Here is a 144,179-nt window from a genome sequence, read left to right on the forward strand (position 1 = left end):
TAGTTTTCAATTCCGCTTTTGAGAGCCAGCAGAAGGATTAAATGGTTCAATTTTGTCCCCATTCATTGTCAATAGGGACACAACTGATCAGGATGCAGAAGTAGGCATCCGTTCCTCTTTGTTGTGTTTTGACGCCGGACACAAAACTGCTACAAGGTGCGGTTTTGTGTCTGGTTTGGGAAATGGAACAAACCGGATCTGGCATGAAAAGCAATGTAAGTCAATGGTGTCAGAGCCTTTTTTTTTTTTGTTAGCGAAAAAAACTGACCCGTCGCCCATTGACTTACAATGATTTTCATACCGGATCCGTTATGTTCAGATTTGATCTAATACAAGTGGATCCTGCCGAAACAGATGTATTAACTGGCACAGATCAGTTTAAAGGGATTCTGTCACAAAGTTTTGGCCTATAGAGCTGCGGACATGCACGGCTAGATCGCCGCTAGCATGTCCGCAATATACCTGTCCTATAGGGCTGTGTGCTTTTAATGTCTTTAAAAAAGGATTTGATAGATATGTAAATTAGTGTTGTATGTGTCCATGGGGCTGTACTAACCTTCGTGGAGCCCAGCCACGCCCCCGCCTGTGAAGGAGCCCAGCACCGCCTATGTCCTCCGAATAGATTGCCGTAATCTCGCGCATGCGCAGTTCTTTCCCTGAGGCTGATGCCTGCACAGGGAAGGAACACTATACCGGCACTGTGCATCGCAAGATTACGGCAATCTATTCGGAGGACATAGCCGGTGCTGGGCTCCTTCACAGGCGGGCTTCGTGACAGAATCCCTTTAATTCTAGTTTTGAGATCCTCTTCCATATCAACAATGCAGATGTAAAAGTAGCCTAATACAGCCTTTAGGAAAAGGGACATGTGCATATTTATATATTCCTTTAATATCCCTTTAAGATAGATTTAAAAAATTGTGCCATGCTCCACTAGCTTCACTCAGCTCTTTTTGGGTATGCTGTCACGCTCTAGTGTGGGAGGGAAACCCCACACCGAACATAGGAGGGAAAGGGGAAAGGAAATAAGGCCTGAAAACTAGGGAAGGAAGATGGACACCTCCTAGTGAAAACCCTAATCAAAGCCCTGACTGACAACCAGTATGAACAGACCCCAGAGGTAGGTGAGTTCATACACAGGAGTACCTAAAGTCCTATCTAACCCTGAGGCTGGGTTCACACTTGAGCGTTGCGCAAACGCGCGTTTTACGCGCGTTTTTGACGCGCATTTTTATGCGCGTTTTTGTAATAGTAAACGCGCGCTTGACGCGCGTTTGTGTGATTCACTACAGTGTCCTATGGCCACAAACGCCCCAAAAGTCGCTCATGTACTTTTTGGAGCGTCGGGCGTTTTACAGCGCGATCGTACGCGCTGTAAAACGCCCAAGTGTGAACCATTCCCATAGGGAATCATTGGTTTCTCCTTGTTGAGCGTTTTACAGCGCGTAGGAACGCGCTGTAAAACGCTCAGGTGTGAACCCAGCCTAAAGGACCCTGGTACCAATGACAGGAATGAGACATCCTGTTCCTTCAAAAGGAAGGATGAACGGGAGTCTCCCTAAGGCCTCTTTCACACGACCGTATGGCTTTTTCAGTGTTCCGTTTTTTGTTTCCGTTGTGTTTCCGTTTTTCCGTTCCGTTTTTCCATATAGCATATACAGTATACAGTAATTTCATAGAAAAAATTGGGCTGGGCATAACATTTTCAATAGATGGCTCCGCAAAAATCGGAACGGATACGGAAGACATACGGATGCATTTCCGTATGTGTTCCGTTTTTTTTGCGGACCCATTGACTTGAATGGAGCCACAGAACGTGATTTGCGGGCAATAATGGGACATGTTCTATCTTTAAACGGAACGGAAAAACGTAAACGGAATGCATACGGAGTGCATTCCGTTTTTTTTGCGGAACCATTGAAATGAATGGTTCCGTAGGGTTTACTAAATAATTTTAAAGATATATATAGAAAGATATAGTATGATAAGTAACAGTCACCGCAAGTCATGAAACAAATGGGCTGGCTCCAATCAACCAGCGACCAACATGGCACTAAGGGTGGCCAGAGGTCCGGTTTTAGGCCAGACAGTTTGGCTTTCAAACTCCATGTCCTCCGTCCGGCGCAGGGCCTGGACAGACGCAAGGATGTACTTTTGAACAGCTCACTCTTAGGCCCCTTTCACACGGGCGAGTTTTCCGTGCGGGTGCGATCCGTGCGGCGAACGTATGGCACCCGCACTAAATCCTGACCCATTCATTTCTATGGGGCTGTGCACATGAGCGATGTTTTTAACGCATCACTTGTGCGTTCAGTTGAAATCGCAGCATGCTCTATATTTTCCGATTTTGACGTGACGCAGGCCCCATAGAAGTGAATGGGGTGTGTGAAAATCGGATGGCATCCGCAAGCAAGTACGGATGCCGTGCGATTTGCACGCATGGTTGCTAGGAGACCATCGGGATGGAGACCCGATCATTATTATTTTCCCTTATAACATGGTTATAAGGGAAAATAATAGCATTCTGAATACAGAATGCATAGTAAACCAGCGCTAGAGGGGTTAAAAAATAAATAAATAATAATTTAACTCACCTTAGTCCACTTGCTCGCGAAGCCCGGCATCTCCTTGTGTCTCCGCTGCTGATGAACAGGACCTGGGGTGAGCTACTCCATTAAATAGAGCTTAAGGACCTTCGATGACGTCACTCCGGTCATCACATGATCTTTTACCATGGTGAATCACCATGGTAAAAGATCATGTGACGTACCATGTGATGACCGGAGTGACGTCATCGAAGGTCCTTAACCTGTATTTAATGGAGCAGCTCACCCCAGGTCCTGTTCATCAGCAGCGGAGACACAAGGAGATGCCGGGCTTCGCGAGCAAGTGGACTAAGGTGAGTTAAATTATTATTATTTTTTTTAACCCCTCTAGCGCTGGTTTACTATGCATTCTGTATTCAGAATGCTATTATTTTCCCTTATAACCATGTTATAAGGGAAAATAATACAGTCTTCAGAACATCAATCCCAAGCCCGAACTTCTATGAAGAAGTTCGGGTTTGGGTACCAAACATGCGCGATTTTTCTCACGCGAGTGCAACGCATGACAATGTTTTGCACCTGCGCAGAAAAAATCGCGCATTTTCCCGCAACGCACCCGGCTCTTATCCGGGCAAAAAAACTCACGCCCGTGTGAAAGAGGCCTTAGACAGCAGCACTGTGCTGTCCGAACGAACATAGATTTAGACAAGTGAAAATTCCACCCTAGTTATGTAGAGGCCGGCGCCTCTACATAACTTAGGTGTCACAGGTAACGGGGAGGGGAAAACACCAAAAGGACAACAATCTAGGCCTCGAAAAACTAAGGAAGAGGGATGGTGACCTCCTAGTAATCCCTAGGCCTTTCCCTAACTCCTGCCAGCATGAGCAGATCCTGAAGGTGAAAATACCCATACGCCGGATACCTAAAGCCCTGTTCAAACTGACAAGCCCTAGAATAGGGAGCAGGAGATAAGACAACTGGTTCCTCCCCAGATGGAGGAACCCGTGTCTCTCTAAAGGCCTAGGAAAAACACACTCCAGAGAAAGAAACTGTGAAGGCAACAAGTACTTAGCTAATGTGGCCGTTGTTTTTGGCCACATCCGAGTCGCAGTTTTGGCAGCTCGGAAGCGGACCCATTCACTTCAATGGGGCCGCAAAAGATGTGCTGTCCGCATCCGTTGCTTCGTTCTGTGGTCCTCCAAAAAAATATAACCTGTCCTATTCTTGTCTGCACTTTGCGGACAAGAATAGGCAGTTATATTAAAGGCTGTCCTTGCCGTTCTGGAAATTGCGGAATGCACACGGACGCGATTCGTGATTTGCGAACCGCAAAACTCACAACGGACGTGTGCATGTAGCCTAAGAGAAGTATGAAGAAGCAGGAGATCCAATGCAACCAAGCTCTAGCAACTCCTAGCAGAAAGTATCAACCACATGGTCAGCAGTGTGAGGTGGACCTAAATAGAGCCTCATCACTGATAACGAGCGGCACCTGAGGAGAGGTGAGATCCTGCCAAACAACATACGAGAGGAAAACAGAGAGAGATGTCAGATAGTCTCAGGTCTATCCGATCTTCTCACCTCTCTCACAGGAGGGACCGTGACATTAGGTGGATTAACCGCCAGCGCAGGAGGGATGAATATAGGAGTCTAAATCAACGGTCTTCATAAATGTCCCCCTAAGTATTTTGTACTCTGCTGGCTCCTCCTAAAGGTTAGTACGCATGTACAGTTATCATACTGCAGAAATGTAGCCAGATATAGACATCACTAAACAACTATTACATAAAGTCAAAGAGGATGAACCAATTAACAACCTCGCTTTACAGAAGCCAGTTGGGTACAGTGCTTTCCTGGCACCACTCGGAGTCACAGTAACAATATGTAATTAATGTCTTGAAGGGATATTGCAGTCAGGAGCGGTTATCACCTATCATCTAGGTCAGTGGTGGGCAAACTTTTTTGTCAACTGAGCCAAATATCGCCAAAACCACGATTGAAATTTATTTTGAGAGCCACATTTTTAAAACCTAAAATATATAGGAAGGAAGCGCATGCTGAAGTGAATGGGTCCATGATGCGAGCTGCCCACGGCCGTGGGCAGCCCGCATCATGGACCCATTCACTTTAATGGGTCCAGGATCCGGGATATGAGTGCTACAGAGTGCTTCCGTGGAGCTTCTGGCTTTGCCTCCGCATCGCAAAAAGTAGCGCATGCTTAAGTGAATGGGTCCAGGATCCGGGATATGAGTGCTACAGAGTGCTTCCGTGGTGCTTCTGGCTGTGCCTCCGCAACGCAAAAAAGTAGTGGATGCGCTGTTCAGCTTCTGTGGATGATGCACTGTTATGTATCTGTGGATGACGCACTGCTCAGCTTCTGTGGATGACGCACTGTTATGTATCTGTGGATGACGCACTGTTCAGCTTCTGTGGATGACGCACTGTTCAGCTTCTGTGGATGACGCACTGTTCAGCTTCTGTGGATGACGCACTGTTCAGCTTCTGTGGATGGCGCACTGTTCAGCTTCTGTGGATGGCGCACTGTTCAGCTTCTGTGGATGGCGCACTGTTCAGCTTCTGTGGATGGCGCACTGTTCAGCTTCTGTGGATGGCGCACTGTTCAGCTTCTGTGGATGGCGCACTGTTCAGCTTCTGTGGATGGCGCACTGTTCAGCTTCTGTGGATGGCGCACTGTTCAGCTTCTGTGGATGGCGCACTGTTCAGCTTCTGTGGATGGCGCACTGTTCAGCTTCTGTGGATGGCGCACTGTTCAGCTTCTGTGGATGGCGCACTGTTCAGCTTCTGTGGATGACGCACTGTTCAGCTTCTGTGGATGACGCACTGTTCAGCTTCTGTGGATGACGCACTGTTCAGCTTCTGTGGATGACGCACTGTTCAGCTTCTGTGGATGACGCACTGTTCAGCTTCTGTGGATGACGCACTGTTCAGCTTCTGTGGATGACGCACTGTTCAGCTTCTGTGGATGACGCACTGTTCAGCTTCTGTGGATGACGCACTGTTCAGCTTCTGTGGATGACGCACTGTTCAGCTTCTGTGGATGACGCACTGTTCAGCTTCTGTGGATGACGCACTGTTCAGCTTCTGTGGATGACGCACTGTTCAGCTTCTGTGGATGACGCACTGTTCAGCTTCTGTGGATGACGCACTGTTCAGCTTCTGTGGATGACGCACTGTTCAGCTTCTGTGGATGACGCACTGTTCAGCTTCTGTGGATGACGCACTGTTATGTATCTGTGGATGACGCACTGTTCAGCATCTGTGGATGACGCACTGTTCAGCATCTGTGGATGAGGATGACGCACTGTTCAGCTTCTGTGGATGACGCACTGTTCGGCATCTGTGGATGACGCACTGTTCGGCATCTGTGGATGACGCACTGTTCGGCATCTGTGGATGACGCACTGTTCGGCATCTGTGGATGACGCACTGTTTAGCATCACGCTGTTATGTGGGGGATCTGTGGAGGACGCTGTTATGTGGGGGATCTGTGGAGGACGCTGTTATGTGGGGGATCTGTGGAGGACGCTGTTATGTGGGGGACCTGTGGAGGACGCTGTTATGTGGGGGATCTGTGGAGGACACTTATGGGGGATCTGTGAAGGACACTTATGGGGGATCTGTGGAGGACACTTATGGGGGATCTGTGGAGGACACTTATGGGGGATCTGTGGAGGACACTTATGGGGGATCTGTGGAGGACACTTATGGGGGATCTGTGGAGGACACTTATGGGGGATCTGTGGAGGACACTTATGGGGGATCTGTGGAGGACACTTATGGGGGATCTGTGGAGGACACTTATGGGGGATCTGTGGAGGACACTTATGGGGGATCTGTGGAGGACACTTATGGGGGATCTGTGGAGGACACTTATGGGGGATCTGTGGAGGACACTTATGGGGGACCTGTTGATGACGCTGTTATAGGCAGGGCCAGGGATGTGTGTTATGACACATAGGGCCATGAGGGGGGCCAGCATAAGACACACATATAGCATCTTATGCTGGTCCCCCTCATGGCCCTTTGTGTCCCCTCATGTGTCCTAAACTGCGCACATACAGTAACTGGCTTTGTGTATAAAGTTTTTTTACTACTGTCTGAACTCTGAGACAAGCTCTCTCCTTTTGACAAAATGGCCAAAATGGCCAGCCTCTATACTCACTGTCACTATGAATGCACTGCAGCGAGCGGGCCGGTGTTCTGCCACTTTTCTATACCCGGACAAAAGTCTATACCCGGAAGTGATGTAGCTGCACCGGAAGCCGCCCGCTGCAGTGCATTCATAGTGACAGTGAGTACAGAGGCTGGCCATATTATCAATAGGAGAGAGCTTGTTTCTTCTTGAGTTCAGACAGTAGTAAACATACTTCACACATAAAGCCAGCTATGTGCCCCTTCATATAAAATTATTGCGCACCAAAGAGCCGCATAGAAGTGTCTAAAGAGCCGCTTGTGGCTCGCGAGCCGCACTTTGCCGACCACTGATCTAGGTGATACATGCTATATCAATGGAGGCTCAACTACTCAGACCTTCACCGACGGTTAGCACCCGGTCCTGGGTTACCCCCCAGCTGCAAGACTGCGGCTACGAGGAGTTTGAATGGAGTTTTGGTCAAACGTGGACCTTGCTGGAAATTCAAAGCCTAGGCCAATACTGGATTACAGCGTTCAGCAGTACCCACCAGTGCCACAGACTATGTAGGAGATTTATCAAAACTGGTGCAAAGTAGGGACGAGCGAACTTCTGTTTTCAAGTTTGGCTTACAAGGTTCGGGTTATCTAAGAATTCCATTATGGATTCTGCTACCACAGACCATAGCAACCAATCAGATTACAACTTTCATTTTTCAGAGCTCCCTTGGAAGATGAAAGCCAGAACCTGATTGGCTACTATTAAGCAGTTTTCCTTTAGCGCCATTATTACTAAATAAATCTTGAAAAATACATGCTTGACCACTGCTCCATTCAAACTCCCCTAGGCCAATTGGAGGGGTTCTAACCGTCTGGAATACCCCTTTATGTGAGAAACCTCTGTAAGTAATCACTTTTGCTTTCCATACCAATAAGCTAAACATAGAAAGTAGTAAAGTATATAGTCATTTTATTCTGCCATGTAGAGAGGGATTGGCCTCCAGCCTATGACCTCTCACCCACTGTATTTTCACAAAGGAAAGGACATTCACGTCCTAAAGTAACTCAGACTAGGCACTGCCAGCACAACGCGCATGCGCAGCTTACCTAGACCTGTCAGTGTCAACAAAACTGCGTTGCACGCCTCGCTCTGGAAAATGGAAGCACCGCCTTTTTCCGGGATGAACGTCAATGAAAGCAAGAAATTCTATTGGACGGCTGGCGACGTTCACCAGCTTGTAGCCAATGGCCTTGGAGTTCAGTTCGTGTCACGTGACCGGAGCGGCAATCCAGCCATCTTGCGGCGGCTGTAGATGATCCGCCCTGCGGGTTGCGGAAGCGGTGACCCAGCTGGGCCTGCTGCTGCTTTAGTGAGAGGAAACGCGCCGCTAATGCAAAACTGGAGCTGTAACAAGCACTGGGCACGGTAAGAGACGGAATCCCAGCGGAAACGGAATTTCTCCCTGGTCCTTACTTAAGCGCCGACTTACCTGGAAGTGCGTTATGGTGTTGTATGGCTCGTAAAGGGTTAAAGTGGCTCGTACTGGCCCTGTGAGGGAATTCCCTGCAGTAGGACTGGGTGCTGAGGACCCTGCTATGGCAGCGGCCACCTATGGGCACTCCTTTGGGTGACTAGACTTTGGTGCTGAGCCCCTGTTTTGTCCATAGTGACAAAATGTGTGCTAAAGTTAAAGGGTTTTCCCGGCTGGACGGCCCCTCCTGGTAGGACCCTGTTCCCTGCCAATCAGGAGATTGTCACAGGTCAGAGCGCGAAAACCTCCGTCTATAGGGGCAATATAGCCTGACATGCCGCCCATAACGGAGAACCGAGGGGATCCTGAGTGGAGGGGACCCCTCTGTCACCTTTACGACGATGGTGTAATATATCAAGATTAGTAGCGCCTGCCCTGCTGTCCCCCGTCGCAGTGGTGCTGGCGCTCCTCTGGTCAATCACTGCTGCAGCCTATGATTGGCTACAGAGGTCACATGCTGTGCTGACATATAATCGCTGGGGATCGGGGAAGTGTTGGCGCTCTTCAAGCACATGTAAAAATCTTCCACTGTAGATCCCGCTGCTCCGGGGTTATGTTCTCGGGATGATATTTGTAAAGGCGTCACATGACGGCAGCAGCCAATCCCAGCGTGGCGTGATGTTATTACGGACTATTTCTTGTAGTCAAAATTGTAACACTTCAAGGGGTATTCCTATCTCGTATATCCAGAGGGTATACCTTTAAAGGGAACCTGTCACTGGGATTTTGGGTATAGAGCTGAGGACATGGGTTGCTAGATAGCCGCTAGCACATCCGCAATACCCAGTCCCCATAGCTCTGTGTGCTTTTATTGTTTAAAAAATAAACGATTTGATACATATGCAAATTACTCTGATATGTGTCCTGTACGTGAGATGTTGTCACGGCACACACCAAAGGCCGTGACAGATGTGTCCTGTACATGAGAGGAGTCAGGGACAGGACACATCTCAGGTTAATTTGCATATGTATCAAATCGCTTATATTTACACAATAAAAGCACACTGAGCTATGGGGACTGAGTATTGCGGACGTGCTAGCGGCCATCTAGCAACCCATGTCCTCAGCTCTATACCCAAAATCCTGGTGACAGGTTCCCTTTAAATGTCTGTTAGACCCCACACCTCTCTCCAGAATGGGTGCCCCCTGAACCCTCGTTTCCCTGGAAGCGGCCACCGTAGGTGGACAGATCAGTGGAAAGATTCTGCCTCTGCTCCCAGGAGAGGGTGGGTGGCAGAGGTTTCCCATTCTGAGATGGGAATACCCCTTTAAGCGGACGGTATCCACAAGTGACGGCTGGATCGGCCGCCCTAGAGTCTGACCGTCTTACTTCTAATAGGCAACTGATGGTAAAACGAGAACCTCTTTGTAATTATGGTGAAAGTCATTGGTTGCTTACAGCTGATCCATCGCTTTTTCAAGAATTGTCATCTCTAAGCCAAAAAATGATATCGTGAAACCATCACTGCAACTTCTGAAGAGTGTCCGGGGCGGATACATTGTAGCAGTAATAATTTATATTTATTTCTTTAAAGGGGTTCTCCGGTAATCAAGAAAAAGAAAAAACATAAATATTACTTTATTATAAAAATATTCCTAAATACCTTACATTAGTAACAATGGCTCGTTTTGTCTGGGGAGCAATCATTAGGAGAAATAAAATGGCCGGTGTCCTATTAGTACACACAAAACCTGTCCTAATCACACAGGAGGACAGGTTACTTCACAACACTGACCTAAAGAGCTGCCTCATCCTCCACTCTGCTCTACCGGTCAGGGATTATGATCCTGAATATAGTTTAATATTATATTTAGCTGAATCTTTATGGGAATGGAGTCCATGAGGAGACTGCATACAAGTACTGCTGCTGATCAGCCACATCTGCTCATGACCTCAATTTCAACAGAGATTCAGCTAAAATTCTTATCATCTGTGTTCAGGATTATAATCCCTGACAGAGCAGAGAGGAGGATGAGGCAGCTCTTTAGCTCAGTGTTGTAAAGTAACTTGTCCTGCTGTGTGATTAGGACAGGTTTTGTGTGTACTAGTGGGACGGCGACCATTTTATTTCCCCAGATGATTGTCCCCCACACAAACCAGTCATTATGACTAATGAAAGTTTATTAGGAATATATTTATAATAAAGTAATATTTAAGTATTTTCATTTTCTTAACCCCTTAGTGCTATTTGACGTGTATACTCGTCATGAAGCACTGCTACTTGGTGCTCCATGATGAGTATATACATCTTGGCATTAAACTGTCACCATGTCTGCAGACATAGTGACAGCGCTGAGACCCCAGGTGTTACACACAGCCAGGGATCTCAGCTAACCGGCCCGGAACCAATGAGGGCGGCCCCGGGCAAAGATCTGAAACATTTTCTACGTACACAAAAGACCCATTCAAAATGCCATCAATAAAATGCACCTGTGTTCATTGTCCATAACATACGCCTGCCCATACCATAACCCCACCGCCACCATGGGCCACTCGATCTACAACGTTGACGTCAGTAAACCGCTCACCCACACGAGGCCACACACACTGTCTGCCATCTGCCCTGAACAGTGAAAACCGGGACTCATCCGTGACTGGTTTTCTGCCCAAACTATGATGGAATTGAAATTTTGCCCACCTTCCCAAAAAAAGTTATTAAAAGTGATCAAAAAAGTCATATGTACCCCAAAATGGTACCAATCAGTCACCTCATCCCGCAAAAAATTAGCCCCTACATATGGCTTTCAGAAAATGGAGACATAAAAATGTTTTTAGTTTTTTTTTGTAAAATACTTTTATTGTGTTAAAGTGTAATAAAAGTATGCATGTTAGGTATTGCCGCGTCTGTAACAACCAGCTCTATAAAATATCACATGACCTAACCCATCAGGTGATCAAAAAAATTAAAGCTCTGCCAAAAAAGCCACGAGTGTAATACCAAGCGATCAAAAAGTCATATGTATCCTAAAATAGGACCAATCAAACAATCACCTCATCCCGCAAAAAATAACATCCTACCTAAGACAATCGCCCAAAGAACAAAAAAAATAATATGGAGACACAAACTTTTTTTTTTATGCTTTTATTGTGTAAAACCAAAATAAAAATAGACATATTGGGTATCGCTGCATCCGTAACGACCTCCTCTATAAAAAAAAAAATCACATCATCTACCCTCTATGGTGAATGCTGTGAAAAACTAAAAAAAAAAAAAAAAAAATGTGCCACAACAGCCATTTTTTGGGTCTACTTGCCCAATAAAGTGTAATATTGAATGATCAAAAAATATTATGTACGCAAAATTGAGACCAATAAAAAATGTAAACTCTTCCTGTAAAAAAACAAGCCCCTTCACATGACAATCGGCAAAAAAATAATAAAATGTCTTTCAGAAAATGGAGACACAAAAACATGATTTTTATAATTTTTTTTTACAAAAAAAGCTTTTATGTCATATTTGGTATTGTCGCGTTCGTAAAAACCTGCTCTATAAAAATAGCGCATAGTCTAACCTGTCAGATTAACATTGTAAAAAATAAAAACTGTGCCAGAACGGCCATTTTTGGTAACCTGCCTAACAAAAAACATAACATAGAGCGATTTTAAAAATTCTACTGTAGGGTGCATCAGGGGCGCTTCAAATGGGACATGGCATCTGAAAACTAGTCCAGCAAAATCTGCCTTCCAAAAACCATACGGCGCTCCTTTTCTTCTACGCCCTGCCATGTGCCCTTACAGCAGTTTACGACCACATATGGGGTGTTTCTGTAAATCGCAGAATCGGGGTAATACATTTTGAGTTTTGTTTAACTGTTAACCCCTTGATGTGTTACAGGAAAAAAATGCATTACAATGGAAAATCTGCCAAAAAAGTTAAATTTAGAAATGTCTTCTCCATTTTCCTTTAATTCTTTAAAATAGATGAAGGGTTAACAAAAAATTAAATTATATCTACAAAATTATGCCATCATAGAGTAGACATGGGAAATGTAAGTATTTAGTGAGGTATCGCTATCTGCCTTAAAAGCAGAGAAATAAAAATTTTGAAAATTACAAATTTTTAAATTTTTTTAAAAATTTTAGGATTTTTTGAAATAATAAATAAAGGTAATTTATATTGACTCAAATTTACTACTTTCATGAAGTACAATGTGTCACAAGAAAACAATCTCAGAATGGCTTGGATAAGTAAGTGTTCCAAGGTTATTACCACATAAAGTAACACGTCAGATTTCCAAAATTTGGCTTGGCCCTTAAAGAGGAGCTTTCATCGGTCCAAACATTGTGAACTAAGTATCGTGAAATATACAGAAAATGGCTATGTCCTGAAGGGGTTAATTGCCAGAGAACCCTTTTAAAGGGCAGATTTGTACCTAGGACACTGACTAAGGCTGGGTTCAGACCTGAGCGTTTTACAGCGCGTTCCTACGCGCTGTAAAACGCCAGACGCCCCAAGAAGTATATGAGCTTCTTTGGGGCGTCTTGTCACGCGTTCCCGTATCTCTCTCTATCTCTCGTTGGTGGTCAGGCTCTAATTTTTCTCCTTACATAAGGAAACTGTCTTCAGCTACATTCCGAATTGGGGAGCTGATTTTGGAGCTTTCCTATAGGGGTACGACCACACGGCATATTCGTGTGGCGCTTGTGACATGGCTGTGTTGTCTAAGAGGATTGATTATGCTGACAGGTGGTCTTTAAATGAAAAAAAAATCCAACTGGACAATCCCTTTAAAGGGAGTCTGTCACCAGATTGTGACCACTTTTTTGCAGTGCGGACCCCATTCAAGTGATGGGTTCGCAAACAGCGACCACACGGTGCCCGTGCATTGCAGACCTCAATTTGCTGTCCGCAGCACGTTCAAGACAGTCAGACGGCTGTGTAGTTTTGACACTGGAGCTACTGCAGAAGAGTTGATGGGTGGAGGTGCAGCGTGGGCCGTCAATATAAAAGTACCAGAAACCCCCTTTAAGGACTGTCTGTTAGGAATGGTTGCTGTGAGTTGTCTCATGCTGGGGAATTAGTAATATTCAGTCAGATCCAGAATCGGTGAGGTTAGTATAGACCAGACCTCTCCTGAGATTTACTGCTATGGGGCGGGAGAGAAATTCTTTAGGGTTTGGCTGCTGACGTCCTGGAGCTGTTGGGTTGACAGTTGTGGCCATTCCCTCTGCTTTGGCTTTGCATTGTATATTCCTCCATGAAGCTGAGGGGCTCCAGTCCTCCAGGTTTTGGAGGGATTTTCGTTCAGTTGAATGGCTGGCTTGTAATATTGATTGGGCAGACACCCCTCAGCCGTAGTGTTCTCAGTCATGTATGAGCTATAGGGCTGCAGCTAACGATTATTTGAATAATCTATTAGTTGCCGATTAATTTCTACGATTAATCGATTAATCGGGAAAAACTACAAAATTACAAAACAGAGAGGTTTATATGATCTTACTTGAAAAATTATGTTCAAAGGCCATATTAAAACAAATTGTGGACGACACTATTATGGGGGATCTGTGGACGACACTGTTATGGGGGATCTGTGGACGACACTGTTATGGGGGATCTGTGGACGACACTATTATGGGGGATCTGTGGACGACACTGTTATGGGGGATCTGTGGGCGGCGCAGTTATGGGGGATCTGTGGGCGGCGCAGTTATGGGGGATCTGTGGGCGGCGCAGTTATGGGGGATCTGTGGGCGGCGCAGTTATGGGGGATCTGTGGGCGGCGCAGTTATGGGGGATCTGTGGGCGGCGCAGTTATGGGGGATCTGTGGGCGGCGCAGTTATGGAGAGGGGGATCTGTGCACTGTTATGGGCATAACAGTGCACAGATCCCTTTCCTCATAACAGTGCACAGATCCCCCTTCCCATAGCGGTGCCATAGACAGAGCCTCCCCCCTCCCCATAGCGGTGCCATAGACAGACCCCCCTCCCCATAGCGGTGCCATAGACAGATCCTCCCCCCTCCCCATAGCGGTGCTATAGACAGACCCCCCTCCCCATAGCGGTGCCATAGACAGATCCTCCCCCCTCCCCATAGCGGTGCTATACACAGACCCCCCTCCCCATAACAGCCCCGGCCCCGATGCTTATAAGTCGGACTAATCACTGCATCTTTATTTTACCTTTTTACAATGACGCTCCTGTAACAGCCAGGCAGAGCGGACGGCGGCGTAACGTCACTCACTCACGTGACGCACCTGCTCCGCCCACTTCATGAATGAAGGAGGCGGAGCAGGCGTGTCACGTGAGTGAGTGACGTTACACCGCCGTCCGCTCTGCCTGGCTGTTACAGGAGCGTCATTGTAAAAAGGTAAAATAAAGATGCAGCGCCCGCCCGCATAGCAACGAATCGGCGATTATTCAATAACTGGATTCGTCGACAACGAATCCAGTTATCGAATATAATCGATTACATCGATTAATCGTTGCAGCCCTAATGAGCTATTAGCACTAATCATTTATACAGCCTTGGAAAATGGCAGGATTCTGCAGTCTCTTACAGTAGGACGACTATTCACCGAGTAGCAGCGTTGATGTTAAAGGGACCCTAAACTGCATAATAGCATGCAAGGGGACATCCTCTGCGTCTGGAGGAAAGAAGGTTTGTACACAAACATAGAAGAGGATTCTTTACGGTAAGAGCAGTGAGACTATGAAACTCTCTGCCTGAGGAGGTGGTGATGGTGAACGCACTAAAAGAGTTCAAGAGGGGCCTGGATGTATTTCTGGAGTGTAATAATATTACAGGATATAGCTACTAGAGAGGGGTCGTTGATCCAGGGAGTTATTATGATTGGAGTCAGGAAGGAATTTCCCCCTAAAATGAGGAAAAATTGGCTTCTACCTCAAAGGTGTGTGTTTTTTTTTTTTTTTTTTCTTTTCTTTCCCTTCTCTGGATCAATTGCAGTTTAACAGGATATACGTCTTTTTTCAGCTCTATAAACTATGGGGCACGTTTATTAAGTCCAGCGTTTTAGACATCGGTCTTAATAAAGCCCCTGTGCTTGTGTAGAGGAGCCGGCCAGCGACAGTTCTGAATGTAATATAGCTTCCTTGCTGTCATAAAACAGGCGTAGAAAATGATGAATGAGGCGGGCCTGCCGGTCCATCCCCTTCCACGCCCACTATTGTAGACCTGGCTTGAGCAGGGAGAAGTCGCAGATAGCGGCGCAACGGTTAGTCTGCGTATTTAGGCATATTTCAGTATAATAAATGGCCCCCCTATGTTACTATGCTGACAGCATAGTGGCCCCAAACCAGTGGACAGGTTCCCTATTAGACTTTGTTTTATGCAATGGATGGGCAGCTTCTGGACTAGTCTTCATCATTATTATTATTATTATTAGTGGTTTCCCGTGTGTGAACTGGTCTTGATGACACTGACCCAGTGAATGTGACCTGATGCCTCTGTGTTTTATCTCATCCCAGCACCAGTCTGTCCTTCACCTCTATGGCTGTGTGAAGCAACCACTTCTGGGTTAAATATACAATGCTCCATCCCATATGAAGATCCGCCTATTCAATACTTCTACTCCCCATGGATTTAATATTTTCTTAGAACTTTGACTTGTTGTTCTTCTTGTTGTTCTTCCTGGAAATGTATATAAATTGACAGCTGGGTGTTACCATTCCATCCGCATTATGACGCGGTCAGAAGTCACTGCAAAGTGTAAGACGGGGTAGGGACTCGCCCACAGATGGAAACGCCCTGTTGTCAGTTTATTCATACTTTTCCAGGGGGAATAGCAGAGCAACAGCGTAAGGGCTTATGCACATGACCCATAGCCTGTTTTGCAGTCCGCAAATTGCAGATTTCCAAAACTAATACCGGTATACCACAGTTAACGGAACATCCTGACCTCTATAGAACAGTCCTATCCTTGTCTGTAAAACGGACTAGACTTGGACATGTTTTCTTTTTTTGCGTGGCAGCGCAACGGACATATGGATGCGGACATCCTTTGCTGTCTCATTGAAGTGAATGGGTCCACATCCAACCCACACAAAATGAGGATCAGATGCGAATTTTTTTTCGTTTGTGCGTTATACCTAACACAGAGTTATAAGAAAAATGTGCTCAGTAATTGTTATTTTTAGCAGGAGTTCAGGTAGGGTGCTGGAGAGGTCCTCTCCATAGCTGGACATTTGTGTGGTAATGCCATGCAGAGTTCTCCTATCTTGTAAGGCTGTGCGCTAGTGTTGAGCGAACTTGTGTTTTCAAGTCTGGCGTACAAGGTTCGGGCTCAGGTTATCTAATAATTCCGTTATGGATTCCACTACCCCGGACCCAAGGGCGCCCCAAAAGTGAAGGAGAGGATGCCGTGCATGCACCCTGTGGGTGTTCTGAAAACAGCTGAGTGAGCGTGCTTGGCTGTTTCCGGAAGCCCCATAGTGGTGTATGGAGCATGCACTGCCACCTCGCCAGAAATAGCTGAGCCAAGCGCTGGCTCAGCTATCTTCAGAAACCCCATGATGGTGAATGGAAGGTTGCCTTGCTCACACGATGCACTCTTCTTCACTTCGGGGGGGCCTATTCTGGAGATAGGAGTGGCAGAGGTGGGCCCCACGCCCATCTGGTATGCCTTTAATAGTCTATTGGAAGCCACAGTACAGATGTCCACAGGGCCTTACTTTTTGACATCTTCTGCAGGATATACTTGGCAGTTTTTATGTATGCGGTAATTGGATTTACTCTGTCTTGATAAAATGTTATTTTTCGCCTCTTGCAGGCAGTGGGACTAGAGACGCCATCACCATGTACTCGGAGTGGCGGACGCTGCACCTTGTTATAAAGAATGACCAAGGTCACACCAGTGTACTGCACAGCTATCCGGAAAATGTGGGCCGAGACGTTGCAAACGCTGTGGTCCGTCCACTCGGACAGGCACTCAACGCCCCCTCCACTGCTGGATGTGAGAGCATACTGAAAACCGACAAGCAGGTAATAATCCCCCCTCATATGTATTGGAAGTGCTGGGTGTAGTGATGGAGGAGGGGTGCGAATAATAACTTTTCATTTCTGCCGGGTATTATACATAGCAGTGCTTCTGTCAGAAAGTCTTCCGAATGATCTGGAAATCATCCACCCAAATGTTGTGTTTCTACATTCCAGGTGAAATGGACCATGGAGGTGATCTGTTATGGCCTGACGCTACCACTAGAGGGGGACACAGTGAAATACTGCGTGGACGTGTACACCGACTGGGTCATGGCCCTGGTTTCTCCTAAAGATACCATTCCCCAGCCTGTAGTGAGGGAACCGAACAAGTACATCCAGATCATTCTCAAGCACCTGCAGAATGTCTTTGTACCCAGGTGAGGACACGTCATCCAACCAACGTCCCCAGAGACCGCTGATGAGAATTTCAGCATCCTATTAGTGTAGTTGTAAACCTTCCAACGTGAAGGCTATACGTGTAGCATATGTAAAGCTGCACAAGGGAAGCCTGGAGGTGCTGTACAGTATGTATTATTATTACGCAGATATGTATGTTAGACATAGATTAGACAACGTGGACTGAACGGAGTGTAATCCTAACTTCTGTCAGAGGACCTGTCACCTCTCCTCTTTAAGGCTACTTTCACACTTGCGTTTTGTGCGGATCCGTCACGGACTGATCCGTTCAGATAATACAACCGTCTGCATCCGTTCAGAACGGATCTGTTTGTATGATCTTTAACATAGCCAGGACGGATCCGTTTTCTATTGTGCCAGATTGCGTCAGTGAAAAAACGGACTGGCTCAGTTTCATCAGACGGACACCAAAACACTGCATTTTGGTGTCCGTCTCCAAAGCAGAATGGAGACTGAACTGATGCATTCTGAGCAGATCCTTTTCCATCCAGAATGCAAACTGATCCGTTTTGGATCCGCTTGTGAGAGCCCTGAACGGATCTCGCAAACGGAAAGCCAAAACACGAGTGTGAAAGCAGCCTAACAGCAAATGTAGATGAGAGGTTTTCAGCACAGCGTCCCTTGTACTAGAGAGGCTTGTGTAAAACGATGAAGGAGACCGCACATTGATAGACTGTCTGCTCCTGCAGGCAGGAATTCCTGTCTGTTCTTGGGCAAGTACATTTCCACTTCATGAGATCAAAAGACTCCGTGCTATGAAGAGAGGAAATATTTTTAGATTTTTGTTCTTAAAAAAAAAAAAAAAAAAAAAAAGCCCACCCACAAGATTGAAAGAAAACCCCGTGGTGGATCTTGCAGACTGGCACTTGCATCTCTGTAGGTCAGCCTTATGACCGCTCTTAGATCTGATGTAGTACACTTATCACGCTTCGTTCTGCCCCATGTTAGGACGCATACCACCTCGCCTATTTTTTATTTAATTTTTTTTAGATACATTTAGTTCCAAAAGCTACATCTGAAAACGTAAATGTGGAAACCCAGCCGTAATGATGAACCATGGGTGACCTGCAGGTTCTGTGTTGTGGCAGCCCAATTAGGAGGGAGGAAGTGACCGTAAGCCCCATGACGCACATGGCACAAATTAGATTAATCAGAATAGATGATTAATTGGGTCTTTGTATGAGATGCACACCATATTGTAATACAGATCATTTGATTATACATTTACTACTTGCAGAGATTGGTCAGGTGCTCACCAAAAAATGGCTCCTGATGAAGTGGACTTTACCAGGTATATGTCCCACTTTGACACTGTTGCCATCAGACCCAGCATAGGCCCTGTCATTCAAGAACAGGGAGCGGAAGCAGGGGAGAAAGGGTGAACAGAGTGGCTTGGGTCTGCCCTCGGTGCACTTAGCTGCTCATGTGCATATGAATTATGAGTACTTTTACTCCAGAGAGAACGAACGGATTGCTAAGTGACATTCAGTTGGGCTGTGCCCTGTTTATCTGTGAATTTCCTGGTGACAGATGCCCTATAATTTTGATATACCCTGATAAAAATCACTTGTGTACATTATAGGATCCTTGTTTTAGAGTTGGGCTAGGGCGACACTAGTCGCGGCTAGGATTGCAGAGTAGTGGTGATCCCATAGAAATGAATGGAATCACTGCAGCAGTCACTAGAAATCCAGCCGTGTTGGTTCACTTGTGACTGCCGCGGCAATCCCACCAGTGTCGCCGTGTAGCTCTAGCCTTATACCAGCGCTGTGGCTTCTTTATTCTCAGAATTGGTAGGGGTCACAGAGGCCAGACGCCCACGATAATAAAATAAATGGATATCTTGGTGATAAGATGAGAATACCCCTTTAACCTCTGTGCATCACTTCACCTTGACTGCAGATTTTGTGCTCTTCGTCTACTTTCACACTGGCGTTTTGGCTTTCTGTTTGTGAGATCCGTTCAGGGCTCTCAAGTGGTCCAAAACTGATCAGTTTTGCCCTAATGCATTCTTTTCTTTTTATTTTTTTATTTTTTTTATTTCATATTTTATTAGTTTTTTTGAAAAAGACATACATACATACATTGTTAGACATAAAAAGAAGACAAACAGCTGCACAATCAGCCCTTATACACGGTCACATTAACAACAGTAACTTAGCCGATATACATGCCACAGTAAAATACAAAACAAACAAAATTAGACTAAACAGACAAAAAGAAACATAGAAGGGACACAGAAACATACAGTGCAATTACTAGGCAATTTTTACACAGATATAATTTTATATAGATATACCTTTATATATCGCAGGAGATCGACCACATATTAAATATGCCTAAATATGTCAGTCAGGGTATGATAAAGCCAGCGGAGAAACTCTCCAGACCCCCCATTCCCTCTCAAACCTCACGGCTGCTTCTCCAGCTCCCGCCAGCGCACGCTCATATATATATAAGTAGAGTTTAGCCTACGGACGATCTCTGTTAGGCAAGGAACATCCCGTGATTTCCAATTTTTAACTATGGCCAGTTTGGTTGAGAGGAAAAGGTGTCCCAGTACGACCCTCCCCTCACATGGTATCCGAGCCAAATCAATCCATAAAAGAGCCAATGCGGGAGATGGCAGGAGCTGGAAGCCCAGCAGATCCGAGGCAAGACAAAATATAGCCCTCCAGATATCCCGCAACCTCGGGCAGGACCACAAGATGTGGCACAATGTACCCCTATCGCCGCATCTCCGCCAACATAGATATGAAAGGTCGGGAAATATATGGCTCAGGCGATCCGGAGTATAGTACCACCTCAGTGTGGTCTTCATCAAGGATTCAAAATGTAGAGCACATCTAATATTTTTATTTATACAAATAAAGGCCGTAGACCACTGCTCATCAGTGAACTCCAACCCCAAATCTCTTTCCCAGGAAACCAATGGTGTCGTTTTAACGAATGATCCCTTATCTCCCATCATTATATACAGAGGCCTCAGTCGTGTACCTTGTGGAGAAGCCATTGACCACAGACTAAACACTTCCCGATTGCACACCAGATTAAACGGACAGTTAGCTTTCAAAAAATGTCTAATACACAGGTATTTATAGAAATCTGTGTGTGGAATCAGGAACCGCTCACGAAGATATTCAAAAGGGCGAAGGGTGTCCGCAATAAATAATTTGGAGAGAAGGTCCAATCCGCCCAGTGCCCAAGACGACACCGAAATATTCGGAATAAGGAAATTGAGTACAGTTACTGGGGCACTGGGCGGAAAGGGTCCAGACCCCAAAGTACATAATCTATGAAATCGAAGCCAATTTTCCAAAGCTATGCGTACTAACGTCGGGAGGGGTGGCCAATCAAATGTCGGGTAAAGAACCGCAAGTAGGAGGGTTTTTAAGTTCCTACCAGGAGATAATGTTGATTCTATTTGTACCCATTGTTTCGCCTCATTGCCCACCCACCATTCTCTTAGTTGTAATATCTGTGAAGCTAAAAAATACTCATAAATATTCGGGAGACCTAGTCCACCTCGGAGTTTAGGTCTCTGCATTATCGCAGTTGCTATTCTAGGTTTATGTCGTTTCCAAATTAACGCATTAATCAAGTTGGAACACTTCTGAAAAAAACTACCTGGGGGGGTAATAGGTAGTGTCCTAAATATATACAGGAGTTTTGGGAGGGTAAACATCTGAAAGGATGCAATACGACCTACCCAAGACACCTCATACTTGGCCAATTTATCAAGATCCCTCTCTAAGACTTTTAACAATGGGACATAGTTTGCCATGAACAACTTCTTGAATGATGCTGTAAGTTTTATCCCCAGGTAATCGATCTGGCTGTTTTGCCAGTCAAGGTCGAAACTATCCTTCAGCCTCTTCATCTGATCAGGGGGGACATTTATTGGGAGAGCCTGGGATTTGAGAGCATTCAGTTTGTAAAATGAGAGATCTCCAAATCGAGTTATAACCTCGATTGCAGCTATTAAAGATGTTTGAGGATTTGACAACGTCAAAATAATATCGTCTCCATATAAACTAACTTTATGCTCTATACCCCCTATATCAACGCCCTTCATATCAGAACATTGGCGAAGAGCCTGAGCTAAGGGCTCTATAGTCAGAGCAAGTATCAAGGGGGACAGGGGGCAGCCCTGGCGGGTACCATTACTAATGTCAAACGGGTCCGAGAGTGCCCCATTGACCCATACTCTGGCACTTGGTTGGGTATATAGTGCCCTGATAGCCGCCAGGATTGCCCCCGTAAATCCCATCTTCCCCAACACCGAGAACGCGAACCGCCAGCTAATGCGGTCAAACGCCTTCTCGGCGTCTAGGGTAACAAAAAGCGTTGGAAGTTTCTCCTTCTGGACGTAGTCCAGAATATTTAATGTCCGCCTGGTATTATCTTGTAACTGCCTACCTCTTACAAATCCCACCTGGTCCATATGGACGAGGGTTGTAATGCAGGGGACCAGACGACTTGCCAAAACTTTTGCGTAGATCTTTACGTCTGTATTCAATAACTAAATCGGGCGATAACCTCTTACATCATCCGAGGGGGGGGGTCAGTTTTTGGAATGGTGACTATTCTGAATGGAAAAGGATCCGCTCAGAATGCATTAGTTTGCCTCCGATCAGTCACCATTCCGCTCTGGAGACAGACACCAAAACGCTGCTTTTAGCGTTTTGCTGTCCGCTTGACAAAACGGAGCCAAACGGATCCGTCCCTATTGATTTACGTTGTGTGCCAGGACGGATCCGTTTGGCTCAGTTTCGTCAAATCTGGCACAATAGAAAACTGATCCGTCTCCCATTGACTTTCAATGGAGTTCATGACGGGTCCGTCTTGGCTATGTTACAGATAATACAAATGGATCCGTTCATAGCGGATGCATTGTCCTATATCTTCTATCTAAAAATAATCTTTATATAAAAAGGATTAAAAAAAATATGTATATAAAAAAAATTATATGATCCTTTGGGCAGACATAAACGCCTCTAAGTTCTTTTATCGAGTCTTAATTTGATATATGCAAGCAGTGAAACAAAGGGACAATTGTATATGAAAAAAAATATGATTGATAGATATATATATATATATATATATATATATATATATATATATATATATATATATTCGTTTATTATAAAACAAAGAATATAAAATCAATAAAATTGCAAAACAAATGATGAAGTTACAAAATAATACCAAAAATGTACCACACGGTGGTGCTAACACACCCCTATCTGATCAGCACAGTGTGACTTAGTGATTTATGACAACCAGTGTCATACTTTTAACAAACAGACTCATATACCAAGAGAAACTTAGGATCTTCTGTTTATCAAACAGGCTATAGCAATAAAACACGGATTATACAGGAAAATAACTGTTATCCCTTGACTCTGTTTTCCTATGACCAATCAAAAATATATGATATTAACCACCTCCAGACCGCCTAACGCAGATGTGCGGTCCGGAGGTGGCAGCCCTGCGCACAGTCACGCATATATGCGCCATCTCGCGAGACGCGAGATTTCCTGTGAGCGCGCGCACACAGGCGCGCGCGCTCACAGGAACGGAAGGTAAGCGAGTGGATCTCCAGCCTGCCAGCGGCGATCGCTCGCTGGCAGGCTGGAGATCCGAATTTTTTAACCCCTAACAGGTATATTAGACGCTGTTTTCATAACAGCGTCTAATATACCTCCTACCTGGTCCTCTGGTGGTCCCTTTTGTTAGGATCGACCACCAGAGGACTCAGGTAGCTCAGTACAGTCGCACCAAACACCACACTACACTACACCCCCCCCCCCCCCGTCACTTATTAACCCCTTACAAACCCATGATCACCCCATATAAACTCCCTGATCACCCCCCTGTCATTGATCACCGCCCTGTCATTGATCACCCCCCTGTCAGGCTCCGTTCAGACGTCCGTATGATTTTTACGGATACATGGATCGGATCCGCAAAACGCATACGGACGTCTAACTGGAGCCTTACAGGGGGGTGATCAATGACAGGCGGGTGATCACCCATATACACTCCCTGATCACCCCCCTGTCATTGATCACCCCCCTGTAAGGCTCCATTCAGACGTCCGCATGTGTTTTGTGGATCCGATCCATGGATCCGTAAAAAAATCATGCGGATGTCTGAATGGAGCCTTACAGGGGGGGTGATCAGTGACAGGGGGGTGATCACCCTGATCACCCCCTGTCATTGATAACCCCCCTGTAAGGCTCCATTCAGACGTCCGCATGTGTTTTGCGGATCCGATCCATGGATCCGTAAAAATTATACGGACGTCTGAATGGAGCCTTACCAGGGGGGTGATCAATGACAGGGGGGTGATCCGGGAGTCTATATGGGTGATCACCCCCCCTGTCATTGATCACCCCCCCCCCCCCTGTAAGGCTCCATTCAGACATTTTTTTTTGGCACAAGTTAGCGGAAATTTTTTGTTTGTTTTTGTTTTAGTTTTTTCTTACAAAGTCTCATATTCTACTAACTTGTGTCAAAAAATAAAATCTCCCATGAACTCACCATACCCCTCACGGAATCCAAATGCGTAAACATTTTTAGACATTTATATTCCAGACTTCTTCTCACGCTTTAGGGCCCCTAAAAAGCCAGGGCAGTATAAATACCCCACATGTGACCCCATTTCGGAAAGAAGACACCCCAAGGTATTCGCTGAGGGGCATATTGAGTCCATGAAAGATTGAAATTTTTGTCCTAAGTTAGCGGAAAGTGAGACTTTGTGAGAAAAAAACCAAAAAAATCAATTTCCGCTAACTTATGCAAAAAATAAAAAATTTCTAGGAACTCGCCAGGCCCCTCATTGAATACCTTGGGGTGTCTTCTTTCCAAAGTGGGGTCACGTGGGGTATTTATACTGCCCTGGCTTTTTAGGGGCCCGAAAGTGTGAGAAGAAGTCTGGGATCCAAATGTCTAAAAATGCCCTCCTAAAAGGAATTTGGGCCCCTTTGCGCATCTAGGCTGCAAAAAAGTGTCACACATGTGGTATCGCCGTACTCAGGAGAAGTTGGGGAATGTGTTTTGGGGTGTCATTTTACATATACCCATGCTGGGTGAGAAAAATATCTTGGTCAAATGCCAACTTTGTATAAAAATAATAGGAAAAGTTGTCTTTTGCCAAGATATTTCTCTCACCCAGCATGGGTATATGTAAAATGACACCCCAAAACACATTCCCCAACTTCTCCTGAGTACGACGATACCAGATGTGTGACACTTTTTTGCTGCCAAGGTGGGCAAAGGGGCACATATTCCAAAGTGCACCTTTTGGATTTCACCGGTCATTTTTTACACATTTTGATTGCAAAGTTCTTCTCACACATTTGGGCCCCTAAATTGCCAGGGCAGTATAACTACGCCACAAGTGACCCCATTTTGGAAAGAAGACACCCCAAGGTATTCCGTGAGGGGCATGGCGAGTTCCTAGAATCTTTTATTTTTTGTCGCAAGTTAGTGGAATATGAGACTTTGTAAGGAAAAAAGAAAAATCATCATTTTCCGCTAACTTGTGACAAAAAATAAAAAGTTCTATGAACTCACTATGCCCATCAGCGAATACCTTAGGGTGTCTACTTTCCGAAATGGGGTCATTTGTGGGGGTTTTCTACTGTTTGGGCATTGTAGAACCTCAGGAAACATGACAGGTGCTCAGAAAGTCAGAGCTGTTTCAAAAAGCGGAAATTCACATTTTTGTACCATAGTTTGTAAATGCTATAACTTTTACCCAAACCATTTTTTTTTGCCCAAACATTTTTTTTTTTTATCAAAGACATGTAGAACAATAAATTTGGCGAAAAATTTATATATGGATGTCGTTTTTTTGCAAAATTTTACAGCTGAAAGTGAAAAATGTCATTTTTTTGCAAAAAAATCGTTACATTTTGATTAATAACAAAAAAAGGAAAAATGTCAGCAGCAATAAAATACCACCAAATGAAAGCTCCATTAGTGAGAAGAAAAGGAGGTAAAATTCATTTGGGTGGTAAGTTGCATGACCGAGCGATAAACGGTGAAAGGAGTGTAGTGCCGAAGTGTAAAAAGTGCTCTGGTCATGAAGGGGGTTTCACCTAGCGGGGCTGAAGTGGTTAATATGATAAAATATTCAGCTCGGCAATCAGACTATGGAAAAATGACTTTCAAAGGGTTTAGTCCTCTTTTCAAATAATGTCAGATCTTCCATTAACAATATGCATCTTTGCTAAGAGAATAATCAGCATTATGGAGGTGCCTAACACTATATATTCCCACAGTATGGAGACTCTTGGCTGTATACCGAGAGAAATATCTTATTAACATCACGAGCAGTAAACGCAAATATATGTTACCGGGTCAAAGGTAGACAGAGTTCAGATGGGACCAGTTCTCAAGAACTTTCCTAGTAATCCAAAAAATAATCCAAGTTTCTTCTGGTAAAGGTTTCTTTTGGTCTTGATTGGATGGATGAATCAATGGATCTCTGGATCTATCTTGCTGCTCTGCACACGAGTAATTATTCCTCCCCTTATCTAAGAATCATCCCCTTTAGATTAGGGATTTCCAATCAGGTAAGGTGGGTGTATTCGCATGCTAATAATACAGTGATGTCATATTAACTCCTAACATGTTATCAAACAAATTATAAAATAATATAATATTATCCTTCTGCCTCCAGATGGCACTGTGGTACTGCAGATGAACATCACAACTTTAAACATTAAAACTAAATATCTAAAAATTTGTTCACATGACCTTTTTAACATACATCATTGAGGAAGGTTTTTTTTTCCTGACCCTTTTAATTACCTATATCCTGGACTTGTTGGAGCCACTGTCTTCTCCTATCTTTTTGAAATATATGTTAACTTGATAAAACCTGAATAACTATTGTTTTGAAATAACTTTTAACTCTTCTCAGAAATCCAATTAACAGAAACTTACTACATTGTCTCTGTATCTTCTACAATACATTCTCAATGATAAATACATGGTATAATATATATATATCGATACATTGTTACACATAGACAACACGTTATATGAATTATTGGTTAAAATATGTTGTAAACGATAGATAGATAGATAGATAGAGAAAAAGAAAGTCCAGCGGGAGCACCAGCCTGAAGAGTGGGTGCAAAATCCAAGGGGGATAACGGCAGTCCCCAATAGTATAATCGAAAAAATAGGACTGCACTCCGGATTTTGATGAAAAAATCAAGTGGTTTTATTCACCCATATTATGGCATATCTTGCGACGTTTCAGCTCTTGCGAGCCTTTCTCAAGGCTTGAGAAAGGCTCGCAAGAGCTGAAACGTCGCAAGATATGCCATAATATGGGTGAATAAAACCACTTGATTTTTTTCATCAAAATCCGGAGTGCAGTCCTATTTTTTCGAAAAAAAAAAAATATATATATATATATAATCTCTCTCTCTCTCTCTCTCTCTCTCTCTCTCTCTCTCTCTCTCTCTCTCTCTCTCTCTCTCTCTCTCTCTCTCTCTCTCTCTCTCTCTCTCTCTCTCTCTCTCTCTCTCTCTCTCTCTCTCTCATACAGCAGGTGCGCCTCAAGGATATGAATTCTTATCACGTCATGGCTTATTCATGAAACAACCTTGTTCCCTTCAGACAGACATGTCTGAGGAAGCTGGTGTACTCCCCATAGATAAACCCATATCCTTAGCAATAACTTTTAAATACAATGTCTGTTCATGTTCACAATTATTTTTATATAAACTGAACTTGCCATGAACTCATCTTGGCTTCCTCAGCCATATAATAGAACTTTGGTTCAGGCTGATTTTATTCTTAAAGGCAATGAGCATTCATTTTGGCTATAATATCATTAGATAATATTGTATACTTATGAAAATGCACAACAGCATGCGGTTGTATTACTGTAACGGATCAGTTTTTGCAGATCCATGACGGATCCCACCAAAATGCGAGTCTGAAAGTAACCTTATGTATATGTTAATGTCTCTTGAGTACTTTATCACAGACTCTGACTTGCTGGATCGGTGTGTGTAAGAAAATTGATACAGAAATGTGAAGGAATGTAGGATTACTGGTAAGGGGCTTGTTGGATTTCATCAGTCACATGCTATGTGGAAGATGGAAAACCTGAGTCTTTACTAGCCGCCTGGTAAAGTAAAATAGTTTGGAATAGGATTACTGCGCGCAGATCCTGGCGCCCTGTGCATTATCCTGTATAATGTAAACTGTTAGAGCCCTGAGGGATTATTGGGACATGTACATTAAGGCACACGTGGAGCATCTGAGTTGCCGAACCTATTTTCTATACATTTCTCCGCTCTATAGTTGAGAAAGGTGCTTAGGCAGGGTGCTGGATCTCCATAAAGAGACCAGCCCTCATTGGAGACTTCCTGGAAATGCAGACTTATTGGCAATGCTCCATGGGGAAAAAACAATGCTGTGCACCATCTAGCCACATGTTATGTTTGATTTGTTAAGGGTCTTAGTCTACATTTTTATCAAACTTAGTTTACAATTTTTGATTGGTTCCCCCATTGGCGACTGCTGCCACCATAGCACAGAACCTTGCACAATCATTGCCAGGCTTGGGCCCCCATGGTTCTATAAGTGTAGGGTTCCTGCATGGATAAATCCGAACCCACGCTGCCCCAACCCCTCCCCCAGCACACACACTTCAAATAAAATAAATGGCAGAAACCAGCCATTAAACAAAATGCAAGTAATTTGTGTACTGGTGTCCAATGGCAAACATTTATGTAAAAGCGGCGGTCTCATCTCCACTTTTCCCAATTTGAACACAAGTGTACCATGGAGGGGGTCCCACCAGACAGAGCGGATACCAGCTAAGTCGCTCTGTAAGACCCAGTCTGCTTATGTATTTCACAGACAGCCATGACATTTGGCGCTTGTTCTGTAATACTAAGTGAGCAGCCAGAGGCAGCTATTCCACCCCCCAGCTGTCAGAGGTGTCCTCTCTCATATCAGAGGGGGCGTCTGTGATGCCCTAGTAATCTGTACTATATAACCGGTGCCGTGTATTGGGTGTCCACACACACACACACAGTGGCTAAGTGAAGTCAGTACATTATTGTAATAAAGCTGTTGCTTTGCTTGCAGGCAGGAACAGATGGGCAACCAGATCAGACTGTGCCTGCAGGTGTTGCGTTCTGTCCAGAAGCTGGCACGAGACTCTACCAGCATGGCCCGGGAAACCTGGGAGGTTCTCCTGCTTTTTCTTCTACAGATCAATGACACGCTCCTCGCTGCTCCAACTGTCTCAGGTAAGTCACAGCGCCACCGACTGACCAGAGGCGAAATTACTGGCAGCATCTAATGCAAATGTATTTTTTTTTTTTTTTTTAACGTTTCTGGGAAAACTGTGTAACAACCAGTAGCACTGTTGCTCCTACTATTGTTGTCACTCAACTTCTAACTTCTTAAGCCTGCCATTGTAAACGGGGGTTGTCACTCTTTAAGTAAGCCATTTAAAGGGGTTCTGCCATGACTGTTGTAAAAACTGAAAAGCAGATAGTACCTCTGTACCTCACATGGTTTCTCCCCACTTGCTCTGCTAGGTTTCTTCAGGCTGGCTGCTCAGGATGTATCCTTTCTGCTGCAGCTCTCTCCCCATCACGGCTCAGGGGTTGTGTCCTTTCTGCTGCAGCTCTCCCTGTCACATCTAACAAGATACATTAAATAATGGAAATGCCCATGTATGACCCACTCATTCAGCTCTGTAGGTGGACGTAGACATTTCTATACAGACTTTTAAGCACCAGGGGTGCTATTATAATGGAGTAAAGAGGGCAGCACAGTGGCTCAGTTGTTAGCACTGGTGCCTTGCAGCACAGGGGTCCTAGGTTCAAATCCGACCATGGGCAACATCTGCATGGAGTTTGTATGTTTTCCCCGTGTTTGCGTGGGTTTCCTCCCACACTCCAAAGACATACTGATGTGGAACTTAGATTGTGAGCCCCATTGGGGACAGCTTGATGGAAAGCGCTGCGGAATGTAGCAGCGCTATATAAGTGCATTAAAAATTAAATAATAAATAAATATCTTTTTGTAACAAAGTAAGTTACAAACGTAACTAGTTTTTGATGATGTATAATGTTTAAATGTAATGTTGGCACAACCCCTCTGAAGCTGTAGGGACGGTGGGTTCACATTTTTGCCATCTGTTTAACTTGTACAAAAAACTATAGGCCCCTTTCACACGGGCGAGTATTCCGCGCGAGTTGAACGCATTGAACCCGCACTGAATCCGGACCCATTCATTTCTATGGGGCTGTTCACATGAGCGATGATTTTCACGCATCACTTATGCATTGCGTGAAAATCGCAGCATGTTCTATATTCTGTGTTTTTTCACGTAACGCAGGCCCCATAGAAATAAATGGGGTTGCGTGAAAATCGCAAGCAGATGCGGTGCGATTTTCACGCATGGTTTCTAGGTGAGTCTATTCACTGTATTATTTTCCATTATAACATGGTTATAAGTGAAAATAATAGCATTCTGAATACAGAATGCATAGTATAATAGTGCTGGAGGGGTTAAAAATAAATAAAAAATTAACTCACCTTCTCCTCTTGATCGCGTAGTTCCCAGTCTCTTTATTTCTTTAATGATGAGCTGTGGGCTAAAGGACCTGTGGTGACGTCAGATCACATGCTCCATCACCATGGTGATGGACCATGTGATTGGAGCATGTGATCTGACGTCACCACAGGTCATTTAGCCCACAGCTCATCATTAAAGAGACCAGGAACTACGCGATCAAGAGGAGAAGGTGAGTTAATTTTTTATTTATTTTTAACCCCTCCAGCACTATTATACTATGCATTCTGTATTCAGAATGCTATTATTTTCCCTTATAACCATGTTATAAGGGAAAATAATACAATCTTCAGAACATCAATCCCAAGCCCGAACTTCTGTGAAGAAGTTCGGGTTTGGGTACCAAACATGCGCGATTTTTCTCACGCGAGTGCAAAACGCATTACAATGTTTTGCACCCGCCTGTTATCCGGGCCAAAAATATGACGCCCGTGTGAAACAGCCCTACTTAAAGAGGACCTTTCGTCAGTTTTGACATAGGCTAATTATGGTATTACCTTGTAGGGCAGCCCCCACTGATGCCATGGGTGTATTTATTTATATTTCTTCAAATCCACCCAAACCCTGTGCTAAGATTTTGTATCATTTTTATTTTTCCCCCTACGTATACATTAAACGGATTGCAAAAACATGATGTGAACCCATCCTTAGACAACCCCTTTAGAGCTGCTGTATTACTTGTTTCCCAGCTTTCTTAAAAGAAGCTGCTTAATGGAAAGTTGAACAATGTAACAGAAAATGTCACATGGAAGCAATAGATTTACATGTGTCTGTTGCTTTTTTGACCCCCCTCCCCCTTTTCTTTCCCAGGTGGTATTGCAGAAAGTTTGGCGGACAAGCTAATTGGGGTTCTGTTTGAAGTCTGGTTATTGGCCTGTACTCGCTGCTTCCCAACACCACCCTACTGGAAGACAGCCAAAGAAATGGTGGCCAACTGGAGACACCACCCAGCTGTGGTAGAGCAGTGGAGTAAGGCGATCTGTGCCCTGACATCTAGGTGAGGCTGTGTGATAGATGTGCATGGGATGTGTTAGAACTGTATTCCTGCTCAGGAAGATTTTTCAGTTAGTAAAATGGACCTAGTAAGGTCATGCAACATACCAGGACAGTAAGTTCCTTCTTCCTGGTCCCCCAAATCCTTGTTTCCAATGTTCTCTTGACACTATTGGCTCTTAGCACCACCGCCAGGATCAGCTAATGCTGCGTGTTCCTGGGCTGTGCAGGAGAAGTTGTCAGATCACCTCCCCTTCTCTCTGACATCACTTCCTGCTCTGCAGCTATTGGCTGAAGCACACCATTGCAGATTTCCTCCCCTGCCCACCCCCTGTTTTTACTCTGCCCATGATATTGTTAATACGTAGAGTTCTTTCCTCCTTTTAGGCAATTCTGTTTTTTTTTTTTTTTTTTTTTGGTCCATATGCAGAAGGAAGCAGCTAAACTGGGTCAGAGAGCTCCTAGTATTGTCAGTGATCTGTGCTGGGGGTGGTCGGAGAAGAAAGTCTATTGTGTCTTGGAGCCAAGCCAATACGAAGTGTTCACATACTTATGTGGTTATTAATTCAACCTTTTTAACTTGCTCCAGGTTGTTACGGTTCACATATGGGCCTTCATTTCCCCCGTTCAAAGTTCCAGAGGAAGATGCCAGCTTGATCCCCGCTGAAATGGATAATGAATGTGTGACCCAAACCTGGTTCAGATTTCTCCACATGCTAAGGTATGCAGTGGGTTAATTCATTGGAGTAAAAGCAGAGTTCATAACTGGACAAACATCTTGATACGTTGGTCTCATTACATGAAAGTCAGACTGGTCGGAGTCTTACAGCTGTGATGTCCATTGACCCATGAGCAAGTCCTGCCCTCATCACAGAACTCGAGTCCCCCTTCGCTGGGAACCTTGTATAAGACCCGGGGCTTGTGTCATGGTTGGTTCAGCTCGGGCCCCAGCTGCCAGTCATCATTCTGAATTTTTTGACTCAATAATAATTTTAATATCTCTCATTTTCTCTGCAGTAACCCTGTGGACCTCAGCAACCCAAGTATTATCGGCACAACTCCAAAGTTTCAGGAACAGTTTCTAAATGTGAGCGGGGTGCCCACCCAGGAGCTCAACCAGTACTCCTGTCTCAAACAGCTGCCTCAGATCTTCTTCCGTGCCATGCGTGGGGTTAGCTGTTTAGTGGATGCTTTTCTAGGTAATGCTTCTGTCCTCGCTATATTCTATACAGTGTTCAGACCTTTTTATGTGTTGTGTACATGAATGAAAAAGTGCCCTCACAGCAAAAGTGCCCGTTGCGTTCAACTGGTTATTTCCATTGGTAGAGCCCTTTACCTATTGGATAAGTGTTTTTTTCCCCATTGCTTTTGACAGTGTGGTCCCCCGTAATTGGAATCCCGCTCTTTCTTTAGTAAATGACACTCCCAAGTTAAGAGGTTCTACTACATACTCTATGCAAAAATATGTATTGTGGTCACCAGGGATGGCTTTTATATGTAGGAAATACGTCATGTTCCATAAATGACAGTGATAAACTCGTATGTTTCTTCTTCAGGAGTTGCAGTCTTTAAGAACATTGGGTTGGAAAGATTACCAAAATATGGTATCCAAACCTTAATTATATGTGTTAGTTTGGTCCAAAAATCTGGTATTGGTTGGTAATAACTACTGATTTGGATTAAAAATACTAATCACTATGTTTCAGAATTCTGCCCAGGCTCTACAAAGTCACATTGTTTGTGTCAAGACGAGTAAGGATAGCATTAAAGTGCATGTCGCAGGTACTTCTTTTGTCATGCACTGCCTTCTTGGACCCTTCACTTAGTATTACACAGTATCTATTTTGCCTAATGTGTACCTTAAAGGGGTTGGCCCATTTCACACATTGGGTGCATATTGCTAGGATATGCCCCCAGTCTATGATGGGTGCGGGTCCCACTTCTGGAGCCCACAAATTAAAGGAGAGCGGACTGCGCATGCGCTGCCACCCACCATTCATTTTTATCGGACTGACGAAAATAGCCGATCGCTCAGCTATTTCTGTCAGCCCCATAAAAGTTAATGGAGCAGTGGCTGCACTTGTGCAGTTCCTATTCATTTTTTTTGGATGGGAATTCCAAAAATAGCGTGCTTCTTGGCTATTTTCGGCACTCCCATAGGAATGAATGGGGAGCAGCCTCTCATGTGCATTCCGCTCTCCTTGATTTTTCAGGCTGTGTTCTAGAGATCGGTGCAGGTTCCAGAGGTGCAACCAACACCTTTTAAATCTCAAGAGCCAAACCTGCAGTTAAAGATGCTGTCCCGTATGGGCAATTTATACGCCTCCGCAGGATTAACAGTACAGAGAAGGATTACTACAGGCAGGCCCACCAACTCAGAGACAGGTTGCTCGAGAGAGGATATTCTAAGAGAGACGTCACTGATGCTATGTATAGAGCGGCTCTCCGCCCTAGACATAGCTTACTTAGTGACCAGGTCCACAAGGACAATGAAGATAGGTTCACTTTCATCTTCAAGTACAGTCCGGTGGCAGATATTGTTAAACGAGCGGTACTTAATAACTGGGATCTACTGAAGGGTGACCCCAGTATGGGAGATATAGTCTCCCAACGACCACTAGTTGCCTTTAGAAAATGTCACACCTTGAGAGACAGGTTAGTTCACAGCACATTGGGACGGTCCCAACAGCCAAATTGGCTTCAAAGTAGGAGACCCCAAGGCAATTTCAAGTGTGGGATGTGTTCCTTCTGCCGCTACAACTCAAAGGCGAAATCGCTGTCTTTAGGAGGCGTCACACACCGAGTGAATGACTTCATTACATGTCGCACTACCCATGTCGTTTACGTCATTTCATGCACCTGTGGCAGGTTTTACATCGGTAAGACCATTAGGTCCCTATTTGAGCGCATACGGGAACATCTTGGCTCCATTAGGACAGGACATGGCTCTCCGCGCCTTGTTGACCACGTACGCTCTGCCCACAAAGGTGATCCATCGAGCCTCTCCTTCGCTGGGATAGAGGCGGTGGGCCCCATCCCTAGGGGTGGGGACCGCCACCGCCTTCTGTTGCAGCGGGAGGCTCGATGGATCATCAAAACGGGAGCCATGGGCCCACATGGTCTAAATGACAAAAACGACATGGCGGTCTTCCTTTGAAAACAATTTTGCATTCCTTTTTCCACACAGTTTAGGTAGCAGCATGTTTCAGCGTTCATATATAAAACCTGCATATGCATCACAACTTGATTACTAGCTTTTCCAGGCTTTTGTCTCCAACCTCTCTCATCTTTGCCCCCCTTGTGGAACGGGTTTTCAAACCACAACCTAAGTGTGTGCTTCCACAATTGTGGCACTCTTTGCTCTCCCTTTCAATGCCATTGGAATTTGTCCCCTCCCTTTGATATTTAAGGTATGCCATCTAGTATCTTGCTGCAATAACTTGCAGCTACTTTGTATAACTTTGCATTGATCCCATTCTGTTTTGTTTCATTGTGCGCACCTGGGGAGCGTCCATGGTTGTCATGGCGATGACCCGGATCAACCTTTAAATAGTACGTCAGTACGCCGGCACATGAGCAGCGGTCCGAGGAAGCGCGACTTGCGCGAAACGGCCGTCACCGCTTGACACACCTGGACCTGTCCGCTCCCCAGCCAGTGCACACAGATCTACTTTGCTATATCGCAAAATAAAAGCATCGAATCGACCCTGGTGAGTGCCGCGCATCTATTACCTACACTTCCGGTCCCATACACTTGCATTACGCTGAGCACCACGCCGTCCGGGTCCCCATAGCCGCAGGTCGCAGGAGTTCCCGATTACTAGAGGTACGAGGGTGTTCCTTACAGGAGTAGTGCCGCTGGCTTCCCCTGCCTTTCTCCTCCCCACCAGCCAAATCAATGTATGTTCCAAACTCGGGAGGTTTTTGTCAATTACCCCATATTCTCATTAGAAACAACCGTGTCTGGTATTCTCAATATTTCACACTCTTCCATTTCAAGATTTCTTTAAAGGTGTAATCTATAGACCCCCTAACATCACAGAGGAGATAGAAACACAACTGTATAACCAAATAGAGCGGGCTGCACAGGGTGGCACAGTGGTCATAATGGCAGATTTTAACTTCTTAGATACTGACTGGGGTCATGGTTTTGCCTCAACCGCAAAGGAGAGAAGCTTCCTCAACTTGCTGCAGGACCACTTTATGGGCCAGTTTGTAGAAGCCCCCACTAGCGGCAATGCTCTGTTGGATCTGGTCATTTCTGATGATGCAGAGCTTGTTGGAAATGTTACTGTTCAAGAAACACTAGGTAATAGTGACCACAATATAATTATATTCCCCCTAAACTATAAGAAGCAAACTCTGTCAGGCAGAGCAAAGACACTGAATTTTAAAAAGGTTAATTTACCTGGGTTGAGGGCAGCATTTCAGGGCGTAGACTGGGAACAGCTACTGTCGCAAAATAATACTGAAGATAAATGGGAGAGCTTTAAATACACATTGAGTAATTGCACTAAAATATTTATTACTTTAGGTAACCAGTATTAACGGCTAAAATTAAACCCCCATGGCTTACAGCTGCTGTAAAAAGGGCAATAAAAGACAGAAATACAAATCTGAGGGGTCAGCTGTAGCGTTTGAAGTTTACAAAGGGCTTAATAAATCTGTAAAAAGCAGATAAAATTAGCAAAAATACAAAACGAACAGCAGGTGGCAAAAGAGCAAAACAAATCCCAATTAAAAAAAAAAAAAAAAACAAGGTCTGAGCAGGTAGGTCCCCTAAATAATGCTAAAGGGGGGTTATTCATTGAAGATAAGAAAAATACAGAGTTACTAAATTGTTTTTTTTACTTACCTCTGTGTTCATACAAAAGAAGAGAAAGGAGCTGATATCTGTGGTGCTGGGGCTATTAGTACATCCAGTAATATACTCAATTGGCTAACTGTAGATATGATCCAAGGTAAGTTAAATAAGGTAAATGTGAACAAGGCTTCGGATCCAGATGGATTACACCCAAGAGTGCTTAAAGAACCCAGTTCAGTCATTGCTGTGCCCCTGTTTATAATTTTTTAGGATTCTCTAGGTACTGGTACAGTGCCAAGTGATTGGCGCATCGCAAATGTGGTGCCCATATTCAAAAAAGGATCAAGGTCCTTCACAGGTAATTATAGACCAGTTAGTTTAACTTCTGTTGTGGGAAAATGTTTGAAGGCCTCTTAAGGGACTATATACAGGAGTATGTGACTAAATAATATTATAAGTGATAACCAACATGGGTTTACCAAGGACAGAAGTTGTCAGACTAACCTGATTTTGTTTCTATGAGGAGGTGAGAAGTATCCTGGACAGAGGGGCAGCTGTGGATGTAGTGTTTCTGGATTTTGCAAAGGCTTTTGATACTGTCCCTCATAGAGATTTAATATGTAAAGTAAGGTCTATAGGCTTGGAAAGTATAGTTTGTAATTGGATTAAAAACTGGCTGAAGGACCGTGTCCAGAGAGTTGTGGCCAATGATTCCTATTCAAAATGGTCCCAGGTTATAAGTGGTGTACCCCAAGGTTCAGTGCTGGTTCCTCTATTATTTTAATTTTATTTATTAATGATATCAAGGACAGGATTACTAGAACCATTTCTATTTTTGCAGATGACACTAAGCTGTGTAGTACTGTGCAGTCTATGGAAGATGCTCATATACTACAAGCTGACTTGAACACTTGGTGATTGGGCATCAACTTGGCAAATGAGGTTCAATGTGGATAAATGTAAAGTTATGCATCTTGGTAGTAATAATCTCTGTGCTTCATATGTCCTAGGGGATGTAACACTGGGGGAGTCATTTATAGAGAAGGATTTGGGTGTCCTTGTAGATTGACATTGTATGCTGTTTCTAAGGCTACCAGGATATTGTCATGAATTAAACGAGGCATGGACTCGCGGGGCAGAGATGTAATATTACCACTTTACAAAGCGTCGGTGCGGCCTCATCTGGAATATTGTCAGGGATATAAAGCAAATTAGATATAGATAGAGAGATATATATATATATATATATATATATATATATATATATATATATATATATATATATATATATATGATCAAAAGAAAAATTATTCAAATGATATTGATCCGCGAGGTAGACATATAAACGCCTCAAAAGAGTTTGCTCACGAGCCAAATTATTTTGTGCAGTCAGTAAGAACAGGGTACAAGCGTCTATGCAAAAATATAAATAATTTATTACACAATAATTTAAAATACCATAAAAAATGTATGTAAATTGCAATGATTTGCAGTACCCAGAATTCGCCACTAGATGGTGCCAACAAAACACTACTCGACGAACACAATAATATTATGTACTACTGCTTTCAATTATGAGAGATATATCAACCAATTGATTATGCACAGAAATTCAATCAAGAAAATGACCGATACGAGCCCTTGCTCTGCAAACTATGACCAATCTCTGATTGTATTAGGAGTATTGCAGTAAAGCTTATAAATGTACCGGCTTTATATCTAACTTGGGAATATAAAGATTCCCAACAGCGAAGTTTTCTCCAAATTCAATATTAGATACTTTATTTAGTTATATGCATCGTAACTGAACAGCGCCAATATTGATGTAGCACCTTAACACTATATCCACACAAAATGGGGATTTTTGGCTAGCTATCAAGCAAATCAATTCATCAATACTACACATGCATAAAAATCTTACATTTCCTGAGAATATAGGTGATAGGCAGAGTCTAGGGGAAGTCGGCTCTCAAGAGTTTTTCTGATAATCAAGATCCTTCTCCCGTCTTTTTTTTTTTTTTTCTTTGTTCCTCCTCCTACTTTTCTTTTTTTCTTTCCCCTTTTGGTACATGGTTTCTTAACCAAAACTTATCAGATGAACACCCCTTCCTAGTTTGGAACTCTCCAATCATTGTTCGATAGGTGTGTACATTGATAAGGAATGTTATGTCATAACACTACCCAGAATGCACTTTTGCTACTGGTGTAGTGTTACCTGCTCATACCTAGCTGGCACTGTTGTATAAGCTATAAGCATCATACCATTAAGGGTTAACTCATACATGCCTGACATCTTCAACACTACACATACCTGACATCTGGAAACCATATCTCAGAGCTGAGGGACAAACTTTGATACATGAACCAACTGTAATATAAACTCGGAGGAACATCTCGACACTTCTCACGTTGTGGAATTTATGTTCAGATAAGAAATACAATGAAGCCTCTACTACCACATGTGACGTGTATCTTCTAACTGTCTAAATGACGATTGACTATTGGTTACAAAAACACAACTTTCTCTGAACAAAGTCCCATTCCCAGAAGTCCATACTAAAATTGTGACTATAAACCAACATTGCTCTTAAAGGCAATGAATATCCATCATAACTAAACTAAGTAGATATAACTGTTTATACTTCTGAAAAGGCACAACAATATGCAGTTTAGTTCTGGGCACCAGTCCATAAAAGGGACTCTCTGCAGCTGGAAAAAGTACAGAGGAGAGCGACTAAACTGATAAGGGGCATGGAGGGTCTTGGTTATGAAGAAAGATTAAAAGAATTGAATTTATTTAGTCTTGAGAAGAGAACCTATACAAATATATAACTGGGCCATACAAAAAATACAGTGAAAAACTGTTCCATGTAAAATACCCTCAAAAGACAAGGGGGAGCTGCCTCCGACTGGAGAAGAAAAAGTTCAGTCTCCATAAGCGTCAAAGCTTCTTTACTGTAAGAACTGTGAATCTGTGGAATATACTTTTTCAGGACTTAGTCACAGCAGGAACAGTGGACAGTTTTAAAAGGGTTTAGATGAATTCTTAAAAGTAAACATTAATGCTTATGAAAATATGTAGAAATCTTAGTTTCATTTCCTTCTGGGATTTGCGTCCCCACCTATTCCTTGGTTGAACATGATGGTTTTTTTTTTAACTATATTAACTATGCAACTATGTATTTTATAGTGGTCTCATATCCTTAGGATACGTCATCACTTTGATTTTAGAAAGAAGGGGATGTAACGCTGCCTTAGCTTTGGGTCCACATGAGTGTTCGTTTTTTACCTACACAACAATGCCTAGCCTTGTCAAGGCTATTTTAGCAGGACCTCATTCATTTGAATGGGACCCTGCTGCAATTCCGTACGTAGACAGTGGTTGGAACCACTGGCATTCAGGGAAAACTGAAATCGGTGCTACTTCTTCTCATTCTGGTCATCAATATCAGATTGGCGGGAGGCAAACACCTGGTACCCCCACCGATCAGCTCTTTGAAGATAAGGCCGCTTAAAGTGGTTGTATCATCATGGACAATGGCGGCATATAGCTAGGGACCTGGAGGGGAGCAGAGGGAAAGCAGCCAGAGAGCACTTCAGTGGAGATCGACCCAGGCACTTAAGAAAGCTGAATTTGGCAGAATAAATCTTTACATTCACAACACTATTCCTGATGGGAAAGGCTTCACAAAAGGTCTGCTCACCTAGTGCTGGCAGCAGTTTAGTATTTCAAAGCTGCTGACAGACCTTTTTTTTTTAAATCCTGTACAACCCCTTTATATCTGTCAAACCCTGCACTTATTTCTATCTTGTATAGCTGTCCTCCACACTGCATTCTTGGTTATGTCAAGGTCTGCTTGCCATAGCCAACCAGTAGCTGGTGGAAGAGGTGTATGTATTTCCATACCTAGTTTTTCAGTTTGTAGGCCACTGAACATTTTTTGTTTCAGCACTTCAGATAATTGACACAAACAATGATGATTTGGGAGTTGGGGTGCAGTACTCCTTCCTGGGAAAAGCCCAAGACCAATTTTGTGTTAAGGGGTTGTCCACGTTATGAGAATTCCCCCCCCCCCCCCTCCCCCAGTGCCCCTAAATATGATAAAAGATCATCTACCCACCACTTAGTCGCCTGTCGTTTCCAGCGTTGCTTTCACCTCCACTCTCTGATTACACGTGCGGTAGTGACATGGAGGTATATGATATGAGACCGCAGAGGCCAGTGATTGGCTGCAGTGGTCACAGTCTGTATACATCTACGTCACCTCTGCAGCCTGTAAACTGGAGGAGTGGACCAGAGCAGCAGCACTGGTGACTATGTGGGGGTACGTGGTGAGCAGATCATCTTATATTACTTTTAAATAACTTGGACAACCCCTTTAATCCTAGAGGATTCCACTAAATTTTTTAGACTGATCTGGTGCCTTCGGTGATGGTGAAATTGTATGTTCATGAATCGGTAAATGTAATGTACAACCATGTTAAATTCTTTAAATTGTTTGATTTTAAAAGGTCTCTGTTCCTAATCATATAACCCTTCATTTATAGTGAATGGCAATGCATTTTAGGTCCACTGAGATTCAACACACAGAAAATTAGGGATCGTGAACCTTTTACTGGTTGTCTGAGACCTAAAAGAAATTTTGACATTGGCAGGATTGGCTCAAAAAAAAACCCTCCCAGTTCCAGTGCTGTGCCTGCTGGACAGAATAGCTCCTAAGCAGCCAAGGGCAGATGGGATCGAGCCTCTCTAGCATTGCAGGTGGCGCTAGGGAGGCTCGTCCCTGCCTGTCATTGGCTGCTCCCCCGACACCGAATGTTTTCATCCGTGTACAGAGAGAAGCGGCGGTGCAGGGACCAGGAGGGGAGCGGGTAAGTATATTACTTGTGAGGGGCCCAGCACATGGGGCTGTTGGTGACGTTGGATAACACCTTTTAAATATTATTTTTGAGGTCATGACTGGACAAGTATATGTATGGGTCTGACCTCTGTCTTATTACAGCTAAGGCTCTCGTACTTGAATAGAGCTGAAGTACAATCCTAGACATCACAGTGGGGAGCTATTTCTCCGTGATTCAAAGATCCTACTCGCACAGCGCAGAATAAAACCAAAAACCTATTTACTTTTTCTCCCCCAGGCATCTCTCGCCCCAGGGCTGACAGTGCTCCACCAACGCCAGTGAACAGGCTCAGTATGCCCCAGACGACAGCGACCAACACTACTCCTCCGCATAACCGGAGGCACCGTACTGTCACAGTGAATAAAACCACAGTGAAAAGTAGCTCAGTAAGTGTTAATGTTATTGATGGATATATATGTGTGTGGTCCTTTCCATGTTTTCTCATGTGTTTTTCTAAAACGTATTCTGCTGAGTTATTGTATTTGTACTCTTAAAGGCGACCTAAACATATCCTGAAACCATGAAGATGTAGCAGGACTTCTCAGAGAACTCTGTATCTTTGGGTTTCTTCAACTTTGCTTGGCTTTTCCAGGATTCAGACTACAGATCCATCGAAAGTATTTGGGATCTGTACTGCATGCTGGAAAAGGCCATCAAAATTAGAAAACCTTTTATAAATGCAAGAATCTGACATTGAGATGGGTATTGAGGGGTCTGTTCATCCAACTGTGAATGCCAAAGCTTGCGCTGGAGTAGCTTCAAACTTAATTAATAGAACATCACAAAAGCCATTAAAAAGTCACCTTTTCTTGCCAATTTTTACCTAGCTCTTAAGTGTCCAGATAAGAATGGCTAGGATCTTGAACAATTTCTTAAAATTTTGCTCACAGACACTTATTATATCCAATTGGTAGCCTGTCCCTAAAGAACAGGCTCGTTTTCGTTCTGTAAGATGCATGCATAGAAGAGCTGGATGGGACTAATCATGTGAACCTTCCAAGTATCATGTGACCTTGCTTTTGATAACTGCCCTGGTATCTAACCGGTGAATATTAGTGTTTTAGGATGCAGAACATATACTGTACATACAATATTACTACCTGCAGCATCACCTGAACATTTCTGTTAGTCTCTGTGTAGAAGAGGATCTTTGTGTGTTGCGTTTTTTTTTTTTTTTTTTTTGGTTACATTAGAAAGGCTTCATTAACTAACAACTTTAATAAAAATCATCTAGAGACAGGCAGCCATTTTACTACATCACCTAGAGACAGGCAGTCATGCAAGAAATAATGGTTCCACCACTAGTCCTATTATCACATGGCAGTGTCCTGTATGCTGAACCAGCACATGTATGTCATGATATAAGAAAGGTATGTTTGCAGAATTTTCAATAAAAAAAACTGTAATACCCCTTTTAATAACTGCGTCCGTGAGCTTGTAGGTCCATTCATCTTCATGTCTCTGTGGCAGGTAAACACAACACACAGCACAAAGGTTCAGCAGCAAGCGTCTTCCACCTCTCCGCTGTCCAGCCCAAACCAAACAAACTCCGAGCCTCGTCCATTGCCAGCCCCCACAAGGCCCAAAGTCAACAGCATCTTGAATCTCTTTGGCTCCTGGCTGCTTGATGCCGCCCTTGTTCACTGCAAGCTGCAGAATGGAGTTAACCGAGACAGCAGCATGACAGGTAAGTGCTCAGACGGATCCTAGCTTCTTATTTCACCCCATTATTTCTACCTGCAAGATTAAACCTGGCTAGATGGGCGGGTGTGGGCGGTGGGTGACGCATCAGTGAACTCTTTCATCTTACTTGCAGAAATGAAATGAATCCTATTTGACCCTTCTCAGCAATATCCATGCACCGAAAGGTTCGCATCATCCCTGCCTTTTAGCAAGAGCTGTTCCTATTGGTGCAGGCCTTTTATTAATGCCACCATTGTTAGTATATCATGTCATCCATGTAACTGCTTATATTGTGTTGTATAGAAACGCTCCCTAATTTCACTTTATACATAAGGAGAGTGTTGCTCCTGTCTCCTGCCCCACTCAGAGCTAAGCCTCGCTATACGGAGATGTTATATAGGCGAGGTGGGGAATGCGTGGGGCTCATGAATGTAGCAGAGCAATACATTTACTGTATTTTTTCTAGTCTGATATTGGACAAAACTGCAGATTTTTTTTGGTTCTTTTTTTGGCAATGCTGTGGGATAAAGCCTTATTGGATATATAACACCAGGGCTTAAAGGACATCTGTCAGCAGATTTGTACCTATGACACTGTCTGACCTGTTACAGGTGCACTTGGCAGCTGAAGACATCGGTGTTGGTCCTATATTCATATGTGCCCGCATTGCTGAGAAAAATAATGTTTTAATATATGCAAATGAGCCTCTAGGAGCAACGGGGGAGTTACCATTACACCTAGAGGCTCTGCTCTCTCTGCAACTGCCACACCTTCTGCACTTTGACAGGGCCAGGCAGTGAAAACGCCATCACACTTGGCCCTGTCAATCAAAGTGCAGAGAGCATGGCAATTGCAAACAGAGCTGAGCCTCTAGGTGTAACAGCAATGCCCCCGTTGCTCCTAGAGGCTCCTTTGCATATATTAAAATGTAATTTTTCTCAGCAATGTGGACGAATATAAACATGGGAGCAACACAGACGCCTTCAGCTGCCGAGTGCACATGTAACAGGTCAGCCAGTGTTATAGGTACAAATCTGCTGAGAGATGCCCTTTAATCTAGAGTAGCATGTTTTAAGTCACAGGTCTGCTGTAAAGTTAGGGCTACATTTTCTGATACAGAGCTCCAAATTTCTTTCATGGCAAAAGGGTAAATTACTCTTATCTGTAATTGGATTTTCCATTAGCCTCCCCAACGGCACTGACAGGAGGGTATCCCCACCCCTGGACAGGAAACACTGGAGCTCCAGATTAAAAAGGCCTCCTCTCTATACCTAAGCCAGTTAATAGCCAAGGACACGGAAAATGAGGCAAAAATTATTATTATTAATTCAACATAATACAATCCATAAAGGTAATTAAACTCTTACCAGAATTAAACAAACAAGGGTAGGAAAAACTCCCAGTGCAGTTGGGGACAAGGGTGGGGAAAAACTCCCAGTGCAGTTGGGGAGGCTAATGGAAAATCCAATTATCAGTGAGAGTAATTTACCCTTTCCCTGGCGCCTCCCCAACGGCACTGACAGGAGGATTAACAGAGAATGAACATATTTTAGAGTACTGTAGAAAGAATTCTAAGCCCAAAGGACACGTCTCTTATCCACCTAGCGATCGTAGACTTCCTGGCTCCTAGACCTTTATTGGGACCCTGGAACTGAATTAAGAGGTGGTCCGATTGTCTGATCTGCTTTGTTCTCTCCAGATAACATAGTAGGCAACGTCTTACATCCAGATTGTGGAACTTCCTCTCTTGGTCCGTGGTAGGTGAATCACAGAAGGACGGCAGAACAACTTCCAGATTACAATGGAATTTTGAAACTACTTTTGGAAGAAATGCTGGGCAATGCTTTAGGATTATCCGGTCATCTAAAACTTTTAGATACGGTGCACGACAAGAGAAGGCCTTGATCTCACCCACCCTTCTAGCAGTTGTTATGGCTAGAAGAAAGGCGGTCTTAAGTGACAAAAGCTTCATGGAGATACTATCAATGGGTTCGAATGGTGACTTCTAGAGCCAGCTAGAAACTTGTTCCGAATGGCCCCCTATCTGTTTATGTATGCAACCGTAGTTGTGTTGTCGGATAAGATTTTTACATGGCGTAGAGGTATTTTTGAATGGAGTGCCAAAGGAACCTTGAAAACTGCCAAAAGTTTCTTTTGATTTGACGAGGCAGTCGCCATGGAGTTGTTCCAAACTCCTTGAACCATCAGGTCTGCCACATGACCACCCTAGCCTCTGTAGTGGCTACTAGCTGGTTTTTCTGATGCCAGCAGACTCCTGTCTGCAAATTTTTTCTTATTTTCCACCAGGCTAGGGACTGTAATACTCTTGATGGAAGGCCTACCTTTCTTTCTAAGTAGGTTTGAGTACTGTCCCAGGAATCTAGAAGAAAGGATTGTGGGATGTTAGGTGACCTAAAACCATCATGTTTCTGATGGTAGATGATTTTAACTTGCAAAATTTGAGAGATCTTTTGATATATGGTCAATTGCTTTTCTTGTAGGAGGAAGGTCATCTGAAGGTCTGAATCCAGGAGAACTCCTAAGATTTTTTTTTGTTGACTTGGGATGAAATCAGATTTTTTTTGTTTTTTTATTTTTTTTGTTATTTATATACCATCCTAAGGAAAGGAAGACTTCCTTTACTTGGTCTAAATAAAATAGTAGCTCATTTTCTGTTTTGGCTGCAATTAGGAAGTCGTCTAGATAAGGTATTATGAAAATCCCCTGTAGATGGAGGCAACTTGTTACCTCAGATATTACTTTTGAGAAGATTCGTGGAGCAGAGGATACTCCAAAGGGACCAGCCTAAAATTTGAAAATGACAAAGACGGGTTCCTATGTAAATAGCAATTCTCAGGTATTTTTGGTGTTTTCTGAGGATTGGTACATGATAATGGGCATCTTGTAAATCCATAGTTACCATATAGCAACTCTGAGGAAGGAGGTTTATGGTTGACTTGATAGTCTCCATTTTGAACTTTTTGTAAGTTGAATATTTGTTTGATTTTATTTTATTTTTTAGATTTATGAGTCTGAATAAATCCTCCGGTTTCTTGATCATAAATACTGGAGAATAGAATCCCCCCCTTTTTTTTTTTTGGTGATCTGGAACCACAATCTATACTTTTGGAGAAGAACGGATATTTCTGCCTCTAGGGATAGTTGTTTCTCTTTCTGAGGCAGCGGTTTGTTGATTACATAGTAATCCTGGGGACAGGTGTCAATTCTAGGCTAAACCCTATTTGGATGGAATTTAGAATCCAAGGAGAGGTTCCTATTTTTTCCTACTTTGAAAAATATTTTTTAGCCTTGCTCCAACCGGCCCTCTGGCATCATTGAGTTGGCTTTGTTTAATTGTCTGGATTAAAGAGGAATCCTTTCCCTCTCCCTCTTGAGGACTGCCATTTCTTTGAATAATCCTTTCTCTTCTGGTCAGTCTTCTGTCTGTTCCTCTGGTTCCGAAAGGACCGTCTCTGAAAAAAAATCTACTCTCTGTAGGGAATCCTTTTTTCCTATCAGAGGCCTTTTCTAGGATATCATCGAGGAATGACCCAAAAAGACGGTCTCCTTCACAGGGAATGAAACATAGGTGATTTTTAGATGCCGTGTCTCCTGACCAGGAGCAGAGCCAGATGGCCCTTCCTGTTGCATCGTAAATGGCGGCTGATCTGGCTGACAATCTTACCAAATCGGCCCTAGCATCGGCTAAAAAGTTTGTTGCTTGTTTCAATGTCGGTAGGGATGCTAAGATCTCCTCTCTAGGCGTTCAGCCTCCAGGTGATCTTCTAATTGATTTAACCATACTGACAAGAACCTAGTCGTGCAGGTGGAAGAAATACTCGGTCTAAACATCGCAGTATTGGTCTCCTACTCTCCAATCTTAGGAGTTTTGTTCCAAAGAGTCTCCTCAGAATCCGCAAAAGGATACTTTTCTCCGTTTCTCTCCATTCTTTAGAGATTAGATCTTTACCATTATGTACAGGGAAGACACGTCTCCTTCTCTCCCTGATACCTTGAAACATTTGGTCCTCTATCTACTGGCTCTCTTTAGGGTCTTCTATATCCATAGTCGCCCATATCCATAGTCCCCCTTATTGCTTTCAGAAGACCTTGCGATTCTTCTGGAAGGAATAACGGTCTTCCATAACCATCTTCCGAGGAGACAGAGCTGTCATCAAGGATTTCCCCTTTTAATATGCAATTCATATAATTGGGAACTGTGGTATTTTTGAGAGGTGTAAGCTTGTGGGGACAAGGGAGGTAGTCTTGACTCCACTGCCGCATTTACTTTCTTTCTAATCCTTTTTCTCATGGAGTCCAGAAATGAGGGAGACTCTTCTGACACTGCTTTTTGCGTCCTGAATCTCCTCCTTGTGTCTTCAAAGTGGCGGTTTCTCTGCCCTAAAATAATCTGATGATTTTAGAAAAAGGCTAGTAATTTTATGTGAGATATAGATATATATATATATATATATATATCTATATTACCTCCACCACCAGACACCTAAAAGTGTATATGTAAAGAGGAGAGCCCATATCCAAGAAAAAAATCTGCACAAGCTCATAGGAGAGGAGGCTTACTGGACTGAGGGAGCTGAAACCAGGATCCACAGGCTTGCGGGTCGCATATTCCTGAGGAGTAGACATGTTGCAGCAGGGAAAAACGCCACCGGAGAAAGTTATGGCTCTGTTAATTTAATTCTCCCGGACCAGTGCGCTTCTGTGTGTCGGGACGCCGCGTGTGTGTCACGTGACTTCATGACGCACACCACGATGCAATGTCGTGATGTCACCCCGCTGCCGGAACCACCTCCGCCCTAGAGAAGCCCCACCTGTTTTGACGCTTACCATGTCGGATCCATAACACCGCGGAGGGGTAAAAAGCCCGGGGCTGCCTTATACGAAAGGATTTATGCTATCCTCGGAGTCTCCGACCTCTGCAGCACCCTCCCAGCCTGGGGAAATAGTAAGGCCGTGCATTATTCTTCTTAGCTTGTTAGCAGGAGCATCTGCGAGGTTTGTGGACAGGAAACAACACTGGCTTAGGTATGGAGAGGAGGCTTTTTTAATCTGAAGCTCCGGTGTTGTTTCCTGTCCAGGGGGCTGGGATACCCTCCTGTTAGTGCCGTTGTGGAGGCGTCGGGGAAAATTCTTGTTGCTGGCAGCTGCCACTAGGGGGTTGCTTACTGTATACTGTTTATACATTGAACATAAAGTGCCCCTGTACTTTCAAGAAAACCTTTGACCTGTCATAGCGACAAATCGGAGGTTTTGACCAGTGGGGGTCTGAGTGCTTAGACCCACACCGATCACTAGAACAAACAGAAGAACTCGCATGCTAAGGTCAGGCTTAATAGAAAGTCTGAGCCCATCGCGAGTCTCCTGCAGTGAAGACAGAGCTCTCTATGTGAGTGCTTCCTTCCCATCATTTTGGCAATCAGCAGGGGTTTTGGAATTTGGACCGCCACCGATTTATAAACTTTGATATATTGCTGTGAATATCGAGAGTTTTTAAGTACTGGTACACTTTAATAATACCAGTACTCAGTTATTTCCTAAGCTCCCCCTAGTGGTGATTTCAGGCAGCTCAAATTTCATACATTTTTGTTCTGACTATTCAGGGAATTTGTGGTTATCTTTGACTTTTACAAACGTACATTAAGAAATTAACGGAACAGAACACTTACCTGTTGCTCTTCTTTTGATCTTTTTAGTTGCAGATACCCTAATTCTTGGGCTCCTCTTCTGCCATCTAATACGGCTGCAAGACTTCTCACACTGTGAATCGCTAGTCCAAGACACTTCCTACTTGTCCAGCCTTTCTCTTGGATTGCCCAACACTGTTCACATGAGCAGTTGCTGGCCAATTCATGGTCAGCAGGAAGTGTGCATCTGGCAGACTGAGAAGTGGTGCAGCCATCTTGGATGGTAGAAAAGGACCCGAGAATTGATGAGTATGTATCTAAAAGATATAAAAAGAAGGTCTCTTCAAGCATATTGTTCATTCCCCAGTTTTTTTTGTTTTCTCGAACCGGAGGATCACTATAAGAAAAATGACCATTCTTGTTACTTTCCCCTCAAGCTATATTTTGGGAAGAACCAGGGCGCTTCCATTTTAGCAATGATCCACAATATGAGCAGATTACTCTAAAGTAATGCCAGATTTAAAGACTTTGTACACCTTCGGAGGCAATTTTTGTTTTGCATTTTACTCATTTTTGGCTAAAAATCATATTTTCAATTGGCCTTTATTAAAAATATTGAGCCATTCTGTCACAAAGGGTTAACTGTTTTTCTAACTGTGTGACTGATACTTTCACTTTGTGCTGGTCATCTAATAAACCTTATCTTTAAACTACTGAGAGGTCATAAACACTTATTTAAGCCACATTCTTATTAGTAAGAGAAGAACTGAGCTATAATGAGTGTTCATAATGTCAGAGATAAGGAGCCCGTCATCTCCCCAACTGACGGAAAAGAGAAAATCCACAGGCTGCTTCTAGAGCATCTCGGCTATATACACAAAAAAGGGCTCCATATTTTTTATAAAGACCAACTGAAAATGGCGCTTGTTCGTATTGGCACTCTCATAATACTTTTGGTCTGCCCTGTATAGTCAGAGTATGGCCATATATCTAGCAGAGGACACATGTAAAGGGGGAAGTAGTGAGGACAGAGTTCCTATTTATGCTCTGTATATACGTGTGTAGATATGGCTGGGACGGCTCCGATTCATTTCATTGGATCAGTTAAACCCTATTGAGTTAAACGCCATCATCCATGCTGTAATTTTTTCCCCATTGTTGTACACAATGTTTTCCAGACTCACACCTCACTGTTGCACAAACCCGTCATCTGATTTTCTTTTGTCTTTTATTTATTTTATTTTCTTTTTAGACAAATTAAAAAAATATATATATAATACTTTCCTTTTTAAATTGAACTTTCTGCCATATTTTAAAGTACTTTCTTGTAACTACTTCTGTCCTTTGATTTCTTTCCATTTTATTTCTGTTATCTTGCAGCATCTTTTATCCAAATTCTCCTTTCTTATAAATCTTGTAAGTAGGAATCTGTAGCTTCTCCTCAATTGCAATCATCTGATTTCTCTCTTCAGTTTCCTCATAACCGCTCGCATTCTTTCTGTTTTTCCTTCTAACATACTTGTGATCTTGTTGCTTTACATTTTAGTTTGTGTCCGCCCCCCCCCCCCCCCCCCCCCCTCCTTTCTTTTGAGTTTCCTCATTGTTCTATGTTGCACTGTGGGGACAATTGTTTCATTCCTTTTGTTTTGTCAGCCTAAATGGGGATGATTGTTAGCGCAGAGCCAAGCGAACCTGTTCTTCAATCTTCCCCATTTGATCATATCCATTGAGTCAAGGATTTTGCACTAACCAAGGTTCTTTTCATTCTGCTTTCCTTTGGTTTATTCTTTTTTGAATGTACCGTTTTATATTTCTGCATGTCGTTTTTCTTTTCCTTTTTATTAGATATTTCAGTGTAGTTTATTGGTGTAACTTGCATCTAAAGCAGCAGAGGCTCATGGGAAAAAACACATAAAGATTTGTTCATGGTGACTGTAGGCAGATTGTATTTCCGAATGCCATAGTTATAATCCGCACAATCTGGTGTGACTATACAGGAATGTTGATAAATGTGAAATTAGCCTTCGTACATAGAATTATGTTAATTATCGATTTTATTTTTGTAGGTTTATTGTGTTCTGCTTCAAAAGAGCAATCCTCCCCAAAGTAAACTGTAATTCTGTTAGTTAAGGCCGGGTTCATATCACCATTTATTTTTTTCATTCTTTGAACTGTCTGAAGAACAGAAAAATAAAGGAAAAAAATGGATCCTATATTTTAAGCATCCTGCGTCTGGAACTTTTTTCTTCTGTCTAAAATAACGGATCTCAGATGGAAATAAATGCCAAAGGTGCATAACTGAGTGTAACAGATGCTTAAAATACAGGACCTTTTTTTTTTTTTTTTTTTTTTTTTTTTTTTTTTTTAAGATGAAGGCCTGTCCTCAGGATAGGCAATTACTAGCTGAACAGCCAGGGTACAACACCCCCACCCCACCCAGTTAGCTGTTCGGTTTTAACGCCGTCATGGAAGTCAGTGATCGGTGCTCTTCACTGCACCACTGCTCCCAATAAAGTCAATGAGAGCATTGCTGCGGTAAGGAGCGCGGTCTACTACATGTCAGAGGTTCTCTGGTTATGGCGCTACACCCGAACAGCTGATCTGCAGGGTTGTGGGGTGTCAGACCACTGATCAGCTAGTGATTGCCTATTCTGAGAACAGGTCATGACTTGTAAAAGGCTGGATAACCCCTTTAGGCCTCATGCATACCACAGTATGTGTTTTGGTGTGCATGCCACCATTTTTTCCGGTGCGGAACGGAAACACGGATCGGAAGCCCACTGAAGCACTACTGAGTGAGTCCATGGTGTTTCTGTCCGTGCCTCCGCACAGCAAAAGAAAAATAGAACATGTTCTATTTATTTTTATTTTTTTACGGTGCGGACTGATCACTGACCCATTTGAGTTGAATGGATCCCGATCCGTCCTGGCCGCCGCACGGATGTTGCCCATGCATTGGGGACCGTAAATTGAGGTCCCCAATGCATGGAATGGCATAGTATAGCACGTTTTTATTTAATTTTTTTGTGGGACATCTGGACATTATTTGCAGCTTTATAGAAATGAATGGATTGGATGTGAACCAAAAATATGGTCGTGTGCATGACTCCTTAAAGGGAGAAAATGTCTGATAACAGGGGCTCCCACCTGCGAGTCCCACACCTTCCTCTAGAACAGAGCCCCCTTCCCCTTTACCACCTAATAAAGGGATAACCTTCTCTCTATAGTATTATTCGGCCTATGGGGAGGGTTTCTGGTTTTCCATTTTGAGATTTTCGCTAGGGTAACTCCCATAGAAATGAGTTGAGAGAGTTGCATGTGCATGGCCACCTCATTCTCTGCCTGGGTGCAAAGAGGACTTCTGTTCTGGAGATAGATGCAAGTCCCAGCTCTAGAATCTGGACGGATCAGATATTAACTTTATATCCTAATGTTGTGCCATAAATGTCTAAGATGGGAATATCCCTTTCAGCTTTTTCTTGGTTATTTCTGTTTCTAGAAATACTGGGTGACAGTCAGTATGGCCACCATTAAAGTGATTGTCCTATCAGAACAACTTCTGTTCACATGCCTTTCTAGGACAAATGTATGTTCTTCACTCCAGATACACCCCCCATGAGCCATTAGTAGAGAATCGCAAGCAATCAACATCTCCCCCCCCCTCCCCCCATTCTTGTGATCGATGGGGGTCCCAGCTGTTGGACCCCCACTTATTTTATATGATTTTATAGTTCTCCTCTAGCCCAGGGATCGGCAACCTTCGGCACTCCTGCAGTTGTGGAACTACAATTCCCAGCATGCTCAGTTCATGTCTGAGAGTTCGGAGAAGAGCAAAGGAAGTGTGCATTCTGGGAGTTGTAGTTTCACAACAGCTGGCATGCCGGAGGTTGCCTACCATTGCTCCATTTTATAACTGATCGTCTAACACTGCAGTTTTTCTTCCAGTTGTCACCTACCTTATGGTAATATATGTGTTAGGTTAGTAAGAAGTTAATGACACCTAACAGAGTTTTATTGTTAGTTGAGGCTGACTTTAAAGGATAACTGTCACATAACACTGTTTTCAATGAGGTTTTTCCCTTAGTTACGGCTGTTTAAATATTTACAATATGACCTTCTCAAGATGGCTCCTCTGCCAGTTCTCTGAGGCCAAAACTGCTTTCCCTCACTTCCCATACACACTTGCTATAGCCAGCAGCTCCCTGCCAACCAATCAGATTGGATTACTGAGGGACACGCCTCCTCACTCTGAAGCCTAATGCAGGCATGCAGCGTGAAGGACCGCCCCTCCGTCTTCCTGTCTTCTTAGCCGGAGACAGACGAGCCCTAGTAACTGTCTTTTACGGGAGCAGTGGAAAGGGACAGAGGACATTAATGAGAGCTGTTATTATAAGGTAATTACAGATCTTTCAGCAATCATTGACAGACTAACTCGGGTATATATGCCTAGCTCTAATAAACTAGCAAAAAAAAAAATAAATGAGTTACACTTTAAATGTTTTGTTTGTCATCTGTCACCATTAACACATGGTTTTTGGGGGTAAGGAAATTTATCAGAGTTAGGTGTGCTGCCTCTGTATGTCTCACTTGGAGAAGATGTGCTTTTGTGCAGCTGTGATGTGTGCCCCCAGGTTATACAAGTGCACGTCTAACATTTAGGCCCCATGCACACGGCCGTGGAACCGCGGCCTGGATCCCTCCTGAGAGCAGGAGCGCACGGCGTCACTGGTTGCTATGACGCCGTGCGCTCCCTGCTGCCGGCACAGTACAGTAATACACTGGTATAGATCATACCAGTGTATTACTGTACTGTGCCGGCAACAGGGAGCGCACGGCGTCATAGCAACCAGTGACGCCGTGCGCTCCTGCTCTCAGGAGGGATCCAGGCCGCGGTTCCACGGCCCGCACACGGCTGTGAAACACGGCCGTGTGCATGGGGCCATAGTCTGATAGTTATCTCCCCTGTTGTCAAGTAAGACATCATATTGCTCCAACACCATCACTTTTTGGCAATCCTCCATGTTGGCATCTAGCATCGGTTATAATTTCCATTTTCTGCTTATGGTATTGGGGTAACGAGGAAAGTCTTGGGGTAACGAGGAGCTCCATACAGTATTAGAATGTATTGGCTGCGATGTGCCGAAGTTATTGCTTCGCCCAGTCTCGTGAGACTTTGCATAATAACTTCAGAAATTAATTTGTACTGTAAAACCATTTCCCGGACTCTGGTTCCGTTCCAAGTGGTACCTTGGAACGGAACCAGAGTTCGGGAAATCGTTTTTTACAGTATAAATCAATTTCTGAAGTTATTATGCAAAGTCTCGTGAGACTGGGCGAAGCAATAACTTTGGCAGCTTTATGTCACTATGATTCTGTAGAAGAAAGGTCAGGCTTAAGTACACAGCTTTATAAATCAGTATAATGCCATGCACCCCTGCAAGAATGGAGGATCATCCTCACACACGTGGTTCCCGCAATGGCGTCGCTCTTGTGAAACAGCTCTTAATACGTATAAGTAACACCCCAATCTAATAAATATCCACTGCAGCCATCAGCTAAATCAAACTACCCACCAAAAAGAATTATCACATATCCTAAAAAAGTATACCGACCACGCACCATAATACGTACATACGAACTGCACGTTAAGGTGCTGGTTGCACCCATTTAAGTTGCATATCTTTTCCTCAAAGCTGTGCCTCCTTGTCAGGCGACCCAGAAAAAGTGTCAGAAACTTTCAATATGGTGCAAACTTATGTCAATTTCTTTGTGCAAATTGTGCCGAATGTTGGCGCCTTTTGATTGATAAATCTCCCGCAAATGTGGGTATAGTGCGGAGTAGCGGTACAGTGTTGTACTGATTGGAATAGTGCTGGACCTCTCTCTCGGGTAGATGCTAGTCATGGGCAGATGTTGGATGGGGATATCTGGCCTGTGGGTTTATACTATTTGGGAGAGAGATGCTGTCATTTTGGCTTTTTTTTTATTTATTTTTTTTGTCATGCTGTTAAATCTTTGTGTCTGTTTTTCCCATGAGCCTGAGCATTTCCTGTATATAGTAACAGTTCATCCATCGCTCTCTCCTTGTTTTCTACAGCAATGGCTACCCAGGCCACTGTGGAGTTGCGGCGTAAAGGTTCCCAGTTATCCACAGACACTATGGGGTCAAGCACAGTGTTTGATGCCAATGAATTCCCTGAAAATTATGAGGCAGGACGGGCTGAAGCTTGCGGTACCTTATGTAGGATTTTCTGCAGCAAGAAGACTGGGGAGGAAATCCTATCTGCCTATCTGTCCAGGTAATGTGTTTGCCACTGGACTGTCACGTCCTATCATGTTACTGCATGTTACAAAATACTACATCATGGATGTGGCGGTCCCGTCAGTGCGACGCTCCAACAATCAAATTCTCCACACTCAGATTTTGGGTCCATTCACACGTCAGTATTTTTGTTTTCCAGATTTTCGTTCCACTTTTTGCGGATCTGTGTTTCCGCAAAAACCTTCAGTTTTTTTCAGTTGTACATTTGCATCCGTTACGTTTTTCCCCCAAAAAAACCTGAAGGAGGAATGTATGTTGCTAGGGTACTGAAATAAAATGTATTTCTATTTCCTGGAAAAGGAGCCGCAATTGATGCATTCCTCATGTCATCGTCCTTTCGACTACAATGGGACCACAGAAATGCAGACAATAGTAGGACCTTCTTCTTTTTTTTTTTTTTTTTTTTTTTTTGTGCCTCCGCATCACTCCATATTTTTTGCGGGGCCATTGAAATTAATAGGTCCACATTCCATTCCGCAAATTTGCGGTACAGATGCGGATTACAAAATTTTGTACCAATACATTGACAACTTGGTTTTACCGTTCCCCTCGTCAGAGTGTGAAGTATTTATTTCCAGGAGATGTGACAATGCAGCGCTTTAAGAAAAGTCCGTGCAGCATTGTTATATAGGAGGAATACTGGCAGCATTGAAATGTATGCAGTGTAAATCAAGAAATTCACTGCTAAAGGGAACCTGTCACCGGGATTTTGTGTATAGAGCTGAGGACATGGGTTGCTAGAGGGCTGCTAGCACATCCGCAATATCCAGTCCCCATAGCTCTGCGTGCTTTTGTCTCAGGGACAGGACTCATCTCAGGTTAATTTGCATATGTATCAGATCGTTTTTTTTTTACACAATAAAAGCACACAGAGCTATAGGGACTGGGTATTGCGGATGTGCTAGCGGCCATCTAGCAACCCATGTCCTCAGCTCTATACACAAAATCCCGGCGACAGGTTCCCTTTAAAGGGGTTGTGCAGGGTCAGGATATTGATGACCTATCCTTGATTGACAGTGCCAGGTGAGATGACTGGGATCTGGTCCTGACAATGAGGGAGGAGAGGCAGGGGCTGGAAGTAGAAGGAGCAACGGTGCACAGGGTGGTGGGTCCCGCCCTCTGTGCACTTAACTGCTCATTTGCATATGAATCAATCCTCCAGAATAAAGCAATGAATCACTAAATAAAAGGTATCATTACATTCAGCAGAGCTCATCCTACGTGGCATTGTGTCTGGTGTAAGAGTGAATTTCCTGGTGACACTCACTGTAAAACAAAACCAATAGGATTCTCAGTTGACATTGTAGAAGTGATGAGATTTCCCCGTCTGTTTTAAATAAAATAAAAATTATGTTTATTCCTTTTTTTTTTTTTTTTTTTAGGTTTTACATGGTTCTCATCCAAGGCCTACAGATAGGAGACTTTATCTGCCATCCAGTTCTTGCCAGCATTATCCTGAACTCTCCTCCCCTCTTCTGCTCTGACTTGAAGGGCATTAATGTGGTGGTTCCATATTTCATTTCTGCGCTGGAAATCATTTTACCGGACAGGTTAGTTTTCAGGACCGAAGATTCAAGGAGTGTTCTGGGTAAAGCAAATTATGCCCTATCTACTATTTAGCTGCCTGCTGGGACCACCGCTGATCATGAGAATAGGACTCACATGGTCTTGCATGACTGGATTAGTGGTTGAGTATGCGCGCTTTATCTCCATTAGTACAGCACTCAACCTTCCCCCGGCAGTCTTGTAGACTTTTAAAGTGATGCATGCAGACCACCACTCCTTTCAAAAAAAGGACACAGGGCTAACGTTCTCATGATTAGTGTGGATCCAAGTGGTCCAATGGATAGGGAATAATGTGTTGCCTTCAGAATACCCCTTTAAGAAATCTGCTGTTGATGTCATGCATAATGTGTATGCCAATGTACCAAAGGGCTCATGCACACGAGCGCATTTTCTTTCCGTGTCCGCTCCATTTTATTTGCAGCCTGTATGCGGAACAGTTTATTTCAATGGGTCCGCAAAAAAAAACTGAAGTTACTCTTTGTGCATTCTTTTTCCTTTAGAACATATACATTATTATTTTTTTTTTTTTTTGCGGATCATTTTTTTTTTTGCAGACTGCTAAATACATTGACAGCGTGCATGAGCCCTAAAGCTTATAGGAGGTGAGATATGTAACTTGCAATACTGGTCAATGGACAGATTTTTTTTGACGGACTTCTTGTCTGTGATCCCTTACAACAGGGATGCCCAACCTGTGGCCCTCCAGCTGTTTTAAAACTACAACTCCTACCATGCTCTGCTGTAGGCTGATAGCTGTATGCTGTCAGGGAATGCTGGGAGTTGGAGTTTTGCAACAGCAGGAGGGCCGCAGGTTGAGCATGCCTGCCTTAGAACATGGATCGGCATCCTCCAGCGCTAAAGCTGTTCTGAAACTATAACTCCAAGAATGCTCCCTTCACTTCTATGGGAGGTGCAAGAACAGCAAAGCAAGGTTGCTTGCTGGGAGTTGTAGTTTTACAGCCGTTGGAATGCCATAGGTTGCTGACCCCAGTCATAGAAGCTAAAACGAAACAGCAGGATAAGATCATCATGTCATAGAGCAGATGGTGATCTCCAGCAGACCCACAGAGGTGTGTGTTGTAAAGATCAGACATCTTTCTGGGTGTCCTGCTGGACCATTTTGACTATTAGTGCTTTGGGTTGTTGCATGTTTCAAGACTATTGTTTAATATTTTTTATTATAGAGAGCTGTCTAAGTTCAAGAGCTATGTAAACCCTACAGAGCTGAGAAGGTCCAGTATCCACATCCTGCTGTCACTACTGCCTTTGCCGCACCATTTTGGGATTGTGAAGTCAGAGGTGATCGCATGCAGTCATACAGTCTTCGGTTGCTCGCTTCTTTCTTGCTTGATCCTAGTGTCGTATTGGCTTAACATTTTCCCTTCCGTCTCTGCAGGTCTTGCTGGAAGGAAAGTTCAGCAATGATGACACTGGCAGCGATAAACCGGTTACTTTCCTGTCACTGAAACTGAGGCTTGTTAATATCCTCATTGGAGCGTTACAGACGGAGACTGATCCCAACAACACCCAGATGATTCTAGGTAGGGATTTCCTGGACAAGCTAATTCTTCAGCAGTTCGGAGGGCACAATATATGATCAGAGATTAGACCAATCTCATGTACACTTTGCTTTTTTCATTCTGCGAAAAGTTGACCTGCAGTATGGATTTAGAAATACGTAGCATGTTTGTGCAATTTTTTTTTTCTGTGTACGGATTTCAACCCTTTTCAAAGCATGGGGAGAAAATCCGCATCAAATCCCCACCAAAAACTGCAAGTAACACGTGTTTTTTTTTTTTTTTTTTTTGTGTGTAGCTCTAGTGCAGAAACGTACAGAAAACCACAGACATTTTCTGTTTCGACATATGTACTCTTGTGCCGGTACCCTTACCCTGGGTTCACACCTGAGCGTTCTGAAAGGAGCGCTCTGTATGCGCGATTGTACCGGCGTTGACAATCGCGCATACAGAGACAGCCGAACACACATTGTCGCGCGTTCCCGATTATCTATGTACGGGAACGCGCGACAAAACGCCCCAAAAAAGCTCAAGAACTTGTTTGAGTGTCGGGCGTTTTACAGCGCGATCGTACGCGCTGTAAAACGCCCAGGTGAGAACCATTCCCATAGGGAAGCATTGGTTTCTCCTTGTTGAGCGTTTTACAGCGCGTAGGAACGCGCTGTAAAACGCTCAGGTGTGAACTTGGGGTTAGTGTGGCTGCACACGGTGCAGGTTAGTGTGCAGAAAATCCACATGAAATCCACACCTAAACTGCACAAAAAAAGGCACGTAAATTGCGTTTTTTTTATGAGGTTTTTGGTGCGGAATCCGCACAGCAGGCAGTTTCTGCACCTAAGATAAAAACTAAGTATTAAGTATACATGAGATTTGTCTAATATCATACACTTTGATGGTACTGTTACGCTGCGATTTCTCTGCCTGAAATCTGCTTGGAAAAAACTAATGTAATCTGCATCGTGGAAATGTTCCGCAGCTTCGGCACCTCCTTCGGTTTGCAGCAAGTAGACCGGGTGAGACTGGTTTCAAGTCTGGTGAACGGTCTCTCATTTTAGATTGTTTTACCCTATGATGAAAACCTATATACTGCTTTTCAGTTCCTCTTAAAGGGTTTGTCCCATCTCGCCATTACTAAGGCAAGATGGGACACAGTCCCGACCACCAGCTGGCTGGGAAACTGCAGAATGCTCCAGTGCTCTGCTGTTTCAGTAGCTTTCATTGCCGTGCATGAGAGCTACGGAAACGGCGTAGCACAACAAGTTATGCCGTTTCTGAGTGAGGCTACTTTCACATCTGCTCTTAGGTTTCCGGTTTTGAGACCCGGCGGTTTCATTTGATTTAACACATCAGGATGCATCTGTTCCGGAACACATCGGGATGCATCTGACTGATTTTATCTATTTATTATTTTTGGGATCTTGACCTACATTGTTTTTAGTGACGGACCTGGTTTGTTCCGTTTCGATGACTGGACACAAAACCACAGCTTGCGGCAGTTTTGTGTCCAGTCACAAAACGGAATGCTAACAGAATACATACTGATGCATCCTGAATGGAAAATACCCCATTTACAATACATTGGCCCTAAACTGTTTTGAGATCCTTTGCCGGATATGAAAGTAGCCTTAGGGAAACAGCATAGCTTGCTGTGCTAAGCTGTTTCAGTAGCTCTCATGCGCCAAAATGACAGCTACTGAAACAGCAGAGCGGCGGAGACCTCCGTCTGGGAGGTGGTCGGGACTGTCTCACCTCGCCTTAGTAACAGCGAAATGAGACCATCCCTTTTTAAGTTTCAAGATCTCTTCTTTTTGTTAGTCAGTGGAAACCTTTATTGTTGGCTGAAAACTTGCTGTGATTAAAGATGGCCCCTTTGTGCCGGTGACGTCACTGGGCTCACTGCAGGGCGGAAAGCTCTGCCTAGCATGTCCATGAGAAGCCCGGTATGTCACCAGTAGTGAAGAAAGAGCCCTTGTCCTGAGCTATGCTAGAAATGCTCCGATGTTCCACTGATACAGGCTGAATGTGTGAAGGGGAGCTTATGTCTGCGTTCAGCTCTGAGCCTGGACACCCCAGCCAACAGCTGTTCCCTCCAGTCTCTCGTACACATTCATTCTCCTTGGCCAAGCGGGCAACTCAATGGGAACAGGGAAGGAAGCTGCTCCTAAACACCACTGCCACCAGTTTATCTTCTTTGAGAACAAGTGGATCAGGCATATTAAAATCCTGCATGCCTAATCATTCTTTCCCCCAACATATGCCATTGTAGTGGGGGACACATTAGATAGTCAGACAGTCTCGCCAATATCAGTGGTTACTGAAGTCCTGCCTACATTGCTAGCACATTCATATGTGTCAGACATAGTGGTGCAGGCACTTCAAGTGTTTGGCCTGAACGCCATATTTACCAGTACGCTGCAAAATAATTGTCAATGCACTAAGAAATCTGCCTCAGTGTATGGCTGGTTTCATACGAGCGAGTGTCATGCTCCGGACTCGCAGCGCAGAACCCGTCCTGAACTTCCAGCACTGCCGGGGTCGCATAGTATTATATTGATTTTACTATGTAACCCCTACAGTTCTGGAATGTATTTGATAACACTGACAGCATCATGTCAGTGTTACCCAATACAGTCCAGAACTGTAAGAGTTACATAGCATCATAAATCAATTGTGTAACCAGCCTTTGGGTGCAAATCCTCTTTCTGCAAATCCTGCAGAAAAGTGAGGGTCGGCCTTGGATTTCTGCTGCAGATTCTATGGCAAATGTTTCCAGTTGGTAGTCCGCCATCTGAACATAACCTTATGGTATTAAGGTGGATTTTGTGTTCCAGGTGCAATGCTGAACATTGTTCAAGACTCTGCATTTTTAGAAGCCACAGGAAACCAGGTGGAGACGGTAAGACCACTTTAATTATGGCATGGCATTTTTGTCTGTTTTAGACTCTTTCAGACTGCTTTATACATTGGTTATGTGTGTTACAAAGTGCAGACCAGTAAGAATGCAGAACCAAAAGCCTAATTGAATTCTGCAGCAATGTACAGAGATTGTCCTGTCTCCAGTGGAGCTCACAACTTAAAGGGGGTTGTGCAGCCTGTTTTGGTTGATGACATAGCCTCGGGATAGGTCATCAGTATCTGATCGTCAGGGGTCCAACACCCAGCACCTCACTGATCAGCTGTTTGAAGAGGAGGTGGTGCTCAATGTGAGCTCTGCTTCCTGTTCATTACACTGCCCATTGTCTCGGACGTGCAGTGTAATGACGAGTACTCGCTCCATTCACTTGAATGAGCGAGTACTTGTAATGACACTACGCTGCTGCCACAGGGACAGTGTAGTGAAGAGAAAGCAGCGCTCACATGGATCGCTACCTCCTCTTCAAACAGCTGATCTGTGGGGGTGCTGTGTGTCGGACCCTCGACGATCAGTAATCACCAATCCTAAGGCAACGTCATCAATATACACAACCCTTTTAATCTCACTTTTGTACAGACTGGGACCAGTTTCTTAGAACTCTTAGTAACCTATCGGTATGTTTTTGGAGTATGAGGACACTGACGTACCCAGAGGAAAGCCACATAAACAAGTATACATTGCAGTCTCCATGTAAATGTTGCTGCTAGTTGAACTTAACCTCTTAAGGACATAGGGCGTACAGGTACGCCCTTGTGCCCTGGTACTTAAGGACACAGGGCGTACATGTACGCCCTGTGCATTTTCGATCACCGCCGCACGGCGGGCGGTGATCGGAACCCCGTGCCTGCTCAAATCATTGAGCAGGCACTTGGAGCAAATGCGCCGGGGGGTCCGGTGACCCCCCCATGTATGCGATCGCAGAAAACCGCAGGTCAATTCAGACCTGCGGTTTTCTGCGTTTTCGGGTCTCTGAAGTCCCGATAACCCGGAACAGGATGGTGATGGTGGTGTGATTTCACCCCACCAATCACCATCCAGCGATCCTGAGTGGTGATGGTGACATCACCACTCAGGATCGCTTTCTGATTGGTCTGTGGGCGGTCCGGCGGCAGATTCAAAAGAGGCAGGCGCTCCTCTCCTCCTCCTCCTCCTTTTGTGTTCCGGAGCCGGAGGAGAGAGGAGCTGCCTGCACGTGTCTGCCTGCACCCGATCTGTGCCCCCCAGGACCCGATCTGTGCCCCCCAGGACCCGATCTGTGCCCCCCAGGACCCGATCTGTGCCCCCCAGGACCCGATCTGTGCCCCCCAGGACCCCATCAGGTACATAGGGACAGCTAGGGAAAGTTTGGTTTAGGCAGGGAAAAAAAAGGGAAAGTTAGTTTCTGAACTTTGATTGCATCACCCTAAGTTAGGGTGTCTGGGGTCCACAGCACAGCTGTGTGACCTTAGACCCCCCAGGGGTGCTGCCACTTGCCCCCCCCCACCCCCTGCCCCCCCCCACCTTTTTTGGGGTGCATTTTTTTTTTCGTGTACGCTGACTGTGGCCGGCACTTAGTGTCCGGCCACTGTTAGCGCATCGCACACCCCACCGCTGATCAACTTCGGACGGTTGATCAGCGGTTTTGAATTTTTTTCCCCACATTTTTGCCCTTTTTTTAGTTAGTTTATTTTATTTTTTTTCCTGTTAGTTTTAGGGTGAGTTCGTGAACACCCGTGCCCCCACACACACGCACACAAAATAAAGAGTTACACACACGCACATATACACGCAGACACACACTCCCCTATGGCCCGCCGGACGTTCTCGGCCGAGGAGGCATACGCCCAGATTGCCTCTGACTCCGAGAGTCCCAGTGAGGATGAGGATGACCCCACATTCCTGTTGTCATCCGCATCCTCCTCATCATCTAGCGATGATGATGAGCCCCCAAGGCGGCGGAGACGCCGCCAGGCGGAGCAAGGGGACCGCCATGTTAGGGACCCTGTGGCCCACACTAGTACGAGCAGCTCTGGGGCTCGTACTGGTTTCCCGGCCCACCAGTTAAATCCACCGGAGCCCCCTGCCGGTGAACTTGTCTGGTGTAGCCCAGAGCGATACGAGCCTGTGATTCCTGATTTTGTAGGCCAATCAGGAATCCAGATTTCCACAGTGGGCTACACTGAATATGACTTTTTTTGTCATTTTTTCAGTGACCCACTGGTAAATCTGATGGTGGAGCAGACGAATCTGTACGCCCAACAGTTCGTCGCTCAACACCCGGGCTCCTTTTTGGCCAGGCCCGGTGGCTGGATGCCGGTCAGTGCAGCCGAAATGAGGACATTTTGGGGCCTCGTGCTGCATATGGGCCTGGTCAAAAAACCCAGTGTCAGGCTGTACTGGAGTGGGGACGTCCTATACCAGGCCCCACTTTACAGTACAGCCATGACACGCTCCCGGTTTGAGGCCATCCGGAAATGTCTGCATTATTCCGATAATGCAGCATGTCCCCCCCGAGGTGATCCTGCCCATGACCGTCTGTACAAGATACGGCCGGTCATCGATCACTTTGGGGCCAAATTCATGGAGGCCTATGTACCTGGAAGAGAGGTCGCGGTTGATGAGTCTCTCATTGCGTTCAAGGGGAGACTCATTTTCCGCCAGTATGTGCCCTCCAAGCGGGCGAGGTATGGCGTGAAGCTATACAAAATTTGTGAGAGTACCTCAGGGTACACTTACAAATTTCGTATATACGAGGGGCGAGATTCCCGGATTCAACCCCCAGAATGTCCCCCCACTCTGGGTGTTACCGGGAAACTTGTGTGGGACATTATGTACCCACTGCTGGATAAGGGTTACCACCTTTACGTGGATAACTTTTATACCAGTATCCCCTTGTTCCAGTCCCTTGCCGCCAGATCCACGTCCGCTTGTGGGACCGTGCGGAAAAATCAACGCGGCCTCCCTGCCCACCCCCTCCAGGTACCTATCCCCAGGGGTGAGACCCGTGCCCTTTCCACTGGAAACCTGTTGCTGGTCAGGTATAAGGACAAGAGGGATGTCCTTATGCTGTCCACAATTCATGGTAACGGCATCACCCCTGTCCCTGTGCGAGGTACCGCGGCAACGGTCCTCAAGCCCGATTGTATCGTCGCTTACAATCGGTATATGGGAGGAGTTGATCTCTCTGATCAAGTCCTCAAGCCATATAACGCCATGCGCAAAACCCGGGCATGGTACAAAAAAGTTGCGGTCTACTTGGTGCAGGTTGCCATGTACAACTCTTTTGTACTATCCCGAAGCGCTGGCAGCACAGGGACATTCCTCCAGTTCTATGAGGCAGTCCTCAAGGCCCTGATCTTTTCGGACCGGGAAAGAGCAGGCCGGAGTTCCTCGGGAACTGTAGGTGCCCAGATCGTCCCTGGCCAACACTTTCCAGGTGTGGTCCCCCATACTGGAAAGAAGGGACGAACCCAAAAAAAGTGCAGAGTGTGTCGCAGGAGGGGCATACGGAAGGACACGACTACTCAGTGCGACACTTGCCCCGATCATCCGGGCCTCTGCATTGACGGTTGCTTCAGGGAGTATCACACTTCCATGGAGTACTAAATTCATATCCCAATTTAGCACTGACATCGGATAAAGAAAAAGTGGTTCTCAGACTTGAGACACCCAAAAAAAACTAAAATAATTTATTAAAAGTAGACATATTAGGTATCGCCGCGTCGGTAATAATCTCCTCTATAAAACTACCCCATGACCTAACCCCCCAGATTAACACGGTCAAGGAAAAAAAAAAAAGGTGCAAAAAATGTTTTTTTTTGTCACCTTACATAATAAAAAGTTTAATAGCAAGCGATTAAAAAGTCATATAGCCCCCCAAAAAGTGCTAATAAAGCCGTCCGCTCATCCCACAAAAAATGAGCCCCCACATGAGATAATTGGATAAAAAATAAAAATAAAAAAATGACCCTTAGACTTTAGAGACCCAAAAAAAGATTTGTATCAAAAAAGATAATATAGTCAAAAACCTAAATAATTGTAAAAAAAAAAGTAGACTTATTAGGTATTGCTGCGTCCGTAAGAATCTCCTCTATAAAAATATCCCATTACCTAACCCCCCAGATTAACACAGTTAAAAAAAAAAAAAAAAACTGTGCCAAAACCGCTATTTTTGGCACTTTTCCATTTCAATCAGTTTCTTCCGGTAACAAAACAAGGGTTAACAACCAAACAAAAGTTAATATTTATTACCCTGATACTGCAGTTTACAGAAACACCACATTTGTGGTCGTAAACTGCTGTATCAGTAAAAGGGAGGCCGCAAAAGGAAAGGACCGACATGGTTTCTGGAAGGCCGATTTTGATGGCCTTTTTTATTGACACCATGTCCCTTTTGAAGCCCCCCTGATGCACCCTAGAGTAAAAACTCCCCAAAACTGACCCCATCTAAGAAACTACACCCCTCAAGGTATTCAAAACTAATTATACAAACTTCATTAACCCTTTAGGTGTTCCTCAACAGTTAATGGCAAATGGAGATGAAATTTCAGAATTTCAATTTTTGGTAACCTTGCGTCACAAAAATGTAATATAGAGCAACCAAAAATCATATTTACCCTAAACATAGTCCGCAAAAAAATGGCACCTTATCCCGTAGTTTCCAAAATGGGGTCACTTTTAGGGAGTTTCTACTCTAGGGGTGCATCAGGGGGCTTCAAATGGGACATGGTGTAAATAAACCAGTCCAGAAAAATCAGCCCTCCAAAAACCAAACGGCGCACCTTTCCCTCTACGCCCCGCTGTGTGGCCGTACAGTAGTTTACGGCCACATATTGGGTGTTTCTGTAAACGGCAGAGTCAGGGCAATAAAGATACAGTCTTGTTTGGCTGTTAACCCTTGATTTGTTAGTGGAAAAAATGGGTTAAAATGGAAAATTAGACAAAAAAATGAAATTTGCAAATTTCATCCCCATTTGCCAATAACTCTTGCGCAACACCTAAAGGGTTAACGACGTATGTAAAATCAGTTTTGAATACCTTGAGGGGTGTAGTTTCTTAGATGGGGTCACTTTTAGGGAGTTTCTACTCTAGGGGTGCATCAGGGGTCTTCAAATGGGACATGGTGTAAATAAACCAGTCCATAAAAATCAGCCCTCCAAAAACCAAATGGCGCATCTTTCCCTCTACGCCCCGCTGTGTGGCCGTACAGTAGTTTACGGCCACATATTGGGTGTTTCTGTAAACGGCAGAGTCAGGGCAATAAAGATACATTTCATCCCCATTTGCCAATAACTCTTGTGCAACACCTAAAGGGTTAACAACGTATGTAAAATCAGTTTTGAATACCTTGAGGGGTGTAGTTTCTTAGATGGGGTCATTTTTGGGTGGTTTCTATTATGTAAGCCTCGCAAAGTGACTTCAGACCTGAACTGGTCCCTAAAAATGTAGTTTTTGTAAATTGCTGAAAAATTTCAAGATTTGCTTCTAAACTTCTAAGCCTTATAACATCCCCAAAAAATAAAATATCATTCCCAAAACAATTCAAACATAAAGTAGACATATGGGGAATGTAAAGTCATCACAATTTTTGGGGGTATTACTATGTATTACAGAAGTAGAGAAACTGAAACTTTGAAATTTGCTAATTTTTCCAAAAATTTGTTAAATTAGGTATTTTTTGGTGCAAAAATAATTATTTTTTTGACTTCATTTCACCAGTGTCATGAAGTACAATATGTGACGAAAAAACAATCTCAGAACGGCCTGGATAAGTCAAAGCGTTTTAAAGTTATCAGCACTTAAAGTGACACTCGTCAGATTTGCAAAAAATGGCCTGGTCCTAAGGTGTAAAAAGGCTGTGTCCTTAAGGGGTTAAAGGCTATGGACACATTTTGGGGGCAATTTTTTTTTTTTTTTTTTTTTTTTTAGAATTGCATTGTACGTATTTTTAGCAAAAAAATAATAATCATATTTTATTTTTAATTGGCCTTTATTAAAAATACGGAGTCCTTTTTTGTGTACAGAGCTGAGTTGCTATAGTAGCAGCCAGTGGAGTATTTGTCTTTTTCGTCATTTGGGGAGCTAAGGGACTCCTTATCTCTGACCTTATAAACACTCATTATAGCTCAGTTCTTATCTTACTGATAAGAATGTGGCTTAAATACTAATGGACCTCTTAGTAGTTTAGAGATAAGGGTTATTAGATGACAGCACAAAGTGAAAGTACCAGTCACACAGTTAGAAAAACAGTTAACCCTTTGTGACAGAATTGCTCAATATTTTTATTTGAAAATATGCTTTTTAGCCAAAAATGAGTAAAATGCAATCCTAAGCAGAAATTGCCTCCAAAGATGTACATAACCTTTAAATCCAGGTCCATAGTTCTGCAGCAGTGTTACTGTGACTGTATTTAAAGGGATTGTCAAAGGGTCTTCTTTTCCAGACACGGTACCCATTCATGAACTCTGTCTGGCATTACATCTTAGCCCCATTCAAGTTAATCTGGCTCTGCCTGCACGTATTGAGATAAATAGAAATGTGGTTCATTCGCATCTATACACTTGTGTCTTTAACTCTGTGAGACGCAGATTGAAAATAATGTGATGAAAAGTCATAGCCGAACCAACAGCGGGATCAGCACGGCCAGTGGAGGCAGCACCGAGCCCACAACTCCAGACAGCGAGAGGCCGGCCCAAGCACTTTTGCGAGACTACGGTAAGAATCCCAGTAATACCGCATAGCTGCACTGTATGCTGACATCAAGTAGCATGAATGTGCAGCATCAGCTCCTACATTTTATAATCTAGTTTGTTACACTACTGGAGTCGCCTCATGCATCCATAAAACCTGTCCATAGGGCCTAGGCCATGTCTGGCATTGCAACTTAATCCATTCACTTCAGAGGCGCTGAGCTGCAATACCTAACACAACCTATGGACTGGTGTGGCGTTGTATTTGGAAGAAACAAGCCATGTTTTTCTAATCCTTGGCAAGCCCTTTTAAATATCATGAGCTGGTTTAGACTTGTGTTTCTTATAAACCTTTTTTTATATATTCATTCTTATAGTTACCTGGTAGATTATAAACCTGGGGTTTGCATGCTCCTATTGTGGCTTGTGTGCATTGTCATGTACTGTGTATGGCTTGTCCGATGTCCTGTCTGTAAATAGATTCTTAGCCCCATGGTAAATGAATGTTAAGAAATGCGCTTCTCCTAAGTTACTGACATTGGCGGTTTTGTATGGCGTCTATAATGCTTCTGTAATTTGTATATATGTGTAGGATTATTTTATCTTCCCCTTGTTGAGCATTACACTAGCGGTCACCTACATACAGAGAAACTTCTCCTCTCTTCAGGCAGTTCCCTTTAATCACCGGCATCGAAGGGTTAAATGGGATGTATATAGGGGCCCCTATTGGAATTACCTAACGGAGAGGTGCAGCTTGGGAGAAGCCTTCTTCAACTCGATGAAAACTCAGGACAGATGCTGTGCATTGGGCGGAATATATTTGGCGTATAAGTGGAGGAGAATCCGTGTAGTCGCTGACCTGCGGTGCAGATTTGGTGCGAATCTGCAACCGATGTGACCCAAGAGGCATTTCACCCGTGTGTTCTGGACTGGCTATCCATCCAGATTTCTCAGATATGTTACGGGCTGAACGTGTGTTTAACTGGCCTGAACTCGTGGGATCGTAGGCCTTCATATTATGTCGGGAATACACGTGTATGAATAGCCCCTAAGGTTTGAGTCACAACTGCAGTTTTTTCAGCCATTGCCAGAAGGGGATCCAGCAGTACATTTTTTTTTTTTTTTTCTCTCCTCCACATCTTTTTTAATTCCTACTCGCTAAAAAACTGCCTAACATTGGGCACACATGTAAGGCCTTATTCACACAGTGTTCGGTCAGTGATTTTCCAATAGTGATTGTGAGCCAAAACCAAGTTACATAGTTAATACGGTTGAAAAAAGACTTACGTCCACCAAGTTCAGCCAAGGGATAGGTGGGGACGTGAATCCCAAAAGGAAGTGAGACTCGGATTTCTAAAGTTTTCTCAGAACTATTTTGTTTCCTCTTCTATGGGTACAGCAAGTTTCACTGCAGGATACACTATTGCGGTATTTAGTATTCCTATAGATACACCTACCACGTACCGATACAGGATATCTAATTAATGGATAATAAAAACCATCAGAGGCAGTGCAGCTTTCTGTGCTACCTGGAATTTATACCGCCTGGACCAGATATTCTCCAAAATCAGGGGAGCAAAATACTGTAGACTTTATCAGCTAGTTACTCCACTCCAGGGGCACAGACAAGAACAAGGGTCAGGGGCCAGGTACTGGTTTTTAGGAGCACTGCTGAGGGGGTACCTGTCTTTATAGCCATCTCCAACAAAGCTGAAGCAATGCCGGCAGCCCAGTAGGCATATTAGAGTATGTGTATTAATACTGGTGGAGCACGCACCGAATCTCTCTCACCACCTTGCACCGGCCATTGTTCACTATTTTATGATATAAGTCAACGTTCGACCCACCCTCCCTTTTCAAGGCATTAAAGTTCTTCAGAGGGTTTGAACACAGAAAAGGTGTTACTGATGAAAATCACTGATCAACTACTGGCATGTGAATAAGGCCTAAGGTGGGGTTCACATCTGCATTGGAGCCTCCGTCACAGATTCTGTCATATTCGCCCGAAAAATCGGCATCACTTTTTTTCCCAGTAAAAATGAGAAGATGCCATGACAGAACACTGACAATTCCTATTCTAGGTAACTTGGGTTTTGGTAGGCGCTGCTGACATCTGTCATTTGACAGAACCTGCTGTTGTGCCAAAACAGAAAACCGGAACCCAGCCTAGGAACCACTGACCACCCATAAATGTCCATGTATGGAGGACAATACGCTACCAGATACCTCATGATGAAGGATAACTTGAACTTATTAGCATCTCATGACAAGTTCTCTTTAAAGGGCATCTGTCAGCAGATTTGTACCTATGACACTGGCTGACCTGTTATATGTGCGATTAGCAGCTGAATGCATCTGTGTTGGTCCTATGTTCGTAATGTGTCCGCATGGCTGAGAAAAATGAAGTGTTAATATATGCAAATGAGCCTCTAGGAGCAACGGGGGCGTTGCCATTACACCTAGAGGCTCATCTCTGTCTGCAACTGTCGCGCCATCTCCACTTTGACAGGACCTGGCATGATGATGTTATTCGCTGCCTGGTCCTTGTCAATAAAAGTGCAGAGAGAGAGAGCAGAACCTCTAAGAGTAAAGGCAACGCCCCCGTTGCTCCTAGAGGCTCAATTGCATATATTAAAACATCAATTTCTCAGCAATGCGGACACATACGAACACGGGACCAACACAGATGCCTTCAGCTGTCAAGCGCACATGTAACAGGTCAGCCAGTGTCATGGGTACAAAACTGCTGACAGATGCCCTTTAATACATAACCAAGTGCTTTACAAGGCGATTCTCAGTTATTGCTTACTTCAGGGTGACCCCGAGAGGATTAAATAACGCTGGTTCTCTTTACTGTTTTTCCCATAGGATATCCAGGTACCCAGCCAGCTCTCAATTGTAAATCATTTCATTCTCTCCTCATCACACCCAATCTACACAATTCTTCTCAGATCAAAATTCACAACTAACAATTACAGGCCAATAATGTACAGCACGGTGTAATCCATTTTCCTTTATGCTGTCATCTATGTTGCATGGATATCCATCAGTGATGTGCCGATGTTAATTAACAGCAGATGTAAGAACTATCTAATGCCATTACGTGACGGGTGGTCACACTTTTCATCATGTATTGGCGCATAATCAATTGGTTTGTGCTGCACATTTCCAGAACACAATTGGTTTTCCATCAGCATTTGTTAGGCCGAGTTCACATCACCCGTTTCCTTTTCTGTCCTTCTGATTAGTCCGAAGAACAGGAAGAGAAAAACGGATCCTATATTTTGAGCAACCGTTTGCATCCAGTTTTTTTTAGCCATTTCCGTCTAAGATACGTTATTTTTGATGGGAGGTCCTTCGCGAAGTCGTTCCAGAGTCGCACAGATACCATGGAGCTATGCTACTCCTTGTGCTAACGCCATATGATCTAAGACAGAGATGCCCAACCTGCGGCCCTCCAGCTGTTGCAAAACTGCAGCTCCCAGCATGACCTAACAGCTGTAGGCGGTGGGAGGGCCGCAGGTTGGGCATCCCTGATCTAAGATGTCTCAACTGGAAAAAAATAAAAATTGATATGACCTATATAGAGTCTCGTTCCTTGTGAATCTGCTGTGAATTAACATGTCCATTGACTTGATTGTAGACTGATTTTATTAACACTTGTGTGTGTGTCTGGGCCACGGATGTAAGGGAGTGGAACTGTTAATACCACCCAGTTGTACTTGTCTCTGTGCCCTGTGGCTGCGCCCTGCTCCTGGGCTGTCCGCTTCCCGTTACTAATGGGCGGTTGTTTTCCCTCCCCTGCTTTGCATTTGTTCTGCGGTTACATCCTAGCTCTTCATACAGATACCGCCGCCGGTCTGCTCATGCGCAGCATCCACTTGGTGACTCAGAGACTCAACTCGCAGTGGAGGCCAGACATGAGCATCTCGTTGGCTGCCCTGGAGCTTCTCTCTGGTCTTGCCAAGGTCAGTAGCTGCATTTTCTTTTAGTGTAAAGCATAGTCGAGCAGGTGTCGTGTGTGCAGTGTAATTAGTGGTTTCTGGCCTTTCTCAGGGATGATGGCTACTAGAGACCAGAGGGTGGTCACCATAAGGGTATTCAGACAGTGGGTTTGGCACGCAACAAAATCTGCCACGTACCCGCGGCTTCTGCTGTGGGTTTTCATGCAGACCCTTTCTAGATTTGGCGCCATTGAATCATGCTAAACTGTGAGAAGGCTCCTGCTGCAGCTTTGAGAGGTGTCAGTGCGGTCCTGAAAGGCACAAGGCAATAGGAGGAGGTTTCAGTGCAGGTACCGCCTGGTTTTCGGCACCAAATCCGCTCTGAAACCCACCCCCAAAATCTTCCCTCTGAACATATCCCCTAAGAGATCTGTTATCATGTTTTAGATGGATTTGATTACATCAGAATACAGTTAGTCTTAAAAACTACTGGTACATGGGGAGGCCTATGCTGGCTCCTAAAGTGGGTCCAGACATGGCGATGTTGCCCGAGACTTGCAGTGCATTTTACACAAATTGGCAGATACATGTGGATGGGGTAGTCAATCCACACAATGGAAAGTGGGAAAAAATGCCGTAATTTGAGCATGATGCAGATTTTCACATCTGGAGCGTCCTCATTACGCTGCCGATTTCACCCTTTGCAATGCATAGGGTGAAATCCATGAAATAGTCAGCAGGTAACATGGATTTTAACACAAATTTGTGTCAAAATCCCCTGCTGATGACTTCTCGAGCTTAAGTCAACAGGGTTGTCAGCCCCTGTAAGAAAAAGTGACGGCATATAGTCTTAGGCGGGGGTTGCACGGTGACTGGCCATGACAGGCTTTGCACGACCAATCATCTTTGTGTAGCACAGCATGATTTTGCAGACAAGAATAGGCATTACGACAATGGGGCCCACGGTAAGTACGGGATGAGCACAGCCGCCGGTGTCCACATTTTGCAGATCTGCTGTCTGCGGAATGGATATGGCCGTGTGCATGAAGCCCTATATAGATTTCCATGGCAGAAAGAATGTTTAGCGAATCTTTGCTTTATCACTGGAGAGGTGGACCCGCTAGTCATTGCCCTCCAGGCCGTCATGTTTATTGCGGTCACTTCCAGTAGTCAGGGGTACTTCTTCATCCATCTTCTCTTTGCCAGGTGAAGGTCAGCATTGACTCTGCAGACAGGAAGAGGGCAGTGAGTTCTGTCTGTATGTACATTGTGTACCAGTGCTCCCGTCCAGCTCCTCATCACTCCCGAGACCTGCACTCCATGATTGTTGCTGCTTTTCAGTGCCTGTGCGTCTGGCTCACTGAGCATCCGGATATGCTAAATGAAAAGGTAACCTGACTCTTCCTAGTACAGAGCTTCTACGTTTTATTCTTAAAAGGTGTGCGTAGGGCATCAGTATCTGATTAGTGAGGGTCACCCGGGAACCCCGCCGATCATCTGTTTGAGAAGGCACTCGCCTTCTCCATGCTTACAAATCAGTGTGTAGTGGCTGTGCTGCTTATCACGGCTCGGCCCCATTCACTTTAGGAAAAGATACTGCGAGCACCGCAGCCTTTTAAAAACAGCTGATTGCCAGGGATCCTGGGTTTTATCCAGAGGAAAGGTCAACAGTATTAACATTTTGGAAAGCCCCTTTAAGCAACCCTTTTGATTTTAGGTTTTGTCTCTACTTTTTTGCCTTTTAACTTCTTTGTATTCAGATGTGTGCACAAAATGTATTAGCAAATGTTGCATTTCCACCTGGAATCAAAATATCCTCAGTTAGGGTATATTTAAATGCCAGAAAAAAGACATTAAAAAAAAAAGGAATTCTGGGCCCTAGCGTGGCTCAACTAATGAAAGATTTGTACTCGCCTGTTCCCCACTGCTGCTGTCCTGCAACATGGGTCCTATTTCAACATCTTCCCATTCCTGACCTGTTTACCTTCTTTTGGGTATGGACCTGGCCACCTACGCTGCTGCAGCCAATGACTGGCTTCAGAAGAGCAGGTCCATACCCGACTGGAAGTAAACAGGCCAGAGATGAGAAAATGGTGGAACAGGGCACAGAACTGAAGTGGCAGGGAGCAGGTACAGTAGTATGATTCTTTCATTAGGTGATCCACTCTAGGGACCATAAGTAAAAGATTATTCATTTCTGGAAAACCCCTTTAAGGGTATGTTCACACAGTTGTGTTAGCACCCTGAAAATGTAGACCCAGAATCCACATCAAAGTTCATTCACTCATTTTCCACATCTTTTTTAAATATGGTTTTATGGATTTTTGTATGGATCTTATGTGTTTAAGCCTCACAACAGATTTTTTTTTTTTCAACGTGTTTTTGCTTTTTTTTCCTAAGCAACACGGATTTTCAGTATACTTGCTCCATATAAACTACAGGGTGCGTTTCCTATTTTAAACAAGTGGATTGAACGCAGATCACCCTGATGGCGGAGAAAACTTGCAAAAATCTACATGGACTAACCCCTGTGTGAACATGGCTTTAAAGGGGTCTCCTGGCTGAATATATTAATGAATGATCCTCTCGAAAGATGATCAATATCAGATCAGTAGGGGTTCAGCACCCAGCAGCCCGCCTCCGGTAAACTACACCATGTATGGAACCTCCCTCTTTTGCACCATGCACTGTATAGTTTCAGGACCTGATTGTGGCCCAAAACAGCTGTTCGCTGGGGTCTAAATCCTGAGGATAGGTCTTCAAGATCTGTAGCCTGGAGAATCCCTTTTAATCTATGGTTTCATCATGTCGGTAACTTAAGTATTTTTTTATTTTTTTTTGTAATACCGGTAGTTTATAAAACATTTATCTTTTTGTTCTCTAGGACTGCCTGAAGGAAGTGCTTGAGATTGTGGAGCTGGGAATATCTGGCAGCAAGTCCAAAAACCCAGAGCAGCAAGAAGTGCGTTTTAAAGGAGACAAAGAGCACAACCCGGCCTCCATGAGAGTGAAGGATGCTGCAGAAGCCACATTAACCTGGTACTGAACGGTATTATTCCAGTATTACACTGGCACGCACAGGCAAATAGGAAGGCAGGCAGGCCACCTGATTTATAGAGGCTAAAGCAAATTCAGAAGGGAGGTTTGTTTGCTGTACAAGAATGTGGCCGTTTAAGCCAAATGAATGTTATCATCTCTCTGAAAGGTCCATTTACATAGGATGATTATCTGGCTGATTATATAAACGCTCATTGCTGATAATCGAACTGTGTAATAACCAGACATACGTAGTTCCGTTCCGTAGCCCCACAAGAAAGATAGAGCAAGTTCTGTTCCTGTGCAGACAAGAATAGTAATTTCTATCATAGTGCTGGCCTTGTGCGGTCCGCAAAACACTACGGCCGTCTGAATGAGCTCTTACACGTGCAATTTTTTTATTTATTTTTTCCTTTTATGTGGTTTGGAAACTAGAGCTGCAGATGTTAGATGACAAAAATAAAGAATATCCCACAGTTTTTAGTCTGCACAGATTTTGTGCAGAAAAACCGTAGTGTGACACAGTACCAGCAAAGTGAAGGAGATCTAATAAATCCTATCTACTCTGCTTTTTTCTTAGGTGCTGAAATGTAAATTGTTTGTGCAATTCCTTACTTTCTGTAGATGGATTTTCACCATAAACTTCAATGGGGTTGTTTACATAAATAGAAAAACAGCACGAAAATCCACACAAAAAAAATCACACAAACACACCAAACCATGATTGGGAGGGGGGGTTGTACGGTTTTGGTTCTGATTTCATGCAGATTTTCTGCACACAAATCTGCACTGTTTTTAGATACCCTAAATCTTTAATTTTACATTTAAAGGGAACCTGTCACCGGATTTTGTGTATAGAGCTAAGGACATGGGTTGCTAGATGGCCGCTAGCACATCCGCAATACCCAGTCCCCATAGCTCTGTGTGCTTTTATTGTGTAAAAAAAACCGATTTGATACATATGCTAATTAACCTGAGATGAGTCCTGTCCATGACTAATCTCATGTACAGGACCCGTCTCAGGTTAATTTGCATATGTATCAAATACATTTTTTACACAATAAAAGCACACCGAGCTATGGGGACTGGATATTGTGGATGTGCTAGCGGCCATCTAGCAACCCATGTCCTCAGCTCTACACAAAATCCCGGTGACAGGTTCCCTTTAACCACTTTACAACATCCGCCATACATGTACGGCAGATGTCTAGTCCTTAAAGATGGTGCCCACTCTGCAGCGGCGCGAGTAACAACATATCTAGTGGGTGGCTACTGTTTCAATCAGCAGATACCCGCAGCTAATGTCTAGATTCGGCGGTAATGCCGATTGCGGACGTTTAACCCCTCAGAGCCTGTACTAAGTCTAGGCTCTTTACTTGTATATTACAATTCAGGCCAACAGGTGGCAGCACTGAATTGTAATATAGCTATTTCTGTATAAGATAATGAAGCAAATTCTGTTACTCTATGCAAATTTCAGTATGATGATTGCATGTTGTGGTACACTTGAGGACCTAAAAAATATTATTTTTTTAAACATAAAATAAATATATACAAATCCCACCCCCTCTTTATCTAAAATCAAAATAATAATAAAAAAAAAATCAACCTCATGAGCTTCACTACGTGCGGAAATGGCCGTACTATTAAGATATTTTAAAAAAAAATGTATCCCATACAATGAATAGAGTAACAGGTAGAAAATGGCAGTTTTTGTTAATGGTGTAACGAGGGAAAAAAGGGCAGTTCGCCATTCTTTCATCACTTTATCTCCCAAAAAAATTGATTAATAAGTGATCAAAAAAATCATACACACCCCACACATTAACAAAACTACAGATCGTCCTGCAAAAAAGAGCCCTGACACATCTTCGTAGACATAACTATAAAAAGTTTTTATTTTTCAATATTAAAACGGAAGAAAAACTACCGTATCCATATGTGACATCACCATAATTGTACTGAGCTGGAGAATGAAGAGCACAATTCAGTTTTACCACATAGTAGATGCTGTAAAAAAAAAATCCATAAAACTGGTGAAATTGTGTGGTTTTTTTTTTTGTTTTGTTTTTTCCCAAATTCCACCACCTCTTGCCACTACATTCTGTGCAATATTAAGTGGTGCCATTAGAAAGTGCAAGCCATCATACAGCTATGTGAACGGAAACATAAAAAATGACGACTCCTGGAAGGCAGGAAACGAAAACGCAAAAAAAAAAAATTAAGAAAATCGTTGCATCAGGAAGGGGCTAAATATACATTTTGTCAGGTTAGCAACAATTAGGAGATGGATGGGAGCATGACTGCAGGATCAGACTACATCATTTGTCGACACAAGATGGTAGGATATTTTTATGCAGACTATTTGCACTTTTGCTTTTATTTTTTTTTCCACTTTTGATGTATTGGAACAACTTTTTACAGTTCTGAACTTCTGAATAATGTTATTGGCAGCATAAAGCTCATTGTCATCCACATGAATCTCCTTTTCATTCCCTGCACATGAAAGCAAAGGAAAAAGTCTTTTACCATTTGGATAAATGCAAATCATTTACATGAACTATTTTTCCTTGTAGTATTATGCAGCTCCTTGGGGCGTTCCCCCCTCCTAGTGGTCCAGCGTCTCCATGCAGTCTAGTGAATGAGACCACCCTGATCACTTACTCCCGCCTGCCTACTGTCAGCAAGTACAGCTTCCGTTACTTTGTGCTAGACAACAGCGTCATACTGGCCATGCTGGAGCAGCCGCTTGGGAATGAGCAGAGTAAGGCTTTTTGTGTGTGTGCTTGTATATTACAGTGGTATTTAGTGTAGTCCAGAATCCCACATTACATTGCTTCTATTCTACATGGAAACCATACAGCTCCAAGTATACCAGAACTTGTATTTACATCTTTAGGCAATCCAAGTCCGTCCATTACTGTCCTAATTAGAGGCATGTCCGGTCGCCATGCGTGGGCCATGCAGCTCTGCCACCTACCGCGAGCAGCAAGAGCCAATCAGAGAGTGAGTATTTGCAGACCGCATTCAGAAATCGCCATCTATGATTGTAGATCTATGTAAGCAGCGGGCAAGAGCCAAACCATCCAGTATATTATCTGTAGGAAACCTACAGCCTCAAGTATACGGACAGATTTTTTTATGTAAGGCCCATATGTTAGCAAAGTATTGCATTGCCCTACCTGTTGGAATACTAGAAGTGGCAAACCGTATGTGGACACCCCTTCTAATCACTGGGCTCATGCCAGTGACCACTATTGCCAACGCATGTATCAGCAATATAGAACAGTTAGTTTGGTGACTTTCAGTGTGACACCAATATAGAACTGACACATCTGGAGAATATCACTGCACCACCTGCAAGTCAGACTGACAGATCTTAGTTCAATGGACACTTCTGCTTGAATGTGATTGATTGGAGATGGAGAAAAAGTCAGGCCTATGTTTTTAAAGGGAATCTGTCACCTCCTAAAGTGTATCTAGTAAATGGCAATGCATTCTAGTTCACTGTACTATCATCACAACTGTACTTAAAGTGCAGGTTCTAAACGTCAGAAAAAGAGGAGTTATGTCCGCCCCCTTCCTCTGCGAGGTCACGATCTGGCCACAACTCTGCCCGCCTGGTGCGTCGCAACAAAATCTTGCACATGTGCAGAGCAGGAGACTGCTTGTGCATGGAGTGCGCTACAGAGCTGTAACTGCGCATGCGCTGACTCCTGTCTTGATCTTCGGATCTGCTCTGCACGTCGCTAAGTGTTGGCACTGGGAAACTCCTCTAAAGGCAAGCTTGGGCTCTTCACGGGGGCAGGTTTTTTTGACACTTGCAACAGGCGGGCTTGGGCTCGTACAACTGATAATACTGTCCCGCTGGGAAAGTAACCTGCACTTTCTCTAACACTGGGACAGTTATCATGATGGTACAATTGCCGTACACAATGAACAAGGTGACAAATTCCAAGGAAATCTTAATGCGTCTTCCAGCATACAATGACATTCTAGAGAATTGTGAGATTACTTCTTTATGCCAAAAATTCAAGAAAGGCCCCTCCAAAAAGAGAGTCCTCTCCATAAGTATGTCCATGACTTTGTAATGAGCTGTTCAAAAAGATATGCAGTGTAGGTATATACGGGTACGTGTGTGTGTGTTTAAGGGCACAACATATCGATAATTACATGGTGTGATTGCCTGATTTTAGCCAGTCAGTAATCAGTGGCGTAAATGTTAAAGAGCAGGTTATTAAACTCTACCTTCTATTTACAGATGTTCATTCCTGAAAGCAGGCCAGAGCCTAAGAATGACGTGGGCATTAAGTACAATGTAAAGCATCGTCCGTTTCCTGAAGAAGTGGATAAGATCCCTTTTGTTAAGGCAGATCTTAGTATTCCCGACTTGCATGAAATTGTTACTGAAGAGGTAAGGATCTATTCTACTGCAGCTCGAGATCAGCGATCACTTACCCTTAGGCCTCATGAACATGGCTGCACTATGGCTCCATACAGCCTCCTGGTTGTATGGAGCTGTAATAGAGCATCCATTGTATTGTATAGGTTCCGACTTTTTTTTTGTCCTACAATATACAAAATTGTGGCATATTCAATCAGATGCTGTATTTATGTATTTTCTGCCTCTCTCTGAGCTGCCCCTCATATTTGTGGGGTGATGGGTTGGGTCTTGTTTTTTTTCTTTTTGTTCTATATTTCTAAAAATTAATAGTGGGGGAAAAAAGATGCTGTATGTATGGGGGGACTTCTGGGGAAGAATGAACCCATAATGAGGTGCTACCAGGAACCCCATATAGTGACGCACAGCATCCCTGCAGCTCCCTTGTACAGGAGTATGGCATGTGCATGAGTCCTTAGGGAATAGTCCTGCTAATAGAATGGGTACAGATTGTGTTTTCTTACATTAGGATGATGAAGAACATTAAAGGGGTTATCCAATGAATGATTAAAGGGAACCTGTCATTGGGATTTTTGTGTATAGAGCTGAGGACAAGGGTTGCTAGATGGCCGCTAGCACATCCGCAATACCCAGTCCCCATAGCTCTGTGTGCTTTTATTGTGTAAAAAAAAAAACAATTTGATACATATGCAAATTAACCTGAGATGAGTCCTGTCCCTGACTCCTCTCACATACAGGACTCATCTCAGGTTAATTTGCATATGTATCAAATCGTTTTTTTTTTTACACAATAAAAGCACATAGAGCTATGGGGACTGGGTATTGTGGAGGTGCTAGCGGCCATCTAGCAACCCATGTCCCCAGCTCTATACCCAAAATCCCGGTGACAGGTTCCCTTTAAACATTGGACAATCATATAGTACATATGAACCAACCCTGTACTTCACATAGATCCAGAGATCTCCACACCCATTGCTCCAACTGGTCTGCTATATTAAAGGGGTTATCAGAGTTCTCCAACAGCCCCCCACATATAATATACTTACCCCGCTCCCTGCGCCGCTCCTGGTCCCTGCACCACCGCTGCTGCTTCTCCCTTTGTACTGATGAAAACATCCGGGTTTGGGGGGGATGGAGCAGCCAATGGCAGACGGGGACGAGAAGCAGCAGCGGCGCAAGGAGCGGGGTAAGTATATTACATGTGGGAGGCTGTTGGAGAACTTGGATAACCCCTTTAATATCAATCAGACAGCCCAAGTGGTGTGTCCTTTCTGCTGCAGCTCTCTACCTTTCACAGCTCAGGAGGCAGTTGAAGGATGGAACTGAGCATGTGCACCCAGTGAAGGGGACCGAGAAATCGGAAAAGACAGCAGGTGGCGCTATACAGAGGTTTTGTTGAATAATTCAGCCATACTAATTACATACAATTACAAAAGTATTCAGATCCAGGTGCTGGTTTGTAAACTGCACAATATTTTCAGTAGGACACACCCTTTAACTTTTTTCATATGAAACTGGTTAAAAAGATTAACATAATGTTTTTATTTTCCAAGTTGGAGCTGAGGCATGAAAAGCTGAAACTTGGAATGGCCAAACAGATTACATATGAGGCTGGGCTGGATCATATGAAGGAAGAGGAATTTAAGAAGAAAAGTTACCCTGATCCTGTGACGGAGTGTAAGCCTCCCCCTCCAGCCCAGGAGTTCCAGACCGCGCGCCTCCTCCTCTCACATTTTGGGTTCCTCTCTCTTGAAGCACTGAAAGTAAGTGAGGAAAAAAAATTGAACTTAAAATGAGGAAATTTTATTTATTGTGGTCGGCATCTTTCCAACAGTCTTCCCTTCCAGACCTGTATGGGCCATTATTGAATATCATAACCTTTTGTTCTTCTTCAGGAGCCAGCAAATAGCCGTCTACCTCCTCACCTTATTGCACTCGACTCTCACATTCCTGGGTTCTTTGATGATATTGGATACTTGGATTTGCTTCCTTGCCGTCCCTTTGATACAGTTTTCATTTTTTATATGAAGGCTGGCCAAAAAGCTAGTCAGGAGGTGAGCAAGAGCAGTCCTGAGGTCTAAGTCATAGGACAATGGGTTAATTTTTGCCACTACTCACTGGGGCTTATATTTTTCAGATCCTGAAGAATGTGGAGTCTTCTAGTAATGTTCAGCCGCATTTCTTGGAGTTTCTGCTTTCCCTGGGTTGGCCTGTTGATGTTGGGACGCATCCAGGTTGGACAGGCCACGTGTCCACAAGTTGGTCAATTAATTGCATCGGAGAGAATGAACAAGGTCAAGGTATGTTTGAAATCACTTGATGTCTATGAATTTTCTGTAGGCGGTACAGTCAGTAACTCTTTGTAGGATACATAGTCGGCCTACTGTATGTGCAGTTGGTATATATCTTACCAATTTTGATTCTGTACAACAACAATTTCACTACCACTGAAGAGATGCTGTCTGCTTAAGTACCAGTAGTACTAGTTCAAAACCTTGCAAAGAGCATTTATTGCTAAGTATGCACATCTTGCATTGAAAATGAGGGTGGACATGGATGTCTAGACATCACTACAACCAGATTTTTTTTTATTTTTTTTATTTTTTTCTCTCGCTTATATAGCACTGCTATATTCTGCAGCACTTTACAGACATTGGCATCAAGCTGGCCCCAATGGGGCTCGCAATCTAAGTTCTCTATCATCATGTCTTTGGAGGATGGGAGGAAACCCATGCAGATGTTGTCCTTTGTTGAATTTTAACCCAGGACCCCAGCGTTGAAAGGCAACTGTGCTAACCACTGAGCCACCATGCTTTTCATATCCTTTACGAGCAGCACTTTAGTGCTTTCCCTATGCAAGGGTCAGGAGAGTGAAGAAATGGTCTTCAGTTACTCTGCTGAGAAATCAATTAAAGATAGCGGAATTACGGATTTAGCAGATTGAACAGTCACACTTGGTGAATTATCACGTCTAGTTACCATGGTATCCCTGTGACTGTTAACTCTGCTGCATCTGTAGATTGCCAAGATGAGCAGAATGAGCTTGCAAGAATTGAAAATAAAAGTGTGACTTCTAGCGGTATTCCCATTTTATTAAGTAATGCCATCACTTTATGGTCCGAATTTTGGGACTCCCATTTTTCCTGAGCCATGCTGCAGTTCTCAGCACAGCGGGTGGCTGAGGTGAAACTGTGCAGACAAGACTAGTGAAGAAGAGCATTCTTGGCATTGTGGTGGTCACAAATCACTGCAAAAAAAGCATGAGGGGCTCCGATATGTTCCTGACTGGAAGATATTGGCAAAGTTCTCAGCTTTTAACATCGGCTTGAGGAATTAGCTAGTATTGTCAGTTGCGTATCACTTTGGTGCGTTTTTTTTGCAGTGTTTTGTGTATGTATATGTATTTTTGCCGGGGATTGCCGTTATGTGCAGACCGCATGCGGAGGAATTGCTCCCCCGGTTATAGACACGCTACAGTGTCTGGGTTTGGAGCATTTTCACCCGTTTAGGCCAGTGAGTCATTGTGGTGGTCCTAGAGGTAGGAAACCCTCTGATCATATGCCATCTCTTCTCAAGAGGGGGATACCCCTTTCAGTTTATACTACCCACCCCCCATGTCACACTTATAGGGGCTCAGGAAGCTGAGATAAGACGATGGGACAATATTTTGCAAACCTATCTTCCGTTTTTTGTTTTTTTTCTTCCTGTAGAAGAAACAACTACTTCTGAGGACAGTGGTGGAAGCATATTTAATGGGGAGAAGAAAGTCCTGTACTATGCAGATGCCTTGACAGAAATAGCTTTTGTTGTACCCTCAGCAGTGGAGTCTCAGAGTAAGTCCTAAAACCATTGTATTTGGCGGTGTTGCACCAGGCTGAATATCCTAGAGCACTACTCCATGACATGTCATTAACTGTTTTACCATTGTGCTTCCTCCTAATAGCAGATACTTCAGAAAGTAATGTATCTGAGCAGGAAAGTGACTCCAACATGGATCTTCTGCCGGGAATATTAAAGCAGCCTCTAACATTGGAACTGTTTCCTAACCATACAGAAAGCTTGAATTCTACACAAAGGGTGAGATCTTATTTATTATAGCCGCACAGTAAGAATGAGGGTAAGGCTGGCCCTACCCATTACATAGCTGACAACGGAATGCTCGTTTGGCCAATATCCATCTCTCACAACATTCTCCTACACATGCATGTGTTCTGAATGGAGAGAAGGCTGCTTCCAGACACCACTTGTGGCGGTTGATCTCCCCATGAATAAAATGATTGGACAGTTGAAATCAAACTCCCTAAACCATATCTCTCCCGACATCTGCCGTCAGTTTGCCAAAATCAGTAGGTTTGGCTAACGTTTGCCTAAAGCAGGGATGCTCAACCTGCGGCCCTCCAGCAGTTGTAAAACTACAACCCCGGCAGGTTCAGGGTTTCCTTAAAAGGAGGGTAATAAACCTATCGAAAGAAATGCCTGGCAATGATTTTGATTCCCTCATAGGCGCGGGTAAAGGGAAAAAATCCCTATCAGAATTATATCAAGGCATTAGGGATAAGAAGTTATCCTCGGTGGCGGGACGGATGTTCTCCCATTGGAGCAAGGAATTCCCTTCAATGGACCATAGGGATATCATTGTAAAAGGCTGGAACACAATTAGAACTATTACACCTAACGAGATCTGGAGGGAGACACACTTTCGAATGATCCATAAGGCTATATATGGATTTCACTGTACCTCACGCTCTGCTACTCCTGAAAGGCTAGATAGTTGCCCTAAATGCAAGCTGAAAAACTCAGACCTATTTCATGGTGTATGGGCATGCCCAGAATCAGAAAGGTATTGGAAAATGGTCAGTTCGCAGGTTAAGCAGCCTCTTAAAGTGCAGCTCCCACTAGTACCTGAGTTGTTCCTATTTCATGTGCCTCCGGATAGGGTGACAGTAACCCCGTTGATACATACCCTGATATTGGCAGCAAAAAGATGCCTTTTTAGAGATTGGCTAAGCAAGAGCGTGCCCACTGCTGCTGATATATTTAAGCACACGAAAATGTGCTTTGAGATGGAGAAACTGCAGGCAGAGCAACTAAAGGGAAAACAAATAAACACATTTTTCCACAAATGGGAAGTGTTTATAAGCACGGTCTTCTCGGATGAAGAAATGAAAGGTGTCATGAGCCCCTTTGTACAATCAGAATGGTACCTTAAGGAAAAATTGGCCAAGAGACTAGGTAGGCTTCTGATAGATTGAAGATGTAAGGGAGGGAGGGTGTGCAAGAAGTGTACCTGAGGTGGGGGGAGGGGGGAAGGGTCATTGGGGAGGGAGGGAGTTTAGGGGGTGTTCTACTGGGCGATAAGTGGGAAAAGTATACTCAATCAAAATCTGGATATGTATAACTGGATTGTTGCTTGTTATACCTATGTGATCATTTGATATTGTATACTGTCTCATGATTGTAAATGCTTACAAAATCTCAATAAAATGTATATTTAAAAAAAAAAAAAAAAACTACAACCCCCACTATACCCTGCTGTAGGCTGTCTGGGCATGCTGTTTTCAACAGCTTGAGGGCCACACCCCTGGTCTAATGTGTGTGGCTAGCTTAAAGGGGTTATCCCATCTAAGGCTACTTTCACACTAGCGTTCGTCGGTCCGCTCGTGAGCTCCGTTTGAAGGGGCTCACGAGCGGACCCGAACGCAGCCGTCCAGCCCTGATGCAGTCTGAATGGAGCGGATCCGCTCAGACTGCATCAGTCTGGCGGCGTTCAGCCTCCGCTCCGCTCGCCTCCGCACGGACAGGCGGACAGCTGAACGCTGCTTGCAGCGTTCGGGTGTCCGCCTGGCCGTGCGGAGGCGTGCGGATCCGTCCAGACTTACAATGTAAGTCAATGGGGACGGATCCGTTTGAAGATGCCACAATGTGTTGTTGGGAATATATAGATTTAAGGAATTGATTTATAAACTGTCAGTGTATTGTTTTGTTCCTCCAGCTCAGTCCCACATCTAGGACAAGGAAGACTCCACACGGGCGAACAGTTCCCCCACTGGGACCAGAGACCAAGGTGGCTGTTGTATGGCTGGAGCAGTACGATGACTTGGGTATAGTTTTTAGAACTTTTATTTCCCTGTACATCTTTTTTATAATGTAGTATTTGCTTGGTTACATTGGTTGACATTAATCCTACCCCCTAATTGTGGCAGATATGCTCCACCTGCCTTCATAGCTGCTTCTAAATGGCAAGTAGTAATTGTGTCCTGTTTGCCTCCCAGAGAACTTCCCACTCTCGGACCTAGCAGCCGAGACCAGCACTGGTATAGAGACTACAACCAACAGCAGCACTTCCATCAGGTAACACATTCACCTGCTGTGAGCTTTCTACCCTCTGTCTGAAATATTGCTAAAAATGTCATGTATCACTTGATCCTTTTTTAGGAACAGCACACCTGAGAAGGAGGTTCCTGTAATATTCATACACCCCCTGTACACAGGCTTGTTCCGGGTGAAAGTACATGGGGCCTCTGGAAAATTCAATATGGTTATCCCGTTGGTGGATGGAATGGTGGTGAGCAGAAGAGCGCTTGGTGAGTTTTAGCTTTTATCTAATTCCGTAGCAATGAAAATGGTTTAGGGTAAAGTATAGGTAAAGGACAGATTGCTAGTCTGCAGTGTGATTCCTATTAATAAGCATGACCATGAATGCTTTTTCGCCAACAAGAGTGGTTATAGCTGTTGTAGATGGCAAAGGCCGGCCATTCCTGCGGTTCAAAGAGGCCCCCAGCAGTCTGAGATGTGTATATCAAAAAATATCCTAGAAATATATTTTTCTCGCCCATTTTCCTTGGGGGACACAGACCTTGGGTATAGCTCAGCTCCCTAGGAGGCGTGACACTAAGTAAAACTGTTAAGCCCCTCCTCCATCAGCTATACCCTCAGCCTGGAGATAGAGGCTACCAGTTTTAGCTTAGTGTCCAAGGAGGCAAGACACTCCCTGCTACTGCAGGGCTGTTTTCTCCTTGTTATTTTTACTTTTCCTTCTAATTTTGTTATTTTATTTTTTCCTAGGGATACCAGAGACGCATTAGACCTCTCTGCTCTCCCGGGGTTGAGCTGCGCCAGTGCCAACTTATCTGCACTGCTGCCTCCCCCACAGAAGCAATAGGAGGATCTGGGCAGCAATGGCTCCCCTACATCCCGCCAGCTAGGGGGTCGCCCGCACGCCAAGCCCCTCTTCCAGCTTCCTGCCACTGCGGTGCCAGTGGCTGAAGGGGCGACCCTGCTGGAAAGGACTGAGGGTGAAGACGTCGGACGGTGAGATGGCTATTCCAGCCCATACCCCGTCCCTATCTGCAGCATCTACCCCTCTGGGTAAGGGGGGCACCCGTGGTCGCTCATTCTGAGCGCTCATCTGCAGGACAATGCAGCATCCTCAGCACCCCCACGCCGTTCCCCCCCCCCACGCTGCTATCTTTCTCCCCCCCCACCCCCTCATTCGGGGCTGACTCCATTTTTCTCTTCTCTCTCTCCCCCTTCCCGGCGCCGCCCGCTCCGTTCCGAGAACGGGGGGCGGGGCTTAGCGTTTCCGGCAGGGGCGTGGCTTACGAGAACGGAGGCGTGGCTTACGCACACGCGCGTCATTTTGGGGGCGGAGCTACGTTCTCCTTCACAGAAGACATTTCAAGCGCTGGAGGGGGCGGAGCTTGTTCCCCGCGCTTTCTGCTGAAGTTTCCCGCGCTTCCTCACTCCTGACAGGAAGCTGGGACACGGTGGGGGACTCTAACCTCCTGTGTACATCGCTCGGCTTCTGTGGGCGCTCTCTGCTGCTCTCTGCTGTTCACTGCTTCTCTGCTGCTGCTGATCTGGGCCATCTCCTGACGTTCTTCTGAGGCACTGGTAGGACAGTTAACCCTCTCCTAACCCTCCTGGTCATAGCTGCTATAACCCTTTGTGGTCTCTATATTAGAGTACAACCACACTTCAGCATGTCAGATCCCACGGGTGCCCCCAAACCCTGGTACCATGCCTGTACCGCCTGTAAGGAACTTTTTCCGCGTGGGCAATCTGAGCCGCATTGCCTTGCATGTCAGGCCCCGGTGCAGGGCCCGCTTCCCACTGCGCCCCCCGGTGCCTCTGAACCCCCTGACTGGGCTAGGTCTCTGTCTCAGGCGGTGGAAAGCCTTACACACGTAGTGGGCCGTCTCGTGGGTAGACCGCCTCTCCCGCAGGCTGCCACAATCCCTGTCGCACCCGCTGGGACTACCGTTTCTGCCGCCCCCACTGGTTCCCTGCCTCCCAGCGAATCTTCCAGGGCCCGGCATACTCAGAAACGTTCAAGGGTTGAGCGCACATCTTCTCCAGATGCTTCGCTCTCTCCGCCATGCGTGCGAGCTCAGTCAAGTCTATCCTCTCAAAGGGATACGCTTTCTGAGGGAGAACTGGCGGATTCGGACGTGGACATGGACTCAGAGCTTCCGTCCAAATTGGCGTCCGCGGTGGGGCATCTTGTCACTAGCATCCGTGATACCTTTCAGCTACACGATGACCCCCCCCAGCCCTGAACAGGCCGGCGTGTCCTTTCTCCGCCCCAAACAGGCCTCCAAGGTTTTTCCCATACACGCTGATTTTTCTTCTGTGGTATCCAAGGCTTGGACTTGGCCTAACGTCCGCTTTATTACACCCAAAAAGCTGGACATTTGTTATCCCTTTCCAGCGGATTCTGTGACCACGTGGACATCCCCGCCTAAGGTTGATCCTCCCGTGGCTCGCCTGTCCAAAAGCACTACTATTCCTGTACAGGACGGATCTTCCCTCCAGTCTGTTGAGGACCGTCGTACGGAATCCCTCTCCAAGGCCATATTTACTGCCTCTGGTTCGGCCCTTAGACCGGTCTTTGCCTCCGCCTGGGTTGGCAAAGCGGTCTCTGAATGGGGTTTGCAACTGGAACGGGAGTTAGGGTCGGACGTCCCTGTTCAGGACCTCCGTTCCTTAGCCCAACTAATTGTTCAGGCCGGAAAATTCGTCTGTGAGGCCTCCCTTGATGCGGATGCCCTCATTGCCCGTTCCTCTGCCCTGGCAGTTTCTGTCAGGAGGGAACTCTGGCTGAAGGTTTGGGCGGCGGACGCCGCTTTCAAACGCTCTTTGGCCGGCCTACCATTCACGGGTTCCCGCCTGTTCGGAACCCGTCTGGACGAACTTATATCAGAGGCCACGGGTGGGAAGAGTACTCACCTCCCCCAGTCCAGGCCAATGGGCGCCCCCCGTGGTCGCGCTGGTTCGTCCCGTTTTCGGTCCTTTCGCAAGCCCACCGGGTCTAGACCCGCGGCCAGTTCTTCTTCCTCTGGCCCAGCCCAGGATAGAAGCAAGAAGCTCCCACAGGCCAGCAGCCCTCTGCCTGAAGGTGCGCCCCCACCCACCCGGGTGGGGGGCCGCCTTCTCCTATTCAGGAACGTATGGCGGGCCCACATCTCAGACGCATGGGCGCTCGAGATTGTATCTTGCGGATACAAAATCGAATTTGCGTCCATTCCGCCAGACCGTTTCTTCCGATCCCGTCCTCCGCGAGATCCCGTACGAGTGGCCGCCTTCTTCGCGGCCATTCACTCTCTAATGGACAGGGTGTCGTCGTCCCCGTGCCTCCGACGGAAAGGTTCAGGGGGTTTTACTCGAACCTCTTTGTGGTTCCCAAGAAGGAAGGCTCAGTGCGTCCGATCTTGGACCTAAAACGCCTGAACCGTTTTCTCCGACTGCAGAGATTCCGGATGGAGTCTCTCAGGTCCGCAGTGGCCTCCCTGGAAAGAGGGGATTTCATGGCCTCAATCGACATTCAGGATGCATACCTCCACGTTCCGGTTGCTCCATGTCATCACCGCTTCCTGCGCTTCGCGGTGGGGGACGATCACTTCCAATTCGTCGCCCTTCCCTTTGGTCTGGCGACGGCTCCTCGAGTGTTCACCAAGGTCCTGGCCCCTGTCTTGGCCCTTCTACGTTCAAGAAGTGTTTTTCTTCTCCCATACTTGGACGACATCCTGGTCAAGGCACCCTCCTTCTCTCAGACATCCGGCAGTGTGGAACTCACTCTGGAGACCCTGACGCGGTTCGGTTGGATTATCAACCACCCCAAATCTTCCCTTACCCCCTCCAGACGGCTGATCTTCCTGGGGATGCTCCTGGATACAGAGTTGGCGGAGGTCCGCCTTCCGTCGGACAAGCGTCTGGCCCTTCGCGGGTCGGTTCGCAGTCTCCTCCGTCATCACCGCCCTTCCCTCAGATCCAGCATGCGGTTGTTGGGAAAGATGGTTGCCTGTTTCGAAGCGGTGCCGTTCGCACAATTCCGATCCCGCACCTTTCAGAGGGCAATTCTGTCGGCCTGGGACAAATCACCGAGGAGTCTGGACAGGACCTTTCTTCTGCCTCCCCTGGCTCGGGCTTCCCTCGGCTGGTGGTTGCATATCCCTCTAAGGGGGAAGTCCTTCCTTCCACTGAACTGGCTGGTGATTACCACCGATGCCAGCTTACGGGGGTGGGGGGGGGGGTTCCCTCCCCGGTCCGTCCAGGGCGTTTGGTCTCTATCGGAGTCCAGACTTCCAATCAATATTCTGGAACTGAGGGCGATTCTTCTGTCCCTCAGACACTGGACCCATCTGCTGAGGGGCCTCCCTGTTCGGATCCAATCGGACAATGCCACGGCTGTGGCATACACAAACCATCAGGGAGGCACTCGCAGCGATGCAAGAGGTGACCCTCATTCTCCTCTGGGCGGAGACGCACGTGCCGGCCTTATCTGCGATTTACATCCCGGGGGTGGACAACTGGGCGGCGGATTTCCTCAGCCGGTCCACCATCGACCCGGGAGAATGGTCCCTGCACCCAGAGGTGTTCGAAGCCCTTTGTCTTCGCTGGGGTCGCCCCGACGTGGACCTCATGGCCTCCAAATTCAACCACAAGGTCCCCCTATACCTGGCCAGGGCACGGGACCCGAAGGCATACGGCGCCGACGCGCTCGTCCTTCCGTGGCGCGAATTCTCCCTTCTGTACGTCTTTCCTCCTTTTCCCCTCCTGCCACGGGTTCTTCGGAGGATCGCGGCAGAGGGCGTCCCCGCGATTCTAATCGCCCCGGATTGGCCCCGCCGGTCTTGGTACGCCGACCTAATGTTGCTGTTGGCAGACGCACCGTGGCCACTGCCCTCCAGGGAAGACCTTCTCTCTCAGGGACCGATCTTCCACGAGCATTTAGGCTCGCTACGTTTGACGGCGTGGCTATTGAGACCGCCGTCTTAACGCGACGGGGTTTCTCCGCGGACGTAGTCCGCACCATGATCCGTGCTCGTAAGCCCGTATCCTCTAGGATCTACTATCGGGTTTGGAGGTCCTATCTGGGGTTCTGTGAGTCCCGGAGCATCCCACCTCTCCGGTTTTCTCTTCCCACAATCCTGTCCTTCCTCCAGTCGGGTCTGGACCTGGGGCTGTGCCTCAGTTCTCTGAAGGTTCAGATTTCGGCGCTGTCTATTCTTCTCCAGCGTCCCCTGGACCTTCTTACAAGGAGTGGCTCACTCTGTTCCGCCGTACCGCCCTCCAGTTCCTTCCTGGGACCTGAATGTGGTGCTCTCGGCGCTCCAATCAGCCCCCTTCGAGCCTTTACGGGAGGTCTCCCTTCGCCTTCTGTCCTGCAAGGTCATCTTTCTTGTGGCCATCACGTCTCTCCGACGGGTGTCGGAGTTAGCGGCTCTTTCTTGCTCCGAACCTTTCCTGATCTTCCACCAGGATAAGGTTGTGCTTCGGCCTGTCCCGACCTTCCTGCCAAAGGTGGTCTCCGCCTTTCACATCAATGAGGACATCGTCCTTCCGTCGCTCTGTCCCTCTCCTTCCCACCCCAGAGAACGGGAACTGCACCGTCTGGATGTGGTCAGGGCGTTGAGGATTTACTTGGAGGTCACCGGGTCCTTTCGGCGCACGGACTCCCTGTTTGTGGTTCCGGAGGGTTCGCGCAAAGGGTTGGCGGTCTCCAAGGTGGCTATTGCCCGTTTCATTAAACTGGCGGTGTCTGAGGCTTATCGAGCCAAGGGCAGACCTCCGCCTTTCGGCGTCACTGCTCATTCCACCAGAGCAGTCGGAGCTTCCTGGGCGCAGAGGCATCGGGCCTCGGCTGAACAGTTGTGCAAAGCAGCCACTTGGTCCTCTCTGCACACTTTCACAAAGTTCTATAGGGTGCATACGCATGCATCAGCGGATGCTGCTTTGGGCCGCCTGGTTTTGCAGGCAGCGGTTTCCTGATGCTCTGGTGGTGTTCCGCCTTGGGTTTGTGGTCCCTCCCTTCTTGGACTGCTCTTGAACGTCCCAAGGTCTGTGTCCCCCAAGGAAAATGGGCGAGAAAAGGAGATTTTTGTATAACTTACCAGTTAAATCTCTTTCTCGCTCTTCCTTGGGGGACACAGCACCCACCCTTCTGTGTTTGGTTACAGGGTTATGGTCTGGCGCCCCGTTGGGTTGCTGGCTGGTTGTTTCCGTTATTGGTTGTTATCCTTTCACTACTTGGACACGCAACTGGTAGCCTCTATCTCCAGGCTGAGGGTATAGCTGATGGAGGAGGGGCTTAACAGTTTTACTTAGTGTCACGCCTCCTAGGGAGCTGAGCTATACCCAAGGTCTGTGTCCCCCAAGGAAGAGCGAGAAAGAGATTTAACTGGTAAGTTATACAAAAATCTCCTTTTTGTTGGATAAACCCTATTGTGTGTCTACACCTGGTAGAATGATCTATGTATCTCCACAGTAGTAATAGTAGTCTAGTCCAGTTGTACACCCTTCCATCTTTATCCAACATCTTACTGACCCACATAAATGCGTGATAGGAAGAAAAAAACAGAGGGCAGTATGACTGCAGATTCAGACTACGCAGGTTTTTTTTTTTTTTTTTTTTTTGTAGTCTGCTACCATGGAGATACACAAGGCTGCATAGATGCTAGAGACACAAAACAGTAAAAGAGTTTTAGTAAAGATGTTAAAGGGGTATTCCCATCACAGACAATGGGGGCCTATCGCTGGGACCCGCACCTATCAGACAATAGCGATATGCCCCCATTATCTGTGATGGGAACACCTCTTTAAGGATGTTCTTGTTAATTTGTTTTAACCTTTTAGGCTTTTTGGTAAGACAAACGGTCATCAACATCTGCAGGAGAAAGAGGTTGGAAAGTGACTCCTACAACCCACCACACGTGCGACGGAAGCAGAAAATCACAGACATAGTCAACAAGTACAGGAACAGACAGCTCGAGCCAGAGTTTTACACCTCTCTCTTCCATGAAGTTGGTGTGAAGAGCTGCACTCCTTAAACCAAAATTCACCCACTCCGTGGGGCCTTGGGGCCAATGACTATGGAGCCTTGGGGCCAATGTTAAAAGGGCCACTCTGGCAAGGTCTGGAAACCAAAAAATATGAGCGGATGCACTGAATGTGTGCTTAAGGAGGGTCCATGGCACGAGGGATTATAGTCAACGTTGATGCAGGCAAAATGATTATCAATTACTGCCTCCTGTAGATTATTTTCATTTAAGCTACACATGGATCCTCAACGCAAGAAGTTACCAACAACCAGAAATCTGGCTCCAGTGCGTAAGCTCAAGGACTTGAGAGAAGAAGGCTGTGGACAGAGGTGTAAAGGGTTTAGCCATAAAGGTTTATACATCCCACCATTTTGTAGGTGACCACAGCCTAATAACGTGTTGGTGGTCAGTAAGAAGACCTTATGCTGAGGTTAGGGGGGAACCTCTTTATGTATGCAATCCTTTATTCTTCAGTTACATCACCAAAAGCATTAAAGACTTTCAGAGGTGTATGCTTGGACAGTATGCAGCCTACCTAAAGTGTCTCCTTTAATCTAAAATATCAAATGTATTCCGACTTGTTGACCCCTTCCAGTACATTGCACTTCATAGACATGTGGGCATAAGATGACCATTACATTCTCTAAAACTTAGGTTTTAGCCATTTGCTCCCATTTCCATAGACCTCTAGGCTGCGCCTACAGTAGACGGCCGTATCAAATATGGCCAGATCTTCAGATCTGTATGAAACCACTACTTTGCTGTATTTGTATGGTTTTATATTCTACGTATATTCCCATTTATATGTTATATGTACATTAAGCCCTCTTAATGAGCAGATTTTGATAGAGGGGCAATCCTCTCTATAATAAAGCCTTAGTATGGGAATTTTATATTAAAACTCACATGAAGGGTCTTGTCTTTCTGAAAGCTTATCTTTGTGTTTTATTACAAATTGATAAAGAAGCCTCCCTTTACAGAACTGATATCAGTGGATATGGTGATATTTGAGCCATAAACATTTTCTCTCGCACTTTGGGGGGGGGGGGGGGGAGGGAGATATGTGGGGCCCCACAATCCTATTCATGTAGTAAATGCCCACCCTTGAGCACCATCATTTTGTTCATAAATTTACAAATGTATCTTAAGAGCTTTGTTGGAGCTCCATTTTTCTGATTAGACACCCACATCCTCTGCATAAACATATTTAGAACTCTGACTATTTGCAGCCACCACTAGGGGGAGCCCACTGCATGCTCTTATTGAGTTCAATGGTGGCTGGAAGCAGCAAATATACAGTCTACGTCCAAGATTTGGAGCCTTAATTCAGAAAAATGATGCTCCACACGCAATGAAGATATTAGGGCTTTCCTTTGACAGTTGGGCTCATCTACTGCCAGATGAAAAGAATTTCACTGCAGTTATTTTTGTCTATAATAATGATCTAGTTTCAGAGGGTCTTGATGGCAATAAGAATTGTGACTATGTTTTGAATCATCCTCCACCTTCAGAATACGTCACCCTCCATCCCACACACGTCTGCCATCTGTAACGTGCAATCTCAGTCACGTGGTAACCAACCAAACCCCACCAGTTAAACCCAGATAATATTCGCTGCACCAAGTCCAAGTGGAATGATGAGTTTGTGAGTCAGAGGGGCTGGTTCCTCTCTGGTAGTCCAAGCTTAGAGCATCCTTTAAATGTACATATGTTTTTTTTTCTGTTGAAATATCTTTTTTCAAATATTGTTTCCTTTGATCTATACTATCACTTGAATTATTGCCTTTGTGTGGGGTGTACTATCTTGGAAAGGACTTGTACAGTTTCCTCTTCTGTGTCTGATCTCCACTGATCGAATGGTTAATCTGGCTTTCATGTAGCAGATTAAAGCCAGCGCCCCCGTTTGCACTCTGAAGCCCATATATATAGATTTTTTTTTATTATAGATATATCTATCTTTATTTGGGAACACATTGAGTCACTTGGCTTGCACTCACCAATGCAAGATGCGTGCACTGTTTTATCCGAGTTCTTGTAAGTCATGGACACTGTGGAAATCTTCCTGGTTACTGTACTCTGTATATAGGGCGTAGAGTCACTGTAAATAGAAAGCTATGACTCTGGTTAGCAGATTTCCTGTAACCTTTTTCCTGTTAAGCCACGAAACATGGTTTCTGTTCATGCCAGTCGCCTTTCTCTGAAAGGAATACACATCTGATATTGAATGTAACACATTTAGTCAAATAAATTTTAAAGGCAATTATTTAAAGAAAACCCATGTGTGTTTTATTTCATCCCAGTATTGTTTGTAATACAGCTTGGGTATGACTTATGCAAGATTTGGATCTATATGTTTAGAATATTCAGTTTTACTGTACTGAATGGTAACCCGGATGCCGCAATACCAAACACATGCCATGGACAAGGTGGGCATGGTTCCTTAAAGGGGATTTCCAGCCATTAATATTGATGACATATCCTGAGAATATGTCATCAATATCAGATCGGTGGGGATCCGACACCTGGCAATCCTGCCAATCAGCTGTTTAACAAGGAGGAGACACTCCATGCAAGCTCCGCTCTCTCGTCATTACACTACACGTTGTCTCCTGTGGAGCGGTGGCGTAGTGTAATTACAAGCACTCCAATCACTTTAATGGAGCAGGTACTTGTATTACACTGAACTTCCAAAATGAAGTGCAGTGTAATGAAGAGGAAGCCTTCTCTTCAAACAGCTGATCGGGTGGGGTGCTGGGTGTCTGATCCCCGACGATCAGCTATTGCTGACCTATCCTGAGGATAGGTCATCAATATTAACGGCCAGGTAACCTAGTTTCACATCTGCATTATTAAATCCAGCAAAATGTCAGCACAGCCAGACACTATCGTTCACCTCCGGAGCCCATTGACTATAATGGGATCTGGCAAGTTTCCTGAATGACTAAGGGTCCTTTTTAGCATTCGTGGCAGTCATAGGGTTAAAGGGAACTTGTCACTAACAGAATACCTTTAGACGTTAGATGCCAATGTCCTATTTTCCAAACGCCCCCACAGCGGCACGATTTACAGGAGGATTATCCCGCCTCCCCAGGGACAGGAAACAACGTGGAGATCTTTAAATAGTCCCCTCCCCTTACCTGCTCCAGTGGTTTCCTGTCCCTCCGGAATTGCGTGGATCCTCCTGCTAGGAGAAGCGGCAGGATTTTTGTTATTTTATTTTTTTTCTGCGCCTGACTAAGTTCGGGCAGAGAGCAGGGACGCGCGGTGCGGTCCTTCCTGTTCTTAGGCATAAGTCCTCCGGTGGAGGCAGCATCCCGCGTATAATCGCGAGAGGACGGTGGGTCACGTGGCGAGATCTCGGGACGCCGAGTCGCGTCGGATGACGTGTTTTCCCCTGGACAGCAGAGCAACCATGTCTGCACCAGGGGATTCAGACACCCGGAGATCGCTAGACCCGGCAAAGGCCAGCAGCCTGGTAAGCTTCCCTCCTATGAGGAGGTTTTGTTTGAGCATGGTGTTTCCTATCCACTGTTGGGAGATTGCATCTTCTTTAGCACCAGGGGAGAGGGGCTATCCCTATCACTATTGAGAAATCTGCCCCTTCTGAATGCACCTTTTGTCCCTTAGGTCAGGGAGACCCAAAAGTGTGTTGACTCTGCTCAGCGAGTCAAAAAATTCTCCATATGTAAAAAGGGACAACCGTTCGGATATTAGAAACACCTTTGTGCTAAATGTCTAGAAAGGATTGTGTCTGAAGAATCCCCGTCCTTACTGGATAATATTAGACACATTGTTAAGGAGAAAGTGAGCAGCGCTGTGGACCTCAAGTTAGTTTCCGCAGCTCAAAACCCTTCCACTTCTATGTCCGTTATGTCGGCACCCTCTGAAGTTGATCTCCAAGAGGATGATTTGGATGAGGGGGAGTTACCTTCAGGATCAGAGTCCGAATCCTCTGATGACGAGTCTGGGCGCCCACTTTGTTCTATTGAGGACACTGATTTCTTCTGAATTTAGAAGAGGCTAAACAACCAAAATCCGTACAGGATCTTATATTCAAAGGATTGGGAGAAAAGAGAGAGAGAGAGGTTTTTCCTCTACATTCAAGTATAACAAAGCTCATAAATAAGGAATGGACTGACCTGGATAAAAGAACAGGTGTATCTAGGATCATGAAAAGGAAATATCCCTTTTCTGAAGAGGATACTACCCTTTGGGATAAATGACCAAAGGTAGACGCCCCCGTAGCTAAAATGACAAAAAAAAAAAATCAGCGCTCCCGTTTGAGGACTTAGGTCTCCTAAAAGACCCTATGGACAAAAAAAGTGAATAGTTTCTAAAGATATCCTGGAAAACAGCAATGTCCATTTTAAGACCGAGTGTGACATCCACTTACACGGCCAGATCTATGGCTATCTGGATTAATCAGCTAGAGGAACATCTAATGGCAGGTACTCCAAGAGAGGACATCACCGCTTCCTTGCCTATGAATAAACAGGCGGCAAATTTTTAGGCAGATGCCTCAGTTGACACTATAAAGCTGGCAGCAAAATCAGCGGCCCTTTCTAATGCCACTAGAAGAGAGATTTGGTTAAGATCATGGTCAGGAGAGGCGGCATCTAAAAATAAGTTGTGCAGTAACCCCTGTGAAGGTGAAAGGATCCTTGGATCTGTACTTGACATTCTTGAGGAAAGCCACTAACAAAAAAAAAAAAAAAAGGGGTTTTCCATCAGATCCCCGTAATTTTTGTCCAAAATGAAATTTCACCTCTCAAATTCTTCCCAAAAGTCTTCAAATCAATGACGCCAAAAGCAGCGTGGGAGGAAGACTAAACAGATTCTTTCCAGCTTGGGAAAACATTTCCAGGTCCCTCTGGGTTTTAGACATGATATCAACAGGTCTAAAACTGGAGTTTTCCTCCTTACCTCTGGATGTATTCCGGGTCACCAAGGAACCAAAAACAGTTTAGTCTTTGCTCAGAGACCAAATAAGGATTCTGCTACAAAAAGAGGCCATTGTTCCAGTTCCCCCAGCAGAAGAGACAACAGTCTTCTCCCATCCCCCTTCCATTATAAATCCACAGATTTTTATTTTTTTTAAACAATTAAAATCCACTACTTTTATTATTTTTTCCTTTCACAGGAAAATCCATATAAAAATAGAAGGAATATAGAACAAAAATTATTAATATAAAATAGCAATTTTTTGTCACAATACCAACTCCTTCTCATAATGTCCGAATAAAATTTTAACAAAATATAATAATAATAAATCGCATACCAACTAATGTCCTTTTCTTATTCACACATCTTTCTCCACCTAAAATAACTTCATTTATCCAATACATCATAGTTCTTGGTCAGAATTATAATATATAGAATAGAAATCGCCTGTGAATGTATGGAGGTTATTTATCTCCTGAAGTGTCCGTGTGGACTAATCTATATTGGGAGGACCTTGAGAAAACTTAAAACAAGAATCCAAGAACATATAAATAATATCCAAAAAGGGCTTGAGACACATAGCGTGTCCATAAATAAAATAAAAAAATGGGGTTCTGGTTCATGGGGATAGAAAGGGTCAAACAGAACTGGCAAGGAGGAGATCCAGTGGCAGCAATTAACCGCCGGGGGGTGAAATGGATCTTCAGAATGCGGTCTCTACAGCTGGATGGTCTGAACATCGACCTAGATTTGAAACCTCGTTTGGTGGAATAGTAATTTTTTTTTATTTAATTTTTTCTGCTAATTTTTACTGCTGGTATTAATTGTGAGGATTAATGCTCCTTGTGAATAATGGTTTGATCATATATCATCTGAGACAAGAACTATGATGTATGGATAAATTTAAGTTATTTTAGGTGGAGAAAGATGTGTGAATAAGAAAATGACATTAGTTGGTTTGTTAAAATTTTATTAGGACATTATGAGAGGAGTTGGTATTGTGGTTAAAAAAAAATAAAAAATCTGTGGATTTATAATTGAAGGGGGATGGGAGAAGATTGAATGTTATTTTGACACCCATATAAAAGGAACGCTCATATGTGGGTGTATCATCCGCTCCTGATGAAATTGGTGTGGCGAAACCTGGGTTGAGTGTTATAACCACGGAGATTTTATTCTGTTTCACGCCTATTTGTCTTATACCTTTGTGAGTATAATAAAAGCTATTACCATTGGAAACATTGGTGGACCTTCACTATGTGCCTGCACCTTTTATGTCTACAGAGGGGTGGTTTTGTGACAGATTATCCTCCTGTGGAACCTCGTTGTTTGGCATCACCTAAAAGCTGTCGTATCGTATCCTGATCAATTCCTTTGAATCACAGCCAAGTGAGGCAGCGTGACACCTTCCTTTGAACTGTTTGTTGAATGTGAATAAGCCCGCTTCACACAGTAGTCTGCAACGCCAAAAATGAAAACACAGTGGTGAACTCTATCTTTTTTTTTTTTTTTTTTTTCTGTTTGTGTTATTTATTTTATTTTATTGAAGAGAAGAGACAACAGGATTTTATTCTCAGTATTTCTAGTACAGAAACCAAACGGCTCATTCAGAGCAATAATAAACCTAAAGGGCCTAAATTGTTTTCTCCATTACAAACGTTTCAAAATGGGAAAAAATTAAATCCACCATAAATCTATTAAGCAGAGACTCTTTCATGGCAACCCTGGATTTAACCGACGCGTACAATCACATTCCAATTTGCAGCGCTCACCAAAAGTATCTAAGATTCGCAATTCAGGGGGAAGAAGGAATACTACATTTTCAGTTCCTTCCGTTTTGCCTAACTTCCGCACCAAGGGTCTTTTCAAAAGTAATGTCAGAAGCAGTAGCAGATTTACATCTAAAAGGGATTTTGGTCGTCCCCCACTTGGACGATTTTCTTATTGCTGCCGAGTCAAAGCAGATCTTGGATGAACAACTGATTATTGTGCGGCAGGATCTAGAAAAATTAGGATGGATGATAAATCCAGAAAAATCGGATCTTCATCCCGAAAAAAGATATTTTTAGGAATGTTATTGGATTCAGAGCTTATGAAGACCTTCCTGCCAGTAGAGAAGCGGTTAAAAATCATCTGAAGATTTCACTATTCCGCAGCAGGAAAAAAGTATCCATTCGAATATTAATGAAGATATTAGTTCTCATGTCTTCCTCAATTCCAGCTGTAAAGTGGGCACAGGCACATTCTCAGACTCTTCAAGCGTTCATGCTAAGAAATTGGGACAAATGCATATCCTCCTTAGAGAAGAAGGTAAAATTGCCCCAGGATGTAAGTAATTCCCTAGATTGGTGGCAGAACAGGAGAAATCTTTGAAGAGGGGTACCTTGGCGACAGACAAATATGATAACAATAATGACAGACGCCAGCAGAAGCGGCTGGGGGGCTCATTCAGACCGATCAGTGATACAAGGAACAAGGGCAGAATAACCTAAGTCTAGCCTCTTCCAACCTGAGAGAATTGTCAGCGGTTTGGGAAGCCCTGAAAGCAGTTCAACCAGAAATGGAAGGAAAAGAGAGAAAAAAAATTATCAGACAACATCACGACAGTCACTTACTTGAACAAGCAGGGAGGTACTAGAAGCCCATCCCTGTCAAGAGTATCAGAAAAGATATTCCAATGGGCAGAGAGAAATATACACTCTATCACAGAAGTACACATAAGTGGAAAAAAGAAGTCTGCGATTTTGTTCTCAGGCAGCAATACCCTGAAAGAAGTAGTGGAGTCTAAAACAACAAATCCTTTTTCAGATAACACAAAGATATTTTTTTCCAGACCTAAACCTGTTTGCAACTCGTCAGAACAGAGAAACAGAAAGATTTTGCGCTCTATCCTACAGGGATTGTCCAATTTTCGTAGATGCGCTTTCCTTGCTTGGCCAAAGGAAAATCTGTATGCCTTTCCCCCGTTTGCATTGATTCCAAAGATCCTTCAAAGAGTACTACAGGAGAGTCACAAGCTAATCCTAATCGCGACTTATTGGCCAAGGAGGTCTTGGTTTCTGCTACTTCTGAGGATGTCAGCAGGGGATTTTTGGATTCTACCGAATATTCCAGACCTTCAACATCAGGGTCCAGTGGTACATCCAAGGTCATCAGGTCTTCGTCTGACGGCCTGGAATTTGAACGGGAATTACTGAAGAAGGGACTCTCTGAAGCAGTAATCTCTACTATACTTCACAGCCAAAAGACTATCACGTCAAAAATGTATAATAGAATCTGAAGGGCCTTTCAAAAATTTATAGAAGGTAACACTGGGGTTCCCTCTATGATCCCTAATATCTTAGATTTCCTACAGAGCGGTTTTGATAAAGATTTAAGAGTTAGCACCATTAAAGTCCAGGTCTCGGCCCTCAGTGCTTATTTAGATACTAGACTTGCAGAAGTAGATCTCATTAAAAGGTTTATTAAAGGGGCCCGTAGAAAGGAACCTATGGGTAGAACCACTGTCCCTCCCTGGGATTTAACTTTAGTGTTATCCACTTTAATTGAGTCCCCATTTGAGCCTCTGCCAGAGATTTTTTTTTTTAAATGCTAACCTTAAAAACAGTCTTTTTAGTTGCAATTACTACAGCTAGATGGATAGGGGAGATGCAGGCTTTTTCATGCAGACCACCATAGTTAACGATTAGAGACGATACAATAGTGCTAAAAGACTCTCCCTCCTTTTTACCGAAGGTTGTGTCAAAATTCCACTGTTTGCAGGAAGTATCTCTGCCTTCCTTTGGATCTCCAACAGGCAGTCAGGAACAAAGGCGGTTTCACAATTTGGACGTTCGGAGATCGGTGTTGACCTATCTTAAGACAACAGAAGAGTTTAGGGAGACGGACAGTTTGCAGGGCCAAACAGAGGAAAAGCAGCAAGCAAAACTACCATAAGCAGATGGATCAGAACGATAATCCTGTTTTGTTATGATCTGAAAAAGATTTCTCCCCCAGAAGGGTTAAAAGATCATTCAACGCGATCAGTCGCAGCTTTATGGGCTGAGTCAGCTGATGTCCCTCTGGAACAGATTTGTCAGGCAACTTTCTTCAGACATTATCAGTTAGATGTACAAAAAAATAAGGACCTGTCCTTCTCTCGCAGAGTGTTACCTGCAGTTGTCCCTCCCTAGACTTTAATTTCTCTGGTATTCCTCCTGTCAATCATGCCGCTGTGGGGGCGTTTGGATAGATTTCAATTACTTACCGGTAATTGGTTTTTCCTCTAGCTCCCACAGCGGCACAGGGAAATTCCCCCCACATTATGTTGATTCTGAAGACATTTTTGTTGTCTGAGTGTAATTTGTTGTTTAATTAGAGATAAATAATATGTTGCATTCATTTCGGAGTTTCTCACTTATTTACTGGAGCAGGTAAGGCGAGGGGACTATTTAAAGATCTCCATGTTTCCTGTCCCTGGGGGAGGCGTGATAATCCTCCTGACAATCGTGCCGCTGTATACTTTGATAAAAAAATGTGTTTTGGAGTTCTAAGACTTGGGATGAGCGAACTTGTGTTTTACAGGTTCGGCCTTTATTACAATTCCGTTATTCTATGACAGAATGCATCACGGAAGCCTTTAGAGGCATTCCGTCATAATAGAAGTCTATGGGACGCATGACTGATCTGTCTGGTTTCCGTTATGCAGTAGAGGACACGTGCATAATGGAAACCAGATGGATCTGTTATGCAGCCCATAGACTTCTATTATAACGGAATGCCTCTAAAGGCATTCCGTCATAGAATTCTATTATGGCCCGTGGTAACGGAATCCATAATGGAATTATAAGAAAACCCAAACTCGAACTTGTAAAGCATATAGAAGGACCTAAAAACTATTATAGATAGATTTAAACACAAAATTAGCACTCACAGTATCCTGCTAATGAAGGGGTGGATCTGGTTAGTTCATAGAAACCTGCATATCTCCATAATAAATCCATAAATAAATAATTACATACATAAACTAATGAGGCAGCGCTTTAAAGCTCATGCAATCTCAGACACAGCGGGCACCATGAGCAGTAGACGGGAGCGGTTTATTACCGCTTCTGACTTCTACTGTGCCAAAAGTAGAGTACTGCAGGAAGCGACCGAGCCGCTTCCTCTGTTAGTCCCGGCTGTCACGTGACCGCTGAGTGCCTCTAAGGAGACCCTGATCACCTCTACAGGTGGCTATTTTCTCCTATAACTGTGGCTCCTGTGGGTGCCCCAGTTACAGTGGAAACGGTGGGGAAAAAAAAAAAGTCTGGGTCCTCCAGTTGTCTTTTAAAATGGACCTGTCACCTCTCCTGTCATGCCTGTTTTAATAGCTTCAAGCATTCCCCATGTAATAACAATTCTGGAACATCTGTTCTTATGGTGCTGTTATGCCATTCCTTTATTATTTCAACTAGAAGTTATGAATTAATTTCTAGCAGTCTTCAGTAATGGTACACATCGGTGGTACCCAGTTGGAGATGTGTGCCTGCACAGTCTAAAAATGGCAGCAATGATTGGATAGAGTGAGTCCGTGCAGGTGCACACCCCCAACTGGTTACAACTAGTGTTGGTCGAGCACCAACGTGCTCAAGTAGAACACCGCGGGATGCTCTGGTGCTCTACCGAGCACAATGGAAGTCATTGGGAGAACCCGAGCGTTAAACCAGGCACCCCCTGCTCTGAAGAGGGGAGGGTGTCTGGTTCATAGTAAAAGGTCATAAATTGATGGAAACACCACTAAAATGGTTTGTGAACAGCATGGGGAGGATGTCTGAAAGCATCTTGGACTTCCAGATCGCTGCTGGGAACGATGTTGTCCGAGTAGTACGCCACTTTTACAGACTGACAATAATACGCACCAAACCAAGCCTTGGAGGGTGTTGCCCTGCCTCTGTTGGAACTGCTGTGTGTTTCAATCGTCTACCCTTCTTGGTTGGCCAAGGAACTACATACTCTGCAGCCAGCGTTGTCAGCTGGAAATTTTTGGAGCAATTTTTCCACAAGGACCTTCTAGTATTGCACCATTTTGTTCGTCCTCTCCACCACAGGAATGAGAGATGAGAAGTTCTCTTTGTAAAAAGCGGGGGTCGAGAAGGGTGAACAACTAGTAATCGGTGTTAGCCAAAATACGTGCAACGCGAGGGTCACGGGAAAAGCAACCTAACAAAGTCAGCCACGTGTGCCAGAGTCCCAACAGACAAGACTTCGCTGTCCTCATCAGGAGGATGACTCTCAATCTCCTCATCCTCCTCCTTCTACCCATCCACGCTGGACAGATGTAATAAAACTTCCATGGGTACTACCCTCTGTAGTGGAGGAAACCCTCCTGCTCCTCCTCCTCATCATCATCCAATTCGCTCTGAGAAGACGAACTAAAGGTGGTCTGGCTATTACCCTGTGTAACCTCACAGAGGTCAGACATCAATGCCCACTCGTCGCTTGTGAAGAGCGGAAGCTGACTTGAAAGGCGATGACCATGTTGCAGCTGGTATTCCACTACTGCCCTCTGCTGCTCACAAAGCCTGGCCAACATGTGGAAAGTAGAGTTCCAGCGCGTGCTCCCGTCGCACAACAGTCGGTAAGATGGCAATTGCAAGCGCTGCTTCAGCGTTGCCAGACCGGGAGAAGCTGTCGATGACTTGCGGAAATGGGCACACACGCGGCGCACCTTCACCAGTAGCTCAGGCAAATTAGGGTAGGTTTTGAGAAACCGCAGAACCACTAGGTTGAATACGTGGGCTAGTCATGGTATGTGTGTGAGCTTTCCGTACATTTTCCACATATTGATGCTATGTAGTAGCGATTTATCAAATTATGATCTGTTGTCCGGTATAATAAATGCTGGGGTAACGCCATCTTCCTTCCTGTGATCATCCCGAAGGGAGAAAGTTTGGTTGCTGCGCTTGGGGTGGCCCTGATGGCCATAAGAAACAACGGTAGCTTGACATCCCAGTCCTTACCGGATTCATTGACAAACTTTTTTAGAATGTTTACAATGGATTGATTGTAACGCTCCACTCCACCACTAGAGGCTGGCCGATAAGCTATGTGTAGCTTCCTCTTTACTCCCAATATAATTTCCCAGAGTTTTTCCTCTACTCAGACAATTACTTCTATGCTTTGGGTCGTTGTCCTGTTGCAACACCTATCTTCTGTTGAGCTTTAGCTGGTTGCAGGTTCTCCTGCAAAATGTCTTGATAAACTTGGGAATTCATTTTTCCTTCGATAATAGCAATCTGTCCAGGCACTGACTCAGCAAAGCAGCCCCAAACCATGATGCCCCCACCACCATACTTCACAGTTGGGATGAGTTTTTGATGTTGGTGTGCTGTGCCTCTTTTTCTCCACACATAGTGTTGTGTGTTTCTTCCAAACAACTCAACTTTGGTTTCATCTGTCCACAGAATATTTTGCCAGTACTGCTGTGGAACATCAAGGTGCTCTTGTGCAAACTGTAAACGTGCAGCAATGTTTTTTTGGACAGCAGTGGCTTCCTCTGTGTTATCCTCCCATGAAATACATTCTTGTTTAGTGTTTTACGTATCATAGATTCACTAACAGGGATGTTAGCATATGCTAGAATATTTTGTAAGTCTTTAGCTGACACTCTAGGATTCTTCTTCACCTCATTGAGCAGCCTGCGCTGTGCTCTTGCAGTCATCTTTACAGGACGCCTACTCCTAGGGAGAGTAGCAGCAGTGCTGAACTTTCTCCATTTATAGACAATTTGTCTTACCGTGGACTGATGAATAGCAAGGCTTTTGGAGATACTTTTATAACCCTTTCCAGCTTTATGCAAGTCAACAATTCTTAATCGTAGGTCTTCTGAGAGCTCTTTTGTGCGAGGCATCATTCACACCAGGCAATGCTTCTTGTAAAAAGCAAAGCCAGAACTGGTGTGTGTTTTTTATAGGACAGGGCAGCTGTAACCAACACCTCCAATCTCATCTCATTGATTGGACTCCAGTTGGCTGACACCTCACTCCAATTAGCTCTTGGAGATGTCATTAATCTAGGGGTTCACATACTTTTTCCACCTGCACTTTAAATGTTTATATGGTGTGTTAAATAAAAACATGGTAACATGTAATTCTTTGTGTGTTATTAGTTTCAGCAGAGTGTGATTGTCTATTGTTGTGACTTAGATAAAGATCAGATCACATTTTATGACCAATTTGTGCAGAAATCCATATCATTCCAAAGGGTTCACATACATTTTCTTGCAACTGTAGGTCACACGTACAGTAGCGCAGGTTTTGTAAGTGTATGCGCAAATAATATACACAGAATGTCACAGATATTTTTGGGATGCGCACACGTTAAACAGGAGATGTAGCACAGATAATGTCGCTGTCCGCAGTGTCTATGAAAAAAGTACACTGAATGTCACAGATAATTTTAGGTTGCACAAACGTTATACACGAGGAATAGTGCAAGTAATGTCGCTGTCACCACCGCCTGATAAAAAAAATTACACTGAATGAACGTCACTGATATTTAGGATGCACAAACGTTATACAGGAGGTATAGCGCAAGTAACAAAAAAAGCAGATTGTCGAGCTTCACCTCGTAGTGTGTATTTTATTAGGAAAAGTGCTTAAAACCAAACAATCATGAGGAAGGATCTGTAATTTATATTGATCCGAAACGCGTAGATGGAATGAGCCTGTTGTTTGGTTTTAAGCACTTTTCCTAATAAAATACGCACTACGAGGTAAAGCTGGACAATCTGCTTTTTTTTTTGATACTTCTCAGCTCTGGTTCCGGTTTTGTGCCCGTGCTCCTCGGTGGTGTATGGTGAGGTGAGCTTCTACTTGGTGTTTCACGTATAGCGCAAGTAATGTCGCTGTCACCAACGGCTAATAACAAATTACACTGAATTAATGTCACTGATATTTAGGATGGGCAAACATTATACAGGAGATGTAGCGAAGGCAAAAAAAATTGACAATGTCACTGATAGTTCGGATACACAAACGTTATACAGGATTTGTAGTGCAGGTAATGTAACTGTCTGCAGCGGACGTCTACAGAAAAACTACACTGGATGTCACAGATATTTTAAGGCAGCACACGCGTTACACAGGAGATGTAGCGCAGATAATGTCGCTGTCACCATTGGCGAAAAAAATTACACTGAATGTCACTGATATTTTGGATATGCAAACGTTATACAGGAGAAGTAGCGCAGGTAATGTAACTGTCAGCAGCGGACACCATCTACGGAAAAAGTACACTGGATGTCACAGATATTTTTAGGCTGCGCACACGTTAGACAGGAGATGTAGCGCAGATAATGTCGCTGTCTGCAGCGGCCAAATAATTGCAAGCTATTTAGCGCAGGCTGCGCTAAAAATATATATTGCTGCCAGATACAACTATAGTCCTCAAAAACAAGTTTTTTCAATAAAAATATTAGTATAACACTCCCTACACTATCTGTCCCTTCTTCAGCACAGCTCTCCCTGACTAACACTGAGCTGAACATGTGTCATCGGGTGCTATATAGCACCCCGATGACTCGTTCCGGCCAGCCAATCACTGTAATGCCAGTAGCCAACATGGCTATGGCAGTACTTACCTGCATGTCTATTGGCTGAGAACCAGGGCATTAAACCAGACACCCCCTGCTCTGAAGAGCGGAGGGTGTCTGGCTCATAGGAAAAGGTCAGAAATTTATAGAAACACCACTGAAATGGTTCGGGAACAGCATGGAGAGGATGTCTGGATGCATCTTGGACTCCCAGGTCACTGCTGGGAACGATGTTGTCAGAGTACTACACCGCTTTTACAGACTGACAATAATACGCACAACACCAAAGATAAAATTGATTTTAGAGGATTTTTTTTTAGGAAACATTCTTTCCTGTATATTTACTTGTATATAAAGTGCAAGTGCTGCCAAAAATTACAATCTGTATATCACATAATCGAGGGCCTCATTCACATTGTGGTACAATTGTTAAGGTAGTGGGACTCCTACACCCATAAAGCCTATGTACTAAGTGAAATGGCTTCCAAAAATTACAAGGAACTGGCACTCCAATACACCCTTTATTACACATAAAGGAGGGCATCATACACCCTTGAAAAATTATGATTGATGGCCTGCTGGTGACCCTCAAAAACATTAGGAGCAAGGGCCTGCGGGTGACCCTCTAAAACATTACGGGCGAGGGTCTGCTGTTGAGCTGACCCTCTAAAACAGTGATGCCCAACCTACGGCCCACGGGCCAAATGCGGCCCGCGAAGCCATGTCATGCGGCCCGCGCAGTGACCGGACCTAATCAGTGCAGGGCGCGCTGCGAACGGCACAGGCAGCAAAGCGATGCTGCCTGTGCCTGCAATCTCCCCGTCCAGCCCCGCCTCATAGCTAATTTATTCACTACACTTGCCTCTGTGAAATCGAAGAGAAGCGCTGTAATCTCGCACTGGCAGAGGCATCGAAGTGCGCATGCACCATCTTCCTGGCCTCTGCCAGTGCGCCTGTGCGAGATTATGGCGCTTCTCTTCAATTTCACAGAGGCAAGTGCAGTGAATAAATTAGCTAGGAAGCGCCTCTGGGTGGGGGGGGGGATCTGTGGAGGACACTGAAGGGGGGGGGTCTGTGGACGACACTTAGGGGGATGTTGGGGTGGGAGGTCCTGGAGGGGTGTTTGGGTGGGAGCTCTGGAAGGGGTGGGAGGTCCGATAGGTATGTGGGGGTGAGAGACCCGAGAGGGGAGGCCCATAATTTTTTTTGCTATGGTGCCCAGTCATTTCTAGCTACGCCCCTGATTGTTAAGATTCGGCGGGCACTGGAGCGATAGAGCGCCTCGCTGTAGGAGAAACCGGCAGGAGATGAAAGGAGGAGGGGCCAGCTCGTGGTGGTGTTGGGCACACGGCGCAAGCATGGCGGTGGAGGATCTGACTGAAGCCTAAAGACCCGACATCAAGGTAGACCTGCAGAAGAAGGTGACAGCGCAGTATGTGATGTATACATGTGTGTAATGTATATAGTGCAGTGTGTGATAATCACATACTGCACTACATACATTACACACATGTATACATCACATGCCCCCTCACGGTAATTATGCCAAGATATGTGCCCTCTTCACAGACTTAATGCTCACACATGCCCCCTCACAGTAGTTTTGCCTAGATATGTGCCCCCTCACAGTAAAAATGCCAAGATATGTGCCCTCTTCACAGATGTAATGCTCACACATGCCCCCTCACAGTAGTTATGCCCAGATATGTGCCCCCTCACAGTAGTTATGCCCAGATATGTGTCCTCTTCACAGTAGTTATGCCCTCATATGTGCCCTCCTCACAGTAGTTATGCCCAGATATGTGCCCCCTCACATTAGTTATGCCCAGATATGTGCCCCCTCACAGTAGTTATGCCCAGATATGTGCCCCCTCACAGTAGTTATGCCAGATATGTGCCCTCTTCACAGTAGTAATGCTCACTCGTGCCACCTCACAGTAGTTATGCCCTGATATGTACCCTCCTCACAGTAGTTATACCCTGATATGTGCCTTCCTCACAGTAGTTGTGCCCAGATATGTGCCCTCTTCACAGTAGTAATGCTCACATGTGCCCCCTCACAGCGTTTGCATTTCTTTGTGGCAAAGCTACCTGGTTCCGGCCCGCAAAATTTATACCAAGTCTAATGCGGCCCTCAGACGAAAAATGGTTGGGCACCACTGCTCTAAAACATTAGGGGTGAGTGCCTGCTGCTGATCTGAGCATCGAAAAAATTATGGGCGAGTGCCTGCTGCTGAGCTGAGCATTAAAAAAATTATGGGCGAGTGCCTGCTGCTTAGCTAACCATTGAAAAAAATTATGAGCTGACCCTGTAAAACATTATGGTTGAAGGCCTGCTGGTGAGCTGACCCTCAAAAACATTATATGCAAGGGCCTGCTGGTGAGCTGACCTTCTAAAAGATTGTAGGTGAGGGCCTGCTGGTGAGCTGACCCTGTAAAACATTATGGTTGAGGGCCTGCTGGTGAGCTGACCCTCTACAACATTATGGTTGAGGGCCTGCTGGAGAGCTGACCCTCAAAAACATTATATGTGAGGGCCTGCAAGTGAGCTAACCCTCTAAAAGATTGTAGGTGAGGGTCTGCTGGTGAGCTGACCCTCTAAAACATTATATGCGAGAGCCTGCAGGTAAGCTGACCCTCTACAACATTATGGTTGAGGGCCTGCTGGTGAGCTGACCCTCAAAAACATTATATGCGAGGGCCTGCTGGTGAGCTGACCATCTAAAAGATTGTAGGTGAGGGCCTGCTAGTGAGCTGACCCTCTAAAAGATTGTAGGTGAGGGCCTGCTGGTGAGCTGACCCCCTAAAGCATTATATGCAAGGGTCTGCAGGTGAGCTGGCCCTCTAAAAGATTGTAGGTGAGGGCCTGCTGGTGATCTGACCCTCTAAAACATTATATGCGAGGCCTGCAGGTAAGCTGACCTTCTACAACATTAGGAGCAAGGGCAGACTAATAAACATGTTGATATGATGGAAGAGGACCAGAAAAGGAAGATTGAACCATATACCCTTTTTGTGGTGGAAGGGGTGCAAGGGAATACAGTGTATTCAGTACATTATAAAAAACACATTTAAAGTGCCTTTATGTTCAGCCGCTTTTCTCTGGTGGAGTAGAGAAGTCAGGGGCAATCGGGGCCTTGTTTATTTTTATAAGAGTCAACCTGTCAGCATTTTCAGTTGACAAGCGGATGCGCTTATCAGTTATTATTCACCCCAGTAGCACTAAATACCCGCTCTGACAAAACGCTGTTGGCAGGGCAGGCCAGCACCTCAAAGGCATAGAGTGCCAGTTCGTACCACGTGTCCAGCTTGGACACCCAGTAGTTGTAAGGCACAGATGGATCATTGAGGACGCTAACAGTCTTCTACATACTCCTTCACCATCTTACAAAATTTTACCCACCTTGTGACAATAGGCTGCGCATCAGGGTGAGGGTGCTGGCGGGGTGTCATGAAACTGTCCCAGGCTTTGGAGAGTGCTGCCCTGCCTATGTTGGAACTGCTGTGTGTTCCCCTTGTCTCCCCTCCTCGGTTCCCAAGGAACTACGTACTCTTCCGCCAGCAATGTTAGCTGGAAATTTTTGGAGAAATTTTTCCACAAGGACCTTCTGGTATTGCACCATTTTGCTTGTTCTCTCCACCACAGGAATGAAAGATGAGAAGTTCTCTTTGTAGCGGGGTCTAGAAGGGTGAACAAGCAGTAATCGGTGTTGTCCAAAATGCGTAAAATGTGTGGGTCACGGGAAAGGCAGCCTAACATAAAGTCAGCCATGTGTGCCAGAGTCCCAACAGACAAGACTTCGCTGTCATCATCAGGACAATGACTCTCAATCTCCTCATCCTCTTCCTCCTCTTCTGCCCATCCACGCTGAACAGATAGAATTAAACTTCCATGGGTACTATGCTCTGTAGCGGAGGCAACCGTCTCCTGCTCCTCCTCCTCCTCATCATCCAATTTGCGCTGAGAAGATGAACTGAGGGTGGTCTGGCTATTACCCTGTGTAATGTCTTCCCCTATTTCCACCTCTTCCACATGCAAAGCGTTGGCCTTAATTGTGAGCAGCGAGGGTTTGACTAGACACAGAAGTGGGATGGTGACGCTGATAAAAGCGTTATCGCCGCTCATTATCTTTGTTGATTCCTCAAAGTTTCTTAATACCTCACAGAGGTCAGACATTCATGCCCACTTCTCACTTGTGAAGAGCGGAAGCTGACTGGAAAGGCGATGACCATGTTGCAGCTGGTATTCCACCACTGCCCTCTGTTGCTCATAAAGCCTGGCCAACATGTGGAACGTGGAGTTCCAGCATGTGCTCACGTCGCACAACAGTTGGTGAGCTGGCAATTGTAAGCGCTGCTACAGCGTTGACAGACCGGCAGAAGCTGTCTGACTTGCGGAAATGGGCACACACGCGGCGCACCTTCAACAGTAACTCAGGCTAACTGGGGTAGGTTTTGAGAAACCGCTGAACCACTAAGTTGAAGACGTGGGCTATGCATGGGATGTGTGTGAGCTTGCCAAATTCCAAAGTCGTCCCAAAAAGTTATGGCCATTATCAGACACAACCATGCCTGGTTCTAGGTTGAGTGGCGAAAGCCACAGCTCAGTCTGGTCTCTTATCCCCTGACATAGCTCTGCATAGTGTTCTCCGAGTAACAGTTGCGGGCCTGTTTGGTGTGGCCCGCCTTCTCCCTTTTGCCACCCCACTACCTCTTCCAGCCTGTTGTGCTGCGGATCCCTCCCCCTCTTTACTGCTGCCCTTGCTCGGCTTGCCACCTTCCCAGGTTGGGTCAGTGACTTCATTGTCCACCACCTCCTCTTCCACTTCCTCACTCTGCTCATCCTCCTGACTTGTTGACCTAGCAACAACCTCAGTTATTGACAACTGTGTCTCATCCTCATCATTAACCTCTTGAGGCACTAATTGCCTTTGACTTATTGGCAACTGTGTCTCATCATCAGCATCCACCTCGTGAAGCACTAATTGTCGTTCCCCACCTGTCATCTTCTTGTTTGGGAATCCGGGCACAAGATCTTATGTCCCTCTTCAAGCGGGCTTGTCGAGAGGCCCAAATGGAGGAATGGCGCTGAAAAGAGCTACTCGGAATATCCGAGTGTGGGATCACTTTTTTTGCCAAGACTCTCCATGGTGGGAGGAAGGAGGATCAGGGTGAGGATTCTGTTGACCAGACTCTTGGCTACTGAGACTGGACTTGGTGGATGACAGGATGGGGCTTAACCGACTGGAAGCATTATCTGCTGCAATCCAACCGACCACCTGGTCGCACTGGTCTGACTTTGAGAGCCTTGTCTTGCGCCACCCTGCAAACTGTGACATGAAGAGCTAGGTATCGTGGTTGTTGTTTTTCTTGTGCTCTGGCAGATGGAACAGTTTCAACGCACCCAGGGCCATGGCCTCTGTGTGCACCATTAGCATCACGGCCACTTCCCTTTCCCTTAGGCCTCATGCACACGACCGTTGTTGTGTCCCGTGTCCATTGTTCCATTTTCCGTGATTTTCTGCGGACCCATTGACTTTTAATGGGTCCATGGAAAACTCGGCTAATTCACCGTTTGTCATCCGCGTCCGTGATCTGTGTTTCCAGTCCGTGAAAAAAATATGACCTGTCCTATTTTTTTCACGGACAACGGTTCGCGGACCCATTCAGGTCAATGAGTCTGTGAAAAAACACTGAGGCACACAATGTCATCCGCGTCCGCACGGAAACAAAATGGAAACAAAAGCGGACACGGATCACGAAACAACGAAACCCCTTTTTGCGGACCGCAAAAAAATACTGTTGTGTGCATGAGGCCTTACTGCTTGTCTTCTTTTACTAAATTTTATATATGCTTGAAAGTATGTCACACGTAGAGTAGCGTATGATTTGTGAGTGTATGCGCAAAAGAATTTAAATAGGTATTTGAGATGGGGAAATGTCACACAGGAGATATACTGCAGATAATGTCACTGATGTCAGCAGCGGCTAATATAAAATGACAGGGAATGTCACAGGTATTTGGGATGTGGAAACGTTACACAGGAGATGTACCCCAGGTAATGTCACTGTCCGTAGCTGACAGCGTCTACGAAAAAAGTACACTGGATGTCACAGATATTTTTTGCATGTGCACACGTTCCACAGGATATGTACGCAGCTAATGTCACTGTCCGCAGCAGACACCGTCTACGGAAAAGTACACTGGATGTCACAGATATTTTTGGGATGCGCACACGTTACACAGGAGATGTAGCGTAGATAATGTCGCTGTCTACAGCGGCCTAACTATTGCTGATGTCATCAGCGGCTAATATAAAATAACAGGGAATGTCACAGGTATTATGGATGTGGAAACGTTACACAGGAGAAATACCGCAGATAATGTCGCTGATGTCAGCAGCGGCTAATATAAAATTACAGGGAATGTCACAGGTATTTGGGATGTGGAAACGTTACACAGGAGATGTACCCCCAGGTAATGTCCCTGTCCGCAGCGGACACCGTTTACGGAAAAAGTACACTGGATGTTACTGATATCTTTTGGATGTGCACACGTTACACAGGAGATGTAGTGCAGCTAATGTCACTGTCCGCAGCGGACACTGTCTATGGAAAAGGTAAACTGAATGTCACAGATATTTTTGGGATGTGCACACGTTACACAGGAGATGTAGCGCAGATAATTTTGTTGTCTGCAGCGGCCCAACTATTGCACGCTATTTAGTGCAGGATGCGCTAAAAATAGATATTGCTGCCACACACAACAGTCCTTGAAAGAGCTTTTGGGTATGTAAAGTTTTAGCAATTTAGCGTATGTTGCGCTAAAAATATATATTGCTGCTGCCACACACAATAGTCCTTAAATGGACTTTTGGGTCTCTGACAAGTTTTTAAACTTGCAAAAAAAATAAATTTCACTCCCTACACTATCTTTCTCTTCTTCAGCACAGCTCTCCCTGACTAACACTGAGCCGATCACGTGTCAACGGGTAATATATAGCACCCGATGACACGTTCTGGCCAGCCAATCACTGTAATGCCATTAACCAACATGGCTATGGCATTACAGTGAAGGGCAGTACTTACCTGCACTTTTATTGAGGAGGGGAGTAGGCTCGGCCGAATACCGCCATGTGCCGAGCATCAAGATGCTCAAGCCGAACTAGTGTTCGGCCGAGCATGTTCGATCAACACTAGCAGGGAGGATATCCCTGATCTGACACACCCCAACAAGTTTGCAAGGTTGGCAGAAGAGGGGGATGTTAGTTCAGGGACAGCACTGCTGCAGCCGGACACTTTCTCTGCCAGTCAGGAGAATGTCAGTTCCGGTAAGCAGGAGAGCAGGGCAGGCCAGACAGGTGCTGGTAGTGGGAGACTCAATTATTAGGGGTACAGATAGGGAGATCATTCACAAAGACCAGGATCGTCGAACGGTGTGTTGTCTTCCTGGCGCTCGAGTTTGACACATCGCGGATCGGATTGACAGATTACTGAGAGGGGCTGGAGAAGGTCAAGCAGTCATGGTCCATATCGGAACCAATGACAAAGTTAGAGGTAGGTGGAGCATCCTTAAAAATGATTTTAGAGATTTAGGTCAAAAGCTTAGGGCAAGGACCTCAAAGGTAGTGTTTTCCGAAATACTACCTGTACCACGAGCCACACAAGAAAGGCAGCGGGAGATTAGAGAGGTTAACAAGTGGCTCAAGAACTGGTGTAGGAAGGAGGAGTTTGGATTCCTGGAGAACTGGGTCGACTTCTCTGTCGGCTACACGCTCTATCGTAGGGATGGGCTGCGCCTCAATGGGGAAGGGGCAGCTGTGTTGGGGGAGAAGATGTCTAGAAGGTTGGAAGAGTGTTTAAACTAGGTACTGGGGGGAGGATAATTACATTACAGGATGGGAAGATAGTGCACATAGAGACCGGGGGTGAGGTAATGTGACTGGGGGAGGAATGGAAAGAGGGACTAGAACAGTTCGGAAGGAAAGGTGTAGCGTAAAAAAATATACATAAACCTCTTAATTGTATGTATACTAATGCCAGAAGCCTGACTTATAAAACTGGGGAACTGGAATGAGTGATGTGTGTGGAGGACTATGACACAGTGGGAATAACTGAGACATGGCTGGATAATAGCTATGACTGGGCAGTCAATGTACAAGGTTACAGTCTGTTTAGAAAGGATCGTCAAAACGGGAGAGGGGAGGGGTCTGCCTTTATGTAAAGTCCTGTCTAAAGCCCACAGTCCGAGAAGATATAAGTGAAGGACATGAACATGTGGAGTCACTGTGGGTATAAATACATGGAGGAAAAAACAATAATAAAATACTAATAGGAGTTTATTATAAACCACCTAATATACCAAAGTACACAGAAAATCTACTACTAAACGAGATAGACGAGGCGGCAGATCATAATGAGGTTGTTATTATGGGGGACTTCAACTACCCAGATATAGACTGGGAAACTGAAACCTGTACATCTCATAAAGGAAACAGATTATTGGCAATAACCAAAAACAATTACCTCTCCCAACTGGTTCAGGACCCGACTAGAGGGACCGCCATACTGGACTTAGTATTAACCAATAGTCCTGACAGAACAACAGATGTGCAGGTCGGGGGACACCTGGGAAATGGTGACCATAAAGTAATAACCTTCCAATTGTCATTTAAAAGAGTGTTTCTTCAGGGAGGAACAAAAATGCCAAACTTCAAAAAAGCTAAATTTAGCCAACTAAGAGAGGCCATAGGCCTAACTAACTGGGACAAAGTCCTCAAAAATAAAATTACAGCCACAAAATTGGATATTTAAAAAAGCATCATTAAATCTAATTGTGAGAGGTACATACTTTATGGGAATAAAAGATTAAGGAACAAGAAAAAAACAATGTGGATAAATAGAAATGTAAAGTAAGCAATAAATGACAAAAAGAAAGCATTCAAATCACTAAAACAGGAGCATAGCGAGGAAGCACTAAAAAACTATAAGGAAAAAAAATTAAATAAAAAACTAATAAAAGCAGCCAGCATCTAGAGACCGAGAGATTAATTGCCAAAGAGAGCAAAACTAACCCTTCAATTATATAAATGGTCAAAAGTATAAATCTGAAGGTGTCGGCAGAGTAATGAGGAGAAAGCAAAGCTATTAAATATTTTTTTCTCCACTGTTTTCACTAAGAAAAATAAACTGTCAGATGATGTAATCAGAATGTAAACGTAAATTCCCCATTAAAAGTGCCCTGTCTGACCCAAGAAGAAGTACAGCAGCATCTTAAAAAGATTAAAATAGACAAATCACCAGGAGTGGATGGCATACACCCCCGTATCTTAAGAGAATTACGTAATGTCATAGCCAGACCCTAATTTCTGGACTCTATACTGACAGGGAGTGTTCCACAGGATTGGCGCATAGCAAATGTGGTGCCAATATTCAAAAAGGGTCCAAAAACAGAGCCCGGAAACTATAGGCTGGTAAGTTGAACATCTGTCGTGGGTAAACTGTTTGAAGATTTTCTAAGAGATGCTATCTTGGGGTACCTCAATGAAAATAAGCAAATAACACCATATCAGCATGGCTTTATGAGGGATCGGTCATGTCAAACTAATGTAATCAGTTTCTATGAGGAGGTAAATTCTAGACTTGACAGCAAATCAATGGATGTCGTGTATCTGGACTTCTGCAAAGCATTTGACACTGTAAGGGTACTTTCACACTAGCTAGTATAGTATAATTGTCACGGATGTACCAAGACATATGGACGTCCCGGCGACAGTGAGTGGCAGGAGATCTGTGAGACTGCCAACACATGGTTTGATCTGACAGGTTTTCCTTGTGGATCAATAGGCGTCTGTGTTGTTTCTAGTAATGGCAACACCCCTTGCCTCCAGGTGTTGCTTATGTGGTCATTTAACCTTCCTTATTTATAGTTGCTTCTCCCTCTATGCAGTGCGGTTTATAGCTTCTGTGCCTGTGGATTGTTTGTGGTTGGATCTTGGCTGAGTTCCTGATGCTTCCATAGCCTCTTTGAAGTTAAGTCTTTCCTTTCCCTTTTGTATTTTGTTTGGGTTCTGTGTGTTGCATTTCCATATTGTTTGTATTAGGCCTGAAGTAGATCCCTGCTCGTCCTTTCTTTTGGAGGAACATGAAGTCTCATCCCTGCCATTAGTTACAGGGTCCTATAGGGCTACATAGGACTCTAGGTGTTCCTGTGTATGAACTCACCTACCTTTGGGGTCTGTTCATACTGGTAGTCAGTCAGGATTTTTGTTAGGGTTTTCACTAGGAGGTGTCAATCTTCCTTCCCTAGTTCTCAGGTCTGATTCCCTGTTTCCCCCTTGCCTCCTATGCTCAGTGTGGTGTTTCCCTCCCACACCGAAGCGTGACAATAATGATGTTCCTCATTGAATCCCACCCCTGTAAATATAAATATATATACACACTAAGTGCTGCTTTATGTGTTTATATCTATAATATATAGAGAGAGAAAAAAATATTCTACGTGTCCCAACTTTATAATATCGTTCATGCAGACCTGTCTGCCTAGTTAAATGATAAGACTTGCATTCCTGCTCACCAAGAGCTCCAATGCTGGGGGAGATGTAGTTACAGCTGATCAAAGAGTGCCCTCTAGTGGATTCCCTTGAGTAGTGAAAAGTGAGTCAGTGGAAAACAGATGGCACAGCTACGTCTCCTGCATGTAGAATATCAGCTCACTTCTCTACACAGCTTCTCTGCTTGCCATATGCAACCACAGCAGATCACTACAAGGAGAACTACGCTTGCTGCATAATAACTAATACATTAAAGGGCAAATCTGTCATAATGTAATGCTGGAGACACCTTTTTATGTTTACAGGCATTCCATAGATTTTTTTACTTATCGTACAGGGACTCAAGAAATAATGGTGCCCCCTCCCCCATTATCAGTCACATGTGATGCGAGTTGTGTGCAAAATTATTGCTCAACATGCAGATGTGCCACTTGTATGCACATCCACGCTTATATTAATGTACTTTCATACACAGATACACTCCCCATTGGGCAGACGACAATATACTGATTCCTAGGCTGGAAGAACACGTGGATGGGAACATCCACCCACACTCCCTTGAAAGATGCAGCAGTGTCTGAGGAAGACTTAGTATCCTAACATCAGCAAATCCATGCAGTATATTGGAAGATTACTCTGAGTCTTACATTTGTGGAACTGCTTGCTGCTATTTAAATGCACCCCGAGACCTGCTCCACACTGCATTAGAAAATGGGTCCACATGCAAAACATGAGGGGATGTATCATCAGAAAATGATCTATTGTTTAAATCAAGTTATTATGTTAACCATATTTTTTTTATAATTTTTGGTGATGTTTTATGCTGTTTTCTGTAAATATTTTTTTTAAAAATCCTGCAGTTTTCACACAGGCCTCTAGAGTAATATTAAGCTGATCTATAGAAATCCATTTGCAGCAGTCATCTCATTATTCTCAGAAGCAGGACTACAATGACAATTCACAATAGTTGATGTTACAGCTTAGCTACTCCAATGAACTCTGCACAGGTCGCAGAGCATGCCTAGAAAACTGTCTACTGCAGGTGGATTGCATGTTCTGTCTGGTTTCCTCCTGAAAAAGGACAACCTCTTTAAAAGGCGCATGTCTATGCATCATTTTGGTTCTTCTGTTTGTGCACCTGAAACTGTAATGTATGGCAGCTAGGAGCTGGCATAGGTTTCAGGTATAATTTACACCAGTTTTCCATAAGGTGGCAAGTCTGCTGTAAACTAGCAAAAGATTAATCTTTGCAGAAAGTGAGCTTGCACAAAAAAAAAATCTACTTTTTTTATGCCGGAAAACTTAAGTAGAAGCTTAAATAAATCCCCCCAGTCTGTAGCCATAGAGCATATTTAGCTTTGTGCATTGTGCTGTGTAATTCCACAGGAAACATTCTAAATTCAGATGTTCAACCATAGTACAATCGTAGTTTTGTTATATCCCCACTTCTACAGCCCAGAATCATCCTGTCTATGCCTCGTACCCGCAAACCCTTTGGATTGCACTTGTGTTACTCTCTAAAATGCTTGGCCACAGGTTGTAACTTGGCTAGTTCATCGGAACCGGCAGATTGTGCTGATCTGATTTTATTAACATGTTTAAGCATACGCACCCTCAGCTCCCTCGTGGTCATTCTCGCATACACTAAATCATATGGGCAAGTAGCATGGTAAACCACTGCCGAAGTTCTACATGTGATGTGGCGTACAATCTTATATTCCTGTTTTTTTGGAGGAATCATGGAAAACTATACTTCTCACTGTGTAGTTACAAGCCATGCAGCTACCACACATAAAAGAGCCCCATCTAGGTCCTTGACTTCCAAAGACACCACGCCATGGAACATAATGGCTTTTAGTGAGAATATCACCCAAATTCTTTGATCTCTTTCATGTAATTAGTTGATATTCAGGAAGACATTTTTTCAAATTATAATCGGGCAACAGTATAGGCCAATATTTATTCACTATTGGATGTATCTGACTCCATTGAGACTTAAAGGGTTTCTACCACCAGAAATACTGTTATGTAGCTGACTGACATTAGCGATGCGCCTATGTCAGCACTACATAACAGTATGTTTCTAATGTTAGTCCCTGCAGCCGTTTTTGTAAAAAATGCACTTTTATTATATGCTAATGAGCCTCTAGGTGCTATATGGGCGTAAAATCAGCACCTAGAGGCTCCGTCCACTCACCCTGTATTCCGCCCATGTCCTGTGTTGTGCCCACCCAGCTCCTCTTGATTGATGCCACTGTTCCCTGCATCGTTGGCGAAATCCCGCGCCTGCGCCGTTCACTTCTGTCTTCGGTGCAGGCGCAGTGAGTGAATGATGCGATCCTGGTGCCATCTTCCTCACTGCGCCTGCGCCGACTACGTCACAGTGAGGAAGCCTGCAGGGACTAACATTAGAAACATACTGTTATGTAGTGCTGACATGGGCGCATCGCTAATGTCAGTCAGCTACATAACAGTATTTCTGGTGGTAGAAACCCTTTAAAAGAGGTTATAAATCTGGGTTTGGGATCTGAGGCCACTTTTATTTTACTCACCAATAGGGAATCCCGTGAGGAATGTTTAGCTCTTAAATAACTTTTTCTTATATCCCTTTGGTTTTATCCTCTATTCCGAAATCTATTACATAGATCTATTGATTAAGTCTGAGAAACTGGCCAGCCGGGATCCCCTTAATGGTTGGTGGATAATGGGAGGAGGAGGCATGCAGCAAAAAATTGGTTGAGGTAGGCTTTCTATAGGGGTATGTGGCTGTGGAGACTCCACCACTCCTCTCTTTAATAAACAAAACATCAAGAAATTCCACCCGAGTATGACTATATTTCCAGGTGAGTCTGATATTTAACTCATTGATGTTAAGTTGGTTCAAAAATTGTTCCAACCTTGACGTGGAGCCCTGCCAGATAAAGATTATATTCCTAGAACATGAGACCACAGAATCATAACCCTCCGTGCCAAGGACCACCTCCCTTTCCCACAGCCCCAGAAAGAGATTAGCATACGAGGGCGCACAAGTCGCCCCCCATAGCTGTCCCCTGGAGCTGCAGGAAGCTTTTAATTTTGGGGGCATCTCAACTTTATTCTATTGACTGGAGTGATATACAAAAATTGTCCTGGTATTCATTTACTATTTATATAGTCCATTTATTTTCCATCACTGTGGTTTGATGGAGTCTAAAGCTGGATTGTTGATAGGTAAAAAGGCCAAATTAGACCATATTTATAAAACAAAAGGAGTATGACAGCAGCAACCAAAGGAAGAGGAATCTGTGTATCTGCCAAGTTGAAATTTTTCATTCATGATTTGGTGATCTTCACCACATGCCATACGGAATAAGTGGATGGAATGGGTCTAACAGACTGCTTCCTCGCTTCACCAACAGGTGCCCACTTCAGGTCACATTGCAAGTCAAAGAGAGATCTGCCAATTGTTTATGTCTATCTTTGTTGTCTATATTGCATTTTTAATTTTACCAGAATGGAAACCTTAGGCCACCAGATGTGAAAAATAAGTTGTTCACTGAGCATCTGTGTGAAATCTCCAGTGTGCGGCCAGCTTTAGAAACAGCCTTGCAAACCTGTCCAGACAGATATTTCATGCCTTATGTTATTACAACAAAACTGGAGCATGCTTTTTGGAGATCCTGCAATGTACTGTTCTTCTTGTTGATGGGGCATGTCCCTATAAACTGTCCAATTAGTGCTTAAAGCAACAGCCAGCCATACATTTCCAGAAGGAATAGCAGAGGAACATCGCAGTGCAGAGTGTTAAGAAAAGATGCTGTAGAGTTCTTATTTTATGGGTGATACACTTATTTCTAAACTCGGCAGGGGTGGTGACAGGACCTCTTTTACTACCTATCTACCAGCTAAATGTGTCATCACCGGGGGTCCAACAGGTCACTAGAACAGGGAACATTTGAATGAACCAGTAGTCGGGCATTGTACACATGGAGACCACCACGTACAATGCTCATAATACATAATATGTTCATTAAAGGTAGTCAACAGGGAACTCACCAACCATGCACAAGGGCCAGGTTTCGACATAGTGATCTCACCTGAGAGAGGTTGGAGCTGGTGAAGGAAGTAGGAGAAGCCAGGGCCCACAGTGCACCAAGCTGCTCATTTGCATATGGATTAAAAGTACTTATTCTCCAGAATGGAGCAACGGATCGCTAAGTGAAAGGTATCATTACATTAGGCTGAGCTAGCCCTACAAAGTATTCTACATGGTTTATCAGTGAATTTCCTGGTGATAGGTTCCCTTTAAATGTACCTTAATGCTTGTTTTCCCTGATAGTTCCCAGCGATCGATCCATAATCTTCTCAGGACTAACCTGTTCGATTTTGTCGCCCTATAAAGCTTTCCCGCTGTTATGCTCATTAGCATAAATAATTCCATCCCCTCACACCATCATAGCCTATTTCCCCCCCCCCCCCATAGACTTTGATTGACAGACAATTTCTGCCCTCACTGCTTGTAATCTCATCCAAATCGCGCACTTGCCCTTTCTTTGATAGACCAATCAGATAGTTTAGTGTATGTCCCCTTCCCCTAATGCCACTACGTGCTGGAATGTAATACTTATGCAACGTAGTTCTGCCCAAAATAAATATTGCGCATGCGCAAAATTTTATCTATAGGGGCGTTTCTTAGGCGGAGCAGAGGGGCTTAACTCTGAGAAAATATGACTCTTCTCAGGTCAAACATGTAAGATATGACTCTTTTATATTAATTAGCATAGAAGGCGGGAAATCTTTATAGGGCAATAAAATCGGACAGGTTAGTCCTGAGAAGATTATGGATCGATTGCTCGGAACTATCAGGGTAAACAAGCTTTAAAGGGATTCTGTCACCAGGTTTCACCCCTGTCAGCTAAACATATGCTGATGTTTAGGACCTCATCAGGATTCCTAATGTGGGCTTCTAAATGTGATCCGTAGCCTTATTTTGCTAAAAAAAATGGTTTTACTAACCTGTCACTCAAAGAAATAAGGTGCCCAAGGGGATGTCAAGGGATGCAATGTGCCGGTCGCACCCGCCGCCGTTCGTGCCCAGCGCCGCCTTTCCAGACTTCTGCACCGCCTCCTAATCCTCTGTGCCGCCTCTCACTCTCCCTCCCTCCCCCTCCTCCTGCTGTAAGATCTCGCGCGTGCGCACAGGGCTCTGAGAGGCTGGCGCCAGAGTGCAGGTCATACCTGAGTTGAGCGAAGTAACGGCGCATGCGCACTTCGCTTTAAGGAGCCAAATCGAGAAGTCTGCACGGGCGCATCAGGCAGAGCCCTGTGCGCATGCGCGAGATCTTACAGCAGGAGGAGGAGGGAGGGAGAGAGAGGCGGCACAGAGGATTAGGAGGCGGTGCAGAAGTCCGGAAAGGCGGCGCTGGGCACGAACGGCGGCGGGTGCGGCCGGCACATTGCATCCCTTGACATCCCCTTGGGCACCTTATTTCTTTGAGTGACAGGTTAGTAAAACCAGTTTTTTTAGCAAAACAAGGCTACGGATCACATTTAGAAGCCCACATTAGGAATCCTGATGAGGCCCTGAACATCAGCATATGTTTAGCTGACAGGGGTGAAACCTGGTGACAGAATCCCTTTAAGGTACATTCTGTTTTATATGTCATAACACGGTGACAGGTTCCCTTTAATTATAAAATGTTATTATATTAAAGGGGTTGTCCGAGATTTTGATATTGATGGCCTATCCTCAGGGTAGGTCATCAATATTAGATCAGATGGGGTCCAACTTCCGTGACCCCCTCCAATACGCTGCTTGAAGAGACTGGTGAGTGCCAAAATCTCTTCCTAGGTCAGTGAAGTCACCTTCATCGGTCCCATTCAGGCCATCATTCTCCAAAACTCCTTTAAAATCAGGAACTATTCCATGTGACCAATATATACTAATAGAAAACATCTAATAGCGGGTAAATACTTTCCACTACATGGAATATTAAACCTCCCAAAGTAAGGTACAGAATACAGGTCTGTGCAGTGCCATTGTCACAGGAGGCCATAGTCAGGACTGTACAGTAAAATCCTGGCTTTTCCTCAGTGTCTGCCTTGGTTTCTCCTCCCCTCCTTCCTCTTTTTCTTCCTCCAGAAGCCAGAGGCAAAGTGCCATAGACCTGCTGAGTATCAAGATACCAGGGGAGGCGTTTCTATAGCAACCAGCACCACGTGTAAGGAATACACGGATCTGGTAACCTAGCAACCAGACGACATTCATCCACGCTGAGACTTCCCTCGCATACATGTGTATGGCTACACAATGCTTAGGCTGTACTGTGTCGTGTGTTAGCTATGGAAACACCGGCTCACCCTCCACAGCTTACTCTGACCTAATATATGCAGATGTAGCAGAGCTGTGTTTGCAGGTTAAACTCCTGTACTCTTTTGTGCATCATGGTAACTCTCTATAGCGCTGTAGGTAACACCACAGACAACCCCTGCCTGTTGACGAACCATCGCCACCCAATAGAGGCCAATTAATATCACCTATTTTATTTTCTGAAATAAGAGTAAGGGTACTTTCCCACAAGCGTCGCTGGATTCAGGCAGGCAGTTCCGTCGCCGGAACTGCCTGCTGGATCCGGCCATCTGTATGCAAACGGATACCATTTGTAGACAAATCCGGATGCGGATCCATCTCACAAATGTATTGCAATACCGGATCCGTCTCTCCGGTTGTCATCCTGATAAACGGATCCAGTATTTATCTTTTTCACATTTTTAAAGGTTTGAGCATGCGCAGACCGCAAAACCTGAACACTTAGGGCCGGATTCGGCATTAATGCATTTCAATGTAAAATAATGCCAGATCCGGAATTCCGGCAAGTGTTCCGGAATTTTGGACAGAGAAAAATACCAGAGTATGCTGCTGTATTTTCTCCGTCCAAAAATCGTACAGTGACTGAACTGAAGACATCCTGATGCATACTGAACGGATTGCTCTCCATTCAGAATGTATTAGGATAAAACTGATCAGTTTTTTTCCGGTATTGAGCTCCTAGGACGGAACTCAATACCGGAAAATAAAAACGCTAGTGTAAAACTACCCTTAGCCATTGAAAGAACATGGACAACACTGATAAATCTGGCCATAGATGTAGGCATGTGCCCCTGATAGGGCCAACTTTGTCCAGACCAGCGGATGAGACAGCCCCTTTAATGACTGTCACATATAGGCACCTTTTACAGCGGTTCTGTCACAAAACATATTCTACAGTTTTCTAACCAGCACCTGGATCTGAATACTTTTGTAATTGCATGTCATTAAAACTTTACTATGGGCACAAAGTTATACTACTTCCTGGATGAAGTGTTCACTGCTGGAGGCTGCTGCTGCTGTTTGCTCAGATAAGTCTTTCCCCTTATTGTGTTTCCTTGCTGGCTTGATTCTAGGTGACCCTGACTCCGTCCGTATTAAGTGCAAGGAGCCGGTAGTCGTGTCCCCTTACTATTATAGGGTTTTCAGATGTCACACAGTCTTAGGTACGTGGGCATGCAATCGTCTACCATTGAGACCTTGCATGTGCATAGCAATCAGGGAGAGCTCTTAGGGTTTTAAAGGGCTCACCTATATGCTCCTTAGTTTAGGATCAAGCCAGTTGGTCGTTTATTTATAAGTTCCAGTTATCTGCAACTTCACCCGTGACAGAATTGTACAACATACCGTCATAAAGAAAAGATGCTCCAAAAGTGTTTTTACAAGTGGGATGAAAGTAGTTACTAAAGCAGACATGTCAGGAGAGGTGACTTATTCTCTTTAAGAAGTTTCCTTTGAAAATCTGAAACGTTGTACGGTTTTAAACGGGGGATTCTTTGATGAATGTAAAGTTTAAAGAATATATGAAATGGAATAAAGTACGTTGGTCATTGGTGGCAACTTTGTATTTAACTAATATTCATCCTGTTCAACTTGACCCTCCGCCCAATTGTGCATCTTGTAGTGAATTGATAGACCGCATTTTAAGGGGTTAATTCTATCTCTGCAATGAAGGGCCAGATAGGTGTTACCAGTTGGTAGTGTGTCCTGCACAGTCTGACACTATCTGATCAGTCCTGCCAGTGTCAGACTGTGCAGGGACACACCCGCAACTGGTAACACTCATCTGGACCTTCACTGCAAACTGCTAGCAATTAATTTATAACTTCTAGCAGGAATAATAAAGGAATGGCACAACATAGAGTCATAAAGAATAGATTCTGAAGAACTATTATTACATGGGGATGCAAGTAGTTACTAAGATAGACATGACAGGAGAGGTGACAGGTAGTACAATAAAAGTCAATGGGAGAACCTAAGAATTAAACCAGGCACCCCCTGCTCTGAAGAGGGGAGGGTGCCTGGTTCATAGTAAAAGGTCAGAAATTGATGGAAACACCACTGAAATGGTTTGTGAACAGCAAAGACTGACAATAATATGCACCAAACCAAACATAAAATCGATTTTAGAGGAAAAACTGTTAGGAAACATTTGTTCCTGTATAGTTACTTGTATATAAAGTGCAAGTGCTGCCAAAAATTACAAGGAAGAGGCACTCCGATACAACCTGCATATCACATAAAGGAGGGCCTCATTCACATTGTGGTACAATTGTTCAGGTAGTGGGACTCCTACACTCATAAAGCCTATGCACTAAGTGAAAGGGCTGCCAAAACTTACAAGGAACCAGCACTCCAATACACCCTTTATTACACATAAAGGAGGGCATCATACACACCCTTGGAAAATTATGATTGGTGGCCTGATGGTGACCCTCTAAAACATTAGGGGCGAGGGCCTGCTGCTGTGCTGACCATCGAAAACATTAGGGGTGAGAATCTGCTGCTGAGCTGACCCTCTAAAACATTAGGGGCGAGGGCCTGCTGCTGATCTGACCATCTAAACATTAGGGGTGAGGGTCTGCTGCTGAGCTGACCCTCTAAAACATCAGGGGAGAGGGCCTGCTGCTGATCTGACCATCTAAAACATTAGGGGTGAGGGTCTGCTGCTGAGCTGACCCTCTAAAACATCAGGGGAGAGGGCCTGCTGCTGATCTGACCATCTAAAACATTAGGGGCGAGTGCCTGCTGCTGATCTGACCATCTAAAACATTAGGGGTGAGGGTCTGATGCTGAGATAACCCTCTAAAACATTAGGGGTGAGGGTCTGCTGCTGACTGACCCTCTAAAACAGTGTTCCTCAACTCCAGTCCTCAGGGCCCACCTACCGGCAGGGCCGGCGTCATAACCCGGCATCCCCGGGCAAATGCCGGGGCCCAATGCTCCTGGGGGGGCCCACTGAGCTGCTATGAGCACTTCCATCAATACAGATGGGAGCTCTCACTGCTGTCATTTCACTTACGCAGTACCCCTTTGGTGGGCCCTCTGAGCTGCAGAGACTCAGAACACGCCCCCTCTACACAGGACATGCCTACTGAGGAGAGAGACCAAGGGCTGGAGCAGAGAAGTGTGAAGACAGTCTGTGAGTGAGTCTGTACTGTGACTGTCTCTTGTCTGTGGGACTCTTCGATCTGCTGCTGCTTCATTCTATTTAGTTTTGTTACTGTTTCATTAAGCAGTTTGTCTCCATGACACCTGCCCCCCCCCCCACATATCCTGTCCTATCTCATCCTCATGGGGCCCCTGCTGTCTCCTTTCCTCCCTCATGTATCCAGAGCTCCTGTTCCACCCTCCTATCTCCTATTGCTGCCCTGCACAGACCTCCTGCCCCTACTTCTTATATGAATCCCCCTCAGAGCCCCTTCCACCTACTTGCTGTGTCTATTCCTCCTGTCCATCCAGGGCCCCTGTCCCACTCCTCTGCCTCTCATTATGGTTGCATCTGAACAGCATTCACCATAAGGACCTTCTAACGTCACAGGGTCATGTGACTGTGCCCCCCACCCCGTACTGTGCCCCTTTATACCCTGCATTGTGCCCTCTTACCACACCCTGTGCAGTGCCCATAGTCATTCCCTGTACTGTGCCCTCTCATACCCTTTTATCCGGTCACTGTATGGTGGTTTTATCATTGTAAGGCGGTGTTATCACTATATGGCGGTGGTATCCAATAACTGCATGGCCATAAATGTATCCCCTTCCATGCCCACACCACTTTTTTTAGACCTGGCATGAGCGGGAAAAGATACAGATTGCGGTGTTAAGGACCTTTGCACCACAATCTGTGTCAGAAATACGCCTAATATAGACGTATTTCTATATAATAAATGACCCCCTAATTGTATTATTATTTGGGGGTAGGGCTAATATCTTTATAGTATATAGATTCTAGTGTATTATACTGTGCCCTGTATTTCCCAGTAGAAAATGATCCTTGGGAAGCACAGTCCTAATCCCTGACCACCAGGACCAGGTAGGGCTCTGTCAGTACATGGCGGCCTCCCCTCTCCGCCACGCTGCTCCGCTGTGTACTGGGCTTATTCTGACACTAGGGCTGGGTTCACATCTCATTTGTGCCATCCATTTAATGTATACCAAAAATGTATGCGTTAACAGATGCCTCATAATGATGCCGTACAGTGGCGTCCGTTCACCATACAGTTCCATGGTAGAAAAAACATATACGTTAACGTATGCATTTTTTACTTGACTCTGCAGGATACAAAAACGTGGAGTGCTGCACAATTGTATACATCAAACCGATAGAAAAAACGTGATGTGAACACACATTGGGGGGGAGGGGGGCGTACTAAAATTTGCTGTGGAGCCCAGTCAGTTCTAGCTAAATCACTGCACATCTCCTCCAGGCCTGGCTCACTGCTGCAGCGGTCCGGAGGAGAGAAGGAGCGCAGGGAGCTGCGGTTAGTGAATGACAGGACTGCCGGCTCCCCTGCTCTCCAGCAATGATAGGTATGTGAGGGGGCCACTGGGGGGTCATTCATCACACTGTGAGGGCCCGTTACACAGTATAATGACTCCCAGTGCCCCCCATTTAGTATAATGATCTCTATTGACCCTCCATTTAGCATAATGACCACCAGAGGCCCGATTAAATATAATAACCCCTCGTGCCCCCTCCATACAGTATAACCCCCAGTGTGGGGGCGACTGGGGGTCATTATTCTGAATGGAGGGTCACTGTGGGGTCATTATACTGTGAGGGCCCTTTACATAGTATAATGACCCCCAGTGTCCCCCATTTAGTATAATGATCACCAATGACCCTCCCTCCATTCAGTATAATGACCCCCAGAGCCCCCTACATACAGTATTCCCCCAGTGTGGGGGCTACTGGGGGTCATTATTCTGAATGGGGGCGACTGGGGGTTATTATTCTGAATGCAGGGCCACAGGTGGTAATTATACAGTGGGGGGGGGGGGAATTGGGGGTTCATTATACTGTGTGAAGGGCCACTAGTAGTCATTATACTGTATAGGGGCCACTGGGGGTCATTATACCGTGTGGGAGCCACAGGGGGACATGTCAATGTAAAAAAATGCCTCATGGGGGCCCACTGGGATTTATCGCCCAAGGGCCCACATGAACCTGGAGCCGGCCCTGCCTACCGGTCATGATTTGAGAATATCCCACAGAATGAATACCTGTGGTAAGTCCTGATGCACTGATGCTAATTGTATCACCTGTTCAATACTAAGGAAATCCTGAAAACATGACCGGTAGGTGGGCCCTGAGGACCGGAGTTGAGGAACCCTGCTCTAAAACATTAGGGGCGAGGGCCTGCTGCTGATCTGACCATCTAAAACATTAGGGGTGAGGGTCTGCTGCTGAGCTGACCCTCTAAAACATTAGGAGCAAGGGCAGCCTAATAAGCATGTTGATATCATGGAGGAGGAGGAGTAGGATGAGAAAAGGAAGATTAAACCATATACCCTTTTTTGTGGTGGAAGGGGTGCATGGGAATACAGTGTATTCAATACACCATAAAAGCCACATGCTGGGTCCATTAACACGTCCGTGGTGTATTGAGGATCTGAAAATTGTGGATCCGCAATACACCCGGCCGGCACCCCCCATAGAACTGCCTATTCTTGTTCATAGGACATGTTCTATTTTTTTGCAGAGCCGCTGCCCGGAAGTTCAGGGTCGCGCTCCGGAAATGCGGATGCGGAGAGCACATAGTGTGCTCTCTGCATCCCGTTCTGCCCCATTTAGAATGAATGGGTCCGCATCCGTTCCCGATATTGCGGAACGGATGCGGACCCATTTGCGGACGTGTGAATAGACCCTTAAAGTGCCTTTATGTTCAGCCGCTTTCCTCTGGTGGAGTAGAGAAGTCAGGGGCAATCCAGGCCTTGTTCATTTTGATAAGAGTCAACCTGTCAACATTTTCAGTTGACAGGCAGATGTGCTTATCAGTTATTATGTCCCCAGCAGCACTAAATACCCGATCTGACAAAACGCTGGCAGCAGGGCAGGCCAGCACCTCCAAGGCGTAGAGCGCCAGTTTGTGCCACGTGTCCAGCTTGGACAATCAATAGTTGTAAGGCACAGAGGGATCACTGAGGACGCTGACACAGTCTGCTACGTACTCCTTCACCATCTTCCAAAACGTTACCCTCCTTGTGACATTAGGCGGCACATCAGGATGAGGGTGTTGGCGGGGTGTAATGAAACTGTCCCAGGCTCTGGAGAGTGTTGCCCTGCCTATGTTGGAACTGCTGTGTGTTCCCCTCGTCTCCCCTTCTCGGTTGCCCAAGAAACTATGTACTCTGCAGCCAGTGTAGTCAGCTGGAAATTTTTGGAGCAATTTTTCCACAAGGACCTTCTGGTATTACACCATTTTGCTAGTCCTCTCCACCACAGGAATGAGAGATGAGAAGTTCTCTTTGTAGCGGGGGTTGAGAAGGGTGAACAACCAGTAATCGGTGTTGTCCAAAATGCATAAAACACGAGGGCCACAGGAAAGGCAGCGTAACATAAAGTCAGCCAAGTGTGCCAAAGTCCCAACAGACAAGACTTTGCTGTCCTCATCAGGACAATGACTCTTAATCTCCTCATCCTCTTCCTCCTCTTTGGCCCATCCACGCTGAACAGGTAGAATAAACCTGCTATGGGTACTACCCTCTGTAGCGGAGGCAACCGTCTCCTGCTCCTCCTCCTCCTCATCATCCAATTCGTGCTGAGAAGATATACTGAGGGTGGTCTGGCTATCACCCTGTGGACTGTCTTCCCCCATTTCCACCTCTTCCACATGCAAAGCGTTTGCCTTCATTGTGAGCAGCGAGCGTTTCAGTAGAAACAGAAGTGGGATGGTTACGCTGACAATAGCATTATCGCCGCTCACCAACTGTGTTGATTTCTCAAAGTTGAGTAAAACCTCACAGAGGTCAGACTTACATATCCACTTGTTGCTTGTGAAGAGTGGAAGCTGACTGGAAAGGCAATGACCATTTTGCAGCTGGTATTCCACTACTGCCCTCTGCTGCTCACAAAGCCTGGCCAACATGTGGAACGTGGAGTTCGCACAAGAGTCGGTGAGCTGGCAATTGCAAGCGTTGCCAGACCGGCGGCAGCTGTAGATGACTTTCAGAAATAGACACACACGTGGCGCACCTTCACCAGTAGCTCAGGCAAATTGAGGTAGGTTTTGAGAAACTGCTGAACCACTAAGTTGAAGACGCAGGCTAGGGATGGGATGTGTGTGAGCTTGCCGAGCTCCAAAGCCGCAACCAAGTTACGACCATTATAAGACACAACCATGCCTGGTTGTAGGTTAAGTGGCGAGGGCCACAGCTCAGTCTGGTGGTGTGCTGTTTGTCACCTAAGCAAATTAGTTTCAGCTAGGCATATTGCCACTTCCCCACTGCAGTGCTACACTGCTTCCAGCTACTGACTGATGGCTGACTGGTGCTGCAAGATGAGAATTCAGAGGTGGAAGTGGAGGAGCAGAAGGGTGGGGGGGGGGGGGGGGGGTTACAGCCACTAATGTAGGTGGTGGCGGAAATCCTGATGGAAGTAGGGCCCGCAATCCTAGGCGTCGGTAGCACCTGTGCCATCCCAGGGTACGACTCGCTCCCGGGCTCCACAACGTTCACTCAGTGTGCCGTCAGGGAAATGTAGCATCCTTTGTCCATGTGGCAGTCGTTAGGTGGACCATCCCAATAACTGCGTTGGTCGGGGCACGGGTGATGCAGCATTAGGCGGGGACGGCACACCGGAAAAATAGTGGCGACTGGGGACTGAGTATCAAGGGACGGCCACCGCCATCAGGCTGCAGAAAGCCTCAGTGTCCACAAGCCTAAATGGCAACATTTCCAGGGCCAGCAATTTGAAAAGGTGCGCATTTAGTGCTATGGCCTGTAGGTGGGTGGCTGAGTATTCGCGCTTTCGTTCAAAGGCCTGGATATGGACATCTGTACAGAGCGCTGGGACACAGAAGTGGATGTGCTATATGATGGTGCTTGTGAAGGTCCAGGTGCATGGCAGGAGGCATCCGGGCCTGCGTCTTGGACTGAGGATTGGCCAGCACGTAACACAGGGGAAGAGAAGGCAATGGTGTGACCTGCAGACACTGATTGGGGACCCAGGAGTTCGGGCCCACCTATCACGGTGCTTTGATGCCATGTGGCTTATCATGCTGGTGGTGGTGAGGTTGCTAGTGTTCATGCCCCTGCTCATTTTGGTACGGCACAGGTTGCAAATGACTTTGTCTGCACTTTCCTCAAAAAAGTGCCAGACTGGGGAACACCTACCCCTTGGCAAGGGAGATTGCCGCAAGGTGGTGCTCTGGGGAACAGTTGCGGGCCTGTTTGGTCTGGCCCGCCTTCTCTCTTTTGCCACTCCACTGCCTCTTCCAGCCTGTTGTGGTGCTGCGGATGCCTCCCCCTCTGTACTGCTGTCCTCACTCGGCTTGCCACCTTCCCAGGTTCCACTTCCTCACTCTGGTCATCCTCCTGACTTGTTGACGTAACAGGAACCTCACTTATTGACAACTGTGTCTCATCCTCATCATGAACCTCTTGAGACACTAATTGCCGTTGACTTATTAGCAACTGTGTCTCATCATCATCATTCACCTCGTGAAACACTAATTGATGTTCCCCACCATCATCTTTTTCTGACTTTGGATGCTCAAGAGTTTTGAAATCAGTGCATAAGATCTCCTCATGTTCCTCTTCAAACAGGCTTGGCGAGAGGGCCAAATCAAGGAATGGCGATGAAAAGAGCTCCTCGGAATATCCGAGTGTGGGATCGCTTGTTTGCCAAGACCCTCCATGGTGGGAGGAAGGAGGATCAGAGTGAGGATTCTGTTGACCAGACTCTTGGCTACTGAGACTGTACTTTGTGGAAGACAGGGTGGTGCTTAACCGACTGGAAGCATTATCTGCTGCAATCCAACCAACCACCTGGTCACACTGGTCTGACTTCAAGTGTGGTGTCCTGCGCCGCCCTGCAAACTGGGACATGAAGCTAGGTACCATGGATGAGTGTGTTTCTTGTGCTCTGGCAGCAGGCACAGTTTCACCGCACCCAGGGCCACAGCCTCTGCATGCACCATCAGCAGCACGGCCACTTCCCCGTCCATTACTGCTTGCCTTGAGCAAATTAAATATATATGGTATATATGCTTGCAAGTATGTCACATGTACAGAAGAGCAGGTTTTGGAAGTGTATGCGCAAATAAATTACACTGAATGTCACAGATATTTAGGATGCGCAAACTTTATGCAGGAGATGTAGCGAAGGTAATGTCGCTGTCACCAGCGGCTAAGAAAAAATTACACTGAATGTCACAGATATTTAAGATGCGCAAATGTTATACAGGAGATGTAGCGCAGGTAATGTCGCTGTCACCAGCGCCCCAAAAATGTAACTGAATGTCACAGATATTTAGGATGCGCAAACGTTGTACAGGAGGTGTAGCGCAGGTAATGTCGCTGTCATTAGCTGCGAAAAAATTTAACTGAATGTCACAGATATTTAGGATGTGCATACGTTATACAGGAGATGTAGTGCAGGTAATGTCGCTGTCACCAGCGGCTAAGAAAAAATTACACTGAATGTCGTAGATATCTAGGATGTGCATACATTATACAGGAGATGTAGCGCAGGTAATGTCGCTGTCACCAGCGGTGAAAATTTTTTAACTGAATGTCACTGATATTTAGGATGCGCAAACGTTATACAGGAGATGTAGCTCAGGTAATGTCGCGTTCCGGCCAGCCAATCACTGTAATGTCAGTAACCAACATGGCTATGGCATTACAGTGAGTGCCAGTACTCCCCCGCATGTTCATTGGCTGCGTAGCAGCCAACAAACGTGCGGGGAGGTGACTCGAGAATCACACGCAGTGTTCGGTAGAACAACACGAAGTGCCGAGCACCGCGATGCTCGAGTGAAAATGGTGTTTGGCCAAGCATGCTGGCCCAACAGTAGTGACAGGTCCTCTCTAAGGGATATCCAGTGGATGACAGTATCAATAGGGCATACTTCATTATTTGTGGGATTTTAAGGAAATTAAGCAGACATGGTTGGATGCTCAGGGGGCATACGATCTGTCTCTGGCAGAGGGAGCAAGGTGGACTTTGGACGAGTAGTCGACAGTATTATTTTGATGATGGTAGCAAACCAGGGAGGTTGTAATTCAATATACTGAAGTTCCAGGTACAGTGATAGGAGAAGTCAGAGATACGAGAGCCATTGGAGGATTCAGATAGTATTTCGGAAGAATTTACTGGATTCTGGAAAGATTTCTCTAGAGATTAAATCCCCTTTGTGCAAATTTCTGCTGCCGATAAGGAACATTTGGGAAGCTCTATAACTGTTGATGAACTACAGCAGGCGTTTGGCCAACTGTCTAAGAACAAATCTGCTGGTCTTCAAGGAATAACAGCTGATGTCTACCCCAAAAACAGGGAGAAGTTATTAAAATATTTATATGCATACTCAAAGGGCACACTGCCTAAATCAATAGCGAAGGCTTTGATTGTTCTAATCAGGAAGGGAGATCAGGACCGACCCATTGACTCCTATCAGACCATTTCTTTATCTGGGATGCAAAGTTGTTGGCAAGGATTTTCTCGAGTTGACTGACTGGTATTATACCATGGGTATGAAACTGGATTCATCCCCTCCAAGTCTACACCATTAAATCAAAGTAGATGATATGGTAAATCACAACTAGGTTTGGAGGGGGTAACCATAGGGCCATTAGGTTTATTGTCTATTGATGATGTCAAAGCCTTTGACTGAGTTGAATGGTTCTAATTATGAAAAGTATTGAAGGGTTTTGAAGATAATGTTATAAAGCGGGTCCAGGTGTTATATATGTATTCATCTGCAAGGGTTATGTATAGATGGATATCAAATCCATTCTCCTTCAAGTGAGAACAAGGCAGGGGTGTTCTTTGTCACTCAAACTTTTTGCTCTGGCTATAGAACCATGGTCATACTGGGATTTGGGTATGGGCAGGTAGAGGATAAGGATAAGGTAGAGTCTACCCTTGGGCTATTTGAAAAGTTTTCAAGGCTCAGAATAAGTTGGTCAGAGCCAACAGTGCTCCCACGGCTGCCATGTCCAACATACAGATCTTGCCTCTGGATGGATATTTTAAACATATGGGATAAGTACAGTATATCTAGAAATAGAGGGGATTTTCAGAAGCTGAATATGCAACTCTTGTTTATGGAGATCAGAGCTAAATTTAAAGCCTGGAACAAGCTTCCTCTAACATTTACGGCATGTAAAAATTTTTGCAAGTTGTATATATTATTATATACTACTCACAACAAGTTAGGGATATTTGTCTTGTGGGTGAGATTTCAGGATGAACCTAAAATGCACTCTAACCTTTACAGGTGAACTTAATGTGACCTTCTCTAAACTTTTGAATGCAAATGTCTAACTGTTCAATGTTTCAGTACTTTTTGCACAACTTGCTGTTCTCTAAAAAGGAGCTTAATGGCAAAATTCACAACAGGTGTATGATCCACGAATTGCCCAAAACATTTCCTGGTTCAATTAGAATTGGTATTTAAACAGTCCACCTCGTCATGCTGTTCACATTTTGACATCATGAGACCAAGACGACACCTAACAATTGATCAACAGTACCTTGCCATTGTGAGGCTTCTCAGACGGAAGTGGGCACTAAACTTAGAGTGTCACTGTGTCATCAGCAGGTTGCAATAGACAGACTAGAAGAGTCACAGAAAGGTATAGAAGTGGACAACCTTTGGCCACATCCTACACTGATGACTGCTGTATTGTGAACAATGCCTGGAACCAGATGATGAATACCACACAACTCCAAGCACATTTAAGGGAGGTGAGAGGCACCCAAATGTCACGTCAGACAATTAGAAACCCTTTTACATCAGCGTGGTCTGAGTGGTAGATGACATGCAAGGGTACCTGACCACAGGCGTCATCATCTTGCATAGGCCAGGAAGCATCTAGGCTGGACGAGGGATCAGTGTGCCTCAGTGCTGTTCCCTGATGAAAGTCGAATCACACTGAGCAAAAATGAAGGCCACCAACTATGTTGGAGACGTCAAGGAGAGCGCTATGCATCAGCCATTGTTGTCACCAGATGAGCCTTTGGTGGTGGAGGTGTTACAGTGTGGGCAGGTGTGTCTAGTCAATAAAGAACTGGCCTCCACTTTGTGAATGGTACAGTGACAAGCCCATGCTACTTCAATAACATCATTAATCCAGTAATCGTGTGTCTGCATGAATAACACAGGCCTAATTTAATCTTCATGGACGACAATGTGCCAGCTCATCGAGGTTGCATCATTAGGGAACGGCTACTGGAGACTGGGGTACCTCAAATGGAGTGGCCTGCACTTTCTCTAGACCTGAATCCCATTGAAAACCTATGGGATCAGCTGATTCACATTGTAGAGGCTCATAACTCTGTCATCGCTATCAAGCTGTAAGTGATGCTAAAGGCCACATGACAAGTTATTGAGACATTGACATTTTATGGGGGTATACCCACCACTGGTATTGGCTTTTGTTTCAATTGTTTGAGATGAGGAAATCACCATTGCTGCTTCTACTTAATTGCCCTACTTTCATGATATAATATCACTGTAGCGAGACCTTTTTACATTTTCCATAAATTCCGCCTGAAAGCCTATATATATATATATATATATACACATACATAATGTATATATATATTGCGGGGACTTGCTCTGGTAGACAGGATTACCAGACACAGTATAGAGGCAACAGCAAATTTGTTGGATCAATAGAGGCAACAGCAAGTTTGTTGGATCAAACAGTTCAGTGTTTTATTCACACTTTAGGCAAGTGACAAAACAAGCAGTCATATTCAAACAAAAAAGTCACCTTGCGGTGTTGGTGGTAATTCACACCATGCGTCAATTCTGCCTCTAAGAGTCCTTGCTCATAGCTGCACCAATCTGTTTTCACGCCAAACAGGTAGCAAGCATTCATCCAGACACAAGGCTCTCAGATCCCAACACAGAGCCATGGCTTCTGAGCCAATCAGCCTATTTAAGGACAGCCATGTGCTGCCAAAACCCAGACAGGCATTTAAAATCCGGTCCGGTATTTGACCTCACCTGGCTGTAAATCAGCCCAGCAGTACATGCTGGGAGGAAAATACCTGTTTTCCCAGACCAAATCTCTCACTGTGTCACGTACTCCCCCCCTTTGTTCAACCCTGAGCTGGTGAACACACGCCAGACTGTGTAACCGGGACAGGGCATTCGCGTTTCCCTGTAACCAGCCTTCCCTGTGTTCCACCGAAAACTTAAAGTTTTGTAGGGAGAGAAACCATCGGGTGACCCAGGCATTTCTGTCCTTGGCCTGGCTCATCTACTTGAGAGGGGAGTGGTCAGTCACCATGCGGAATTTTCTCCCCAATAAATAATAGCGGAGAGTGATTCTAGTGCCTACTTGAAAGCCAGGCACTCTCTCTCCACTATACTATATCGGGTCTCGGCTGGTGTGAGCTTACGGCTGAGGAAGACAATGGGATGCTCCTCCCTGTTGACTTCCTGAGACAGTACAGCACCAAGGCCTACTTCGGAGGCATCACTCTGTACTATAAACTCCCTTTTGAAGTTGGGCATCACCAAAACCGGGGACCCGCACAGGTCAGACTTCAAAGCGGAGAAAGCCTCCTCCGCCCGATCATCCCAGCGAACCATCATTGACTTGTGTCCCTTCAAGAGTCGTGTCAAGGGCGCGGCTAGAGTATCAAAGTGGGTAACATACGTCATGCAATAGCCCACCAGTCCCAGGAATGACTTTATTTGCCTAGTGGGGACATTTCGGGCCAATTCCGTATCACCTCTATTTTGTTCACTTGGGGTTTCATGACTCCTCGCCCAATGACATACCCCAGGTACTTAGTCTCTTCTAATTCTATTGCACATTCTTTTGAGTTAGCGGTTAGGCCAGCTTTCTGAAGGGAGTCGACTACAGCCTGCACTTTGGGTAGGTGACTTTCCCAGTCGGTACTGTGGATGACAATATCGTCCAGGTAAGCCGAAGCGTACCGACGATGTGGACGAAGCACAATGTCCATTAGTTGCTGAAAAGTGGCGGGGGCGCCATGCAGACCAAAGGGTAACACCTTATATTGATACAGCCCCTCAGGCGTGATAAAGGCAGTTTTCTCTTTGGCAGCCTCTGTTATGGGCACCTGCCAGTATCCTTTTGTAAGGTCCAAACCAGAATAATACCGGGCTTGTCCTAACCTCTCTATGAGCTCTTCCACCCGGGACATGGGATACGCATCAAATTTAGAAGCTAGAGGGAAATATGAACAGCTCCAAATACCAGCCAATATTTTTGCACAAAACCTTCAGGCTTTTGCTAGAAAGCTGAACATGAAGAGGAACTTCATCTTTTAGCATGACAATGACCAAAAGCATACATTCAAATCAACAAAGGAATGGCTTCACCAGAAAAAGATTAAAATTTTGGAATGGCCCAGCCAGAGCCAAGACCTGAATCCGATTTAAAATCTGTGGGGTGATCTGAAGAGGGCTGTGCACAGGAGATGCCCTCGCAATCTGACAGATTTTGAGTGTTTTTGCAAAGAAGAGTGGGCAAATCTTGCCAAGTCAAAATGTGCCATGCTGATAGACTCATACCCAAAAAGGCTGGGTGCTGTAATAAAATCAAAAGGTGCTTCAACAAAGTATTAGTTTAAGGGTGTGCACTCTTATGCAACCATATTATTTAATTTTAATATTTTTTCTTACCTCTACCTAAAAGATTTCAGTTTGTTTTTCAATTGAGTTGTACAGTTTATAGGTCACATTAAAGGTGGAAAAAGTTCTGAAATGATTTATCTTTGTCTCATTTTTTTACATCACAGAAACCTGAGGTTTTAACAGGGGTGTGTAGACTTTTTATATCTACTGTGTAAATATATATATATATATATATATATATATATATACACTACGTGCAGAATTATTAGGCAAATTAGTATTTTGACCACATCATCCTCTTTATGTATGTTGTCTTACTCCAAGCTGTATAGGCTCGAAAGCCTACTACCAATTAAGCATATTAGGTGATGTGCATCTCTGTAATGAGAAGGGGTTAGGTCTAATGACATCAACACCCTATATCAGGTGTGCATAATTATTAGGCAACTTCCTTTCCTTTGGCAAAATGGGTCAAAAGAAGGACTTGACAGGCTCAGAAAAGTCAAAAATAGTGAGATATCTTGCAGAGGGATGCAGCACTCTTAAAATTGCAAAGCTTCTGAAGCGTGATCATCGAACAATCAAGCGTTTCATTCAAAATAGTCAACAGGGTCGCAAGAAGCGTGTGGAAAAGCCAAGGCGCAAAATAACTGCCCATGAACTGAGAAAAGTAAAGCGTGCAGCTGCCAAGATGCCACTTGCCACCAGTTTGGCCATATTTCAGAGCTGCAACATCACTGGAGTGCCCAAAAGCACAAGGTGTGCAATACTCAGAGACATGGCCAAGGTAAGAAAGGCTGAAAGACGACCACCACTGAACAAGACACACAAGCTGAAACGTCAAGACTGGGCCAAGAAATATCTCAAGACTGATTTTTCTAAGGTTTTATGGACTGATGAAATGAGAGTGAGTCTTGATGGGCCAGATGGCTGGATTGGTAAAGGGCAGAGAGCTCCAGTCCGACTCAGACGCCAGCAAGGTGGAGGTGGAGTACTGGTTTGGGCTGGTATCATCAAAGATGAGCTTGTGGGGCCTTTTTGGGTTGAGGATGGAGTCAAGCTCAACTCCCAGTCCTACTGCCAGTTTCTGGAAGACACCTTCTTCAAGCAGTGGTACAGGAAGAAGTCTGCAAGGTAAGAAAAAAATGATTTTCATGCAGGACAATGCTCCATCACACGCGTCCAAGTACTCCACAACGTGGCTGGCAAGAAAGGGTATAAAAGAAGAAAAACTAATGACATGGCCTCCTTGTTCACCTGATCTGAACCCCATTGAGAACCTGTGGTCCATCATCAAATGTGAGATTTACAAGGAGGGAAAACAGTACACCTCTCTCAACAGTGTCTGGGAGGCTGTGGTTGCTGCTGCACGCAATGTTGATGGTGAACAGATCAAAACACTGACAGAATCCATGGATGGCAGGCTTTTGAGTGTTCTTGCAAAGAAAGGTGGCTATATTGGTCACTGATTTGTTTTTGTTTTGTTTTTGAATGTCAGAAATGTATATTTGTGAATGTTGAAATGTTATATTGGTTTCACTGGTAAAAATAAATAATTGAAATGGGTATATATTTGTTTTTTGTTAAGTTGCCTAATAATTATGTACAGTAATAGTCACCTGCACACACAGATATCCCCCTAAAATAGCTAAAACTAAAAACAAACTAAAAACTACTTCCAAAAATATTCAGCTTTGATATTAATGAGTTTTTTGGGTTCATTGAGAACATGGTTGTTGTTCAATAATAAAATTAATCCTCAAAAATACAACTTGCCTAATAATTCTGCACTCCCTGTATATATATATACAGTATATTAGCAATTCCCCCATTTGAACACATATATATTTAGTTCAATAAAAGCTATGATAAATTATTTTTTCTGGCAGGGGTAAAGGGCTAGATGAAACCATGCACACTTACAATATCCAAACGACAGGGGAGGGGATGGGCTTCCAAGTTTTGGCCTGTATTTTACAGCGTCCCAGTTACAGCAATTGATTGATTGGAAGAAGCAAATGTGATATGAAGAATTGTTGGCAATGGAACAAGGACAAGGTGTTCTGATCTATTCTAGCGCCCCCATTTAAAGGGGTTATCCCATAATGTAAAAAAAATAATAATCATATATCATATAGTACATGGCAATCTCTTTCTAACACACGTATAACCAACCCTCTTCCTCAGATGGATCCAGAGATGTTCCCATTCATTGCTCTGCTGGCTTTATTTCAAGCTGGCAGCCTAGAGGGTGTACACTTTCTCAGGCGGCGTGTCCTTTCTACTGCAGCTGGTGGCAGTTGAAGGATGAGACTCAGCATGTGCTTCCATCAACAACAGGTGGCGTTATACAGATAGATTTCCATGAATAAATCTGTGATTGTACTACCGTTTTATTCAAATCCAGGTGCTGGTTTGAAAAATGTACAATCCTTTTCTTGGGACAACCAATGTGTAGATTAAAGTTAAAGGGGTTGTGTCATCTCAGACAATGGGGGCATATCGCTAGAGGTGCGACCCGCACCTATCTCATAAACGGAGCCTTGAAAGTCACGGAGTCTGCACCACCCATGTGCAGCCACTGTTCCCATTCATTTCTATGGGCCCGACGGAGGTGAACGCACATGTTTGGTGCACCCTCCGTGACTTTCAAAGCTTATGAGATAGGTGCGGGTCCCAGAGGTGGGACCCTCACTTATCAGACAAAGGGGGCAATGTCTGAGATGGGAATGCTCCTTTAAAGAATCACTGGCAATGACACATTTATGGGGTAACTGGAAGTTAGGAGATTTAAAAGGATTTGTAGGAGAATAGTTTTGGAGACAACATGGTTTATGATTAGTAAAATATTTGTTTGTTGATCAATAAATTCTGCTGAGGAACAAGTTTGACAAATCATGACTGGTTTCAATACGGGGAGGAGCAGAAGAACTAGTTATTCAGTAAAGTACATGGAGCAGTTATTAATACTTTCTCTGACACTGAGAATTTTGTAGCACTAAACCGTGTTGAACGTAATTCATAAATTATCAGATGTGCCTCACACTTTCTCAGCTAACAATGAGATGATTGGTTCTAAGTGTGCCAATGATGAAGATCACTATTGCCAACCATCCAGAGATTCCTGGACTGTCTGTAAATATAGGGGACATTTTTCCATTGGCCATGTAAACAATTTGATGTGGCCATGCTATTTTTTGAGGCTGGTGGTACTTGAGCAGGTTACTTTGTAATTCTCAGCATTTTTAAGCTCACAGTAAATGCTGGTAATGTGTTCACTATTAGTATCTGACCTATAGACAAGTATTACTTATAATCGTTATAGTTCATTATAGCTTTCCAATTTGTCCATTAAAAATGTTGGCTGTCTATGATTTTTGGAAACATTATCCAGAATAAAATTAAAATGTAGGTTGCCAACCCTGATGAAGACTAGTCGCAGGAACCCAATAAGAGATGCTCTATTTTAGAAGATGAATACAAATGAGAAATTTGGGTAAAATTTTGGACACTTCAGTTTTCATATACTTTACGTGTTTTACGTTCTTTTTCTATGGTCTGTCATTTCATGCAGTTTGGGGAGATAGTTGGTTCCTCTTAATCAATGTGATTTACCCATGTCATGTACATTCTGAACAGTCAGTAAGGTCAGTTGAAGCGATGTACTGCTCAAATTTTTCACAACAAACTAAAAATAAAAATATTTCCATCATAGTAGAAAAAAAAATTGTATGTCTATTGTTTATTGCCAAATGTTCCGAATCTCCTCTGTCTTGTAATGGTGTTTGACCAGCCTTACTGAGGACCAGCCTGAACCACGTATCCATTGTTTAGATGCAAACCCTGCGTGCTATTCTATTCACTTGCAGATCCTTATTTTCTATGCTTTCTAGGCCGTAGTTAGCATCCTGTTGTCTTTCATGTGTCCTAGTCTGTTTTCATTCGGGGATTCTCAGGCTTGCCAGCTCACACACTCAGAATACGTGCCAGCTCCACATCTGTCTCTGTGCTGGGAATTTAGACACTGCTGATGATCTGGTCATTACTGAAAATCCTTACTGCAGAGAGATCAATTTTGCTTTGTTGCTGGTAGCACACGGTGGAAATTAGTAGCCATCCTCAGGTTAATAGCAGTTTTCGGTCATTAGGGTGGCTGTAAATTAGTGCCTATAGGATCACTAGTGAAGACAAAAATGCAGGACTTGTCGTGTCCTCCAACAACTACAGATGTCTTTACCTGGGTGTAGCTGCCAATCATTTATTTCCCCATTTAGCAGAAGCAACCTGTTCTTTCCACTCATTCTATATAGCTGGGTACTAATCAACAGCAGTGTACTAGGGTCTGCACGGGTACTGCAGGAATACTAGGGTGGAACTATGACGGGGTCGAAGAGACCAGCTTTTTGAAAAGACCACTCCCTTATACAGACCAGATCTTGTGTGACAAAATTTCATTTTTTTCCATATATTATACATACTGGCCGTCTTCTTTGAAAAAAAACTACTTTTTTCAATGTAATTTGGGTGGCATCTCAAACAGATTCCACTGTATATCTTACGTGATATACAGTAACCAGGGGCGCACAGAGATCTTATACGGTCCCATAGAAAAAAATTGTATGGACCCCACCAAGTGTCAATACATATGCTTCGAAAACTCCCAAACAATGTGGAAAAAAAAAGCTCAACAATTTCTGATGAAATTACAACTTTTTTAATTAAGTGAATGAAGTATTTATAAATAAATAAAAATAATTGCAATAAAAAAGCCACCATCCACCTCACCCACTTTACCCAGCTTTTGTAGTGGAAAATGTGGTACACAAGCTTTATAAATATGGCGCTCATTATAAACACCATATTTCTCAATTTGTTTACATCAAACAACTGGTATAAACATATAGATAAATCCTGCTTCCCTTTACACAGTATATAACTGTATACCTGCAGCCACCACTAGGGGGAGCTCTGTAGATAAGAATTTATACAGTTACCAACTTACCATTGATCTCAATGGAAGCTGTGAATCAACTTTTGCATTGAGCTCTCCTTAGTGGTTGTAGAAAATTCTGTGAATCTATGTTGGGAATAGGAGAAGCAGTTCAGTGCCGTGTCACCTCTCCTTAGCAGTTGCATAGCCTCAATGTTAGGGCAACCAACTGAACATTATATGTGGGCTAGATTCAGTCATCTTTTTAACTATGTTTTACATCATGTTTGCTTCTGTTAAATTGTTAGTCTATCTTATACTTCTGAATATGTTTTATTTCTTTAAGTGAATCTATGCCCTTATGGAAAAAATTGACATTATTTCCACAACCTGGAACATAAACTTCTGTGACTTTATAGATAATTGTTACGGCAATGGTTGTAGAACCACTGTGCCATCCAACTGGTTTGACTTTGGGCCAGACCTAAAGTAATTATCCTAGTGGTCCCCTAGTATTCACGTTTTAACCCCTATATTGGGATCTGGACTTCGCTGCCGGGAACCAACCAAGCTACTACCTCCTGAACTAGTACAGGTGTAGTTGGCAGCGACCCACGGGGATAAGAAAAGGGGGCCAGTCAGCACATCCCAATGTGCAGGTGCACGCTGCCATGGCTAGAAACAAGAAGAAAAAAACACAATGCAACAGCACTCTGCAAACCAAATAGTAATAGAAAATATTCTGGTGCTTATGCTATGCTTATTTAGTAAATTTGAGATTATTGGCAAATACATTTTGTACAAAAGTATTTCGGCTCGTCTGCCAAACGTCAAGGCGATCTCTGTAAGACGGGAACCTAACACTAAATCCTACCTCAAGAAAATTTAGACTAGCACATTCAAATTCAAAGTCACAGGTGCATATCCATCAAGCAAACATGGTTGATAAAAAAATGGCTGCGCAACATTTCATATACAAACAATAGAGCTGGGAAATGGGGATCATTCTAAATTAAAGTGGCATTATATCTACTATAAATGGAAAAATAGAAACTCTTTGCGCACATTTTTGATCAAACGTGTGTCGTGCCCATCTACCAGGCGTCAAGGTAGCTTCCGCAGATGGGTACCTAACACTAATATCC

General features: G+C 44.6%; 1 protein-coding gene across 10 annotated transcripts; it reads left to right on the plus strand.

Annotated features, from left to right (window-relative positions):
- The first annotated feature begins 7,987 nt into the window (after positions 1–7,987).
- Positions 7,988–94,197, plus strand: RALGAPB (Ral GTPase activating protein non-catalytic subunit beta). Of its 10 annotated transcripts, none has more exons than XM_044299969.1 (33): positions 7,988–8,125; positions 16,960–17,171; positions 17,343–17,545; positions 28,713–28,876; positions 31,024–31,210; positions 31,796–31,927; positions 32,224–32,405; positions 32,763–32,810; positions 41,150–41,298; positions 42,383–42,599; positions 49,621–49,656; positions 54,338–54,539; positions 55,945–56,112; positions 57,313–57,427; positions 57,525–57,669; positions 60,477–60,541; positions 67,126–67,252; positions 70,096–70,104; positions 71,062–71,195; positions 72,378–72,560; positions 74,056–74,210; positions 76,784–76,971; positions 77,107–77,213; positions 78,469–78,621; positions 80,163–80,372; positions 80,505–80,663; positions 80,747–80,909; positions 82,320–82,442; positions 82,553–82,686; positions 84,602–84,710; positions 84,882–84,960; positions 85,045–85,193; positions 91,744–94,197. In XM_044299969.1, the coding sequence occupies exons 2-33, from the start codon at positions 16,986–16,988 to the stop codon at positions 91,935–91,937; spliced, it is 4,575 nt and encodes a 1,524-aa protein (XP_044155904.1). In that variant the 5' UTR covers positions 7,988–8,125; positions 16,960–16,985; the 3' UTR covers positions 91,938–94,197. The 10 variants fall into 10 exon arrangements, with proteins under 10 accessions (XP_044155904.1, XP_044155906.1, XP_044155905.1 ...); XM_044299971.1 differs by having other exon boundaries at positions 71,074–71,195; XM_044299970.1 differs by lacking the exon at positions 70,096–70,104.
- The last annotated feature ends 49,982 nt before the right edge of the window (positions 94,198–144,179 follow it).

Source organism: Bufo gargarizans, chromosome 6, assembly GCF_014858855.1.
Source record: "Bufo gargarizans isolate SCDJY-AF-19 chromosome 6, ASM1485885v1, whole genome shotgun sequence".
Lineage (NCBI taxonomy): Eukaryota > Metazoa > Chordata > Amphibia > Anura > Bufonidae > Bufo > Bufo gargarizans.

What these genes read in the sequence shown, in the direction of transcription:
- RALGAPB (XM_044299969.1), top strand. Translation starts at nt 16,986, where the DNA reads ATGTACTCGGAGTGGCGGACGCTGCACCTTGTTATAAAGAATGACCAA. An exon ending in GCCGCTTGGGAATGAGCAGA is followed by an intron (nt 76,972 to 77,106) that starts GTAAGGCTTTTT and finishes TTACATCTTTAG; the next exon opens with GCAATCCAAGTCCGTCCATT. An exon ending in GGTGAGCAGAAGAGCGCTTG is followed by an intron (nt 85,194 to 91,743) that starts GTGAGTTTTAGC and finishes TTAACCTTTTAG; the next exon opens with GCTTTTTGGTAAGACAAACG.